The sequence below is a fragment of the Aquarana catesbeiana genome, linkage group LG01 (assembly GCF_042186555.1).
Source record: "Aquarana catesbeiana isolate 2022-GZ linkage group LG01, ASM4218655v1, whole genome shotgun sequence".
Classification (NCBI taxonomy): Eukaryota; Metazoa; Chordata; class Amphibia; order Anura; family Ranidae; genus Aquarana; species Aquarana catesbeiana.
Genome location: NC_133324.1, coordinates 500,848,520 through 500,992,698, shown reverse-complemented (window position 1 = coordinate 500,992,698; position 144,179 = coordinate 500,848,520). Strand labels below are relative to the sequence as shown.

The window sequence follows — 144,179 nt, the reverse complement described above, 5'->3', positions numbered from 1 at the left end:
GGTGAACACTGTGCAGAGCTCGCAAAAAACTAACTTGTAGATTATTTAGCTGCCTGCGGTAGTGATAGGATCAGGAAAACACCACCAACCTTCTACAGGTAGCTTTAGGTGAACACTGTGCAGAGCTCGCAAAAAACTAACTTGTAGCTTATTTAGCTGCTTGCGGTAGTGATAGGATCAATAAAACACCACCAACCTTCGACAGGTAGCTTTAGGTTAACACTGTGCAGAGCTCGCAAAAAACTAACTTGTAGCTTATTTAGCTGCCTGCGGTAGTGATAGGATCAGGAAAACACCACCAACCTTCTACAGGTAGCTTTAGGTGAACACTGTGCAGAGCTCGCAAAAAACTAACTTGTAGCTTATTTAGCTGCTTGCGGTAGTGATAGGATCAGGAAAACACCACCAACCTTCGACAGGTAGCTTTAGGTGAACACTGTGCAGAGCTCACAAAAAACTAACTTGTTGCTTATTTAGCTGCTTGCGGTAGTGATAGGATCAGGAAAACACCACCAACCTTCTAAAGGTAGCTTTAGGTGAACACTGTGCAGAGCTCGCAAAAAACTAACTTGTAGCTTATTTAGCTGCCTGCAGTAGTGACAGGATCAGGAAAACACCACCAACCTTCTACAGGTAGCTTTAGGTGAACACTGTGCAGAGCTCGCAAAAAACGAACTTGTAGCTTATTTAGCTGCCTGCGGTAGTGATAGGATCAGGAAAACACCACCGACCTTCGACGGGTAGCTTTAGGTGAACACTGTGCAGAGCTCGCAAAAAACTAACTTGTAGCTAATTTAACTGCCTGCGGTAGTGATAGGATCAGGAAAACACCAGCAACCTTCTACAGGTAGCTTTAGGTGAACACTGTGCAGAGCTCGCAAAAAACTAACTTGTAGCTTATTTAGCTGCATGCGGTAGTAATAGGATCAGGAAAACACCACCAACCTTCTACAGGTAGCTTTAGGTGAATACTGTGCAGAGCTCGCAAAAAACTAACTTGTAGCTAATTTAACTGCCTGCGGTAGTGATAGGATCAGGAAAACACCAGCAACCTTCTACAGGTAGCTTTAGGTGAACACTGTGCAGAGCTCGCAAAAAACTAACTTGTAGCTTATTTAGCTGCATGCGGTAGTAATAGGATCAGGAAAACACCACCAACCTTCTACAGGTAGCTTTAGGTGAATACTGTGCAGAGCTCGCAAAAAACTAACTTGTAGCTTATTTAGCTGCCTGCGGTAGTGAAAGGATCAGGAAAACACCACCAACCTTCTACAGGTAGCTTTAGGTGAACACTGTGCAGAGCTCGCAAAAAACTAACTTGTAGCTTATTTAGCTGCCTGCGGTAGTGATAGGATCAGGAAAACACCACCAGCCTTCTACAGGTAGCTTTAGGTGAACACTGTGCAAAGCTCGCAAAAAACTAACTTGTAGCTTATTTAGCTGCCTGCGGTAGTGATAGGATCAGGAAAACACCACCAACTTTCTACAGGTAGCTTTAGGTGAACACTGTGCAGAGCTCGCAAAAAACTAACTTGTAGCTTATTTAGCTGCCTGCGGTAGTGACAGGATCAGGAAAACACCACCAACCTTCTATAGGTAGCTTTAGGTGAACACTGTGCAGAGCTCGCAAAAAACGAACTTGTAGCTTATTTAGCTGCCTGCGGTAGTGATAGGATCAGGAAAACACCACCGACCTTCGACGGGTAGCTTTAGGTGAACACTGTGCAGAGCTCGCAAAAAACTAACTTGTAGCTTATTTAACTGCCTGCGGTAGTGATAGGATCAGGAAAACACCAGCAACCTTCTACAGGTAGCTTTAGGTGAACACTGTGCAGAGCTCGCAAAAAACTAACTTGTAGCTTATTTAGCTGCCTGCGGTAGTGATAGGATCAGGAAAACACCACCAACCTTCTACAGGTAGCTTTAGGTGAATACTGTGCAGAGCTCGCAAAAAACTAACTTGTAGCTTATTTAGCTGCGTGCGGTAGTGAAAGGATCAGGAAAACACCACCAACCTTCTACAGGTAGATTTAGGTGAACACTGTGCAGAGTTCGCAAAAAACTAACTTTTAGCTTATTTAGCTGCCTGCGGTAGTGATAGGATGAGGAAAACACCACCAACCTTCTACAGGTAGCTTTAGGTGAACACTGTGCAGAGCTCGCAAAAAAGTAACTTGTAGCTTATTTAGCTGCCTGCGGTAGTGATAGGATCAGGAAAACACCACCAACCTTTTACAGGTAGCTTTAGGTGAACACTGTGCAGAGCTCGCAAAAAACTAACTTGTAGCTTATTTAGCTGCCTGCGGTAGTGATAGGATCAGGAAAACACCACCAACCTTCTACAGGTAGGTTTAGGTGAACATTGTGCAGAGCTCGCAAAAAACTAACTTGTAGCTTATTTAGCTGCCTGCGGTAGTGATAAGATCAGGAAAACACCACCAACCTTCGACAGGTAGCTTTAGGTGAACACTGTGCAGAGCTCACAAAAAACTAACTTGTTGCTTATTTAGCTGCTTGCGGTAGTGATAGGATCAGGAAAACACCACCAACCTTCGATAGGTAGCTTTAGGTGAACACTGTGCAAAACTCGCAAAAAACTAACTTGTGGCTTATTTAGCTGCCTGCGGTAGTGATAGGATCAGGAAAACACCACCAGCCTTCTACAGGTAGCTTTAGGTGAACACTGTGCAGAGCTCGCAAAAAACTAACTTGTAGCTTATTTAGCTGCCTGCGGTAGTGATAGGATCAGGAAAACACCACCAACCTTCTACAGGTTGCTTTAGGTGAACACTGTGCAGAGCTTGCAAAAAACTAACTTGTAGCTTATTTAGCTGCCTGCGGTTGTGATAGGATCAGGAAAACACCACCAACCTTCGACAGGTAGCTTTAGGTGAACACTGTGCAGAGCTCACAAAAAAATAACTTGTTACTTATTTAGCTGCTTGCGGTAGTGATAGGATCAGGAAAACACCACCAACCTTCTACAGGTACCTTTAGGTGAACACTGTGCAGAGCTCGCAAAAAACTAACTTGTAGCTTATTTAGCTGCCTGCGGTAGTGATAGGATCAGGAAAACACCACCAACCTTCTACAGGTAGCTTTAGGTGAATAATGTGCAGAGCTCGCAAAAAACTAACTTGTAGCTTATTTAGCTGCTTGCGGTAGTGATAGGATCAGGAAAACACCACCAACCTTCTACAGGTAGCTTTAGGTGAACACTGTGCAGAGCTCGCAAAAAACGAACTTGTAGCTTATTTAGCTGCTTGCGGTAGTGATAGGATCAGGAAAACACCACCAACCTTCGACAGGTAGCTTTAGCTGAACACTGTGCAGAGCTCGCAAAAAACTAACTTGTAGCTTATTTAGCTGCCTGCGGTAGTGATAGGATCAGGAAAACACCACCAACCTTCTACAGGTAGCTTTAAGTGAACACTGTGCAGAGCTCGCAAAAAACTAACTTGTAGCTTATTTAGATGCCTGCGGTAGTGATAGGATCAGGAAAACACCACCAACCTTCGACAGGTAGCTTTAGGTGAACACTGTGCAGAGCTCGAAAAAACTAACTTGTAGCTTATTTAGCTGCCTGCGGTAGTGATAGGATCAGGAAAACACCACCAGCCTTCTACAGGTAGCTTTAGGTGAACACTGTGCAGAGCTCGCAAAAAACTAACTTGTAGCTTATTTAGCTGCCTGCGGTAGTGATAGTATCAGGAAAACACCACCAACCTTCTACAGGTAGCTTTAGGTGAACACTGTGCAGAGCTCGCAAAAAACTAACTTGTAGCTTATTTAGCTGCCTGCGGTAGTGATAGGATCAGGAAAACACCACCAACCTTTTACAGGTAGCTTTAGGTGAACACTGTGCAGAGCTCGCAAAAAACTAACTTGTAGCTTATTTAGCTGCCTGCGGTAGTGACAGGATCAGGAAAACACCACCAACCTTCTACAGGTAGCTTTAGGTGAACACTGTGAAGAGCTCGCAAAAAACTAACTTGTAGCTTTATTAGCTGCCTGCGGTAGTGATAGGATCAGGAAAACACCACCAACCTTCTACAGGTAGCTTTAGGTGAACACTGTGCAGAGCTCGCAAAAAACTAACTTGTAGATTATTTAGCTGCTTGTGGTAGTGATAGGATCAGGAAAACACCACCAACCTTCTACAGGTAGCTTTAGGTGAACACCGTGCAGAGCTCGCAAAAAACTAACTTGTAGCTTATTTAGCTGCTTGCGGTAGTGATAGGATCAGGAAAACACCACCAACCTTCGACAGGTAGCTTTAGGTGAACACTGTGCAGAGCTCACAAAAAACTAACTTGTAGCTTATTTAGCTGCCTGCGGTAGTGATAGGATCAGGAAAACACCACCAACCTTCTACAGGTAGCTTTAGGTGAACATTGTGCAGAGCTCGCAAAAAACTAACTTGTAGCTTATTTAGCTGCCTGCGGTAGTGATAAAATCAGGAAAACACCACCAACCTTCGACAGGTAGCTTTAGGTGAACACTGTGCAGAGCTCACAAAAAACTAACTTGTTGCTTATTTAGCTGCTTGCGGTAGTGATAGGATCAGGAAAACACCACCAACCTTCGATAGGTAGCTTTAGGTGAACACTGTGCAAAACTCGCAAAAAACTAACTTGTAGCTTATTTAGCTGCCTGCGGTAGTGACAGGATCAGGAAAACACCACCAACCTTCGACAGGTAGCTTTAGGTGAACACTGTGCAGAGCTCGCAAAAAACTAACTTGTTGCTTATTTAGCTGCTTGCGGTAGTGATAGGATCAGGAAAACACAACCAACCTTCGACAGGTAGCTTTAGGTGAACACTGTGCAGAGGTCGCAAAAAACTAACTTGTAGCTTATGTAGCTGCCTGCGGTAGTGATAGGATCAGGAAAACACCACCAAATTTCTACAGGTAGCTTTAGGTGAACACTGTGCAGAGCTCTCAAAAAACTAACTTGTAGCTTATTTAGCTGCCTGCTGTAGTGATAGGATCAGGAAAACACCACCAACCTTCTACAGGTAGTTTCAGGTGAATAATGTGCAGAGCTCGCAAAAAACTAACTTGTAGCTTATTTAGCTGCTTGCGGTAGTGATAGGATCAGGAAAACACCACCAACCTTCGACAGGTAGCTTTTGGTGAACACTGTGCAGAGCTCGCAAAAAACTAACTTGTAGCTTATTTAGCTGCCTGCGGTAGTGATAGGATCAGGAAAACACCACCAACCTTCTACAGGTAGCTTTAGGTGAACACTGTGCAGAGCTCGCAAAAAACTATCTTGTAGCTTATTTAGCTGCCTGCGGTAGTGATAGGATCAGGAAAACACCACCAACCTTCGACAGGTAGCTTTAGGTGAACACTGTGCAGAGCTCGCAAAAAACTAACTTGTAGCTTATTTAGCTGCTTGCGGTAGTGATAGGATCAGGAAAACACCACCAACCTTCGACAGGTAGCTTTAGGTGACCACTGTGCAGAGCTCGCAAAAAACTAACTCGTAGCTGATGTAGCTGCCTGTGGTAGTGATAGGATCAGGAAAACACCACCAACTTTCTACAGGTAGCTTTAGGTGAACACTGTGCAGAGCTCGCAAAAAACGAACTTGTAGCTTATTTAGCTGCCTGCGGTAGTGATAGGATCAGGAAAACACCACCAACTTTCGACAGGTAGCGTTAGGTGAACGCTGTGCAGAGCTTGCAAAAAACTAACTTGTAGCTTATTTAGCTGCCTGCGGTGTGATAGGATTAGGAAAACACCACCAACCTTCGACAGGTAGCTTTAGGTGAACACTGTGCAGAGCTCGCAAAAAACTAACTTGTAGCTTATTTAGCTGCCTGCGGTAGTGATGGGATCAGGAAAACACCACCAACCTTCTACAGGTAGCTTTAGCTGAACACTGTGCAGAGCTCGCACAACAATAACTTGTAGTTTTAGCTGAACACTGTGAGGAGGACACATTACACTAACTTGTAGCTTTAGCTGAACACTGTTCAGAGGACGCACTACACTAACTTGTAGCTTTAGCTGAACACTGTGCAGAGGTCGCACTACACTAACTTGTAGATTTAGCTGAACACTGTTCAGAGGACGCACTACACTAACTTGTAGCTTTAGCTGAACACTGTGCAGAGGTCGCACTAAACTAACTTGTAGTTTTAACTAAACACTGCTCAGAGGACGCACTACACTAACTTGTAGCTTTAGCTGAACACTGTGCAGAGGTCGCACTACACTAACTTGTAGTTTTAGCTGAACACTGTGAGGAGGACGCACTAACCTATCTTGTAGCTTTAGCTGAACACTGTGCAGAGGTCACACTAAACTAACTTGTAGCTTTAGCTGAACACTGTGAGGATGACGCACTACCCTAACTTGTAGCTTTAGCTGAACACTGTGAGGAGGACGCACTACACTAACTTGTAGCTTTAGCTGAACACTGTGCAGAGGTCGCACTACACTAACTTGTAGTTTTAGCTGAACACTGTTCAGAGGACGCACTACACTAACTTGTAGCTTTAGCTGAACACTGTTGAGAGGACGCACTACCCTAACTTGTAGCTTTAGCTGAACACTGTGCAGAGGTCACAATAACCTAACTTGTAACTTTAGCTGAACACTGTGCAGAGGTCACACTAAACTAACTTGTAGCTTTAGCTGAACACTGTGAGGAGGACGCACTACCCTAACTTGTAGCTTTAGCTGAACACTGTTCAGGGGACGCACTACACTAACTTGTAGCTTTAGCTGAACACTGTGAGGAGGACGCACTACACTAACTTTTAGCTTTAGCTGAACACTGTGCAGAGGTCGCACTACACTAACTTGTAGTTTTAGCTGAACACTGTACAGAGGACGCATTACACTACTTTGTAGTTTTAGCTGAACACTGTTCAAAGGACGCACTACCCTAACTTGTAGCTTTAGCTGAACACTGTGCAGAGGTCGCACTACACTAACTTGTAGATTTAGCTGAACACTGTTCAGAGGACGCACTACACTAACTTGTAGCTTTAGCTGAACACTGTGCAGAGGTCTCACTACACTAACTTGTAGTTTTAACTGAACACTGCTCAGAGGACGCACTACACTAACTTGTAGCTTTAGCTGAACACTGTGCAGAGGTCGCACTACACTAACTTGTAGTTTTAGCTGAACACTGTTCAAAGGACGCACTACCCTAACTTGTAGCTTTAGCTGAACACTGTGCAGAGGTCGCACTACACTAACTTGTAGTTTTAGCTGAACACTGTTCAGAGGACGCACTACACTAACTTGTAGCTTTAGCTGAACACTATGAGGAGGATGCACTACTCTAACTTGTAGCTTTAGCTCAACACTGTGCAGAGGTAGCACTACACTAACTTGTAGTTTTAGCTGAACACGGTGAGGAGGACACACTACACTAACTTGTAGCTTTAGCTGAACACTGCGCAGAGGTCGAACTACACTAACTTGTAGTTTTAGCTGAATACTGTTCAGAGGACGCACTACACTAACTTGTAGCTTTAGCTGAACACTGTGTAGAGGTCGCACTACACTAACTTGTAGTTTTAGCTGAACACCGTTCAGAGGAAGCACTACACCAACTTGTAGCTTTAGCTGAAGACTGTTCAGAGGATGCACTACACTAACTTGTAGTTTTAGCTGAACACTGTTCAGAGGACGCACTACACAAACTTGTAGCTTTAGCTGAAGACTGTTCAGAGGATGCACTACACTAACTTGTAGTTTTAGCTGAACACTGTTCAGAGCACGCACTACACTAACTTGTAGTTTTAGGTGAACACTGTTCAGAGGATGCACTACACAAACTTGTAGCTTTAGCTGAAGACTGTTCAGAGGATGCACTACACAAACTTGTAGCTTTAGCTGAAGACTGTTCAGAGGATGCACTACACAAACTTGTAGCTTTGGCTGAACACTGTGCAGAGGTCGTACTAAACTAACTTGTAGCTTTAGCTGAACACTGTGAGGAGGACGCACTACCCTAACTTGTAGCTTTAGCTGAACACTGTTCAGAGGATGCACTACACTAACTTGTAGTTTTAGCTGAACACTATGCAGAGGTTGCACTACACTGACTTGTAGTTTTAGCTGAACACTGTTCAGAGGACGCACTCCACTAACTTGTAGCTTTAGCTGAACACTGTGCAGAGGTCGCACTACACTAACTTGTAGTTTTAGCTGAACACTGTGAGGAGGATGCACTACACTAACTTTTAGCTTTAGCTGAACACTGTGCAGAGGACGCACTACACTTACTTGTAGCTTTAGCTGAACACTGTGCAGAGGTCGCACTACACTAACTTGTAGTTTTAGCTGAACACTGTGCAGAGGTCATACTAAACTAACTTGTAGCTTTAGCTGAACACTGTGAGGAGGACGCACTACCCTAACTTGTAGTTTTAGCTGAACACTGTTCAGAGGACGCACTACACTAACTTGTAGCTTTAGCTGAACATTGTGCAGAGGTCGCACTACACTAACTTGTAGTTTTAGCTGAACACTGTGAGGAGGATGCACTACACTAACTTGTAGTTTTAGCTTAACACTGTTCAGAGGATGCACTACACTAACTTGTAGCTTTAGCTGAACACTGTGAGGAGGACGCACTACCCTAACTTGTAGTTTTAGCTGAACACTGTTCAGAGGACGCACTACACTAACTTGTAGCTTTAGCTGAACATTGTGCAGAGGTCGCACTACACTAACTTGTAGTTTTAGCTGAACACTGTGAGGAGGATGCACTACACTAACTTGTAGCTTTAGCTGAACACTGTGAAGAGGTAGCACTACACTAACTTGTAGTTTTAGCTGAACACTGTTCAGAGGACGCACTACACTAACTTGTAGCTTTAGCTGAACACTGTGCAGAGGTCGCACTACACTAACTTGTAGTTTTAGCTGAACACTGTGAGGAGGACGCACTACCCTAACTTGTAGCTTTAGCTGAACACTGTGCACAGGTCACACTAAACTAACTTGTAGCTTTAGCTGAACACTGTGAGGAGGACGCACTACACTAACTTGTAGTTTTAGCTGAACACTGTTCAGAGGACGCACTACACTAACTTGTAATTTTAGCTGAACACTGTGAGGAGGACGCACTACACTAAATTGTAGCTTTAGCTGAACACTGTGCACAGGTCACACTAAACTAACTTGTAGCTTTAGCTGAACACTGTGAGGAGGACGCACTACACTAACTTTTAGCTTTAGCTGAACACTGTGCAGAGGACGCACTACACTTACTTGTAGCTTTAGCTGAACACTGTGCAGAGGTCGCACTACACTAACTTGTAGTTTTAGCTGAACACTGTGCAGAGGTCATACTAAACTAACTTGTAGCTTTAGCTGAACACTGTGAGGAGGACGCACTACCCTAACTTGTAGTTTTAGCTGAACACTGTTCAGAGGACGCACTACACTAACTTGTAGCTTTAGCTGAACATTGTGCAGAGGTCGCACTACACTAACTTGTAGTTTTAGCTGAACACTGTGAGGAGGATGCACTACACTAACTTGTAGTTTTAGCTTAACACTGTTCAGAGGATGTACTACACTAACTTGTAGCTTTAGCTGAACACTGTGAGGAGGACGCACTACCCTAACTTGTAGTTTTAGCTGAACACTGTTCAGAGGACGCACTACACTAACTTGTAGCTTTAGCTGAACATTGTGCAGAGGTCGCACTACACTAACTTGTAGTTTTAGCTGAACACTGTGAGGAGGATGCACTACACTAACTTGTAGCTTTAGCTGAACACTGTGAAGAGGTAGCACTACACTAACTTGTAGTTTTAGCTGAACACTGTTCAGAGGACGCACTACACTAACTTGTAGCTTTAGCTGAACACTGTGCAGAGGTCGCACTACACTAACTTGTAGTTTTAGCTGAACACTGTGAGGAGGACGCACTACCCTAACTTGTAGCTTTAGCTGAACACTGTGCACAGGTCACACTAAACTAACTTGTAGCTTTAGCTGAACACTGTGAGGAGGACGCACTACACTAACTTGTAGTTTTAGCTGAACACTGTTCAGAGGACGCACTACACTAACTTGTAATTTTAGCTGAACACTGTGAGGAGGACGCACTACACTAACTTGTAGTTTTAGCTGAACACTGTTCAGAGGACGCACTACACTAACTTATAATTTTAGCTGAACACTGTGAGGAGGACACACTACACTAACTTGTAGCTTTAGCTGAACACTGTGAGGAGGACGCACTACCCTAACTTGTAGTTTTAGCTGAACACTGTGAGAAGGACGCACTACACTAACTTGTAGCTTTAGCTGAACACTGTGCAGAGGTCGCACTACACTAACTTGTAGCTTTAGCTGAACACTGTGAGGAGGACGCACTACACTAACTTGCAGCTTTAGCTGAACACTGTACAGAGGTCGCACTACACTAACTTGTAGTTTTAGCTGAACACTGTTCAGAGGACGCACTACACTAACTTGTAGCTTTAGCTGAACACTATGAGGAGGACGCAATACCCTAACTTGTAGCTTTAGCTGAACACTGTGCAGAGGTCGCACTACACTAACTTGTAGTTTTAGCTGAACACTGTGAGGAGGACACACTACACTAACTTGTAGCTTTAGCTGAACACTGTGCAGAGGTCGCACTACACTAACTTGTAGTTTTAGCTGAACACCGTTCAGAGGACGCACTACACCAACTTGTAGCTTTAGCTGAACACTGTTCAGAGGACGCACTACCCTAACTTGTAGCTTTAGCAGAACACTGTGCAGAGGTCACACTAAACTAACTTGTAGCTTTAGCTGAACACTGTGAGGAGGAAGCACTAACCTAATTTGTAGCTTTAGCTGAACACTGTTCAGAGGTTGCATTACACTAACTTGTAGTTTTAGGTGAACACTGTTCAGGGGACGCACTACACAAACTTGTAGCTTTAGCTGAACACTGTTCAGAGGATGCACTACACTAACTTGTAGTTTTAGCTGAACACTGTTCAGAGCACGCACTACACAAACTTGTAGCTTTAGCTGAACACTGTTCAGAGGATGCACTACACTAACTTGTAGTTTTAGCTGAACACTATGCAGAGGTTGCACTACACTAACTTGTAGTTTTAGCTGAACACTGTTCAGAGGACGCACTCCACTAACTTGTAGCTTTAGCTGAACACTGTGCAGAGGTCGCACTACACTAACTTGTAGTTTTAGCTGAACACTGTGAAGAGGACGCACTACCCTAACTTGTAGCTTTAGCTGAACACTGTGAGGAGGAAGCACTAACCTAATTTGTAGCTTTAGCTGAACACTGTTCAGAGGTTGCACTACACTAACTTGTAGTTTTAGGTGAACACTGTTCAGAGGACGCACTACACAAACTTGTAGCTTTAGCTGAACACTGTTCAGAGGATGCACTACACTAACTTGTAGTTTTAGCTGAACACTGTTCAGAGCACGCACTACACAAACTTGTAGCTTTAGCTGAACACTGTTCAGAGGATGCACTACACTAACTTGTAGTTTTAGCTGAACACTATGCAGAGGTTGCACTACACTAACTTGTAGTTTTAGCTGAACACTGTTCAGAGGACGCACTCCACTAACTTGTAGCTTTAGCTGAACACTGTGCAGAGGTCGCACTACACTAACTTGTAGTTTTAGCTGAACACTGTGAGGAGGATGCACTACACTAACTTTTAGCTTTAGCTGAACACTGTGCAGAGGTAGCACTACACTAACTTGCAGTTTTAGCTGAACACTGTTCAGAGGACGCACTACACTTACTTGTAGCTTTAGCTGAACACTGTGCAGAGGTCGCACTACACTAACTTGTAGTTTTAGCTGAACACTGTGAGGAGGACGCACTACACCAACTTGTAACTTTAGCTGAACACTGTGAGGAGGACGCACTACCCTAACTTGTAGCTTTAGCTGAACACTGTGCAGAGGTCGCACTAAACTAACTTCTAGCTTTAGCTAAACATTGTGAGGAGGACGCACTACACTAACTTGTAGTTTTAGCTGACCACTGTTCAGAGGTCGCACTACACTAACTTGTAGTTTTAGCTGAACACTGTTCAGAGGACGCACTACACTAACTTGTAGCTTTAGCTGAACACTTTGCAGAGATCGCACTACACTAACTTGTAGTTTTAGCTGAACACTGTGCAGAGGTCACACTAAGCGAACTAGTAGCTTTAGCTGAACACTGTGAGGAGGATGCACTACCCTAACTTGTAGCTTTAGCTGAACACTGTTCAGAGGATGCACTACACTAACTTGTAGTTTTAGCTGAACACTGTTCTGAGCACGCACTACACAAACTTGTAGCTTTAGCTGAACACTGTGCAGAGGTCATACTAAACTAACTTGTAGTTTTAGCTGAACACTGTGAGGAGGACGCACTACCCTAACTTGTAGCTTTAGCTGAACACTGTTCAGAGGATGCACTACACTAACTTGTAGTTTTAGCTGAACACTGTGCAGAGGTCGCACTACACTAACTTGTAGTTTTAGCTGAACACTGTTCAGAGGACGCACTCCACTAACTTGTAGCTTTAGCTGAACACTGTGCAGAGGTCGCACTACACTAACTTGTAGTTTTAGCTGAACACTGTGAGGAGGACACATTACACTAACTTGTAGCTTTAGCTGAACACTGTGCAGAGATCGCACTACACTAACTTGTATTTTTAGCTGAACACTGTGAGGAGGACGCACTACACTAACTTGTAGCCTTAGCTGAACACTGTGCAGAGGTAGCACTACACTAACTTGTAGTTTTAGCTGAACACTGTTCAGAGGACGCACTCCACTAACTTGTAGCTTTAGCTGAACACTGTGCAGAGGTCGCACTACACTAACTTGTAGCTTTAGCTGAACACTGTGAGGAGGACGCACTACACTAACTTGCAGCTTTAGCTGAACACTGTACAGAGGTCGCACTACACTAACTTGTAGTTTTAGCTGAACACTGTTCAGAGGACGCACTACACTAACTTGTAGTTTTAGCTGAACACTGTGAGGAGGACACACTACACTAACTTGTAGCTTTAGCTGAACACTGTGCAGAGGTCGCACTACACTAACTTGTAGTTTTAGCTGAACACCGTTCAGAGGACGCACTACACCAACTTGTAGCTTTAGCTGAACACTGTTCAGAGGACGCACTACCCTAACTTGTAGCTTTAGCAGAACACTGTGCAGAGGTCACACTAAACTAACTTGTAGCTTTAGCTGAACACTGTGAGGAGGAAGCACTAACCTAATTTGTAGCTTTAGCTGAACACTGTTCAGAGGTTGCACTACACTAACTTGTAGTTTTAGGTGAACACTGTTCAGGGGACGCACTACACAAACTTGTAGCTTTAGCTGAACACTGTTCAGAGGATGCACTACACTAACTTGTAGTTTTAGCTGAACACTGTTCAGAGCACGCAATACACAAACTTGTAGCTTTAGCTGAACACTGTTCAGAGGATGCACTACACTAACTTGTAGTTTTAGCTGAACACTATGCAGAGGTTGCACTACACTAACTTGTAGTTTTAGCTGAACACTGTTCAGAGGACGCACTCCACTAACTTGTAGCTTTAGCTGAACACTGTGCAGAGGTCGCACTACACTAACTTGTAGTTTTAGCTGAACACTGTGAAGAGGACGCACTACCCTAACTTGTAGCTTTAGCTGAACACTGTGCAGAGGTCACACTAAACTAACTTGTAGCTTTAGCTGAACACTGTGAGGAGGAAGCACTAACCTAATTTGTAGCTTTAGCTGAACACTGTTCAGAGGTTGCACTACACTAACTTGTAGTTTTAGGTGAACACTGTTCAGAGGACGCACTACACAAACTTGTAGCTTTAGCTGAACACTGTTCAGAGGATGCACTACACTAACTTGTAGTTTTAGCTGAACACTGTTCAGAGCACGCACTACACAAACTTGTAGCTTTAGCTGAACACTGTTCAGAGGATGCACTACACTAACTTGTAGTTTTAGCTGAACACTATGCAGAGGTTGCACTACACTAACTTTTAGTTTTAGCTGAACACTGTTCAGAGGACGCACTCCACTAACTTGTAGCTTTAGCTGAACACTGTGCAGAGGTCGCACTACACTAACTTGTAGTTTTAGCTGAACACTGTGAGGAGGATGCACTACACTAACTTTTAGCTTTAGCTGAACACTGTGCAGAGGTAGCACTACACTAACTTGCAGTTTTAGCTGAACACTGTTCAGAGGACGCACTACACTTACTTGTAGCTTTAGCTGAACACTGTGCAGAGGTCGCACTACACTAACTTGTAGTTTTAGCTGAACACTGTGAGGAGGACGCACTACACCAACTTGTAACTTTAGCTGAACACTGTGAGGAGGACGCACTACCCTAACTTGTAGCTTTAGCTGAACACTGTGCAGAGGTCACACTAAACTAACTTGTAGCTTTAGCTGAACACTGTGAGGAGGACGCACTACCCTAAGTTGTAGCTTTAGCAGAACACTGTGCAGAGGTCGCACTAAACTAACTTGTAGCTTTAGCTAAACACTGTGAGGAGGACGCACTACACTAACTTGTAGTTTTAGCTGACCACTGTTCAGAGGTCGCACTACACTAACTTGTAGTTTTAGCTGAACACTGTTCAGAGGACGCACTACACTAACTTGTAGCTTTAGCTGAACACTTTGCAGAGATCGCACTACACTAACTTGTAGTTTTAGCTGAACACTGTGCAGAGGTCACACTAAGCGAACTAGTAGCTTTAGCTGAACACTGTGAGGAGGATGCACTACCCTAACTTGTAGCTTTAGCTGAACACTGTTCAGAGGATGCACTACACTAACTTGTAGTTTTAGCTGAACACTGTTCTGAGCACGCACTACACAAACTTGTAGCTTTAGCTGAACACTGTGCAGAGGTCATACTAAACTAACTTGTAGCTTTAGCTGAACACTGTGAGGAGGACGCACTACCCTAACTTGTAGCTTTAGCTGAACACTGTTCAGAGGATGCACTACACTAACTTGTAGTTTTAGCTGAACACTGTGCAGAGGTCGCACTACACTAACTTGTAGTTTTAGCTGAACACTGTTCAGAGGACGCACTCCACTAACTTGTAGCTTTAGCTGAACACTGTGCAGAGGTCGCACTACACTAACTTGTAGTTTTAGCTGAACACTGTGAGGAGGACACACTACACTAACTTGTAGCTTTAGCTGAACACTGTGCAGAGATCGCACTACACTAACTTGTATTTTTAGCTGAACACTGTGAGGAGGACGCACTACACTAACTTGTAGCCTTAGCTGAACACTGTGCAGAGGTAGCACTACACTAACTTGTAGTTTTAGCTGAACACTGTGAGGAGGACGCACTACACTAACTTGTAGTTTTAGCTGAACACTGTTAAGAGGATGCACTACACTAACTTGTAGTTTTAGCTGAACACTGTGAGGAGGATGCACTACCCTAACTTCTAGCTTTAGCTGAACACTGTGAGGAGGACGCACTACCCTAACTTGTAGTTTTAGCTGAACACTGTTCAGAGGACGCACTACACTAACTTGTAGCTTTAGCTGAACATTGTGCAGAGGTCGCACTACACTAACTTGTAGTTTTAGCTGAACACTGTGAGCAGGATGCACTACACTAACTTGTAGCTTTAGCTGAACACTGTGCAGAGGTAGCACTACACTAACTTGTAGTTTTAGCTGAACACTGTTCAGAGGACGCACTACACTAACTTGTAGCTTTAGCTGAACACTGTGCAGAGGTCGCACTACACTATCTTGTAGTTTTAGCTGAACACTGTGAGGAGGACGCACTACACCAACTTGTAGCTTTAGGTGAACACTGTGAGGAGGACGCACTACCCTAACTTGTAGCTTTAGCTGAACACTGTGCAGAGGTCACACTAAACTAACTTGTATCTTTAGCTTAACACTGTGAGGAGGAAGCACGACTCTAACTTGTAGCTTTAGCTGAACACTGTGCAGAGGTCACACTAAACTAACTTGTAGCTTTAGCTGAACACTGTGAGGAGGACGCACTACACTAACTTGTAGTTTTAGCTGCACACAGTTCAGAGGACGCTCTACACTAACTTGTAATTTTAGCTGAACACTGTGAGGAGGACACACTAAACTAACTTGTAGCTTTAGCTGAACACTGTGAGGAGGACGCACTACCCTAACTTGTAGTATTAGCTGAACACTGTGAGAAGGACGCACTACACTAACTTGTAGCTTTAGCTGAACACTGTGCAGAGGTCGCACTAACCTAATTTGTAGCTTTAGCTGAACACTGTGCAGAGGTTATACTAAACTAACTTGTCGCTTTAGCTGAACACTGTTCAGAGGACGCACTACCCTAACTTGTAGCTTTAGCTGAACACTGTTCAGAGGAAGCACTACACTAACTTGCAGCTTTAGCTGAACACTGTACAGAGGTCGCACTACACTAACTTGTAGTTTTAGCTGAACACTGTTCAGAGGACACACTACACTAACTTGTAGCTTTAGCTGAACACTATGAGGAGGACGCACTACCCTAACTTGTAGCTTTAGCTGAACACTGTGCAGAGGTCGCACTACACTAACTTGTAGTTTTAGCTGAACACTGTGAGGAAAATGCACTACACTAACTTGTAGTTTTAGCTGAACACTGTTCAGAGGACGCACTGCACTAACTTGTAGTTTTAGCTGAATACTGTTCAGAGGACGCACTACAATAACTTGTAGCTTTAGCTGAACACTGTGCAGAGGTCGCACTACACTAACTTGTAGCTTTAGCTGAACACTGTGCAGAGGTCACACTAAACTAACCTGTAGCTTTAGCTGAACACTGTGAGGAGGTCGCACTACACTAACTTGTAGTTTTAGCTGAACACTGTGAGGAGGAAGCACTACACTAACTTGTAGCTTTAGCTGAACACTGTTCAGAGGACGCACTACACTAACTTGTAGTTTTAGCTGAACACTGTGCAGAGGTCGCACTACACTAACTTGTAGTTTTAGCTGAACACTGTGAGGAGGACGCACTACACTAACTTGTAGCTTTAGCTGAACACTGTGCAGAGGTCGCACTACACTAACTTGTAGTTTTAGCTGAACACTGTGAGGAGGACGCACTACACTAACTTGTAGCTTTAGCTGAACACTGTGCAGAGGTAGCACTACACTAACTTGTAGTTTTAGCTGGACACTGTTCAGAGGACGCACTACACTTACTTGTAGCTTTAGCTGAACACTGTGCAGAGGTCGCACTACACTAACTTGTAGTTTTAGCTGAACACTGTGAGGAGGACGCACTACACTAACTTGTAACTTTAGCTGAACACTGTGAGGAGGACGCACTACCCTAACTTTTAGATTTAACTGAACACTGTGCAGAGGTCGCACTGCACTAACTTGTAGTTTTAGCTGAACACTGTGAGGAGGACGCACTACACTAACTTGTAGCTTTAGCTGAACACTGTGCAGAGGTAGCACTTCACTAACTTGTAGTTTTAGCTGGACACTGTTCAGAGGACGCACTACACTTACTTGTAGCTTTAGCTGAACACTGTGCAGAGGTCGCACTACACTAACTTGTAGTTTTAGCTGAACACTGTGAGGAGGACGCACTACACTAACTTGTAACTTTAGCTGAACACTGTGAGGAGGACGCACTACCCTAACTTTTAGATTTAACTGAACACTGTGCAGAGGTCACACTAAACTAACTTGTAGCTTTAGCTGGACACTGTGAGGAGGACGCACTACCCTAACTTGTAGCTTTAGCTGAACACTGTGCAGAGGTCACACTAAACTAACTTGTAGCCTTAGCTGAACACTGTGAGGAGGACGCACTACACTAACTTGTAGTTTTAGCTGAACACTGTTCAGAGGACGCACTACACTAACTTGTAGTTTTAGCTGAATACTGTGAGGAGGACGCACTACACTAACTTGTTGCTTTAGCTGAACACTGTGAGGAGGACACACTACACTAACTTGTAGTTTTAGCTGAACACTGTGAGCAGGACGCACTACACTAACTTGTAGTTTTACCTGAACACTGTGCAGAGGTCACACTACACTAACTTGTAGTTTTAGCTGAACACTGTTCAGAAGACGCACTACACTAACTTGTAGCTTTAGCTCAACACAGTGCAGAGATCGCACTACACTAACTTGTAGTTTTAGCTGAACACTGTTCAGAGGACGCACTACACTAACTTGTAGCTTTAGCTGAACACTGTGCAGAGGTAGCACTACACTAACTTGTAGTTTTAGCTGAACACTGTTCAGAGTACGCACTAGACTAACTTGTAACTTTAGCTGAACACTGTGCAGAGGTCACACTAAACTAACTTGTAGCTTTAGCTGAACACTGTGAGGAGGACGCACTACACTAACTTGTAGTTTTAGCTGAAAACTGTTCAGAGGATGCACTACATTAACTTGTAGTTTTAGCTGAACACTGTTCAGAGGACGCACTACACTAACTTGTAGCTTTAGCTGAACACTGTGCAGAGGTCACACTAAACTAACTTGTAGCTTTAGCTGAACACTGTGAGGAGGACGCAGTACCCTAACTTGTAGTTTCAGCTGAACACTGTGAGGAGGACGCACTACACTAACTTGTAGCTTTAGCTGAACATTGTGCAGAGGTCGCAGTACACTAACTTGTAGTTTTAGCTGAACACTGTGAGGAGGATGCACTACACTAACTTGTAGCTTTAGCTGAACACTGTGCAGAGGTAGCACTACACTAACTTGTAGTTTTAGCTGAACACTGTGAGGAGGACGCACTACACCAACTTGTAGCTTTAGTTGAACACTGTGAGGAGGATGCACTACCCTAACTTGTAGCTTTAGCTGAACACTGTGCAGAGGTCACACTAAACTAACTTGTAGCTTTAGCTTAACACTGTGAGGAGGACTCACTACCCTAACTTGTAGCTTTAGCTGAACACTGTGCAGAGGTCACACTAAACTAACTTGTAGCTTTAGCTGAACACTGTGAGGAGGACGCACTACACTAACTTGTAGTTTTAGCTGAACACTGTGAGGAGGACGCACTACACTAACTTGTAGTTTTAGCTGAACACTGTGAGGAGGACATACTACACTAACTTGTAGCTTTAGCTGAACACTGTGAGGAGGACGCACTACCCTAACTTGTAGTTTTAGCTGAACACTGTGAGGAGGACGCACTACACTAACTTGTAGCTTTAGCTGAACACTGTGCAGAGGTCGCACTACACTAACTTGTAGTTTTAGCTGAACACTGTGAGGAAGACGCACTACACTAACTTATAGCTTTAGCTGTACACTGTACAGAGGTCGCACTACACTAACCTGTAGTTTTAGCTGAACACTGTTCAGAGGACGCACTACACTAACTTGTAGCTTTAGCTGAACACTATGAGGAGGACCCATTACCCTAACTTGTAGCTTTAGCTGAACACTGTGCAGAGGTCGCACTACACTAACTTGTAGTTTTAGCTGAACACTGTTCAGAGGCTGCACTACACTAATTTGTAGCTTTAGCTGAACACTGTGCAGAGTTTGCACTACACTCACTTGTAGTTTTAGCTGAACACCGTTCAGAGGACGCACTACACCAACTTGTAGCTTTAGCTGAACACTGTGCAGAGGTCACACTAAACTAACTTGTAGCTTTAGCTGAACACTGTGAGGAGGACGCACTAACCTAACTTGTAGCTTTAGCTGAACACTGTGCAGAGGTCATACTAAACTAACTTGTAGATTTAGCTGAACACTGTTCAGAGGATGCACTACCCTAACTTGTAGCTTTAGCTGAACACTGTTCAGAGGACGCACTACACCAAGTTGTAGTTTTAGCTGAACACTGTGAGGAGGACGTACTACACTAACTTGTAGCTTTAGCTGAACACTGTGCAGAGGTAGCACTACACTAACTTGTAGTTTTAGCTGAACACTGTTCAGAGGACGCACTACACTTACTTGTACCTTTAGCTGAACACTGTGCAGAGGTCGCACTACACTAACTTGTAGTTTTAGCTGAAACTGTGAGGAGGATGCACTACACCAACTTGTAGCTTTAGCTGAACACTGTGAGGAGGACGCACTACCCTAACTTGTAGCTTTAGCTGAACACTGTGCAGAGGTCACACTAAACTAACTTGTAGCTTTAGCTGAACACTGTGAGGAGGAAGCACTACCCTAACTTGTAGCTTTAGCTGAACACTGTGCAGAGGTCACACTAAACTAACTTGTAGCTTTAGCTGAACACTGTGAGGAGGATGCACTACACTAACTTGTAGTTTTAGCTGAACACTGTCCAGAGGACGCGCTACACTAACTTGTAGTTTTAGCTGAATACTGTGAGGAGGACACACTACACTAACTTGTTGCTTTAGCTGAACACTGTAACGAGGACGCACTACACTAACTTGTAGTTTTAGCTGAACACTGTTCAGAAGATGCACTACACTAACTTGTAGTTTTAGCTGAACACTGTGAGGAGGACACACTACACTAACATGTAGCTTTAGCTGAACACTATGAGAAGGACGCACTACCCTAACTTGTAGTTTTAGCTGAACACTGTGAGGAGGACGCACTACACTAACTTGTAGCTTTAGCTGAACACTGTGCAGAGGTCGCACTACACTAACTTGTAGTTTTAGCTGAACACTGTTCAGAGGATGCACTACACTAACTTGTAGCTTTAGCTGAACACTGTGCAGAGGTCGCACTACACTAACTTGTAGTTTTAGCTGAACACTGTTCAGAGGATGCACTACACTAACTTGTAGCTTTAGCTGAACACTGTGCAGAGGTCGCACTACGCTAACTTGTAGTTTTAGCTGAACACTGTGAGGAGGAAACACTACACCAATTTGTAGATTTAGCTGAACACTGTGAGGACGCACTAAACTAATTTGTAGCTTTAGCTGAACACTGTGCAGAGGTAGCACTACACTAACTTGTAGTTTTAGCTGAACACTGTTCAGAGGACGCACTACACTAACTTGTAGTTTTAGCTGAACACTGTGCAGAGGTCGCACTACACTAACCTGTAGTTTTAGCTGAACACTGTTCAGAGGACGCACTACACTAACTTGTAGCTTTAGCTGAAGACTGTGCAGAGGTCGCACTACACTAACTTGTAGTTTTAGCTGAACACTGTGAGGAGGACGCACTACACTAACTTGTAGCTTTAGCTGAACACTGTGCAGAGGTAGCACTACACTAACTTGTAGTTTTAGCCGAACACTGTTCAGAGGACGCACTACACTAACTTGTAGCTTTAGCTGAACACTGTGCAGAGGTCGCACTACACTAACTTGTAGTTTTAGCTGAACACTGTGAGGAGGACGCACTACACCAACTTGTAGCTTTAGCTGAATACTGTGAGGGGGACGCACTACCCTAACTTGGAGATTTAGCTGAACACTGTGCAGAGGTCACACTAAACTAACTTGTAGATTTAGCTGAACACTGTGAAGAGGACGCGCGATCCTAACTTGTAGCTTTAGCTGAACACTGTGCAGAGGTCACACTAAACTAACTTGTAGCTTTTGCTGAACACTGTGAGGAGGACACACTACCCTAACTTGTAGCTTTAGCTGAACACTGTGCAGAGGTCACACTAAACTAACTTGTAGCTTTAGCTGAACACTGTGAGGAGGACGCACTACACTAACTTGTAGTTTTAGCTGAACACTGTTCAGAGGACGCACTACACTAACTTGTAGCTTTAGCTGAACACTGTGCAGAGGTCACACTAAACTAACTTGTAGCTTTAGCTTAACACTGTGAGGAGGACGCGCGACCCTAACTTGTAGCTTTAGCTGAACACTGTGCAAAGGTCACACTAAACTAACTTGTAGCTTTAGCTGAACACTGTGAGGAGGACGTACTACACTAACTTGTAGTTTTAGCTGAACACTGTTCAGAGGACGCACTACACTAACTTGTAGTTTTAGCTGAACACTTTGCGGAGGACACACTACACTAACATGTAGCTTTAGCTGAACACTGTGAGGAGGACGCACTACCCTAACTTGTAGTTTTAGCTGAACACTGTGAGGAGGACACACTACACTAACTTGTAGCTTTAGCTGAACACTGTGCAGAGGTCGCACTACACTAGCTTGTAGTTTTAGCTGAACACTGTTCAGAGGATGCACTACACTAACTTGTAGCTTTAGCTGAACACTGTGCAGAGGTCGCACTACACTAACTTGTAGTTTTAGCTGAACACTGTGAGGAGGAAACACTACACCAATTTGTAGATTTAGCTGAACACTGTGAGGAGTATGCACTAAACTAATTTGTAGCTTTAGCTGAACACTGTGCAGAGGTAGCACTACACTAACTTGTAGTTTTAGCTGAACACTGTTCAGAGGACACACTACACTAACTTGTAGCTTTAGCTGAACACTGTCTTTGGCCAATTACAGCTCTCTCTACTGACGGCGCTGTGATTGGCCAAGCATGCGGGTCATAGTGCATCCTTGGCCAATCATCAGCCAGCAATGCACTGCGATGCTGCAGTGAATTATGGGCCGTGACACGCCACATGAATTTGGCGCGAATGGCCCATAACGTTCGCAATTCGGCGAACGATCGAACAGCCAATGTTCGAGTTGAACATGGGTTCGACTCGAACGTGAAGCTCATCCTTACTGGTGACCCCACAATAAGGATAGAACTTTATCGTGGAAGGGAGTTTAACAAGACTCGTTAAAATTAGAAGAAAAGAGGTTAAACCTTAAACTACGTAGAGGTTTCTTTACTGTAAGAGCGGCAAGGATGTGGAATTACCTCCCACAGGCAGTGGTCTCAGCGTTAAGCATCGATAGTTTCAAGAAACTATTAGATAAGCACCTGAACGACCATAACATACAGGGATATACAAGGTAATACTGACATATAATCACACACATAGGTTGGACTTGATGGACTTGTGTCTTTTTTCAACCTCACCTACTATGTAACTATATGTAACTATGTAACTGTAATGTTCATGCTTTAAAACTCTCAAGGGTTCATCTTTAACTAGTTATTACCAAGATCACTTGCTCCAGCCGTAAGAAGCAGGAATCAGTACCTTTAATACTTGATTTCATTCTGGCCATGCCGGACACCCAATAGACTTGTGTATTTCCCCCTAACCTGCTGTTCTGAATCTGCTGGACTCTACATTAAGGTGGACATACCTGGTGAAATAAAATGCTGGGTTAGAATTATGCTGTTTGGTTTTTGAGTGCAGGTCGCTTCAACATCCAGCTGCCTCTATTTATGCCACAAGATAAAAAATCATTGAAACTGTGTGCCCACAGACAGTGTTTAATTGTACACACCTATTGGATCTAACTACATATACAAACACATAAGTGTGAAAATACTCCTGGTGTACTGTTCCAACTGCCACACTATACTTATTTGTAGTAGGTGCCTCAATGTCCTGACACTGTTCAAGCCCCCATTACCAAACTCCCTGTGAAGAGCTGGGTGCATTATTACTGAGAATCCTAAGTAGCTAGGTCCATTGATCCATAATTGTATGCAATGTACACAAGCCTCATAGGAGGCATGTACATAAGTATTCCCAGTCACCCTGCATCCCAGCTGAATAATTGAGAGGCTTGGTGAATGTTGTCTGTCTGTGTGTGCGGGGCCCTGTTTTGTTATTTATGAGTGACAACGTTGTCATATGTTTTTAAGTGTGGGTGTTCGGAGGGGCATAGCCAACTGGCTTAACACTTTTATTCAACTGTAATTATTTTTGTCACAATAAAGTATTTTTATATATTTGTATACTGTGGTTGGTACTCCATATTCAGCTTCTTGGAAGGGTGACCCGGACGGGTTGTACCAGTTGAGCTTTTGATAGTTACTGGTCAGTTGAGGAGGTACCCCGTCTAACGGACGAATTGGTAACACAATATTCCCAAGTTATGGGTTTGTGCCCTTGTGTGTTTTTTTTTCTCACATAATCTAGATGGTCCCACCCACAATCTAATTTTACTCCAACTTTAATGCTGACATCCCCACACACATACCTGAACATCAATGTTCCTTGGCTGAAGTGTTGTGTATTAACAAGCATAGGATGATGTCACAATTATCATGAAGTCTGCTCAATCCAGATGGTCAAGTGGTTAAAGGGATTTAGGCTCTGAAACATGTAAGCTCAGTGGATGTACTGTATCATCAACTCACAGTTTTGGTCCCCCTATAGTTCCAGCAGATTTAGTCAGTTTATGGTGGAGTTGGATTTTGAGGATTGACCTCGAAGTACAGTATATGGGTCAGTTTCAAGCAGAAATCCACTGAAAATAACTATATTTTTACCACTACAGTATATGAACTGTGATTTGGACGGAGATGTGACTATCCCGTCAGAAAGTCAACAAATACAAGTTGTTTTCAATAATTAGCAATGAATTACAATTTACAGTATGGGCAATGTGCAAATAAGTGTGTCTATGGAGGATAGCCCCATATAATGTCATGGTTTTGTTAGCCAGGTTTTAGTGGACCACTGGAGTTTGTCTTGATAGTTATGATACAGCTGCTGATTGTTTCTACAATGGGTTTTGACTATGCTGTTTATGATTAAATTGGATCCCTCCCAAGGAAGTCTTTAAATTCTTGATGCTTTAATGATTACAAGAATATTTTTTCCTGTTACGGCAGAACCATTGGAATGATGAGAGCCCTATTTACCGTCATGTTTTTAATGTGTTTATATGTGAGCACTAACGGTGCTGTCTGCTGTCTGTGGGACTTAAATGTTTACCAAATATTTAAGCAACTGCTCCTAAACTATTTATTGGCTTAATTTTTTGAGGTCTTGTGGTTTCTTGGTATTACTTTTGCTTGATTTGGCGCTAGCGGTGTGCTTATTTCTTATAGTCTGTATATAATTTATTGTTTTAGGATATGTTCATTGGTAGATGGAGCACCCACCTAATTTAGGTGAGTCTGCAACAATAAATATTATTATTATTATTATTATTAATAAACAGGATTTATATAGCACCAACAGTTTATGCAGTGCTTTACAACATGGGCAGACAGTACAGATACAATATAATATAATTTAGGTTTGAGGATATACAGTACACATACTGTACATCCACCTACAAATATGACTGTGGGGGGAATCAGGTTTGAACATAAAGTCTCCATGCAGAAATTCCACCTAATGGAACTTGACCCCTGGAGTGCTAACTATTTATAATAAAATAATAACATAAAAGAGTGCTAACTATTTATCAGCTAAAACATTTTCAGTTACGCAGTAAAATGCAGCACCTATATTTTCACTTTCCTGCTTCTACGAGCAACTGAAAAAGTACAATGTTCATGATATATTGCAAACTTTTAATGGTGTCTATAAATAGATGATCCCTGTGCTTACTGTTAGTAAGGTCATAATACCAATAGTGCCCATTTCCTATAAATATGCTGTAGGCTTCTCATAGAGAACAATCATTCACTTTGCTTTTTTGGCCCTATTTGTATGGCAGGTGGATTTGATGCATTGTACTCCCTATGCCCTTTTGTCAGTGTTAGGATCACTGATGATTTTGCTATCAAACAACTAGTCATCAAGCAGTGGCAATTATGCTATATGGCCAAAATAATGTGGACACCCCATGGCATGACTGTACCCCTGTGATGAGTTTGGTGCAGAGGAACTTGAGTGGCCTGTACAGAACCTAGACCTAATCACTTTGAACACCTTTGGTATGCGATGTTTTTTCTTCTAGAATTACCTGACATCTCAAATGCTCTTTTGCCTAAATAGGCAAAAAATTCCAAAGACCCATTCCAGAATGTGTATAGCATGATGTTTTGACTATGGGATTATTTCAATAAGGCGTCCAGATTTTTCATAAATGAGTGTGTGATCGTCCACTTTCCTCTTGAAGCCTATTTAGTTGTGAGCCAGACCGCCACCTTATGCATGGATGAGGCTAGGTGACAGGCAGACTGATCTGATGCGGTGTATCTTGGTTATATCACTCCAAAATATTGTGTGGAAACCTTTCTAGAAGAGTGGAGGCTGTTAGAGCCAAAAAACATATTATGCCCATGGTTTTGTAATGGAATATCCAACACGCTCATATACAGTGGGGTGAACAAGTATTTGATACACTGCCGATTTTACAAAGAATGTAGAGGTCTGTATTTTTTATCATAGATACTCTTCAACTGTGAGAGATGGAATCTAAAACAAAAATCCAGAAAATCACATTGTATGGTTTTTAAGTAATTCATTTGCATTTTATTGCATGACATAAGTATTTGATCACCTCCCAACCAGTAAGAATTCTGGTATATATTCGAGTATAAGCCGAGTTTTTCAGCACATTTTTTTGTGCTGAAAATGCCCCCCTTGGCTTATACTCGAGTCTCCCTGCCTCACTGTGCCCATCTGCAGCCTGATCTCCAGAACACCAGCGCTGTGACATGCAGTCTAGTCAGCAGCCATCCAGTGTAACAAAGCCCCGCCTTCTCCTCGTCCGTGATAGGCGGAACACTGACTCACTGCTGGGAAACTGAATCAGTGTTCTGTCACAGACGAGGACGAGGAGAAGGCGGGGCTTTGTTACACCTGACGGCCGCCGACTAGACTGCATGTCACAGCGCCGGTGTTCTGGAGATCAGCTAAATGAGGCTGTAGATGGACACAGTGAGGCAGGGAGATGGCACAGTGAGGCATGCAGATGGCACAGTGAGGCATGCAAATGGGCAGAGTGAGGCTGCAAATTGGCACAGTGAGGCTGAAAATGGGCACAGTGAGGCTGCAGATGGGCATTGTTGACCCTCTTTTCCACTTACAGTAGCTGCTGCATTTCTCACCCTAGGCTTATACTTGAGTCAATAAGTTTTCCCAGTTTTTTGTGGTAAAATTAGGTGCCTCAGCTTATATTTTGGACTGCTTATACTTGAGTATATACGGCAAGTATCTGATACATCATAAAAGCAGAACTTAATATTTGGTACATAAACTTTTGTTTGCAATTACAGAGATCATATGTTTCCTGTATTTCTGGACGAGTTTAGCACATACTGCAGCAGGGATTTTGTCCCACTCCTCCACACAGACCTTCTCCAGATCCTTCAGGTTTCGGGGCTGTCGTTGGGCAATACGGACTATTAGCTCCCTCCAAAGATTTTCTATTGGGTTCAGGTCTGGAGACTGGCTAGGCCACTCCAGGACCTTGAGATGCTTCTTACGGAGCCACTCCTTAGTTGCCCTGGCAGTGTGTTTCGGGTCGTTGTCATGCTGGAAGACCCAGCCACAATGCATCTTCAATGCTCTTACTGAGGGAAGGAGGTTGTTGGCCAAGATCTTGCGATACATGGCCCCATCCATCCTCCCCTCAATACGGTGCAGTCGTCCTGTCCCCTTTGCAGAAAAGCAGCCCCAAAGAAAGATGTTTCCACCTCCATGCTTCACGGTTGGGATGGTGTTTTTTGGGGTTGTACTCATCCTTCTTCTTCCTCCTAACATGGCGAGTGGAATTTAGACCAAAAAGCTCTATTTTTGTCTCATCAGACCACATGACCTTCTCCCATTCCTCCTCTGGATCATCCAGATGGTCATTGGCAAACTTCAGGTGGCCTGGACATGGGCTGGCTTGAGCAGGGGGACCTTGCGTGCGCTGCAGGATTTTAATCCATGACGGCGTAGTGTGTTACTAATGGTTTTCTTTGAGAGTGTGGTCCCAGTTCTCTTCAGGTCATTGACCAGGTCCTGCCGTGTAGTTCTGGGCTGATCCCTCACCTTCCTCATGATCATTGATGCACCACGAGGTGCGACCTTGCATGGAGCCCCAGACCGAGGGAGATTGACCATCATCTTGAACTTCTTCCATTTTCTAATAATTGCACCAACAGTTGTTGCCTTCTCACCAAGCTGCTTGCTTATTGTCCTGTAGCCCAATTCCAGCCTTGTGCAGGTCTACAATTTTATCCCTGATGTCCTTACACAGCTCTCTGGTCTTGGCCATTCTGGAGAGGTTTGATTGAGTGTGTGGACAGGTTACTTTTATACAGGTAACAAGTTCAAACAGGTGCAGGTAATACGGGTAATGAGTGGAGAACAGGAGGGTTTCTTAAAGAAAAAATAACAGGTCTGTGAGAGCCAGAATTCTTACTGGTTGGTAGGTGATCAAATACTTATGTCATGCAATAAAATGCAAATAACTTTTTTAAAAATCATACAATGTGATTTTATGGATTTTTGTTTTAGATTCCGCCTCTCACAGTTGAATAGTACCTATGATAAAAATTACAGACCTCTACAGGCTTTGTAAGTAGGAAAACCTGCAAAATCGGCATTGTATCAAATATTTGTTCTCACCACTGTAGATGTAGAGATCAGATGTCCACAAACTTTTGAATATAGTGTAAAAAATACACTGGTCATTTCATTACAAAAATGATGCTTTTTCTTACCTTGAACAATTTATAAGGAAGCATCAGGTCTATTTTGTTTTGACCTGTCAATACTGTGTATTGCTATGTTGTATCTGTTACTGTATCTGCAGTAATGTTACTGACTCTTGTGCAGGATTTGCTGATATTAATAATTAAAATTATTGAGACCAGACAGTTTTTTTTTTTAATATGGAGACCAACACTGCTTCAGGTAACTTGAAATGTTTTGCTTACATAGGTATTAATCCCCAAAACAAACATTTATTAAATTACAGCTTACCAATTCTTAGGCCACATGCATACTGGACATTATAAAAACAGCACTAGCTTTAGCTGTAGAATGCTGTTAAAAATGCGAGTTTTGGCGCGTTTTGCAATTTTTGCATTACCATTTTTAGTGTTTTTTAGCAAAATTATACTCCCACAAAGGCTTATTGCTCAAAAATGAAACACCAAAATAGCCGCCCTTGTCTTGGTTTTTCTGAGTTAGAGCTTTTTACAGCTGAAAAACTCCTCTTCTAACCCACTAGTTATGGGGTTTTTTCCAGACAGAAAGCGCCCCTCCCAAAAAACGCTAATAATAGCCTATGTGTGCATAGGGGGAATACATGCACACATGGGGAATTTTGGGGAATGGGGAATTTACTGGCTGCTGAAAAAAATGCCTAAAGCCAAAAACAGCAGCTGTAAAAACGTCCAGTATGCATGAGGCCTTAGATGTGGTGGCTGTATTAGTTTTCTTTTTTATAGGCTTTTTTTTTTTTTTTTTGCACCTGGTGACCCAGACAGTAAAGCAGCCCATACATTATACAATTTTCTTTCTTTCAACCACAGGTTGATGGAAAGAAACTTTCTCAATTCCCCCATTAACAGGGGAGTTGATGGTCAGTGTTGATGGTGGAATCCCTCCCCCTTCACTGTTGTATTCTGACAGTGGGAGATTTCCCAGCCTTCAGAATACAATTATAAATGCTTGCAGCTATAGCTGCCGGCAGTAATCGAACAAACAAAAAACGACCGGCTGGTTGTACTGAAGTGAATCCATAGATCGTCCTCAGTACAACCAGCCTGCCCATACATTAATAAAAATTCAGCCAGGTCCTGCTGAATCGAATTTGAACTGAACTGAATTTCGATCAGTCAATGGCTGACTTAGGTCTGTATTATTTTTCATTTATCCTTTAAAAGACCAAGCTGTCTAGATAAATTAGCAGCAAAATAGCTGAGGCAAATCATTTAACTCTGAGAGGAGTGATTACAATGATCAGCTTTGAATCAAAACCTTTATCTCAAAAGGAAAAAAAATGTTACTGTAACTATTTATAAAGTGTTAGCTGGAGTTCAGCTTTAATTTGTTAGTAAAGTCCATCTAAATCTGCTACATTAACTGCTTCCCGACCGACTTCTATATATATATACGGCGGCAGAATGGCTCTGCTACGCGAATCGCTGTATATATACTGCGGCTCCTTTAAGAGCCATAGCAAACGCGCACGAGCCCGCTGCACGGTGGGGAGACCCAATGCACGTGGCTGCCAAGCGATCCCTGCTTGCCACCTGCGATTGCGGGCACGAGAGCAAGAACGGGGATTTGTGTGTGTAACACACAAATCCCTGTCCTGTCAGGGGAGAAGAAACAGATCGTGTGTTCCTTCTAAGTAGGAACAACGATATGTCTCCTCCCCCAGTCAGTCCAATCCCCTCACAAATAGAACACACCTAGGGGACACACATTTAACCCCTTGAACGCCCCCTAGTGTTAACTCCTTCCCTGCCTGTCAAGGCTGGCTCAGCCCTTCCTTCTCTGAGCTGGCTGCTCAGCTGTCGGCTAATTGCCAGCTCTCATCTCTCTCCACAGTTACCCATCTGTTCCTGATCCTGCCCATCTGACCTGCCTACTTAAAGCTGTCCAGCTCACTTCATCTCTGCCTTCGCCTTGGTCACATCACAAGAAACCATCTCCTGCGTTCCTGTTTAAAGACTGGCTTTGCTGACATCCCTTCAGGCTCCTTTGTCTGCTTGCTGTTCCACTACTTGGATCCCTGACTTCTGGCCTGGCTGATTACCCGATCTGGTTACTGAACTCTGGCTATGCTTTGACTATGCTTACTCTATTTACCTTTTTATTTTTATTAATAAACAAGTGTGATTTAACTGTACTTCTGTCTCGGTCTGATTCATGGTTTCTGACACTGCCAATGCTATTTATACAGTAATCAGTGGCTATTTTTAGCTCTGATCGCTGTATAAAATGTCAATGGTCCCAAAAAAGTGTCAAAAGTGTCCGATCTGTCTGCCGCAATGTCGCAGTCCCGATAAAAATCACTTAGTGCCGCCATTACTAGTAAAAAATAAAATAAATAATAAAAATGCCATAAATCTATCCCCTATTTTGTAGACGCTATAACTTTTGCGCTAACCACTCAATATATGCTTATTGTGATTTCTTTTTTACCAAAAATATGTAGAAGAATACATATTGATCTAAACTGCTGCAGAATTTTTTTTAAAACAATTGGGATATTTATTATAGCAAAAAGTAAAAAATATTGTGTTATTTTCAAAATGGTCGCTCTTCTTTTGTTTATAGCGCAAAAAATAAAAACCACAGAGGTGATCAAATACCACCAAAAGAAAGCTCTATTTTTGGGGAAAAAAATGACGTAAATTTTGTTTGGGTACAACATCGCACGACCGCACAATTGTCAGTTAAAACGACACAGTGCTATATCGCAGAAAATGGCCTGGTCAGGAAGCGGGTACATTTTTCCGGGGCTGAAGTGGTTAACACTACCCTCTCCCCAGACTGACAGTGCTGCTGTCCAAAGGTGTCTGCTTTATTTTTTTAGACAGAATTTAGACACCCTAAGATGAGGAAGTGTGTGACTGGCCGGATCACTAGGTAAAAGGAAAGGTAAAAAGCTTAAAAAAGAAAACTAATGCAGCCCCCACATCTAAGGATGAAAAAAAGGTTCATGCACTATTTTGAAAATGCAGCGGCCGGGAAATCGCATGGTGCCTTAGCACCATGTATTTTCCCTGTGGTTCCCGCAAACGTGCTGCAGTTGCAGATGCGTGGGGGTGCCGTTAACAATGAATGGCAGTCCAGCGCGTTTTTAAACAACAGTGTGTTTTGACTGCTGGTGCGGGAATCACTGCAATTCCCTTGCATTAGTATAAACCAGGCCTTAAAGCGGTTGTAAACCGCAGATGTTGTTAAAAAAGAACAAAACCTTTATGGAAACAACAATCCGCGCCAATGGTGGCCCAATGGTTCGCAAGGGTGCAGGATATAGAGCAAATGGAAAACTTGACCTCGGATCTGCGAGATAAGGCGTAGAAACATAAGACCAGATGGTTTTATTGGATTCAATTCCACTTCTCCGATGAACTTCTCCAATACGCTTAACCAGGATTTTTGCCATTGAATCCTGCTGTCTGACAGGTCCTGACGACCCAGGCTCCTGGGGGATGACACATCTCCCGCCCCCCTGCATCCCACCCCTACTTTCCTTTTTTTATTTATTTATTTATTTATTTCTCTCTCCTACCCCCTCCCTCTCTCTCCATCCCCCTCTAGTATTCTCTTTCTCACCTTGGTATATCCCTGTCTTTTACCTGATCTCAGGTATTCCCCCCCCCCAAAAAAAATAAAAGTGGTGTGCGCAGAACATAGCAATACACACTATTATAGACTCCTCACAGCAACCTGGCGGATCTCTCTTTTTCTTCAGAAAAGTGAGATTGCCTCTAATGTAAACTGAATTGAGGGGCTACGGCATTCTTTTATGAACACTATTTTCTTCCTATAACATACATATATGCTTTAATCTTCCATAGCATATCATGGAGTATGGGTTGTGATAATGATGTTAACTACTGACTGCATGTTTTTTCGAAGTTACCTTCTAATTGTATCTGCTGCATACCCTTTAATAAAAACTAACATTAAAAAAAAAAAAAAAAAAGACACCGGCAAGGCAATGGCATAATGTGCTAGTATGCATCGCATACTAGCACATTATGAAATACTCACCTTGGAACAAAGCTGTACGCCACCGCTAAGAAGGCTGACATGTTCCCCTTGTCTTTCTTCTGTGTTTGCGTGCTCCGGCTATGTGATTGGCCGGAGCCACTATGACGTCACTCTCATGCATGCACGCAGGAGCCCTCGGTTCCGGCACGAAGCTCTGAAGTTCCGCCAAGATATGCCGGACCTTCACAGCGCATGCACCAGTGATGTTACTAGCTGCATGCAGGGTGAATATCTCCTAAATGGTGTAGGTTTAGGAGATATTAATTTTAGCTACAGGTAAGCCTAATTATAGGCAAGGTAGGTAAAAATGACCAAACGGGGCTTTAATTGTTTTGCTCTAAACAAGAGCAAATATATACACACCCAATTAATTAAAACAGGCAGACATTTTACACAAGCTTTATTATAAAATGGAAGGTTTTCAGCACTGCATAGAGAGCACTTAAAGGAAATGTGTAATCGTTTCCGTTATTTTTAGATATGCATATAGATAGATTAGCTTGATTTTCTTTTAACTCATTGCTCATCAGTGCCACCTGTCAGTGCCAATCAGGGCCCACCAGTGCCACCTGTCAGTGCCCACCAGTGCCATCTGTCAGTGCCAATCAGTGCTGCCTATCAGTGCTTCCAATCAGTGCCACCTATCAGTGCCCATCAGTGTTACCTATCAGTGTTGCTTATTAGTGCCCATCAGTGCTGCCAATCAGTGTTGCCTAGCAGTGCCATCTATCAGTGACAATCGGTGCCCATCAGTGCTGCCTATCAGTGCAGCCTATCAGTGCCCATCAGTACTGCCTATCAATGCCCATCAGTGCCGCCTATCAGTGCTGCCAATTAGTGCCAATCAGTGCCACCTATCAGTGCCACCATGCAGTGCTGCCAATCAGTGCTGCTAACCAGTACCGCCTATCAGTGCCCATGAGTGCTGCCAATCAGTGCTGCCTATCAGTGCCCATGAGTGCTGCCAATCAGTGTCACCTATCAGTGCCAATCAGTGCTGGCTATCAGAGCTGCCTATCAGTGCCTATGAGTGTTGCCTATCAGTGCTTACAATCAGTGCCCATCAGTGCACTGAGTGCAGGGATGGGCAGTTGAACTCAGCAGCTAGGCACATTGTCTTTGGGGGCTGGCCTGGTGGGGCACAACTGAAATCTGTCTGTTTAATAATGCCACATGCCGATCTTTAGTATAATACGTAATCACCACACTACTATTTACAATAAACTACTGGAGGTAAATAAAAAAAGTGTCAGTTAGGGTCGGTTCACACTAGGACGACTTGTCAGGCGACCTAGTCGCCTGACAAGTAGCGTCCCGTTCAGTACAATGGAACCGTTCTAATCGGAGCAATGCAAGACGCTCCGACTTAGAAAAAGGTTCCTGTACTACTTTGGGGGCGACTTGCATAGACTTCTATACAGAAGTTGTTTTGCAAGTCGCCGTGGCAGTCGTGTGCAGGTCGCCTCGGTGAGGCGACCTGCAAGTCGTGCCACCCCTAGTGTGAACTGAGCCTAAAAGGCCTGCCACTAAGCACTGTTATGTGTTCCCACACCACAAAAAAAATAAAAGTGCAACGCTAACTTACTAATCAATAACTTAACAATAATTGTGAAACCCTCTAATGTATGGAAATCTCAATAAACTTCAATATTACCACAATACCGGTGATATGTAACATCACATATAATACACATCAAACTGAAAAAATAAATAAAAAATGAATCTTAGCAGGGATGGTGGAAACCCCTCCTATAGAAATTTGACATACAGATTAACTACAAGTGCAATAATGCCAGTGATATGTGATTTCACATGTAATACACATCAAAATGAGAATAAGACATCTTTTTTTTAACTTAGCAGGGATGGTGGAAACCCCTCTACAGATAATTGCAATAAAAATTAACTTCAAGTGCAACAACTTTTTAGTTGGGAGGTTCACACCATTATAGCACTTTGGAATTTTTATTGTTTAGATTGTTACACTTAATTTTATATGTTTTAGTTACTATTATAATGTGAATTTTTGCGCTTGAAGTAAATTTTCCACCACCCTTGCTCAGTCCATGTCTTTATGGACCTTGCTTTATGCACTGATGCGCAGTCATGTTGGAATAGGAAGGGGCCATCCCCAAACTGTTCCCACAAAGTTGGGAGCATGAAATTGTCCAAAATGTCTTGGTATGCTGATGTTTTAAGCATTCCCTTCACTGGAACTAAGGGGCCAAGCCCAACCCCTGAAAAACAACCCCACACCATAATCCCCCCTCCACCAAATGACCTTGCTCCACAAAGCAAGGTCCACAAAGACATGGATGAGCGAGTTTGGGGTGGAGGAACTTGACTGGCCTTCACATTAAAGTGGAGGCTGCGAGCCAGGCCTTCTCATCCAACATCAGTGCCTGGCCTCACAAATGCTCTTCTGGAATAATGATCAAACATTCACATAGACACACTCCTAAACCTTGTGGACAGCCTTCCCAGAAGAGTTGAAGCTGTTATAGCTGCAAAGGGTGGGCCAACTTAATATTGAACCCTACGGACTAATGCTCTGTACACATGGTCGGATTTTCCGACTGAAAAAATGCGATCGGATTGTGTTGTCAGAAATTCCGATCGTGTGTGGGCTCCATCGGACTTTTTCCGTCGGAATTTCCGACACACAAAGTTTAAGAGCTTGCTATAAAATTTTCCGACAACAAAATCCAATCGGTTAAATTCCGATTGTATGTACACAAATCCGACGCACAAAGTGCCACGCATGCTCAGAATAAATTAAGAGACGAAAGCTATTGGCTACTGCCCCGTTTATAGTCCCGACGTACGTGTTTTACGTCACCACGTTCAGAACGATCGGATTTTCAACTTTGTGTGACCGTGTGTATGCAAGACAAGTTTGAGCCAACATCCGCTGGAAAAAATCCATGGATTTTGTTGTCGGAATGTCCGATCAATGTCCGACCGTGTGTACAGGGCATTAGACTGGGATGCCATTAAAGTTCATGTGCGAGTAAAGGCAGGTGTCCCAATACTTCTGGTGATACAGTGTATATGTGTGTGCGCACGCCTATGATAAGTACACATTTTTTGCTGATGTTCAGGATCTGCTTTCAACTTTGCAATGATCCAAAATGTTACTTTCTGTCACACAGTTTAACAGTTTTGTTGGAACAGTATACATATAATAACATTACATTTGCAGCAATTCAAAATAATTCCGCTTTACTGATCCTTATCACAATGAAAGTCTATAAGTTGGCAGAACATAAATTATACTTCCCCTGCTGAATGGGCTGGCTGTTGAAACTATTAAAGTGTATGCCAAGGCAAAAAATTACATATGCAGTACAATGCTATATATGAATAGGTCTTACCCAGGGCCGGTCCAAGACATTGTGCTGCCTGGGCCCAAGAATGAAATGCCACCCCCCCCCCCAAAAAAAAAAATCCCGCCCACCAAAAAGGCCCCCACATTCATTATTTTATATAATAACTAAAATTAAATTTATCAGAAAATCTGATTAAAATGACATAAATCTATTCTCTATTATGTAGACGCTATAACTTTTATGCAAACCAATCAATATACGCTTGTTGCGATTTTTTTTTTTTTTTTTACCAAAAATATGTAGCAGAATACATATTGGCCTAAACTGATGAAGACATTTTTTTATAGCCAATATCTATAGGTAGGGGTTTTCACCACCCCTGCTAAGTTTCATTTTATACAGTATGTCTTATTTTCTGATGATGTGTATTATATGTGAAGTTGCGTATCAGAGACCGGTATTGTGGTAATATTGAAGCCTATTGAGATTTCCTTACATTAGAGGATTCCACCATTATTGTTAAGTTATTGATCAGTAAGTTGGCGCTGCACTTTTTTTTTGTGGTTTGGGAACACATAACAGTGCTTAGCCGCAGGCCTGTTACTGACACTTTTTTTACTTTACCTCCAGTAGTTTATTGTAAATAGTAGTGTGGTGATTACCTATTATACTAAAGATCGGCATGTGGTATTAATAAACATCAACAGATTTCAGTTGTGCCCCACCAGGCCAGCCCCCCATGGACAATGTGCCTGGCTGCTGAGTTCATCGCCCCATCCCTGCACTCAATGCACTGATTGGCACTGATTGGCAGCACTGACAGGCAGCACGGATTGCCACTGATAGGTGGCACTGATTGGCACTAATAGAAAGCACTGATTGGCAGCACTGATGGGCCCGGATAGTCACTGATAGGCAGCACCGATTGGCACTGATAGGCAGCACTGGTCGGCACTGATAGGCAGCACTGATTGGCACTGATTGGCACTAATAGAAAGCACTGATTGGCAGCACTGATTGGCACTGATAGGCAGCACTGATTGGCAGCATTTAGTGGCACTGATTGGCAGCACTGATGGGAACTAAATGGCAGGACTGATAGGCAACACTGATAGCACTGCTGATAGGTGGCACTGATTGGAAACACTAATTGGCACTGATAGGTGGCATTGGTTGGCACTGATATTAGGCGGCACTGATAGGTGGCACTGATTGGAAACACTGGCACTGACAGGTGGCACTGATTGGCACTGGCAGGTGGCACTGATTGGCACTGACAGAGGAGAGGAAGTTTCACACTAAGGCTGATATTGAAACTGTGTGTGACACTGTCATGTAACTTCATGCAGAAAGAGACTAGCTGTCAAAATTCAGCGGTGATGTCGGGGGTGGGCGGGACCCAGCAGCTATCAAACACCAGCCAATGGGATAGGATCTGGGCGGGGCGCTACGTGTATGTGGCCCCACCCCGCCCCCTTTTTAAAGCAGCCTAATCATTGGCTGGTGTTTGATAGCTACTGGGTCCCACCCACTCCCGACATCACCGCTGAATTTTGACAGCTGGTCTCTCTCTGATGTCGGGGGTGGGTGGGACCCGGGGTAGGCCGGACCCAGCAGCTATTAAACACCAGCCAATGATTGGGTTGCCTAAGTAAGAGGTAGGGCCACATACACGTAGCGGCCCACCCAGATCCCATCCCATTGGCTGGTTTTTGAGCTACTGGGTCCCGCCCACCACCGACATCAATGCTCAATTTTGACAGCTGGTCTCTCTATGCATTCAGTTACATTACATGACAGTGTCACACACTCAGAAGATCTTACAAGCAGAATGATCTGCTCAGTGCGAAACTATCTTACAGGCAGCAGGGGCTGCACACTCATTGGATGCAGCCTTTTACAGCAGTCCCACAGGCCACCCTCTTAAAATGCCACCTGGGACCATGGGCCCACTGGGTCCCATGGTAGGGCCTGCCCTGGTTTTACCCCTTAAGAGTCCCTGCAAACACACAAAAATTCCTGCTGATCTGCCAGGAATGCTGTCACTGCCAAAATCCTCTTGTGGACTGACAATCAGGACTGCCAATAGGAGATCCGGGCTTGGACCATATGAGGTCAGCAATAGGGCCCAGGCCCAGCTGAGGCAGCAGCAACTTCAGTCCTAGCATGATCACTGCATTTTTATGGTTCGATTTTTCCAGAGAACTGCAGATGGAGGCACACTCTTCAGTATTTGCAGGAGGTTAGTAAAGATGTAGGTAAGTCACCTTTTAATCTCTATTCTTCAGGAAATGGGGCAGGGTGCGGGAGCAGGCCCCAGGCAAGGACCGCTGGGCTTTAGTTGTTCCCAGTCTCTCAGTTTACAGTAGTCCTCTACGGTGTATAAGGAGACACCAGGCATGGAAGGGGGAGGGGAGGTCAGGTTAAAGTGTATGGGGACACATGGTTTAGTTTTTCATTTTCCTTGTAATGTCTTTTTATCTGCTGAAACACTCTCCCCTTAAAGCAGAACTCCAGGCAGAGAGCCTTCTTAATTCTTATGTAAAACGCTACCTGTCCTGAAGTTTTTCCCCACCTTCACATCACTGCTCATTATTCTAATATCCATACTTTTGTTCAGGCATGATAGTACAGCTTTCACTGTGCGTTCAGATAAGGCAGCTCACATTAGTGTTGTTTATTCACCCCTCCTCTCACTCTCTCCAGCTGCAGAACTGCTTACATTTTTGGGAACCGTTCACAAAATAGGTGCTCTGAAAATGAACAAGGAAAAAGGGTACAAACAACACCAGCATGAGCTACTGAGGGCCCAAACCACAGCAGGAGCTGCATACAAAAGTATGAATTTGTTAGTAAAAAGCAGCAATCTGGCCATGGAATAGACATCAGCAGAGGTATCTTTTTTACACAGCAAAAATAAGAAAAGACCCTTTGTTTGGATTTCTGCTTTGAGAAAGGTTACACAACTCTAAATGGTAGTTTCGAAAAACTACACAAGGTAATGCAGGGGCTTTCAAGATAACTCAGTATAGTCCTTTACTTGACAATTCAAGGGATATTAAAACTTTGCTTGCTGTACTTTCATTCTGCAAAACTGTAGTTTTGAAAAGAGAAAATATCACAACACTGAATGTGAGCAGGAATTGGAGTAGCTGGCTGGAAGAGTATCTTTAGAAGTCTTGACTGAAGTGATAGATATTTTGGAGCTTTTCCGAAACCTGTGCCTCACTTTGTCTCGAAATTCTTCTGACACATAATAATATACAAAGGGATCCACACAGCTGTTAATGGCACTTACAGTTAAACAGACCATGTAGACAGCATATAGATTTCCATAACTTTTCAGACAGTGCTTAGAGTAATGAATCAAAAGAACCACATTGCTGGGTGTTAAGAAGATTATCACTATCACCAAAACCAAGACACTAAGTTTTATGGCATGGGCATATTTTTCTCCACTTGATATCAGTGCTTGAATAACAGAGATGTAGCAGATGATTATGATCACCAGGGGTAAAATGAAGCAGACAACAATTGTAGTCATAAAATAATAAAAAAGATAATCCTCTTGCTCTTGTCTGGGAAGAGCATCATGGCATACTGTAATGTCAGCATTTTGTAATAGATAGGACTGTTGTATTGTAGTCAAAGGAATTGTACATAAAACAGAGATTAGCCAGGAAATTGAGCATATGGCAATGGCAAAAGCCTGACTTCTAAATCTTCTAGAGAAGAAAGGGTGGACCACAGCCAAGTACCGGTCAATACTGATGCTCATGAGGAGAAGAACTGAACAGTACATGTTCCCATAAAAGAAACTAGTTACAGCCCTGCACATTAGCTCCCCAAAGATCCAGTTATTTCCCATGAAGTAATAAAGTATCTTGAAGGGCAGCACCAAGATGAGTAAGAGGTCTGCCACTGCCAGGTTCATTAGGAAGACTGTAGAGGTCATCTTTTTGACTTTGGTCATCAAAACCCACAAAGCAATGCCATTGGCTGGTAATCCTACCAGAAACACTAAAGTATAGATAAACGGTATAACAAGGACAGTGATGGGACTTTTCAGATAATCCATGGATGTTGCTGAAATTGACAAAAATGTATTGTTTAGTTCCCCGCGGAATGATCGTGGAAATAATACATTCTCACAAGTAGTGGTGGCATTAGGCTCTCCTTCATTTAAGTAATCTGTAAAGATATGAAAGGTAAAAAGATAGATTACAACATTTTACAAGTATTTGAAAAACAATTACTGTTTGTATAAATTCCTTCCACATTTCAGTTGCTAAGAACATTGTAATAAAACCCCATTCAAGATCCTACTGCCATTTTGTAATTAAAGTGCCAAGTTATTAAAGACCAACTGAACTTTCAATTTCCAGACACATCAAAACAAAAGGTGTTCAAATATAAGTTTGTTTCTTTAGGAAACAGCAACAGCCAGAGTAGAAAAGCCTGTCCCCTTAAAGCAATCCTGCAGGTCTCTTACTCACAGAGGTCTGGCATGTCCCCTGCTGAGTCAGACCTATAGCTCTGCAATCAGCAAAGCTCATGCACTTGTCTGCAACCATTTTTTAGCTATTTGTGCAATGATATAGATTCAGACTGATATTACATACTGTATAGCCTGTTTATTGATGTTGTTTTATCCATTTTCTATAATCTATATTACTAAAAAGCAGTAGTAAACTGCCAAAAAACAAAACAAATTGGGCCCCTTCCGGTTTATCCTATAATGTGGTAGTATGCACTGCATACTAGCACATTATGACAGACTTACCTGCAAACCTCCAGTCCAGTTACCTCCAGTGCAGCACAGTCATGGCTCCCTCTGGGCTTCCATCTTCCTTCTGGGTTCGCAGGCTCCAGCCATTTGAATGGCTGAGCCCGTGATGATGTCACTCCTGCGAATGCCCGTGGGAACCTTGGCCACAGCATGGCGCTGTGCATGCCACAGCATACTGTGTGGTATAAATGCAAAGTGTCACTGTCCATGCGCAGGTGACACCATCAGCTATTGCCGATGTGAATATCTCCTAAGATGTTGTTAAAAAAAAGGTATGACCTCTTAGCCTCATACTCTGGAACCAACAAAATTAATTATTTAATTACCTTCTAAATTCAAAATGTAAGTGAGCAGCCCGTAGTGTAACCATAAAGTCAAATGTGAAAATAGAAATTAATACATTTCATACAGCGCTCAATAAACCAAATCATGTAATATAAATTACTCATATACACATATGTATGTGACAAATGATATAGATATACTTTGTAAATACAACAATAAAATTATAATGGTAAAGTCCATTAACCATCACCAATTGTTCAATCCAGTGCACAGTGAAAATACAATTCTGTGAATGGGAAAGGTGCCGTCCTCCACCAATCATCCGATCACATGACCCCTGAAGACGTCAGACGTACTGACGAAACACATCAGGTTACATATGTGATACATCACTTCCGCCATCGTGGTTGGAGCGCAGGTGGAACGCAACTTGGCGTACCGGCTTAATTTTATGTGTTCTTAATGGAATGAGTACATTTTCCAAATAAACGGCTACAAGCTACACTACGAGGAGTTTTCCTTTCTTTTTCTGATCGACAAATCTTGTTTGGCCTCATTGTTGGGGAGAGACACCTGTATTCGTTGGTGTTAAGATACTGAATATCTGGAGTCCGGAATTATACAGCTGCTGGAAGACTTCCACAGAGTTCCCCTTTTTTATGAACTTTAGTAATATGTTCTCAACTTCTTTGGTATTAAGCAATGTTGCAATGTTGCAATGTTGTTCTGTTAAAGGAATTGTAATGTGCTGCCAAGTGATGTCTGGACTAGTTTATCTGTACATTGGCCCTTTTCTGGGAAAGATCATTATATTATATTATATATTATCTTAAAAAAGTCCCGTTTGGACATCGTGATATACATTCTCTACTTATTTGACACATGTCATGGGTGTCAGATCCATCCGGTGAGTAGGATGTTTGCCTAGATTGGTGGAGGATGGCACCTTTCCCATTCACAGAATTGTATTTTCACTGTGCACTGGATTGAAGAATCGTTTGCTGGTGGTTCATGGACTTTAACATTATAAATTTATTGTTGTATTTACAAAGTTCATCTATATCATTTGTCCCATGCATATGTTTATATGAGTAATTTATATCACATGATTTGGGTTATTGAAATTTATTAATTTCTATTTTCATCTCCTAAAAGGTGCATGTTTAACTGCTTCCCAACCAACCGCCACAGGGATTGGGATAGCAGGCACGCGCACCTGCTGCACAACGGGGGTGCAGATGCTCGTGGCCAGCGGTCGCGATGACCGCCGGCCACGAGCGATCCTGTGCAGGAGAGACAGAACAGGGACGAGTGTGTGTAAACACACACTTCCCTGTTCTGTTCTGACAGAAGTGATAGATCGTGTGTTCCTATTAGCTAGGAACCATGATCCATCACTTCCTGTAGTCAGTCCCCCTCCCCCTTCAGTTAGAATCACCTCCCAGGGAACACAGTTAACCCCTCGATCACCCCCTAATGTTAAACCCTTCACTGCCAGTGACATTTTTACAGTAATCAATGCAATTTTATAGTATTGATTGCTGTATTATTGCCAATGGTCCCAAAAATGTGTCAAAATTGTCCGATGTGTCTGCCATAATGTCGCAGTCATGATAAAAATCGCAGCTCGCTGCCATTACTAGTAAAAAATAAATAAATAAATAAAAATGCTATAAATCTATCCCCTATTTTGTAGACGCGATAACTTTTGCGCAAACCAATCAATATACGCTTATTGCAATTTTTTTTTACCAAAAATATGTAGAAGAATACATATTGGTCTAAACTGAGAAAAAAAATATTTTTTTAATATATTTTTGGGGGATATTTATTATAGCAAAAAGTTAAAAATAATGAGGTTTTTTTTTCAAAATTTTCGCTCTTTTTTTGTTTATAACGCAAAAAATAAAAACCGCAGAGGCGATCAAATACCCCAAAAGTAAGCTCTATTTGTGGGAAAAAAAAGGACGTCAATTTTGTTTAGGTACAACATCGAACGACCGCGCAATTGTCAGTTAAAGCGACGCAGTGCTGAATCGCAAAAAGTTCTCTGGTCAGGAAGGGGGTATTCTTCTGGGGCTGAAGTGGTTAAGAGATATTCATTGTACCTACAGGTAAGCCTGATTGTAAGCTTACCTGAAGGTACAAGTTCAAAAAAAGAGAGTTTACTAACACCTTAGAGAGGAAGTAAACTGCTGTTTGTTTTTTTGCTTTTGTTTGTTTTTTACCTGCAAAGTAAAGACATAATGTGACACTCACCTGCAAACGAAGCCCTCGTCGTCCCCGCTGCAGGCCGCATCCATCTTTGGCCGTCTTCCTTCCGGGTCCGCTGTCTCCGGTTCTGTGACTGGCCGGAGCCTCATGACGTCACTCCCGCGCATGAGCACCGGAGCTGCCAGTCCCGACACAGGGCTCTGAAGAAACGGCACCTGCGGCCATTCCTTCAGAGAGCATGCGCCAATTATGTAATTGGCACAGTATACAGTAAATATCTCCTGAACGGTGCAAGTTTAGGAGATATTTACAGTACCTATCGGTAAGCCTTACTATAGGCTTACCGATAGGTACAAACATTAGAGGGAGGTTTACTTCCTCTTTAACCTATAGTGATTGCTGTTGTGTATTAAAGGGAAACTAAAGTCCTGCAATAAAACATTGCTAGGCAATAGAGTTTTGGGGAGGAAGAGTTGTACCTAGTAATTTTGTATTTTCTATGTACACTGCACAGCATAGTGTGTGCAATGTACACAATCATGGCTCATTCCCAACATCTGTGCATGAACAGGTGTTACATCATCAGTGGCCTCCCAGTGGAGGAGCTACGCGGGACCCAGGAGAAGTTGTGGAAAAGATGGTGGCAGTGGAGGTATCTATAAGCCTGGACCTCTTATCCCTGAAGGTAAGTGTACCATAATGCTATGCATGTTTTCACACTATGGAAAGAGCCCACCCAGCAGACACTAGTTCCACTTTTACGTGAACCTGAACTCATGATCTGTTTTACAGTATGTGTGGCTTCATGCCTTGTTGTGTATCCTTTTATAAAGCATTTTTTTTGTAAATCCATTGTAGAGTTTCTTACTTGGAAATCCTGTCAATAACAGAATTAAAGAACAAGTTACCAGCACTCCAAAAAATGTATTTTCATACTTTATTGTAAATGTACCAAATCACATAGGTCAAACTGCCATGCCAATGTTTCAGGGCATCGCAGGGTCCCCTTCCTCAGGGCAACTTGGTAAAAAAAATCCATTAAGAGGGGGGCAGGAGGCGGAGCCTGGCGGAGCAGACATGCATTGTTAGAGCTCCACACCGCTGAGGAGAAAAGAGAAGGACAAAGCGGAGCCTGCAGGCTCAAAAGGTATCCATTTGAACCTTTTTGCCCCAGGGAACAAACTGTGAAAGTTTGGGCAGGAAATATGGTACTGGGAGGAAACCGTGGCAGAAATAAAAATCACCTCACAAAGAGCTCACAGGCACTCACTGCAGCTGAAGCAGCTCCAGTCACCTCACAAGATACAGCATCAGGGCGCTCTCACAGACAGAAAATGTCACAGCAAGACTCTCCATTTGAGTCAGATACAGAACAAATCCTCTCACAAACTTCTCCACAAGCCTCCTCAGTATCCCCAGTAATATTATTACAATTTGAAAAGATGCTTCATAAGGCTTTAAAACAAACCTCAGACCAAATAACAAAAAGCCTAACCAAAGAAATAAGAGAGCTGGGAAACCGCACCGCAGCCTTAGAAATAAAAATGGATGAAATTGAAATTACAACCCAAGAAAATATAACAGAATTGGAACAATTAAAAAAAGAGAATTTAATACTTCAAACTAAGCTCAAAGATTACGAAAATAGAGCCAGACGTTCAAACTTGCGCATAAGGGGAATACCTGAAACTGTGACAGACCTGCAATCTACTATTACTGCTCTATTACAAGAACTAAAGCCAGATATCCCTATTGAACATTTAGAACTGGACAGAGTACACAGAGCCCTCACAGCCAAAAAGAAAGAAGGACCCCCACGTGATATAATCACAAAATTTCATTATTACAGAGCGAAAGAACAAATACTAATTGCTGCAAGAGAAAAAAAGGAACTTAATTTTCAAGGACACAATTATCAAATTTTTGCTGACCTATCCCAACTTACTATTACTAAAAGACGATCCATGAAACCCCAACTAATGGAACTGCAACGCCACAACATTATGTATCAATGGGGCTTCCCCTTTTCAGTCAGATTTAACTACCAAGGTACAATTTACAGAAGCAGATCAGCAGATGAACTACAACAAACCCTTTTAAAATTAAATCTGACAGAACCCACAAGCAGCAACACTCCCACACGCAGAAGAATGGCATCATCTTCACCTTCAGGCAGCACCCAGAAAATTTCAGAACAAAATGGGAATCATCATTCTCACAAAAGAGGCCGTTATGCCACATCATCCATGGACCAAGAAGATTCAATGGACTGACATCCTAATTCCTGATATCTCTTCATTTATTATACTAAGAGATGGTTCTCTATAAAAAACCTATATTTATAACTGAATGTAACTGCATTCTGATAGTCACACACTGTGTGCGATCATGTTACATTCCAGTTATATTTCTTATTACTTCTGATTCATATAGCCTTAGAATATATAAGTGAAATAAGGAAATTCTTGTTCAGTTATATATTATCAGGTAATAACAATAAATTTATTACTTTTTAGGACAAATATGTTCAATAATCCAGAAGTAATGGAAGCTTTTTCTTTCTTTTCTTAAAACAAATATATTATTACCTAACTAGTTCCTAGAATTATGTTTTTGTTTATTCTAATCTGAAGCAATACAACCTCAATTTTACGAGTTAACATATCTAAACAGTTACATATGAATAAAATATGTAATTGTTTACTCTAAAAGGGTTAAAATCCCAAAATAATTCAAACTATCTTCATCAATACCAAAGTTATTAACAGTACCTTTCTAACTGAATTATTTAGCCTAGGGCAAGACTAACCATATACAACCACCCTGGAATAAATAATTTCAACAAAAACTATATTCTGCACTCCAATTAATGAAACATCATTTTGATGTCTTTTGACATAGCACTTCTCTCCTGTAAGCGGAAGATCCGTGTACCCCCATTAGCCCTCCTCATTCTCCCAACCATATTATGTGGGAGTGTGACGAAGGCACTTATTCCCCTGAGAGAGATATTTATTCTCTTTCATGGGTAAATTGTGATTACTTGCAAAAAATAATTTATACAATGTATCATCTAATCTCATATGTTTTTTGTTTACTCTTTACTCCAGAATTCACTGGTTTCTTTTCTATCTATTCATCTCTTCAGTCCACACAGGTTGATCTGCGCAGTCAGCTCTGCATAACAAAAAGTAAGTCAAAACTATTTGATCTATTGCCATGGCACCACTGAATATACTTTCCCTGAATGTTCAGGGAATAAATGCCCCTCAAAAAAGGACCAAAGCCTTCCGTACTTTCCATAACAAGAAGGCTCACATAGTATGCCTCCAAGAAACACACTTCACCAAAGATTCTACTCCAAAATATATTTCTCCTTTTTATCAACAAATTTACACGGCTTCTGCCTGTACCAAGCAAAGGGGAACTCTAATTGCATTTCATCGATCCACACCATTCACCTTATCATCAGAAATTAAAGACCCAGAAGGTAGATACCTGATACTCATGGGTTATATAATGGATACAGCAATCACGGTGATTTCCTACTACGCTCCTAACAAACAACCTACACCATTCCTCTCACATATATTACAAGTGATTAATACACACAAAATAGGAACAGTGATAATGTGCGGGGATTCGAACCAGGTCCTCTTCCCATTTCTAGATAAATCACCTTTTACACCATCCAAAATAACCTCTAGATTACCTTTTTCTCAACTTCTTTCCAAATACAATCTGGTAGATTCATGGAGAGAAAGTAACCCAATGAAAAAGAAATTCACTTATTTCTCACACCCTCATCAAACCTTCACCAGAATAGATCATATTTTTCTAACAATAGGAATGATACCAGAAATTATTGCATCAGATATAATTCCGATTCCGTGGTCTGACCATAATGCAGTATACACTACTATAGCCTCAGCCATACCAAAAGCACATGACCCAACGTGGTACTTACCGGACATAATGCTCAAACACCCACTACATCAGATGGCCATTGAACAAGCTTTAAAGGAATACATATCAATTAATAATACAACAGACATCTCCCCAATAACACTGTGGGAACCTCATAAGCCTGTCTTGCGTGGTACAATACAAAGACAAATGGCACTATTTAAACGGGAACGCAAAAATCTAGCAAAAAAACTAGAACTCAATTTTAATGCAGCCTACATATCATTTCAAGATAATCCATCTCAGAGTACAAAATCTCATCTGGAAAAATCTAGATTGGAATACGATCTATTTCTCACTGAGTCAGTTGATAAATCCCTCAAACGCTCCAAACACAATTTCTACATGAATACAAACAAACGAGGTACATATTTGGCTCGGGCATTAAATTCAACTAACAAATCTTTCAAACCAATATGTTTGAAATTATCAAAAAATGTTTACACTTGTAATCCAGTTAAAATAGTCCATAAATTTCACTCACATCTCGCAACTTTATACAAGACAAACAATGAATTTAATCCTACAGAGGCTGAATCCTTCTTCTCAAAAATAACCTTACCTAAGTTATCTCAGAATCAAAAAAGCAGTTTGGATGAGCCTATAACTATAGATGAAGTTGCTAACGCCATAAAAGACCTAAAACTTAACAAAAGACCAGGCCCAGACGGCTACTCGGCTTTATACTATAAAACATTATCAGAAATACTCTCTCCCATTCTCACTGAAACTTTTAACAAACTTCTAGATGGACATTCTTTTTGGCAAGAAACACTAATGGCAATTGTTTGTATGATCCCAAAACCCTTTTCTGATGATACTTCCTGTGTGAATTATCGGCCTATCTCTCTGTTAAACCTCGATATTAAATTATTAGCAAAAATAATAGCAAAACGCCTCAATAGCATTATAGGAAAATTAATACATAGAGATCAAGTAGGCTTCATGCCAAATAGACAGGCAGGCGATAATATACGCAGGGCAGTGTTATTGGCACATATTGCTAAAAAACGGAAAATCCCTTTATGTTTTCTATCTCTCGATATTAAGAGGGCATTTGACACAGTATCCTGGCAATATATGCAATATTCATTACAAAAATGGGGTTTTGGACCCCACTTTTTAACATGGATCAAAGCATTATATAATAAACCCAAAGCCTATATAAAATATGCTGGATACAAATCTGAAGCCTTTAATATCGAAAGAGGTACCCGACAGGGTTGCCCATTATCTCCCTTATTATTTGCCCTTATACTCGAACCCATGGCCCAATACATCAAAACAAACCAAACTATAACTGGCATTGAAGTAGGAGGTATTACACACAAATTATGTATATTTGCAGACGATATATTACTTTTTCTATCATCACCACAGGTCTCTGGTCCTAACTTAATACCAGCTCTTGATGGATTTGCAGCCCTATCCGGCCTTATGATTAATCCTAAGAAATGCCTAGTGCTTAATATTTCACTCACAAACATGGAATTGATCCCGACTAGGGCTGCACTCCCATTCACATGGGCAGAAAAATCAATCCCATATCTTGGAATTCATTTAACAGCATCTCATTCTGACTTATTCTCAAACAATTATCCTCCTGTATTAAGACAGATCACAAATCTAATAAAACAATGGTCGCAACTTCCTTTATCCTGGATAGGGAAGATTAATGCAATCAAAATGACTATTCTACCCAAATTGCTTTATCTATTCAGAGTCCTCCCTATTCCAATTCCTTCCTATTTTTTGAGAATAGTACAAAAAAGAGCAACTTCGTTTATATGGGGCTCTTCTAAACCACGTATACCTATACACACACTACATCTTCCCAAAAATAAAGGAGGCCTGGGATACCCTAATTTTACTAACTACTACAGAGCAGCACATTTGGCCAGTCTGTCCAAATACCATGCAAAACAGGAAATCCCATTATGGGTATTTATAGAGGCTTCAGAAAATGACCCTCTATTAATATCAAATTTATTATGGCTTGATCCTAAAGACCGCTTTAAAATTCATAATCCCATAACTAAACACTTCCTATCTCTCTGGGATAAACTAAAAACCAAATATCAGTTACAATCTCCACACAATCCTCTCCTTTCTTTTATCAGTAATCCGGCCTTTTATCCGGCATGGATCTACCCAAATTCTTTTAAAGCTTGGACAACATCAGGCATTCAGACACTAAATGACTTCATAGCTTAAATCATTCCTTTCATTCCCATCGCTTAGAGAAAAATATGATTTACCAAACTCTGAGATATTTAGATATCTCCAAATCAAAAATTTCTATACACCATTCCTAAAGGGGGATACACCATTATCCCAATTATCCATTTTTGAATCAATCTGTACAAAAGATCCATTTTCTAAAGGTACAATTTCATCACTTTATAATCAATTATATGGAGTAGCAAATCTTAATAGACCCTCTTACGTTCAGCGGTGGGAGGAGGACCTGGGACGAACTTTAGAAGACACGGACTGGTCTAACATATGGCTCACATCTAAGTCATCTTCACCCAACATCTTAGCACTGGAGACAAATTATAAAGTCCTAACTCGCTGGTACCTTGTACCCGCTAGAGTGGCAAAATTTTCACCTAATACCTCAGCTCTTTGTTTTCGAGGATGCCCAGAAATAGGCACATATTTACACATATGGTGGACGTGCCCAGTAATCCAAACCTTCTGGAAGGAAGTCTTCGTGATTGCATCTAAAATATTTAAAAAAATAATACAACCAGATCCATATTTAACTTTACTTAATCTAAAACCAGAATGGTTAACACTCTCTCAATTCAAACTTATGATCCAACTAATAACGGCTGCAAAACAAACAGTGGCCAAGGCATGGAAATCTCCTACATTGGTACTAGCAGAAACAATTCACAGAATGAATAATACAATGTCCCATGCTAAGATGGTAGCCATCGATCAAAATCAAATTCCAAAATTTGAAAAACTTTGGCATCCTTGGATAAAACAACAGTTCCTGTCAAACTTCAATGACTCTGTCCTGTTGCCATGGTAACAGATTAAATGACTTACAGAGACACCCATTCTAAGGCTTCAAAGAGAACTAAAAAGAATAATAAACTGACGAGTGGGACAACCTTGTGGACCATACCTCTACCTTTCAACCCTTTTTCTTCTTTCTCTTTCCTTTTCTCCACCTTACGATTAAAGCTCATTATCAGAATTTATTTGACCTATATACACTCTACTTGTAAACAATATGTATAGTAGGTATAAATCATTTAAATACCTACAAAAGTAACTAAGGAAATGATATATATCTTTAATTTAGGTTTACGTGAACCCAATGTTTAATATTTTAAATTTCATGATATTTACCTATATAAACCCTACTGTAAAGCAATGAGCTTACTTTATAGATCCTTGTAAACTTACTTTATGTATCTTTATAACATTGTATACTCAATAAACTTCTTTTGACAAGGAAAAAAAATCCATCAAAGTATTGCAAATATTCATAGTGGAAGGTAACCCATAGCAAGCAGTCACCCCCGAGGAAGGCGCATTCACAATATATTGTATAAAACTGAGTTTTTGGAGCACTTGCTCGTGACAACTTACTCTTTAAGCCTGTTCATAACAGCACTTCTTATTGCACACCGACAACAGTAGGCCAGTGCCTTGCAATTAGAAGGAGAGTTGTCTGCCGTGTGCATTCCTTTGAATGGATGTTAGCCTGCCTATCTTATCTAGGCAGCCTACTTGCCAACTTAAGGAGCAATCATGACAAGCTAAAAAACACTAGGAGCTTTGGAATAGATGCACAAAAAACAATATGCTTTGGAAAACTGTATACAGAGTATATGTACAATTTATTTGTCTTTATGCAGTACCCTAAAGAAATCTACCTTTTTGTCTTTAACTCCTCCTGCAAAATAGCAGTGCAACCCCTGTGCACAGCCACATTGCTGTACATCTGCGGTGTGAGATCATCTCACTGCTAGTCTCACAAGATTTGATGTGAAATTTGATGATCTCTAGAAGCTGGAGGGAGATGGGCGGAGCCTAGCGGAGCAGACATGCATTGTTAGAGCTCCGCACTGCTGAGGAGAGAAGAGAAGGACAAAGCGGAGCCTGCAGGCTCAAACGGTATCCATTTGAACCTTTTTGCCCCAGGGAACAAACTGTGAAAGTTTGGGCAGGAAATATGGTACTGGGAGGGAACCGTAGCAGAAATAAAAATCACCTCACAAAGAGCTCACAGGCACTCACTGCAACTAAAGCAGCTCCAGTCACCTCACAAGACACAGCATCAGGGCGCTCTCACAGACAGAAAATGTCACAGCAAGACTCTCCATTTGAGTCAGATACAGAACAAATCCTCTCACAAACTTCTCCACAAGCCTCCTCAGCATCCCCAGTAATATTATTACAATTTGAAAAGATGCTTCATAAGGCTTTAAAACAAACCTCAGACCAAATAACAAAAAGCCTAACCAAAGAAATAAGAGAGCTGGGAAACCGCACCGCAGCCTTAGAAATAAAAATGGATGAAATTGAAATTACAACCCAAGTAAATATAACAGAATTGGAACAATTAAAAGAAGAGAATTTAATACTTCAAACTAAGCTCGAAGATTACGAAAATAGAGCCAGACGTTCAAACTTGCGCATAAGGGGAATACCTGAAACTGTGACAGACCTGCAATCTACTATTACTGCTCTATTACAAGAACTAAAGCCAGATATCCCTATTGAACGTTTAGAACTGGACAGAGTACACGGAGCCCTCACAGCCAAAAAGAAAGATGGGGGGGCGTGGCTTAGCGATGGCCGAGTAAAGACGCTTGCTGAAGGAGCTCCCGGCCCGGTCCGCACTCCGCCGGCCTAGCAAACCACATCTATCGCAGGTGAACACGGCATGACCACCCCTAGACACTACAGAACGAGAGCGACAGCCAGAGGGACAGGCACCCCGATCGTACAACTCGGCATAAGACGTTACCTCAGAGACAGGCAGGAGATATCCCCAGGAGCCATTGTTTCCGCGCCTCGTGTCTCCCGCTCAGAGAGGACTCCCGTTGGGTTACAGACACTCTCCACAGCAGAGAATATGGAAGCAGACCCACACATGGGGACCCCGATCGCATTCCAGCCGGAAAGGGCGATTCCTACACATAGTCAGCCACAGATAGAAGATGATCTCCGAGCCATGCTGCAAGCCCTACCTACCAGGGCAGATATCGAAGCCCTGATACAGCGCGTGGAAGAAGCTCATAGCAGGGACATACAGGAGATCAGGTCAGAAATACACACGATTAACAACCGAGTGTCAACCGGAGAATCGCTGACCTCCACACTGGAGTCCCGGGTCGCATCTTTAGAGAAAACCCACGAATCTCACAACACAGAGATACAGGAGATGCAGCTTCATCTTGAAGAAATGGAGGACCGTAGCCGACAAAACAAACTGCGGCTACGGGGAATCCCAGAAGCAACGGGACCAGAGGACCTGGCAGAGACGGTAACAGCCATTTTCCACAGGCTCTTAGATAACCCACCACCCTCTCTGGAAATCGACAGAGTCCACAGAACTCTAGGTCCAAAACCCACAGATCCAGCAAGGCCTCGTGACGTCCTCTGCCGGCTACACAGGTACGCTCAAAAGGAAACTATCTTGCGCAATGCCTGGGACAGCGGAGACATAGAATTCGACGGCGTTCAAATTCAAATCCTCCCGGATATATCTAGAGCCACGCTCCAACGCCGAGCTATGCTGAAACCTCTGCTGGAGTCTGCTAGACAACACGGCTGCACTTATCGATGGGGATACCCCTTGGCGGTGATATTCCGCTCTAACAATTCTTCATTCACGCTGCGATCACCAACAGATCTCCCTGCCTGTTTCACCTTCCTAGAGTCTGACCCGTTCCCAGTGCCGAATTGGAGGCTGAAAATACCAAGGCCGACGGGCCGCCCAGGACCACCTACGCTCCGACCCAACCAGCCAGCCAGACCCCAGAGAAACCAGGGACGTGCTAGAGCCTCAAACAGCAGCAGTTCACGTGAGTCTTTAACTTTGTGACTTACCAGTTTAAAATATGTGGGTTGTGGGTTCGGACATTGCGGCACAGTTCTCCGTTTAATCCCTGGGGGGGACTCCCTGCTAGATGGCCCCCCGCGGCCCTTGGATACCGCCACATTCCTGTTCGTCACCAAGACTCAGATTCACATTCCTGGACTGGAGAGAAGAGATGAGTTTGGGGGTAGATCTTCCCCTTTGCTAGATCAAAACACATACTGCAGACCACCGCATCGGGAAGAGACTAAGGCCTCATATCCCCTTGTCAGGTCACCCCGAGTCGTAAGGGGTCCAAGGGAATGATGCTACCTTAAGGCCGCGCCATGAACACGGTCTGCCTACGCAAATCCACAAGGCCAATCAGTGGAGCATATGGGAGAAATCTCAGACCCTCACACACAAAGAGCATCTATGAAAAGTATACAGGAACCCCACCGTCAGAACGTGTGACATCCACCCAGCCCGCCGGAGTATTGCCCTCATCCTACCATGAACCACGAGTCAACGCAGAAACCCTCAATGACTACATACGCACTGAAGACCAGACCAACACATAATACACAACGGAGGGACATTTTCAGTGAAGCGAATTTCCCTTATCTTGCGACTAACCTAGCTCCACAAGGATGGCTAATATACCAACCTGAAGTCCGGTAAGGAAGTTTCTCCATCTAATATCACTGTGAACTCTGAATCATAACTCTCCGGCCGATCTACCTGACCTAGGGGAAAAGATTATTCACAATGACTGGGACTCTGACAGCGGGGGGGCTAGGATTTTACTGTCTGGTATGTTGGTGGCTTGTTGGGGTGGACCCGGGGGGCGGGGGGGGGGGGGATGCCCCATCGGGGAGATGTTCCAATTTCCGTTTTGACTGCATGTCCGACCCGTTTTTCAACCATACACATGTAGATATCTATGTTAAGATTTGTTAAAACTGCTATATAAGTATGCTGCTAATTGAGGTTTCCACATTTGTACACCTCCTGTCTATTACACAATCTGCCAACATATCACCTACCTGACCTTAAACATTAAACAGGGCGGGGGGAGGTGCGGGCGGTGTCCGGGTGTCTCCCAGGCCCTCCGCTGACTACACTCCCACTTAGGTTTGCGCTCAATACGCAGGTTCTCCTGTAGAGCGTATAAGCAAAATATTGCTGTTTTATTAGAAACCTGAAATAGTGTTCGAGGGACCTCTACCCTCACTTCTACTTATTTTCTGATTCCTTTTACTTTACTTTACCCCTCTTCTTAACCCGCTGATCTTATCTCACCCCCTCCTTCCCCCTCAATCCCCTACTCCCCAGGATCATGGACGCCCTCCATATCGTAACCTTAAACGCCAAAGGACTTAACGTCCCGGAAAAAAGGCGCATGCTACAAAACGACATGAAACGCATGAAGGCAGACATTGTTCTGTTGCAAGAGACCCACTTCCGGGGAAATGCTTTCCCTATCCTGAAAAACAGACTCTACCCGACGGTATATCACTCAACCTACTCAGAGGCCAAATCCAGAGGTGTCTCCATTCAAATATCAGCTAAAATCCCATGGTCCCTGACTGCTATACAGACAGACCCGGAGGGAAGATATCTCTTCATTAAGGGCAAAATAGGTGAAGCGAAGGTGACTATAGCCAATCTATATGCTCCCAATTGCCACCAAGACGTATTTCTCAGGAAGAATTTGAAAATACTTCAAAGATTTTCTGAGGGCCAACTTATAGTGGGCGGTGATCTAAATGTCCCCCTTCTTCCTACAGAGGACACCTCTACGGGAACATCCTCCATACACAAAGGAACACGCAAGGCTATTTACTCAGCCCTGCACTCGGCACAATTAATAGACGCCTGGTGCCTATTACACCCCGGAGAACGGGACTATACATTTTATTCCCGTCCTCACCAAACGTACTCACGTTTAGATTATTTTTTACTACCCCACAGACAACTACAAGCAGTCAGAAGCACCACTATAGGCTCTATTACATGGTCAGACCATGCCCCAGTGATGATGAGGTATGCCTTGACAGACTTCTACAAGGGACAAAGAAGCCCTTGGAGACTTAATGAGAGCCTATTACAGGACCCAGAGACACTTACAGCTGTCACCAGAGAGATAACACACTACTTCCAAACCAATGACACAACGGGCAGTGACAAGCGTCTTGTATGGGAAGCTCACAAAGCTGTGATACGGGGCATCCTTATACAACACGGCTCAAGACTTAAAAAACAGAGGACTGAACAGATGACCCTGCTGATAAATAAGCTACAGTCACTAGAAATCGCACACAAACAAAACCAGACTAGACAATTGGAAACTGCATTAGATACAGTACGCGCACAGATCACAGACTTGCTCCATCATAAAGCTAAGGCTGCGATGCAAATTAACAGGAAAAAAATCTACGAATCTGGCAATAAATGTGGCAGAATGCTAGCTCAATCTCTACAAACCCAAAGGGCAGCATCATACATACCTCATATCTCCTCACACACGGGCCATAAAAAGACCCTTCCCCAACAAATTACAAATGAATTTAAATCATTTTACGAAAAATTATATAACATCCCCACGACAGGTCCCACAATGGAATGTATAAGAGACTACCTGACTGAATCCCAGATGCCCACACTGTCCACGGAAACGCGCGACCTCTTAGAAGACCCTATTACACTACCTGAATTACAGGCGGCAACACCAAATTGGGGAAAGCTCCAGGACCAGATGGCATAACAGTCCAATATTACAAAACTCTTCTGCCATCCCTGGGAGCCCACATGGTGGAGCTGTTTAATAACCTAGCGGTGGAGGGCGGATTTCACAGCTCTTCCCTGCAGGCTCAGATCTCGGTCATCCCAAAAGAAGGGAAAGACCCGACCCAATGCGGAAGTTACCGACCAATCTCTCTACTCAACACGGATATCAAACTATTCACCAAAATAATAGCCTCAAGACTACAACTTCACCTCCCTAGCTTAATACATCTAGACCAAGTAGGTTTTGTGCCCACTAGAGAGGCGAGAGACAATACCATCAAAGTACTGAACCTTATTCATACATCCAACCACACAAACACGCCGAGTGTCTTTGTCAGCACAGACGCTGAAAAAGCTTTCGATCGCGTAAGCTGGGCCTTTATGTTTGAAACACTTAGACACGCGGGAGTTGGCAATAAAATGTTAAGATGGATAATGGCAGTATACACAACACCGACCGCTAGAGTCAGAGCGAATGGGACGCTCTCGGACCCGTTCCCAATCACCAATGGGACAAGACAGGGGTGCCCCCTATCCCCACTCCTCTTTGCTCTATCCCTGGAACCTTTCCTATGCCATGTAAGACGGAACCCCAACATCAAGGGAGTGGAGATAAACCACAACCAATATAAGGTGTCCGCGTATGCGGACGACCTTATGTTCTCACTTACAAATCCAATAATATCACTCCCGAATCTACTTAAAGAATTTGAACTATATGGTAATCTGTCTAACCTAAAGATAAACTTCGCCAAATCGGAAGCTATGGGCGTTGGAATACCACACGCACAGCTTCTACATCTCCAATCCAGCATCCACTTAAAATGGAACAACGTGGCACTAAAATACCTAGGTACACAAATTCCCCACAATCTATCTCGGCTCTACGATCTAAACTTTCCACCACTATTTAAAACAATCAGGGGACTTCTAAACAAATGGGATACAGGCTTGCACTCTTGGGTGGGACGATGTAACATACTAAAAATGTCTATTCTTCCCAAATTCCTCTATCTTATGCAAGCACTACCAGTAAACATACCTACGCCCTTCTTCAAGAAGGTGCAATCGACTTTTGCGGAATTTGTATGGGCCAAACAGAAACCGAGGCTTGCTCACAAAATACTGGTTCTCCCCAAACTGTCAGGTGGCCTAGCACTTCCTGACGTTCGCACCTACTACCAGGCAGTTCATGTGGGAAGACTGATCGATTGGTGTCGACACCAAGAGACCAAGCTCTGGACTAGCCTGGAACAAAACCAAAGCCAAATCCCTCTTAGAAGAGCTCCCTGGTGTCACCCGAATATCCCGGTAGAGATTAGGAGACACCCATTAATAGGAAACACTATACAAATCTGTGCTCAACTTTTTAAGAGGGCTACCTTATCCTCGTTAAACTCACCCCTCTACCCAATACTAGGAAACCTGATGTTTACACCAGGACTACAAGACACAACATTTGTGAACCTAGCTGGGTCGGGCCTTTACCAAGCTTCCCACTTTAGTGGGGGAGGACGTTGGAAAACAACCACAGAACTTACAGATCCAACAGGTACATATAAACTAGACTTCCTGAGAGCACTTCAACCGAGGCATTTCCTCAAAACTATTCATCCCCCCACGAGCGGACAGACACTCACCATACTGGAAGACATATGCTCAACACAGGGGACCCTACCACACACACTTTCTCTAGCCTACAGTATTCTCAATACGCCCCCATCAGATTATGTTCCACCAGGACTAATCAAATGGGAAAAGGAGCTGAACTGTAGCTTTAGCTTAGCCAAGAAGCAACAGATACTGAAACTCACACACAAATCCTCCATATGCGCCAAAACTCAGGAGATGAACTACAAAATTCTTTCATACTGGTACAGAACCCCAGTACAGTTGAGTAGATTTTTTTCCGGCGACATCTGACCTTTGCTGGCGCTGCCAAACCGAAAAAGGAACATTACTACATGTCTTTTGGTCATGTTCCGGACTGACGAACTTTTGGCTGGCGGTCAAACAGACGATACAGAAATTCACAGATTATACTATTACTGATGATCCATCCTTTTTCCTCCTGCATGCAGCAAACATTCCCATAAAAACATACAAAAAGTCAGTGCTGCGGCATTTGTTAGACGCAGCTAAGGCATGCATTCATCTAAAATGGAAATCCAAAGACCCACCATCCATAGCATTATGGATCAAAAAAGTAGAAGAAATTAAACACATGGAAGACCTCATCCACACGGCACAAAATAGACAGGAGAAATTCTCCAAAACGTGGCAGCTGTGGAACATGTTCATATACTCGGATGAGGGTCAAGCCTTGAGAGAGTCCACTCTGGCTTAAAATCGTTTGCTGCATGCTGGACACAAGGAACTCACTGATGTTGCCGCACCACCACAAATACTCCGTATGCTCCACGATCCTGGGGACCTCCCCCCCCCCTCCCCTTCCTCTCCTCTATAATCTTTTCACATTAATTTCCCCTTCTCTCTTTCTGTTCTTTTCTGACTATAAGACCCCTCCATATCTAATTGAGAAAAAGGAAAAGGGAAGGAGGGAACACATGGGACTGCCCTAATCTAGTCGCCATGATTACACGATTCCACACTACCGGTCAATAACGAAGTATGTTGTACCATGGAAACATGTTATGTTATAATGCGTGGTGAAAATACAAAGTATGTAATATTACGTTGGTCCATGTGGACCCCCCTTTTTGCTTACTATAAATAAAAAATTAAAAAACAAAAAACAAAAAGAAAGATGGACCCCCACGTGATATAATCACAAAATTTCATTATTACAGAACGAAAGAACAAATACTAATTGCTGCAAGAGAAAAAAAGAAACTTAATTTTCAAGGACACAATTATCAAATTTCTGCTGATCTATCCCAACTTACTATTACTAAAAGACGATCCATGAAACCCCAACTAATGGAACTGCAACGCCACAACATTATGTATCAATGGGGCTTCCCCTTTTCAGTCAGATTTAACTACCAAGGTACAATTTACAGAAGCAGATCAGCAGATGAACTACAACAAACCCTTTTAAAATTAAATCTGACAGAACCCACAAGCAGCAACACTCCCACACGCAGAAGAATGGCATCATCTTCACCTTCAGGCAGCACCCAGAAAATTTCAGAACAAAATGGGAATCATCATTCTCACAAAAGAGGCCGTTATGCCACATCATCCATGGACCAAGAAGATTCAATGGACTGACATCCTAATTCCTGATATCTCTTCATTTATTATACTAAGAGATGGTTCTCTATAAAAAACTGTATTTATAACTGAATGTAACTGCATTCTGATAGTCACACACTGTGTGGGATCATGTTACATTCCAGTTATATTTCTTATTACTTCTGATTTATATAGCCTTAGAATATATAAGTGAAATAAGGAAATTCTTGTTCAGTTATATATTATCAGGTAATAACAATAGATTTATTACTTTTTAGGACAAATATGTTCAATAATCCAGAAGTAATGGAAGCTTTTTCTTTCTTTTCTTAAAACAAATATATTATTACCTAACTAGCTCCTAGAATTATGTTTTTGTTTATTCTAATCTGAAGCAATACAACCTCAATTTTATGAGTTAACATATCTAAACAGTTACATATGAATAAAATATGTAATTGTTTACTCTAAAAGGGTTAAAATCCCAAAATAATTCAAACTATCTTCATCAATACCAAAGTTATTAACAGTACCTTTCTAACTGAATTATTTAGCCTAGGGCAAGACTAACCATATACAACCACCCTGGAATAAATAATTTCAACAAAAACTATATTCTGCACTCCAATTAATGAAACATCATTTTGATGTCTTTTGACATAGCACTTCTCTCCTGTAAGCGGAAGATCCGTGTACCCCCATTAGCCCTCCTCATTCTCCCAACCATATTATGTGGGAGTGTGACGAAGGCACTTATTCCCCTGAGAGAGATATTTATTCTCTTTCACGGGTAAATTGTGATTACTTGCAAAAAATAATTTATACAATGTATCATCTAATCTCATATGTTTTTTGTTTACTCTTTACTCCAGAATTCACTGGTTTCTTTTCTATCTATTCATCTCTTCAGTCCACACAGGTTGATCTGCGCAGTCAGCTCTGCATAACAAAAAGTAAGTCAAAACTATTTGATCTGTTGCCATGGCACCACTGAATATACTTTCCCTGAATGTTCAGGGAATAAATGCCCCTCAAAAAAGGACCAAAGCCTTCCGTACTTTCCATAACAAGAAGGCTCACATAGTATGCCTCCAAGAAACACACTTCACCAAAGATTCTACTCCAAAATATATTTCTCCTTTTTATCAACAAATTTACACGGCTTCTGCCTGTACCAAGCAAAGGGGAACTCTAATTGCATTTCATCGATCCACACCATTCACCTTATCATCAGAAATTAAAGACCCAGAAGGTAGATACCTGATACTCATGGGTTATATAATGGATACAGCAATCACGGTGATTTCCTACTACGCTCCTAACAAACAACCTACACCATTCCTCTCACATATATTACAAGTGATTAATACACACAAAATAGGAACAGTGATAATGTGTGGGGATTCGAACCAGGTCCTCTTCCCATTTCTAGATAAATCACCTTTTACACCATCCAAAATAACCTCTAGATTACCTTTTTCTCAACTTCTTTCCAAATACAATCTGGTAGATTCGTGGAGAGAAATTAACCCAATGAAAAAGAAATTCACTTATTTCTCGCACCCTCATCAAACCTTCACCAGAATAGATCATATTTTTCTAACAATAGGAATGATACCAGAAATTATTGCATCAGATATAATTCCGATTCCGTGGTCTGACCATAATGCAGTATACACTACTATAGCCTCAGCCATACCAAAAGCGCATGACCCAACGTGGTACTTACCGGACATAATGCTCAAACACCCACTACATCAGATGGCCATTGAACAAGCTTTAAAAGAATACATATCAATTAATAATACAACAGACATCTCCCCAATAACACTGTGGGAAGCTCATAAGCCTGTCTTGCGTGGAACAATACAAAGATAAATGGCACTATTTAAACGGGAACGCAAAAATCTAGCAAAAAAACTAGAACTCAATTTTAATGCAGCCTACATATCATTTCAAGATAATCCATCTCAGAGTACAAAATCTCATCTGGAAAAATCTAGATTGGAATACGATCTATTTCTCACTGAGTCAGTTGATAAATCCCTCAAACGCTCCAAACACAATTTCTACATGAATACAAACAAACCAGGTACATATTTGGCTCAGGCATTAAATTCAACTAACAAATCTTTCAAACCAATACGTTTGAAATTATCAAAAAATGTTTACACTTGTAATCCAGTTAAAATAGTCCATAAATTTCACTCACATCTCGCAACTTTATACAAGACAAACAATGAATTTAATCCTACAGAGGCTGAATCCTTCTTCTCAAAAATAACCTTACCTGAGTTATCTCAGAATCAAAAAAGCAGTTTGGATGAGCCTATAACTATAGATGAAGTTGCTAACGCCATAAAAGACCTAAAACTTAACAAAAGACCAGGCCCAGACGGCTACTCGGCTTTATACTATAAAATATTCTCAGAAATACTCTCTCCCATTCTCACTGAAACTTTTAACAAACTTCTAGATGGACATTCTTTTCGGCAAGAAACACTAATGGCAATTGTTTGTATGATCCCAAAACCCCTTTCTGATGATACTTCCTGTGTGAATTATCAGCCTATCTCTCTGTTAAACCTCGATATTAAATTATTAGCAAAAATAATAGCAAAACGCCTCAATAGCATTATAGGAAAATTAATACATAGAGATCAAGTAGGCTTCATGCCAAATAGACAGGCAGGCAATAATATACGCAGGGCAGTGTTATTGGCACATATTGCTAAAAAACGGAAAATCCCTTTATGTTTTCTATCTCTCGATATTAAGAGGGCATTATATGCAATATTCATTACAAAAATGGGGTTTTGGACCCCACTTTTTAACATGGATCAAAGCATTATATAATAAACCCAAAGCCTATATAAAATATGCTGGATACAAATCTGAAGCCTTTAATATCGAAAGAGGTACCCGACAGGGTTGCCCATTATCTCCCTTATTATTTGCCCTTATACTCGAACCCATGGCCCAATACATCAGAACAAACCAAACTATAACTGGCATTGAAGTAGGAGGTATTACACACAAATTATGTATATTTGCAGACGATATATTACTTTTTCTATCATCACCACAGGTCTCTGGTCCTAACTTAATACCAGCTCTTGATGGATTTGCAGCCCTATCCGGCCTTATGATTAATCCTAAGAAATGCCTAGTGCTTAATATTTCACTCACAAACATGGAATTGATCCCGGCTAGGGCTGTACTCCCATTCACATGGGCAGAAAAATCAATCCCATATCTTGGAATTCATTTAACAGCATCTCATTCTGACTTATTCTCAAACAATTATCCTCCTGTATTAAGACAGATCACAAATCTAATAAAACAATGGTCGCAACTTCCTTTATCCTGGATAGGGAAGATTAATGCAATCAAAATGACTATTCTACCCAATTGCTTTATCTATTCAGAGTCCTCCCTATTCCAATTCCTTCCTATTTTTTGAGAATAGTACAAAAAAAAGCAACTTCGTTTATATGGGGCTCTTCTAAACCACGTATACCTATACACACACTGCATCTTCCCAAAAATAAAGGCGGCCTGGGATACCCTAATTTTACTAACTACTACAGAGCCAGTCTGTCCAAATACCATGCAAAACAGGAAATCCCATTATGGGTATTTATAGACGCTTCAGAAAATGACCCTCTATTAATATCAAATTTATTATGGCTTGATCCTAAAGACCGCTTTAAAATTCATAATCGCATAACTAAACACTTCTCATCTCTCTGGGATAAACTAAAAACCAAATATCAGTTACAATCTTCACACAATGCTCTCCTTTCTTTTATCAGAAATCCGGCCTTTTATCCGGCATGGATCTACCCAAATTCTTTTAAAGCTTGGACAACATCAGGCATTCAGACACTAAATGACTTCATAGCATCTAAATCATTCCTTTCATTCCCATCGCTTAGAGAAAAATATGATCTACCAAACTCTGAGATATTTAGATATCTCCAAATCAAAAATTTCTATACACCATTCCTAAAGGGGGATACACCATTATCCCAATTATCCATTTTTGAATCAATCTGCACAAAAGATCCATTTGCTAAAGGTACAATTTCATCACTTTATAATCAATTATATGGAGTAGCAAATCTTAATAGACCCTCTTACGTTCAGAGGTGGGAGGAGGACCTGGGACGAACTTTAGAAGACACGGACTGGTTTAACATATGGCTCACATCTAAGTCATCTTCACCCAACATCTTAGCACTGGAGACAAATTATAAAGTCCTAACTCGCTGGTACCTTGTACCCGCTAGAGTGGCAAAATATTCACCTAATACCTCAGCTCTTTGTTTTCGAGGATGCCCAGAAATAGGCACATATTTACACATATGGTGGACGTGCCCAGTAATCCAAACCTTCTGGAAGGAAGTCTTCGTGATTGCATCTAAAATATTTAAAAAAATAATACAACCAGATCCATATTTAACTTTACTTAATCTAAAACCGGAATGGTTAACACTCTCTCAATTCAAACTTATGATCCAACTAATAACGGCTGCAAAACAAACAGTGGCCAAGGCATGGAAATCTCCTACATTGGTACTAGCAGAAACAATTCACAGAATGAATAATACAATGTCCCATGCTAAGATGGTAGCCATCGATCAAAATCAAATTCCAAAATTTGAAAAACTTTGGCATCCTTGGATAAAACAACAGTTCCTGTCAAACTTCAATGACTCTGTCCTGTTGCCATGGTAACAGATTAAATGACTTACAAAGACACCCATTCTAAGGCTTCAAAGAGAACTAAAAAGAATAATAAACTGACGAGCGGGACAACCTTATGGACCATACCTCTACCTTTCAACCCTTTTTCTTCTTTCTCTTTCCTTTTCTCCACCTTACGATTAAAGCTCATTATCAGAATTTATTTGACCTATATACACTCTACTTGTAAACAAAATGTATAGTAGGTATAAATCATTTAAATACCTACAAAAGTAACTAAGGAAATAATATATATATCTTTAATTTAGGTTTACGTGAACCCAATGATTAATATTTGAAATTTCATGATATTTACCTATATAAACCCTACTGTAAAACAATGAGCTTACTTTATAGATCCTTGTAAACTTACTTTATGTATCTTTATAACATTGTATACTCAATAAACTTCTTTTGACAAGGAAATTTGATGATCTCACTACTGTGCTACTTACTGTTCTCCTTCCTGGAGAGGAAGCTGTAGCTGGAGGAAAAGCTGTACCTGAGCACCTGTAATGCAAGGATTTCCCTGCTTCTGCTTTATTTGTATGTGCTCTCGCCACCTCTTTTGCTGCTTCATGATCATTACCCAATTAATCGTTAAATCATCTGCCATCAGAAGGGTAGCTATAATGTGAAACTAAATTCTGCCTCTACCAAAACAGCTGCCTCCACACAGAGACCCAAAGCATTGTAAGTTAGTGCTTTAGGGAGGCCACAGGCAATACTGTGAACTAGTTGTTTGTTCTCAGGTTTTTTTTGTTGGGGGGGGGGGGTTGGGGGGCTGCAGGGCACTGCTTCCACAGTTCAGGTCCTCTGTAATAGCCACAAGACTAGAAGACCTGGTAATCATTTATAATCATTGGTTTCTTGTTGAAATTAAAATCAATTTTAATTAAATTATATACATTTTTGTTGGTACGGAAGCATTTTTTAACACTGGTATTAAAATTACCGTTGCTATTTTCAATGTTTTGGTTGCTCATACTTAAAACATTTGCACAGCAATCAGTTAGTAATGAAAATTAGCAAGCTCCTCCATTCTATAAATTCTTTTCTCCCCTGTGTGTTTCTGACCTTGTCACAGCCAGCCAGGAGCACTATAAAGCATAATGGCTACCGTTTGTGCTACACAAGGCGCTATTACTACAGATCATACAGGGTTGCTGCTGATGTTTGTCCCTCACCCAGGAAAACAAGTAGCCCAGCAATGACAGCAGATCCCTGGGTCTGAGAACTAGAGTAAGGAGGCAAATCTGTACGGTATGGCAGAAGACATAAGAGATTCGGGCCCACTTTAATAATTTTGCTGTGTGGAACAATTGAGAAAACGAGAACTGTTGCTTTTAACCATAAATAAATATGGCATTGCCTTTTTTCCCTAAATATTTTAAATTAATATTAACAGCCTTATTATAAAAGTTTATCTTTCTAATTAATTGAATCACTGCCACCTTGACTTACTAATTTCATTAAAGCTGAACGCTGGGGAAATTTAAAAACTATGCTTGTTGTTGGGCTGCCCACACTACTTGATAAATGCTCATGTTTGCCTAGGGCAATGTTAAAAAGCAATTGTTCTTATCTTATCCCTTGCTCCCCTGGCTGCCTGGCTTTCCTGGTGCCTCCATGGCAGCATACACATAGTTGGTCGCTCTGCCCCCAACCAACCCACAGGATCACTTTAACTCTTATAACAGCGTTCAGCCCAGCGGGCTCTTCTCGGCTGTCAGCGTGGAGGAAAAAAAATGTATGCTGCCCCCTCTCCGTTCCTCACCCCTCCATCTCAGCAGCGCCTCCTGGAGCCAGTTTGCCAATTCCGGAGGCAGAGTCACGTAAAAGTGGAGTGACGTCATCAGCGCATGCACGGAGCTTGGTGAAGCGGCCGGCGGCCATCTTGGTACACCCATTTGGCGCCTGTATATATAAGGACGCCTGGGCTCAGTATGGAGGCAGCTGTCAAAAGGGAAACATCTCCCAGAAGGTCCTGGAAAGTTCCCTCGTTTAAAGGGATATCCCCTTGGTGTCATGGAGTCCGCCCAAGGTAAAAGAGGAGTGGAGCCTAAAAAAAAGACCTTCAACATACCAATAGGTAAGAGGCTGCAATGTGCAGGTACGTTTTTGAACCTAAAAGAGCATTTTGGGCATGTTGTATGGAATTCCTTTCTATATTTCACTACAGCCCGCACCGCTGGTCATCCCGCAGAGACTCTCCAGGAAGAAGGTCAAGAGGTCATGGTAGTTCTAGACGAACACTCCACAGTTCCCGGAGGTCATCTCATTGTAGCCAAGTCCTGGGCCTCTCCAGGCCCAATGGTGACCTCCAGAGACCTCCAGAGGCATGGTGGGTGTAATCCATCAAATCCAACCTATGTGTGTGATAATATGTCAGTATTACATTGTATATCCCTGTTTGTTGTGGTCGTTCAGGTGCTTATCTAATAGTTTTTTGAAACTATTGATGCTCCCCGCTGAGACCACCGCCTGTGGAAAGGAATTCCACATTCTCGCCGCTCTTACAGCAAAAAACGCTCTACGCAGTTTAAGGTTTAACCTCGTTTCTTCTAATTTTAATGAGTGGCCACATGTTTTATTAAACTCTCTTTCACGGAAAAGTTTTACCACTATTACAGGGTCACCAGTATGGTATTTGTAAATTGAAATCATATCCCCTCTCAAGTGTCTCTTCTCCAGAGAGAATACGTTCAGTGCTCGTAACCTTTCTTCATAACTAATGTCCTCCAGTCCCTTTATTAGTTTTGTTGCCCTTCTCTGGACTCTCTCCATTTCCAGCCCATCCTTCCCGAGGACTGGTGCCCAGAACTGGACAGCATACTCTAGGTAAGGCCGGACCAGATTCTTTTCGAGTGTGAGAATTATCGCTTTATCTCTTGAGTTAATCACATTTTTTTTACATGCCAATATTCTGTTTGCTTTGTTAGCAGCAGCTTGGAATTGCATGCCATTGCTGAGCCTATCATCTACTAGGACCCCCAGGTCCTTTTCCATCCTTGATTCCCCCAGAGGTAGATTGCATTCATATTTTTGCCACCCAAATGCATTATTTTACATTTTTCCACATTGAACCTCATTTGCCATGTATTTGCCCACCCCAATAATTTGTTCAGATCTACTTGCAAGGTTTCCACATCCTGCGGAGAAGTTATTGCCCTGCTTAACTTAGTATCATGTAATGTAAGATAGATTATTGGGTGCCAGACACTTCTTGAATGCAAAGAGATTTATTTTCTCTTGAACAGAACTGTGGGAGAGAGGATTAGGGGCACGGCACCCTTTAGTAGTTGCAATGTTATTTAACAGACTACGAGACTTCTATAGATAGACAGCCATGCAGGGAAAGGCACCCAGCCGGACACCACATCTGCATGTGTAGACACACTGTCTCCTATGGCAACCATCTTGAACAGTTTCTAACAAAGGTTGTAATGAACTCTTTCACTTCCTCCACAATCTCCTTTTAAATCTTCACTCAACTGAGCTCCCAGTCTATCGCCTAGACCCGCTGATCCACTGCCACTGGATCTCCTGAGATCTTCAAATCTTCTCACGGCGTATCCCCCTCAAGCGTCACCCCCGCGTCCCTAGATTGGCACTCACAGATACTCCTCAAGCGTCACCCCACTGCCCTGCTCGGTCCCTGGCTTGGCGCACAATATTGCTCTGCAAGCATCACCTCCACTGGCTGGGTCCCTGGCTTTACATTGAACCTACCTTTTTAAAGGTAATTTGTGGATTTTTAGTAACTAGACTTCCAAATGTGGGATCCTCAGTTAGAATTGGCCAGTATTTTGTGAGAATTTTTCAGATTTTTTCATGTTCATTTGATAATCGTAGGAAGATCCTGGTTGTATTAGTCTCCTCCTTACTGCTATTTTTGCCCCATTTTATCTTTTTATTGAAAATGAGATCATATCTTTCAATATTTTTAACACAGTTGAAAGCTGTTTTTAGGCTGGTTTTTGTATAACCTCTGGCTAGGAGTCTAGTAGTAAGAGCATCGGCCTCCAATTGGAAGTCAATGTCTGTAGTACAATTACGTTTGATATGTAAGTATTGACTAATTATGTGGACGATCTTCTCTGCGCAGATGACCAACACGCTGCAGAAGAAAATTCAAAAAGTCTACTATGCTACCTTGCGGAACAAGGCTGTAAAGCCTCCAAAGACAAAATGCAGTGGAGTTCCAAGACAGTCATCTTTTTGGGCCACTGCATTTCCAAGGGTGCAAGACATATCACATCGGACCGAGTAGCTGCAATCCAGGATATTCCCCAACCAAAAGCAGCTAAACAACTGCATGCCTTTATTGGACTCATATCTTACTGTAGGGCGTGGATCCCGGATGCATCAATCCTTATGCAACCACTCTATGATGCCTTCAAGTCTGTGCCATTTACCCTGTCAAGCGAGGCTCTGGACAATTTTTTTCTGCTGAAGCAAGCAATATCCACCGCTCCTGCTTTGGGCCTTCCAGATTATGAGAAACCCTTCAAACTGTTTGTGTCGGAAAAGAAAGGCCACGCCACAGGGGTCCTAGCCCAAGAACATGGAGGACGGCCAGATCCATTGGGTACTATTCTTGCCACTTGGACCCCGTGGCAAGAGGTGGCCCTTCCTGTTTAAGAGCTGTCTTTGCTGCCCAAGCTCTGCTGGACAATACTTCAGATCTCATTTTAGCACATCCCCTGCTTCTTCTGGCACCGCATGATATTGCTGCCATCCTGAATCAGGTGCAACCCAGACACCTGTCTACGGCCAGACATCTAAGGTTACACATCTCCCTCCTCCTTCCTGACAATGTGAACCTCCAAAGGTGTCTCACTCTAAACCCAGCCACCCTTCTGCCATTTTTTGAGGGGGGACAAGAAGAAGAAGGTGAAAAAGGAGACCCCTGTACTACTCCACATGACTGCCTTGAAATGATGCGCATGGAAACCACACGTTTCCCTACAGTGAGTAAAACTCCTCTGGAAAACCCTGACTACACACTTTTTGTGGACGGCTCCACTTTTTGTGGATATGCAGATGAAGGAGGCAAGTACCACATAGGTTATGCTGTGACCTCTGAATCTGAAATCCTACAAGCAGGAGCGTTACCACCAACTGTATCTGCTCAGGAAGCAGAGCTCCAAGCCCTCACTATAGCGTGTAAGATAGCGGAAGGTAAAAGAGCCAACATCTACACAGACTCAAGGTACGCCCTTGGAGTAGCTCATGACTTCGGTATCATCTGGAGGGCCAGAGGGTTTCTGACAGCGGCCGGAACACCGGTGAAACACGGCCCAGTCATCAAGAAATGAATGGATGCACTACTCCTGCCTGACCAAGTGGCTGTCTTGAAGGTTAAAGCACACAGCAAACTGAATTCTCAAGAAGCCAGAGGGAACCACTTGGCAGATATAACTGCTAAACAAGCAGCAAGAAACCAGCGAAAAACGGACGAATTGGCCAAAGAGGAGAGTGAATCCTCAGCGCAAATGCTTTTGGCAGTGCATGTGCCATCTGACCAGCAATACCTAGCCTCTATGGAAGGGGATGCTCACACAGAAGAAAAGTTGGACTTGATCGATAAAGGAGCGGACCACGATGGAGATCTGTATTTGATGAGAGGGAAAACTTGTTTACCAAGATATATGTATCCAGCAGTTGTCCAATGGGCGCATGGACCTGCGCATCTCTCTAAGAACTTAATGAATTCACTGATCAGCAAATATTACTGGGCCCCAGGGATAACCACCTTAACCAGAAATTACTGCGCCTCGTGTGCAGTATGTGCAAAATGCAATTCGGGGAGAACAGAAAAGACACCACAGAAGCATTTGGCGAAACCCCTCTATCCGTTCCAGGGGATACAGATTGATCAAATACAGATGCCAAGAAGTGGCCGATATGAATACGCCCTGCTGGCCAGAAGCCTATGCCGTTACAAATATGACAGCCAAGACCACAGCTAAGAAACTACTGAGTGAGAAAGTATGTAGATTTGGGGTCCCAGAGGTGATAGAGAGCGATCAGGGCCCAGCCTTCACAGCAACCCTTACAAAAGAGATTTGGGCAGCACTGGGGGTTCAGTTGGCTCTACACACCCCATACCACCCTCAAAGTAGTGGGAAGGTAGAAAGGATGAATGGGACACTAAAAAACAGGATGTTAAAGATGGCCCAAGAGACTAATATGAGTTGGCCAGACAGTTTGCCCATTGCCCTATTGAGTGTAAGACACCCCCCCCCCCCCGGGGGAAACATGCCCTATCCCCTTATGAAATTTTGTTTGGTTCAGCCCCCAGACTTGGTTGTTACTTTCCACAACAGTTACAGTTGCAATCTGATGTGTTAACTAGCTATGTCACACGCTTGTCTAGGGAATTAACCAATATCCATTCTTGAGTGTTTTTCTCCATTCCAGATCCAGAGGCAGACTCGGGAACCCACAGTCTTCAGCCAGGAGAATGGGTGTTAGTGAAGAAATTCACGAGGAAAAATTCCCTTGATCCAAGATATGATGGACCATTCCAGGTGCTGCTAACCACAGCTACATCAGTCAAGCTAGAAGGGAAAAGCACCTGGATACACACACCCCACTGCAAGAAAGCTCCATCTTCTGAAGACAAGACTCTGCCTGCACCACAATGATCGTGTTGTATATCCTTTTTCTAATAAGTTTGATAGAAGCTCAGCAGATAGTTATCACCAAAACAGGTACTCAACAGGCAGCCATCACTAAGACAGATGGCATCACCACATTTTGGTACAATTCATCCAACACACAAGTGGTTGTGTTTACCTTTGATTTCTGTAGTATAATACCCAGATATTGCAACAGGTATGAACCAGGTTGGGCAAAGCGGGCTTGCATGGCGATTCGCCCTGATCAGATATACATATGTATAAAAGATGATTATTGGGGACAAAACTGTGACTATTGGGGATCAGTGGGATGGAGTACCGGAGCAGGCTGGGGGTATCAACCACAGAGTGCCTTAAAAAGGAAAGATCACATGGGAAAGCCCCTCATTAAGCATATGTCCATATGGAAGTCAGGGTGTAGTGATGACGGAGACAGACTTGTCTTAAACATTGAGAATCCCACCCCTGGTGATGAGGGACTTTACTGGTTAGGCAGGTATCCATCGTATGGTGTTCCGATAGCAAAATTTTACCTAAAAGACATGTATAATGTATCAAAACCAATAGCAAATCCCCTTAAACCTTCCATCACTGCTATAAAAGACATGGTAGCAATTGCAAATCCAACCTTTGAAGAGACGATGGCAGCTGAAACCGGGTTCTCTGACACTAATCTGTGCCTCGAGTGGATGAGATTCAGTGCAAACCAACATAACAGAAGTACCTGTTATGTTTGTGGTAGTCCCAGGCCACACTTAGGGACAGTCCCTCTCCAGATCCCACAAGACAGTGAGGAATGTTTCCTTAGCCTGTTCACTAATACATCCACCAATCACACTGCGTGTGAAATGTGGAAAAAGGAGCATCCTATAGTTACCAAAATCCCAAAGCCTGGAGAGGGCATCACCATATATCCCGGGAACTACACCTGTTACTCTAATTACCAGGGTAAGGGAAGGTTCCTGGGTAATTTCACCGAAAGGTACTGCTCCACCTACAGTGAGGTCCCGGGGAAGTTAACACAGAACCAAATCCAGTCACTTGGTGATGTGTATTGGATTTGCAGGGACCTAAAAATCAGGACCAGATTGGAGGGAACCTGGACAGGTGAATGTGCCCTTGCAAAGGTCATTATGCCCCTTCATATCCTAACCGAAGATACCCCTGATACATACACTGACCCAGCACACAGAGGAGGAAGGGAGCAGTTCTTTCCGGAAGCTTTGACCCTCATGTGTACATAGATGCCATGGGGGTTCCAAGGGGGGTCCCTGATGAATTCAAAGCCAGGTACCAGGTTAAAGCTGGTTTTGCGTCTTTGATCCCCATAATATCTGTCAACAAGAATGTAGATTGGATCAACTACATATACTATAACCAACAAAGATTTGTGAATTACACTAAAGATGCCCTCCAGGGAATTGCTGACCAGTTAGCCCCTACTTCCTACATGACATTCTAGAACCCGATGGCCTTAGACATGGTGTTAGCTAAGAAAGGAGGTGTCTTTAAAATGATAGGAAAAACGGGAACCTGTTGCACCTACATTCCTGATAATATTGGCCCAAATGGTAAAGTTACTCTAGCTATAAAGAAATAAGAAGATCTGTCACTGCAGTTGAAGAAGAACTCAGGTATTACAGACCCATGGGATCAATATTTTAGTTGGATGAGTGGAAGGCAAAAGATGCTCGCCCAGATAGGGGTAACGGTATTAATAATCCTGGTTCTTTTAGCCCTGATTGTATGTTGTATTCTACCTTTCGTAAAGAAGTTAATGAGCAAGGCTGTAGACAACAGCACACCTACATTTCTCCACCAAGAAGAAGAGGACCCCCTTATGATGGAAGATGACAAACCCTTCACTCTTCTATAGTCACTCCCTGTCCAAAATCTCAGAATCCTGTAGGGTTATAGGGATAGATAGCGCCTGACTGCACTTCTCCAGCTGTATCGAGGAGGGTAGTGAACCAGTTGCTGCCTAACTCTATATACAGCCTAAAAGAGTTGCTGAGGAGAATGGGCCAGGTGAGTAGGACCTTTAGCATGAGGGACAGAAAAGAGTAAATAGCCATTTTAGGGTGGACTGTGAAGGAATGTAATGTAGATAATAATAATCTGAAAATGTCTATTTTCTTATGTGTATACATGTTTCTATGCAACTCTTCTTACTCATTATATAAGTATACAGATTAGCTGTGTTTCTTGATTCTGAAAATGGCAGATACCCCCTGCTTCCCACACATTAGAAGAATGCGTAAGTGAAAACAGAACCAGCAACAATCAAGCCTCGGCATTAACTCTCTCCATTTCTCTTGTATTTTAACAAATGAGATGTACCTATTAGACTAACATAGCAATGACGTATCTTTGTGTATAAAGCATTAGCACCACTCTGGAATAAAGCAGAAGTGTAAGAAGTAACCAAGCTGAACGTGTGTCAGAGAGTGTTTACTTCTAGAGTGCATGCACATTATACACTTTCTTATTAGAAACAGCAGCAGATAACCTTGAGCTCGATTGAAGTTCTTATCCGTATCAGACTCCCACTTGTTTTTATCGCTGATGAAGCTTTTGGTCTGGGTGATCACATGATGAGGCCATTCCCCCAGAGGACCCTTACCCCAGAGAAATGGGTTTTTAATTTCCGGCTGGCCAGAGTCAGAAGAGTCGTGGAGAATACCTTTGGGATAATGGCCAGCCGGTTCTGCCTATTTCTAACAGCAATAAATATGACGGAGTACAAACTTAACCACATCGTGTTATCATGCTGCATACTGCACAACTTTTTAAAGTGAAATGCTCCTAATTATGTAGTCTCAGTTGGGCCTGAGGCCAGACTTCATGAACCATCACTGACGGCCCTGGAAGCTGGCCATCCTGGCTTGCCCCCCCAAAGTGCCTGTGAGGTGCATCAAAAATATGTCGATTATTTTACGGGTAGGGGGCCATTTCTATGCCAGCAAATTTTTAAATATTTTCAGAATTAAAAAAAAAATGATATGATAAAAACTTGAATTTGATTTACTGCTTGTGTTTCTTTTATCTGTCTCCTAGGTTCTCCTAGTGCCAATTGTTTTTACCATTAATTAAATAACACCCATTATCACTGTAAACACCAACTTAATACAAAAAGTGGTATTGAGCATTGAAAGAAGAAGCCACACATTGTTGAGTATAAAACCTTTTACTCCATGCACATGGACATGTGCGTTGTAAAACCTTTTTTGGTAAAAAAAATAACATCTTGGTTTTATAAAGTTTTATCTTGAAAAATTTTTTTTTTACATAAACAGGCATGTTCAAAACATAACATACACAACTCAGGAACTAACAAAGTTCAACATTGAAAAACTGAAGGCAATATCAGACATTATAGTGTTAAAAATGTGTTGATATTGCCTTCATCAGATTGGGTGATGTCACCCCTGTAAAAGCCAAATTTAGAAGATGCACACAAATTGGGAGTCAAAATGGGGATTTCCCTCCTGATCCCATGCCTAATGTCAACATGTGCTATCTCACACCATGGGGGATCAATGGACGTGTTTTGGGGGTGCAACCCCTTCCTCTCACCTACTAGAGTTGCGAGGAAGGGGTTGCACCCACAAAACGCGTACATTGATATCCCCTGATGGCAAATAGAACATGTTGACACACTGTGTGCATCTTCCAAATTTGGCTTTTAAACTGTATTAAAATTTTAGTTAAATTTTTTTAAATGTTTTTTTTTTAAATAAAGGTGTAATTTTTTTGGATTTAGATTCTCCCTAATACATCGATCATGTTCTTCATTCTTTGTTCAATCTCCTTGGTTTTTTCCTTTATTAAGTCTAAATCCCGACTACACCACATTATGTCCTGGATTAGCCTTTGTGCACTGTCAGTGGTGAAATGAGTAGATTGTTCTTCCACAACATGCACATCACCTAAAAGAAAAATACACACCATGTATTATAAATATGCAGGCATACATCTATTAGTTGAAGCTGTGGTCTCAGACACTCACCTGTTGTGGTCACTAGTTCAACCATTTCTTCCACCTCTCCTTCCTCCACATCCTCTGGTTGTGTGCTGAGTTCCCCTTCTTTAGTAGGTGGGGGGTCCCTGGTGTCCTCAGACGTCCCGAGTCTTTTCTCCCCTATGAGAATGAAACAAAAGGTATACTTAGCACACCGATATTTGTGGCCAGAAATGTAAATATGAAACATTGCTTCGAAGTGGGGTACAATTGTCTGTTTGGGCAGAGTTCCAAGCTGAAGACATGATTTATTCCCTTAACAAAGCTGGAATACTTATCTTTTTTGGACAACTTTCACACATGTAGACACCCCTAGTAGACTGGAGCATCTGTGTGGGACACCGTAAAAAGTTTGTTCTTGTGTCCCACACTAGCGCTCCAGAGTCCAAATGTGTAAACAGCTGCTGAGTGTCCTCTCCTTACATTACACTGAATCAAGTTTGCAATTCCTTCTAGTTATAAACACATCTAGACAACAATGTTCTAAACTTCTTTAAATACAAATTAGCATGACCAAATGTAGTTAACCCTGTATCTGCCAAAAACATTGTATTTAGTTGGCGAACAAACAATGTTTACTGCGAACGATTACTGTGCCCACGAGCCTGAAAGTTGCCATTAAAACTTTACAAAAGTAAAGAAAAGCACATGGAGCAGCATGCAAGTAATAATAATAATAATAATAGGAACACACGACAACTACTTACTTTTTAGAAGCACTTTCTTGATCCTTCTGTACTGATCCTGCTCCCTCAATTTCAGGTCTGACCAGCATTTCCTCAATTGTTCCTTGGATCGTTGTACTCCAAAATTCCTGTGCAGACTTTTCACAACTTTAGACATGATTTTGGCCTTTCTCACATTTGGGTTTAGGTACGGTCCATACTTCCCATCATAGTGGGCCCTCTTCAAGATATCCACCATCTCCACCATCTTCACAAAGGCCATATTTGAGGCCTTAAATCTTCTCCTCCGGGATCGGGACATTTCTGGCTACGGGCTTTCCTCCTCCTCGTTACTGCTATTACGCACCTGCTGCTTCTCCGCCATGTTCATCTCCTACTGCGCCGAAAGAGAAGGAGCGGGGAATATTCGAGAAAGAACGTCAGGAGCGGGCGGAGTTTCACGCATGCACAGTGTATATAAAGCTAACACGCATGTCGTACCTATGTTCTGTGTGCGGAGGAAGGAGGACTTAACGAAGGTAACATAGGTAACATAACGAAGGTAACATTTTAACTTGGGACATCAGTGGCCTACAATGATTCTAGATTGAGGCCTGTATTGGGATAAGATTAGGAGAGTTTAGCCTGATATTAGTGTTTTTGTCTTGTGTTTTGTCTTGCAGCAAATATGAAAGACCCTGAACTCATGGGCCAGTTCATAGACAGATACAGGGATTTGAGAAATTTGTGGGAGGTTAAAAACCCCTTATATCGCAATAAACCAGCTAGGAAGGCATCGCTGGAGAAACTGTTGCAATTTGTGAAGACGCAGGTCCCCAACGCAGACAATGAGTTTGTGAAGAAGAAAATTGGTAGCTTGAGAAGCATGTATAGGAAGGAGCTTAATAAGGTCCAGGCTTCCATGAGATCAAGAGCAGCAGCAGAGGATGTGTATGTACCCAGTCTGTGGTACTACAACAGGATGTGGTTTCTGGAAGACCAGATGGAAGCCAGGGAATCACTTTCTAAACTTCCATCCAGCCTTCCCTCAACCCCAGCTGAGGCTTCCGAGGACCAACCTGGGCCTTCCATCCTGGAAGAAGTGGAGGAGCCCAGCTGGAGCCAGGTATAGTATTTTTTAACATATTTATTGTCTGAAAATTATTGTTGTTAACTAGATGTTATTATTGATAACAAATGAATTATTTAACAAAAAGTGTTTTACATATCAATAGACAGTAGGGGCCAAAATGATTGTGACAAGAATGAAAAATGCTGGGCTCAGAATGATAGTCTTTTCTATTTGTTAACATTCAATTTGCAACAGTCATGAGCTGAAAATTGTGTGTGATTGATGAACCAAAAACTAAAACTATGTCCCTTTTTCATACACAGAAAGACCTCTGGAATGTGGTACACAGGAGGAGGCGGGGGTAAGTGTCAGCCAGGAGGTGGCGGAGCCCTGTAGCCTCACCCAATCCCAGGTGCCTCCCCTCCGCCTTACAACAAAAAGGGCCAGGAAGGGGAATAACGTGGAGGAGGCAGCACTGGGCCGCATTAAGGAGGCTAATGCAGCCCTGAAAACACCCCCCGACGCTGAAGAGGCCTATGGCTGCTATGTAGCTGGCAAATTGCAGCAAATGGAGGAGGGCCAATGCTTCATGTGTGAGAATCTAATTTTTCACGCCCTTCGGAAGGGGTTGAGGGGCCAATTAGTGCGCCCATCCTCTTCCTCCTCCTGCCACAAGTCCACCTCCAGAGCCACAGTCTCCAAGGAAGGCTGCAGGGAAGGCTGCAGGGAAGCGTAAAGGGAAGGCTGCAGGGAAGACAAGAAAATGATGGCCTGGGTTCAGTCTGGTCTGACAGAAGACGCAGCCTGTTGTAGTATCACAGCCTGGGGACATAAGTGTCATCTGCTGCTGTTCCTGATCTCTGGGAGTCCTGGACCAGATTGTGCTCCCTATTATATGGACTTCTCAGGCTACCAATCTCAATTTACAGAAAGTTGATGTGTGCCCTGGGGGCCAAAGGCTTCGCAAATTCAAGCAGTTTCTCCAGCGTTGCCTTCCTCTTTATTTTGTTATTATGAGCCAGAATAAATGGAGATTTTTTTATATGAAAATATTTGTTTTTCTTCAAAAAGGACAGTTTGTTTGTGAGTAGGCAGGTACATTTCAAAAATACAATGTCAAATTAACAAGGGACACCAACACAAACCAACCTCCTTGAGCTTTATAAAAATACAAGATAATAATGTTGTTGTGGAAACTTCCAAAAACACACCAAAAAAAAAAATTATGAGGATCACTAGAAACTAATTTAAAAATAATCCAAAAAACAGGAGATCTTGATTAAAAAAAAAAAAAAAAGACTATAAAAAATAATTCTAAACATTATTATGGAGATCTGGCTTTAAAAACAAAAAAGATTATTCATGAGATCATGAGAAATAATAAAGAAATCAGTTTGTGTGAATATCAGTAGCAAAACAACTTCAATCTTCTAGCATTATAAAGAACAAAAGAATGCGCTGCATTAAAAGATCCAATAATTTGCAGTGTGACGAATGTGCTATCTCCATTACGAACGCTAGTTTTACCAGACCGAGCGCTTCCATCTCGTACTTGATTCTGAGCATAAAAACCGTAAATGCCAAAAAACGCTAATACAAAAATGCTGCAAACCATGGCAAAGCTCACGTGTTTAACACGGCACAACTCATCTTTTTAATGTAGCATTCTACAGCTAAAGCAACTGGTATTGTGCATGATGCCTTAATGTCATCTCAGAGCATCAGCAAAAAACACATATTTTTCACGTGCTGCAGCACCATGCGGTTCTGTGCAGAGCAATTAAAAAAAGGGTTAGAAATTTTTTTTCTGCGCTACTGCATGTAGCCCCTGCACATCACAACTCCACCTTTACTTCACAGCCCCCTTCACATGAAGATCCCCCTTTCACATCACAGTTCCCTCCCCTTCTCATCAAGATCCCCTCTTCACATCACAGTCCCCCCTTCACAGCAGTGTCTTCAACCTCTTCACATCAAGTCACCCCTTATTCTCAACCCTCACATTATTGTCCTCAGCCCTCATTCATATCCCCCCTTTACATTTCTGTCATCATCCCCCCTTCTCCTTCACACTACTCTCCTCAGCTCCCCTTCATATCCCCCCTCCTTCACATTTCTGTCATCACCCCACCCTTTTGTATCACCCCCCTTTTCACATTCCTGTCCTCACCCCCCCTTTTACATGCCTGTCCTCACTCCCCCTTTCACATTTCTGTCCTCAGCCCCCCTTTATTTCACCCCTTTTCATTCAGATTCCTGTCCTCGGCCCTCCTTTAAATCATCCCCGGCTTCCCCCACCTCCATTACAGCAGTGACATAGTCTGTCCTACCTTACAAAGAGTGGAGGGCGGGAGGCACAGCAGGTCTAGGGGTGACATTTTGAGACAGGATTGTTCCAGTTAGAGGGCTGGAGTTGTAAACCTTTCCTGGTAACCAGCTTGTGATTGGTTACTAGGACTGCCCTGCATCCTAGCAACCAATCACCTGCTGGTTAACTTAAAAAGTTAACTTGGCAGCTCCCACCCTCCATTCAGAACTGTTCTGCCATTGATGTCAGCTCTATGAGGATAACAGCAGTGACGGCAGCTGAGCTCCTAAATTTCGGGACCATGGCAGTCTGGATGCGACAGTGACTTGGTCCGGATCCGGACCGCAGTCTGCCATTTAGTGATGCCTACTCTAGAAGCTGTAAATCACTGTAGTAGGCACTGCTGCTCCAGTAATCTCCACTAGCTTCTGGGTCCTTTGCCAAGTGACTGCCCTCCTGCAATTTTGAACAAAGGAGGGCAGCCGCTCCCAATGAATGCAAAGAATTCTCTGATTGGGCATCGCTGTCCCATCGCATCGCTGGATCCAAGGTGAGTAAAGTTTCACTTTATGTAACGGAGTTTGTCTTAATAATCACCTCTTGATAATCACCAACAGAGGAGACATTGTTGCAGCAGAGGAGTACTAAGGTGTTTTTTTATCCTACATTTCTACACAGTGGCACATACTGTGGATGTCTTTTCCAAAGGGAGTAGTATATATACAGGCATGTATGTAATATTTTTTTCATATATTTCTATTATTTTATTTATTTTTATCATACCTCCAACCACTATTTGCTAGCAGTAGAACAGCGCCATATCTACTTTGTTTTCCCTTCATGTAACGGAGTTTGTCTTAATAATCACCTCTTGTAATCTCCAGTACAGAAATTACCAGACTGGGAGAGCAGCTAGTCAGGTTCTGCTGCATTCATGTGCTGATCGGTAACATGCTGACAGTAGGAGCAAAGTGGATTAAAAAATGTCTCCCCAATATAGCTCATCAGAAAAACAATAAACTTCAGATCCACAATCAGCACCTCTCTGCAGGGTACAATTTTATTTTATTATCATTTTATTGGATCACAAATAATTTACATAAAGTTTTAGTCACAATAAGCACTTTATCTGTTATATGGAATATTACTTCATACTGTTTTTTTGTGTAGCACTTTAGCGCGGCATTTTATATATTATTTTTATCCATGACTACTGACTACCCTTACAAAGGGTTAAGTCAGTGTGGTTCCTAGCAGCTCTTTATTTTTACTTTTGATTAACGGTGTAGGATATACTTCTGCAGTTAGACATCAAAGAAATTCTGGACAGCCGCACTCCAAAAATATTTGCCTTTATTCAATAAGTTGTCATCCAAAATACAGGTCACAGCAAAGTGGAACAAATCTTTCGCGTTTCGCGCTACAAGGAGTGCTTAGTCATAGACTAAGCTATGATTAAGCACTCCTTGTAGTGCAAAACGCTTAAGCTTTGTTCCACTTTTCTGTGACCTGTATTTTGGATGACACCTTATTGAATAAAGGTAAATATTTTTGGAGTGCGGCTGTCCAGAATTTCTTTGATGTCTAACTGCCATAGCATTGCCAGCACCTGGACTTCTGGACTGAAGGAGATGCCTTTTACCTTGATCTGGCCCACCTGGAGCGGTGATACTCTCCAGGGCCGATCCTAGGGTCACAGGCGCCTGGGTGCAGAAATATTTCTGGCGCCCCCCACATGGGCGTGGTCATTTTAGTAACTCCTCCCCTTTACAAATATTTCTATGGCAACGACTCAACCACAGAGATGCTCCACCACGAAGTCTTCATTACCCTGGGATCCTTACAGGTACAATAAACAAAATACAGGAAGAGAAGCAAGAGTACTTTATTGGGACCTGGAGGGGGGCCTCTCTGATGGAGACAGAGAGCGCTTCTGTTAGAGAGTCTGTTAGAAAGAGCCCCCAGAAATACTACAGACATGGTACAGGAGATGGTCAGAGACTGCAGACATGGTACAGGAGATGGTCAGAGACTGCAGACATGGTACAGGAGATGGTCAGAGACTGCAGACATGGTACAGGAGATGGTCAGAGACTGCAGACATGATACAGGAGATGGTCAGAGACTGCAGACATGGTACAGGAGATGGTCAGAGACTGCAGACATGGTACAGGAGCTGGTCAGAGACTACAGGCATAGTACAAGGGATGGTCAGAGACTGCAGACATAGTACAGGAGATGATCAGAGACTGCAGACATAGTACAGGAGATGGTCAGAGACTGCAGACATATTACAGGAGATGGTCAGAGACTGCAGATATAGTACAGGAGATGGTCAGAGACCGCAGACATAGTACACTAGATGGTCAGAGACTGCAGACATAGTACAGGAGATGGTCAGAAAACCGCAGACATAGTACACTAGATGATCAGAGACTGCATACATAGTACAGGAGATGGTCAGAGACCGCAGACATAGTACAGGAGATGGTCAGAGACCGCATACATAGTACAGGAGATGGTCAGAGACCGCAGACATAGTACAGGAGATGGTCAGAGACTGCAGACATAGTACAGGAGATGGTCAGAGACTGCAGACATAGTACAGGAGATGGTCAGAGACTGCAGACATAGCACAGGAGATGGTCAGAGACTGCAGACATAGTACAGGAGATGGTCAGAGACTGCAGACATAGTACAGGAGATGGTCGGAGTCTGCAGACATAGTACCGGAGATGGTCAGAGACTGCAGACATAGTACAGGAGATGATCAGAGACTGCAGACATAGTACAGGAGATGGTCAGAGACTGCAGACATAGTACAGGAGATGGTCAGAGACTGCAGACATAGTACAGGAGATGGTCAGAGACTGCAGACATAATACAGGAGATGGACAGAGACTGCAGATAGAATACAGGAGATGGACAGAGACTGCAGATAGAATACAGGAGATGATCAGAGACTGCAGACATAGTACACTAGATGATCAGAGACTGCAGACATAGTACAGAAGAAGGTCAGAGACTGCAGACATGATATAGGAGACAGTTAGAGACTGCAGACATAGTACAGGAGCTGGTCAGAGACTGCAGACATGGTACAGGAGATGGTCAGAGACTGCAGACATGGTACAGGAGATGGTCAGAGACTGCAGACATGGTACAGGAGATGGTCAGAGACTGCAGACATGGTACAGGAGATGGTCAGAGACTGCAGACATGGTACAGGAGATGGTCAGAGACTGCAGACATGGTACAGGAGATGATCCGAGACTGCAGACTAAGGATGAGCTCTGGCGTGTTCGCAAGCTGCACGTGCCGAGCCCGCCAGGAAGTCGGCAATGCGCTACGCTAATCACAAGCAGTGAGAAATTTCCCGATCTCTGCAGCCGCAAAGCACCCTTGTCCATTGAAATCAATGGGCAGTGCAAGCACCTCCGCAGTTGCGCCTTTGAACCCTTTAGTGGGGGTTAAATGTACCTCTAAAGCGATGGTAAAGCGCCACTAAAAGTAGCAGCGCATTACCGCCAACGCCCCCGCACTGTCAGTGTGAAAGGCCTCTTAGTACATCTCATTAAACAACACATCTGTAATTGAACTACTGAGGTGCAGGAAGGGACAGGGGCTGTGTATCCTATTGTAATCTATCATACCATAAAACATCTCCTAGCAGCCCAGAGCACATCTAAAAGGTGTGCAGGGGATGCCATTCCTACACACAGCACACTGACCCACCTCAGTTCTCTCTCCATGCAGCCCGAGATAGAGATGGGAGGGGGAGGCATTCCAACTGGAGTTGGTAGAGACAGTGCGGGATCCCAGTGTGAGGAATTTATTCCCGCACATCAGCAGCCACTGACTAGAACCCTCGTGTCAGGAAGAGGAGCGCCCCTCCCCCGAGCACTGCCAGGCTGGACAGGCTGCCCTATGCTCACACTGGAGTTCTGGACGGACACTCACAAGGAGAGAAGGAGGGAGGGGAGAAGTCTGGCTCTTCGGCACCCCCACCTCTGCAGGCGCCTGGGTGCAAAGCACCCTTCGCACCCTGGGTAGGATCGGCCCTGATACTCTCTCTCTAGTAGGATATACTTCCACAGAAATGCATGATTGAAAAATCATTCACTCAGTAGAAGCAAAGTGAACAAAGAGATAACCTTATTAGGGTTATTGACCAATAAGCAAACCAAGCTATCTTCAAACTGTTGAGCTTCTGCAGCGGTAAAGGTCAAAGGTCTGATTGTGTTATCTGGCAAAGGTGCCCTGATCACAAGACTGACCGCACAGTATTGCAAATCATTTGGCAGGTAACACACTTTACATATAAACAGAATATACAGTATCTCACAAAAGTGTGTACACCCTTCACATTTTTGTAAATATTTTATTGTTACACACGGGGGGAGTGGCTTGAACATGGCGGAGTAGAGACACACGCTCACAGAGCTCCGACCACCCCTGTGGCTATTTCTTGAAGTATGCGGCTATACTTGCTATACTAGCCGGCCAACGTGCTATTAAGGCAGCATCTTTACCTGGTAGTTCCCGGAATGAAGAGGAAGGATAAGCGACTACAGGGGATACCACTACAACCTGAGATTCAGCAGTATTTCCCGTGCACACGGGCGGCCAAATCCAGGGGTCAAACAGTGGAGACACTAGGTGTAGCAGAGCCTGGAGAACTGGTGAATACTGCCTCACTTACTTCTGTAGCAATGCCCGGAAGGCTGGTGAATACTGCCCCACCTTCCTCCGTAGCTATCCCGGGGTCTGCCTCTGGAACTCAGAGCGGCATGGGCGGTAAACAACAGAGATCTCCAGGATTGCGGAAAGCTCCGCCTATCGAGTCCGTGGAGATGGATCTCAGAGCACTCATGCAGGCACTGCCGACGAGAGCGGACCTGGAGGCGATGGTGGCACATCTGGAGGAGGTGCATCACAGAGACCTGAAGGTGGTACAGACGGAGGTTGAACAGCTGACAGCCAGGCTTACAACCGAGGAATCATCCCCCTCATCTGGAAGAGGAACAGAGCTTACATGCTTCCCATGCTTCCTCACTGTAACTCTATTTGGAAGAGCTCGAAGACTGGAGCCGACACAATAATTTGCGATTCAGGGGTATCTCAGAGGGGATAGGATGAGAAGCTTTACAACCCGCGGTTCTGGCAATATGCCAGCAACTAGATATTCCTATCCCCCTCCATGACCTAGAGTTTGAGAGAATCCATAGATCCCTCGAACCCCGCTCGGTGAATCCGAATAGACCTAGGGACATGATATGCCGCTTCCAGCATTATGCCCATAAAGAACTAATAAGCCGCAAGGCGTGGGAGGTTGGGGAAATTGTTTATGAGGGGACATGAGTGAAAATATTGCCTGATTTATCCCGGGCTACCCTACAGAGAAGGGCGATGTTACGTCCACTTTTAGACAGAATTAGGAAGCTGGGGAGAACTTACCGGTGGAGGTACCCCATTTCACTTATTGTAAGGAAAGGCTCATCGTCATTCATCCTGCAGCATCCCGCTGATCTCCCAGAACTGTTTAGCTTCCTGGAGAGACCTTTGCGATTCCAAATTGGCTTCAGCCTATACTGAGACCAATGAGACGATCAGTGACCCCATGCGCAGCAGAAGAATCATTACCCCATGCAACAGGGAGAAGCGGGGGACCGGTGGTATGTCCCAATCTGGAGGAGGACAGGAGGTTTAATCCCAGTTGATGACATGATTAATCGGCCGAGGCTTCTTCCTTTCCTTTCTTCCCTAGTTTTTTGTTTTTTAGAAAGGAGAGAAAAATATTTTTACATCCCCCCCCCCTTTTTTTTTTTTTTCACCCTTTTTTTTTTTTTCTCCCTCCTTTCAGGGAGACGTCAGTAATACCTGGTCCGCCTTTTTCTTTTTTTTTTTTTCCATCTTTTGTTATTGATATTTGGTTTACCGCAACCCCGTGGAGAATGTGGACATTATAGGCACTGTATAGGTATAGACATGGTATAAGCACTATTGTTTTTATATATTTATTCTTCTTACTGTGTGGATATTACGTGTATAATTAGAAGTGGTATATTTATCTAATTATTTATCAATTTATTTATTTTTTTATTTTCACTGTGTGAGCATGATGTGTATAACTAGAGGTGGTATAAAACACATTTTGAGGGTATTGGAATATAATTTGTTATTTTTATTTATTTATTTATTTTTTGGGATTGATATGAATTTTTTATTTTTATTATATATATATATATATATATTTTTTTGTTATCACTGCATGGGTACAATGTGTATAATTATAGGTGTTTTAAAACATTCTTTAAGGATAGGGGTGATAGGGGTGTTCCATATTAAGTGTTATGAATCAGAGGGGCGCTTTGCAAAAGCACTATATATAGAGAAGGGGGAGGGATGTTTGTTAGGGGGGGTGCCCCTTCCTTCCCCCCTTTTTTTTTTTTTTCCATGGATCCAATGAGGATGCTGATGATTTCATTGGTCCATAGAGAACCTCATCTATACCTTCTTTCTTTTACTATGATAAAAGCCATATAACAGAGTCGGGTTCCTGGAGCCCTCCTTCAATAGTTAGACTAGCGGGCATCCCCTGTATGGGGGAACACCCGTCTGGTCAGATATATCAAGGACCACAGCGTACTCAGACCCGAAAGGCACCAATCACACAATGAATTCATAGGGGAATTTATTGAGGAGTTATAGAGGAACACATATTGGGAAATGTATATGGGGGGGGGGGGAGACGGGAGGGGAGTGAAGTGGAGGGGGGGGGAGAGGGGAGATGGGGTTTTTTTTGCTTTTTCTCCCTTGCTCACCCTCTCACCCTCCCCTCTTTTTTTTTTTTCTCCTACATTAGGGGGAAGATTGTTATATGATGTAATATGTGATTATGTTTAGGGAAGTAGGAGTAGAGGAAGATATGAATTTCTTCCTTTTTTTTTTTTTTTGGCTGGGCGGTATGGCGGTAATATATTATGCGACTACAGCCGGGGGAGTAGAGTTGGGAGCGGAGCTTCTTAGCCGAGTCAAGCCAACTCCCCACATAGGCCAGCACCCACGTGAGCTGAAGCTCAGAGGTGGGTGCTCTCTCTAGAGGTTTAGTAAGGGGGTAGGGTTTTTTTTCGTGGGGGTTTGTCCTTCCATTCCCAGGGGAGATGGACGGGGTGCGAGTGACTGCTCTAAACGTTAAAGGACTAAATGTCCCGGAGAAACAGAGGATGCTCCTTAATGACTTGAAGCGATCCTGCACGGATGTGGCATTTGTACAGGAAACACATTTTAAGGCAGGTGGAGTCCCTTTCCTTCAGAATAGATTTTTTCCCTGTGTATATCATGCTTGTAATCAAGAGGCAAAATCCAAAAGGCGTCTCTATTTTGATTTCCAGTCGAGTATCCTGGTCCCTTATAGAGAAATGTTTGGATCTAAATGGTTGTTATCTTTTTCTTAAAGGATACCTCGATGGCATTAAGGTGACACTGGCCACTGTATATGCACCAAATTTACATCAAGACTCTTTTTTGAACAAAGTTCTACCAAAGCTAGCAGAATTTGCAGAAGGTAAACTGATCCCGGGGGGGGGGGGGGGATTTTAACATCCCCCTGGACCCTAGAATAGACACTTCCGTAGGGACTTCATCGGTCCCAGGCAGTGTCAGAAAGCGTATCCTGAGGAAACTATAAAAATTGCAACTGGTAGATGCTTGGCGAATCCTTCACGCAGGGGAAAGAGATTATACTTTTTTTTTCTAACCCACATCACTCTCGAATAGATTTATTTTTTGGTTCCACATTATTTACTTTCCTCAGTATGGGATGTTTCCATTGGAATATAACATGGTCAGATCATGCCCGGTGACTCTCTGCCTCTCCCTATCCGGCTCGGCTGGATCCCCGGAGTGGCGCTGGCGTCTTAATGAGAGTTTGCTACAAAATCCTGAAATTTGGGATGATGTGGCAAAAGAACTTACAGCATACTTTCAGACGAACGACACGCCGGGGAGCGACCCAGGCATGGTATGGGAGGCACATAAGGCAGTAATACGGGGGGGATTTTGATCAAACATGGATCCCGATTGAACAAAGCACGAGAAGTACAGATAACAAAATTACTGGGGGATATACAGGTCATTGAATTACAACATAAGAGAACACAGGAGCCCTCTGCGGGGAATGATCTGGCTCATTTGAGGCGACAAATAACAGATCTCCTTAGTTTTAAAGCTAAAGCAGCAATACGACGGTAGGAAGATGACATATGAACTGGGAGATAAATGCAGTAAATTGCTGGCTGGGAAGCTTAAGGAAAGGAGTTCGACAACATATATACCTTACATAAAAGGAAGGGATGGTCAACTAATTGCGCTGCCAAAAGATATTGCCAAGATGTTTGGAGAATTTTATTCTTCTTTATATAATTTGACACCACCATCCACTTCTCCTTCTGTTCTAGAAGAATACCTTTCCTCATCATGTCTCGCTCGACTCCCCTCTCTGATACGTAGTAGTTTAGAAGCCCCTATTACTATGGAGGAGTTGACTACGGTGATTAAAACGGTTAAATCTGGGAAGGCACCAGGCCCAGATGGATTTACCTTACAGTACTATAAAAATTATTTTTCTGTGTTGGGTGCGCACATGATAAAGATGTTTAATGCGCTGGGCCAGACAACCACACTGCCCCCGGATGCACTTCTGGTGTATATTTCCGTTATTCCAAAGGAGGGGAAAGATCTGTCAGAATGTGGAAGTTACCGTCCAATTTCGCTATTATATGTAGATTTAAAGCTTTTTACTAAATTACTAGCCTCCCATATTCAACCTCAGCTTACTCAGTTAATCCATTTAGATCAAGTAGGGTTTATCCCCTCTCGTAAAAGCAAGAGATAACACCATCAAGGTGCTTAACTTGATCCACCATGCTAATAAGACAAATACCCCGTGCGTCTTTCTGAGCACCGATACAGAAAAAGCGTTCAATAGAGTAAACTGGAATTTTATGTTTTCGGTCCTGAGGCACATGGGACTAGGAGACCGTATGCTGCAATGGATTGCTAAGGTCTATATTGCTCCACAGGCGTCGGTTAAAATAAATGGAGTATTCTCAAAACCTTTCAGGATCTCAAATGGAACACGGCAGGGATGCCCTCTGTCGCCCCTGTTGTCTGCGCTCTCGCTGGAGCCATTGTTGAACAAAATTCGGCAAAATCCAGATATCTTGGGGCTACAGATAGGAGATCACAATTACAAAGTCTCAACCTATGCAGACGATTTGTTGTTCTCTATGTTCTCTAATCCACACATTTCATTGCCTAACCTTATGAAGGAGTTTGAAGGCTATGGAGCTCTTTCAAATTTAAAAATAAATTTCACCAAATCGGAAGCTATGGGAGTGGCACTTCCTCAATCAGAGCGTGGTATTATACAACCCAAATTTAAATTCAAACGGGTGACATCAGCGTTAAGGTACTTGGGTACATATATACACCATCAAACCTGAGCAATACTTTTGCGGTAAACTTTCCACCATTATATAACGCAGTACTATCTTTATTGGATAAATGGAATCAGGGGCTACACTCATGGTTTGGCCAATGTAATATTATTAAAATGAGTATCATGCCAAAATTCTTGTACCTTTTTCAGGCATTACCTATCGTTAAACCGGCAGTTTTTTTTCGTCAAATCCGCACTCTTTTTACTAAATTTATATGGGCGAATAAACGTCCCAGGATTAGTAGATGTCTTTTGACGTTACCCAAATGCTTTGGCGATGTAGCTGCCCCAGATGCATTTAAATATTATCAAGCGGCCCATCTGGGCAGAATGATCGACTGGTGCATACGGAATTCAAAATTTGGATAGACATAGAACAACAATCTAGTCCGATACCTTTGGATAGAGCACCTTGGTGCTATGCAGCCCTACCCATTCCTCTTAAAACACATCCTATTATAGGCCCTACACTGCAAATGGGATCTGGGATCTGTCGGAACCCTAAATTTTCCACGATGCAATCACCCTTGTTCCCAATATTGGGAAACCCTAGTTTCCCCCCAGGTATGGAATTAGAGGCGTTTAAGAATTTAATAGAGAGGGGCTGTTTTCAGGCATCGCACTTTCTGGATCATGAGAATTGGCCTACAGTGGCCACATTGACGCACCCGGGGGGGGCGGTATGAAATAAATCTCTGGCAGGCGTTGTAGCTGCCACTTCCTTAGGTCTCTGGGACCACCGATAAATTATCAGCGTCAACTAACTTTATTTAAATCATTCTGCAATGGAGACGAACCCCTCTCTCGGACGATTTCAAAGATATATGCTCTGCTTAGCATGCCCTCAGAAGATTTTGTGATGCCAGGCTTTGGTAAATGGGAGAGAGATCTGGATAGGACCTTTAGCCCAGCCCAACGACAGAATATTATCTATCTTTCGCTGAACTCATCAATATGCACACAGATGATTCAGGAATCTAATTATAAATTACTGACACAATGGTATTACACCCCGGCAAGGCTAAGTACATTTTCTCCAGAGGCCTCAGACTGTTGTTGGAGATGTAGAGAGGATCGGGGGACACTATTTCACATATTTTGGTCCTGTCCTAAGATTAGACAATACTGGCTGGAGGTACAGAGGATATCTCAAAAGTTTAAAGCCTTTCCAATACCAGATGACCCCGCATTTTTTCTGCTTCATTGTTCACAAATCCCCCGGCAGGTATATAAAATGTATAAAAATGTCACATGGTCAATGCAGCTAAAGCCTGTATTACTCTTAGCTAGAGGGATCCCAAACCTCCTTCCATCGCTCAGTGGCTAAATAGGGTAAGAAACACCGGGATTATGGAGGATCTTGTATTGTCAGCACAAGACAGAAAAAAGCAATACACTAGAACATGGGCAGACTGGGATCAATTCGTATACTCAGAAGAGGGGAGGAGACTGATGGGGAGTGCTTCTGGGGAATGATGGGTCTCACGCTGGTGTGTTTTGTCCGCCCCTCTCCTCAGGGAGCAGAGGATGATCCCCCTTTTTTTTCCCTTTCGTTTTTGACTTGTTTTCTGTTTTTGTGGGTTTATTGATTTATTTACTTTTGATGGTTTTTGTTTAGTAAACTATAAAAAGAAAGGGAGGATTTCTTTCTCCTTATGAGTGGATACATACATATAAGCATAAGTGGATGAAGATGTATATATACATGCTTATATAACTATGGAATATTAAGTTAGTACAAAATGTGTGGCAGTTAAAAGCAAATGTGTATGTAATTGATGGAAATTGATATGATACTGGACTACCTGCCTCCCTTTGAATAAATAAAGAATATTAAAAAAATATATATATATATATATATATATATATATTTTATTGTATCTTTTCATGTGACAACACTGAAAAAATTATAATTTGCTACAATGTAAAGTAGTGGGTGTACAGCTTGTATAACAGTGTAAATTTGCTGTCTTCTCACAATAACTCAACACACAGCCATTAATGTCTAAACCGCTGGCAACAAAAGTGAGTACACCCCTAAGTGAAAATGTCCAAATTGGTCCAAAAGCGTCAATATTTTGTGTGGCCACCATTGATTTCCAGCACTGCCTTAACCCTCTCAGGCACGGAGTTCACCAGAGCTTCACAGGTTGTCACTGGAGTCCTCTTTCACTCCTCCATGATGACATCTCGGAGCTTGTGGATGTTAGAGACCTTGCGCTTCTCCACCTTCCATTTGAGGATGCTCCACAGATGCTCAATAGAGTTTAGGTCTGGAGACATGCTTGGCCAGTCCATCACATTTGCCCTCAGCTTCTTTAGCAAGGCAGTGGAGGTGTGTTTGGGGTTGTTATCAAGTTGGAATACTGTCCTGTCTCTGAAGAGAGGGGATCATGCTGAGCTTCAGTATGTCACAGTACATGCTGGCATTCATGGTTCCCTCAATGAACTGTAGCTCCCCGGTGTTCTGACTAGAACTGTCCTCCTATCGGATAGTGTCCGCCCCGTACTGCGCAGGCGCAGCGCTTGCGCAGTACGGAGCAGAAGGAGATTCCGAAAGTGTCCGAAGTTGAACAGCTGACCATCAGCTGTACACGGCGCTTGGGCACTTCTTAGCGATGGCTTTGTAAGAGGGCCCCTCGCGGGCTCGCTTCGCTCGCCACGCTTCGGGCACGGCCTCGCTGCGCTCTGCAATTATTTATTCTAACTCTATGTCCACTTGGATAGTAGGGAATGAACTTGGACATAGGGTGAGAATAAAAGCGCAGGCGCCGTGTACAGCTGATGATCAGCTGTTAAACTTCGGAGACTTTCGGCGTCTCGTATGTCCTCCGTACTGCACCTGCGCAGTACAGGGCGGACACTATATGATAGGGGACTTTATTCAACAAGACACCGGCAGCACTCATGCAGCCCCAGACCATGACACTCCCACCACCATGCTTGACTGTAGGCAAGACACACTTGTCTTTGTACTCCTCATCTGGTTGTTGCCACACATGCTTGACACCATCTAAACCAAATAAGTTTATCCTGGTCTCATCAGACCACAGACATGGTTCCAGTAATCCATGTCCTTAATCTGCTAATCTGCAGACTGTTGGATGGAATCTAAACAGTGGGGACCTTGAGTGGAGAGTGAACAACTTGCTTTTTGACTGCTGGTGATTGCTGGGTTGCATTTTTAGGTTCTTTTGGGGGCTTTTCTTTGTAGCTTTTTAAGACCTTTTTCTGACACTTTTTAACCACTTCAATACCAGGCACTTACGCCCCTGCCTGCCCAGGACAATTTTCAGCTTTCAGCGCTGTCACACTTTGAATGACAATTACGCAGTCATGCAACACTGTACCCAAACAAAATTTTTATCATTTTCTTCCCACAAATAGAGCTTTCTTTTGGTGGTATTTTATCATCAGCGGTTTTTATTTTTTGCTAAATAAACTAAAAATGACCAAAATTTTTGAAAAAAAAAAAAAGTTTTTTTTAGTTTCTTTCATAAAATTTTGTTTTCCCCTTCACTGATGGGCACTGATGGGCACTGATGAGGCGGCACTGATGAGTTGGTCTGATATGTAGAATTGATGGGCACTGCTAGGCGGCACTGATATGCAGCACTGATGGGCACTGATAGACAGCATTGATGGGCACTGAGAGGTGGCACTGATGGGCACTGATAGGCGGCACTGATGGGCACTGACAGGTGGCTGTGATGGGCACTGACAGGCGGCACTGATTGGCACTGATAGCCGGTACTGATTGGCACTGACAGGTGGCACTGATGATTAGGTACTGATAAGTACTGACAGGTGTTACTGCTGGGCAGTGATTGACACTGTGGTGGGCACTGGCACACTTTAATGTTGGGGCACTGCTGGGCACTGATTGACAGGTGATTGGTACATTTGAGGGAGCTGTGCTGATAATCAACGTGCTGATTATCAGCACAGACCCCCCCGACAGGGAGAGCCGCTGATAACATGCGCACACCGGCATGTTATCCTGCTGGACGTCATATGACGCCCAGTCAGGATAACAGAACCACTTCCCAGATGTCAATCTGCTATAGGCCGGGCGGTAAGTGGTTAAACAGCTTTTTTTTTTTAATAAACCAAACCCTGCGAGCCACAGTACGGATAAATGCCTACAAACTGATATATAATCAAAACCTGAGTTGAGACCAGCTGCAAACACTCAGTCACGTTTCATAAGCGTGCAAGTGAAAAAAATAAAAAAATGTGTGTCTGCGCTAGAAAAAAGGTCACATCAATCAAAATTGCAGCAAATAAATATATAAGAAACATGGATGTTGACCAATATTATACTTAAGTGAAAGTACCAATAGGTGCTTAAATAAAGTGCACAGTGCTACATAAAACATACAATGGGAGTGATCAATCAGAAAACATATAACATGATACTGAATCAAATAAAGTATAAAGGAATATATCCACAGGTGAATAAGATAGAGTCCAAATCAGTGTAAATCCAAGGATATAAAAGTGCCCAAAAAACATAGTCCATAAATTAGTGAAGTTCACACATCTTTCCTTCCAAAAATGTGTCACCAAGAAACATGCTGTGGTGTCTTCCAGCCACCCCCACAGGTAATATGCTCACCTTCCTATGTGTGACACAGTGATTAAACTATGCCAAACAAAGCTTTGGAGACACTCCTGTGCTCTATTGGAACCAGCTGTGCAGACCTTCAATGCTCTCAGTGAAGATAATATATGCAAAAGAAAAAAACTCCATAGCGCAATATTGCAAGATATAATAAAAGGATGTTTATTTAAAAAGGTTCTCTCCCCTTGTGGGGGTACTCACATACTGTGGGTGCGTAAGTGCACCATCCTAAACGAACAAAAAACGGCTAATCTCGCAGTGTGGTATGCGATGCGATGTGTGTCTCAAAACTCTCCTTCTTCCTCTCTGCTGACAGCTCCTGGAGGGGCCTGGACGGAGCTGTCAGCAGAGAGGAAGAAGGAGAGTTTTGAGACACACATCGCATCGCATACCACACTGCGAGATTAGCCGTTTTTTGTTCGTTTAGGATGGTGCACTTACGCACCCACAGTATGTGAGTACCCCCACAAGGGGAGAGAACCTTTTTAAATAAACATCCTTTTATTATATCTTGCAATATTGCGCTATGGAGTTTTTTTCTTTTGCATATATTATCTTCACTGAGAGCATTGAAGGTCTGCACAGCTGGTTCCAATAGAGCACAGGAGTGTCTCCAAAGCTTTGTTTGGCATAGTTTAATCACTGTGTCACACATAGGAAGGTGAGCATATTACCTGTGGGGGTGGCTGGAAGACACCACAGCATGTTTCTTGGTGACACATTTTTGGAAGGAAAGATGTGTGAACTTCACTAATTTATGGACTATGTTTTTTGGGCACTTTTATATCCTTGGATTTACACTGATTTGGACTCTATCTTATTCACCTGTGGATATATTCCTTTATACTTTATTTGATTCAGTATCATGTTATATGTTTTCTGATTGATCACTCACATTGTATGTTTTATGTAGCACTGTGCACTTTATTTAAGCACCTATTGGTACTTTCACTTAAGTATAATATTGGTCAACATCCATGTTTCTTATAGATTTATTTGCTGCAATTTTGATTGATGTGACCTTTTTTCTAGCGCAGACACACATTTTTTTATTTTTTTAGCTTTTTTTTTTTTCTTTGCTTCCTTCACCCTACTAATTAAGGGGAGTGGTTAATTGATCACGGGTGCTTGAGGCCTATATAACTTTGTGCAGAACTCATTGTGAGCCTGCTCATCTTTGAGTCTGCTGGAACTCTGTCCAAGTGGAACTGGTCAAAGTGGTGAGTTAAAAACCAGAGTTAGTGGAAGTGGTCTAAGTGGTGAGTTAAAAACCAGAGTTAGTGGAAGTGGTCTAAGTGGTGAGTTAAAAACCTGAGTTCAAAACAGGAGGTTATAACAGGGGTCATAGTACCTGTGTAGTGTGGGTACCTGAGTGTTGTCTGAGTAGTGTGTGGATCGTTAGTGTATTGTGTACTGTGTATTGTGAGTGCAAGTAGGTCTGCGAGTACGTGTGTATTATCTTGTTGAGTACCTGTGTATTGTCTTGTTGAGTATTAGTGTCAGGAAGCTAGTTGTTAGGTAATTTGGACAGGGTATAATCCCCAATCCTCATTAAATTTAATAGGTACGATGCCCGGCGGGTGTGAAGAGGCGACTCGTTGTACATCTTGCGGCATTTATGCGTTCCTTGATCATCCGATTGAGGGAAAATACTACTGTGCAAAATGTAAGAGCATTGTTTCCCTGGAAGCCCAGGTTCTGAATCTGGGGAAGCAACTATCAGCACTGAGAAGTCCCTCCATACTAAAGGAGAGCCAGGAACATACACGGCAGGTGCCGGCTGGGGCCAGCACAGAGGCAGGTGGAGACAAAGAGGTGCAGGCACTAGCAAAGAGTAGATGGGCGACAGTCAGGAAGGGTAGAGGGGGAAGTGCCAGGGAGGCCCATCCAGGGCTGGAGCATCCCAATAAGTACGCTCTATTGAGTGACATTGGTGAAACCAGTCAGGGACCAGCACTGCTGGAGCTGAGGGACTCTCCTAGCTGCCAGGGGAAGAACTCCTTCAGTGAGAGTGGGGGGGGGGGGAGCGAAGGGAAAGGAAAGACAGATTCTGGTGGTAGGGGACTCAAATCTTAGAAGGACAGAGAGGCCAATCTGCAACAAAGCCCTGAAGCGTTGAACAATATGTTGTCTACCGGGTCGCTCGGGTTTGGCACCTCACGGATCTGGTGGACAGATTACTGGGAGGGGCTGGGGAAGACCCAGCTGCCATGGTGCACGTTGGCACCAATGACAAAGTCAGAGGCAGATGGAGTATCCTAAAGAACGATTTTAGGGACTTAGGAGCTAAATTGAGGAAAAGGACCTCCAAGGTAGTATTCTCAGGAATACTACCGGTACATCAAGCCATACCAGAAAGGCAGAGGGAGATTAGGGAAGTAAACAAGTGTCTGAAGAGCTGGTGTAGTAAGGAGGGGTTTGGGTTCCTGGAGGACTGGGCCGACTTCTCAGTCGACAACTGGTACTATAGAAGGGACAGACTGCACCTAAATGAGGAGGGTGTAGATCAGCTGGGAATGAAGATGGCCAAAAAGTTAGAGGGGTTTTTAAACTAGGCGATCGGTGGGAGGGTCCAGAGGTAGAGCTGGTCAGCGCGGAACATATTCCAGAGGGTATTATTGGAGGCATTAGTAGTAGGTTGACCAAAGCACATAAACCCAAGGTAAGTATAGTAGCAAGTCCTAGTTGCAATCTCGGAACACCCAATAAGAGGATAATATGCGACCGGTCTAAACTATGTGGCATGTTCACCAATGCCAGGAGCCTGGCAGACAAGATGGGAGAACTAGAGATACTGTTGTACAAGGAGGATTTGGGTTTTGTGGGAATCTCAGAGACTTGGTTCAACAGCTCTCATGATTGGCTAGCAAACATTAAAGGGTATACCCTTTATCACAAGGATAGAGAGGGTAAAAAAAGGGGGAGGGGTATGCCTATATATATAGAGAATAATGTACAAGTGAATGTGAGAGATGACATCACTAAGGGAGCTAAGGAGGAGGTGGAATCCTTATGGCTAGAGCTCCAAAGGGATGAAGCTAAGGGGAAAATAAAATTGGGAGTATTCTATAATTCTATAGGCCCCCTAACCCGAGGGAGGAAGGGGAGACAGATCTCCTATCACAATTTGGATTAGCAGCAAGGATGGGAAGTGTTATCATAAGGGGGGATTTTACCTATCCAGACATAGACTGGGCGGAGGGAACCGCACATTCATCTAAGGCTCGCCAGTTCCTAAATGTCTTGCAGGACAGTTTTATGGGTCAGATGGTAGACGCACCAACTAGAAATAAAGCGTTACTGGATCTACTGATTACCAACAATAAAGGCCTGATCACATGTGTGGAAATATGGGGCAATTTAGGTAACAGCGATCACAGGTCAATTGGCTTCTGTATAAATCACACAAATAGGAAACATAAGGGGAATACAAAGACAATGAATTTCAAAAGAGCCAACTTCCCTAAACTACAAGCCTTGCTAGAAGGCATAAATTGGGATAGAATCTTAGTGTCAGTACTAGGATCCCTTTAGGACCCAGCACAACTCACCTGACACAGCCTTTGCCTGTGAAACAACAATGATTGGCCAGATCACCTTTAAAACACTTGTATCAGCATTCAATCATTGCTCGTGTTAGAGTTTACCTTGTGTTTGATCCAGTTGATATCTGCTCTGTGTATTTCGTGTATGACCCGGCTCGTTTGACTCTGTTTGCTTGCTTCTGATTCGGTACCGTTTGGACTCTGATCTTCCTGTGTATGACCCAGCTTGCCTAGACTACGCTTTGCCTGATTCTACTGTAGTACCTTCATCTGCAGCGGTGAACTACAAGCACCAGACATCTATCCTCACCTGCAACGGTGAACTACAAGCACCAGACACCATCTATCCTCATCTGCAGTGGTGAACTACAAGGTCCAGCAAACATCTACAGCGGTGAACTACAAGTCCCAGCTGACCTGCTCTGCTCAGACCTGCTCATGGTATGTGCTCTTGTTCTTTGAACTCTTTGCATAATCAGAACACCTGAACTGTTACCTGTTATATGCTCCTAGCCTGACATAAACACAAGCCATACATAATAAAGGAAACCTATCATGGATCCTGAGCAGGCTCAGTTGTTTGCACAGGAACTTTGTCGCTTATCCCATCAAGTTCAGGAAATGGCCACAGAGCTCACCAAGGTGCAATCTCCTTCTATTACCACCGCTACAAAAACTCCATCTGAACCAAAAATTCCTTTGCCTGACCAGTTTTCTGGTGACCGTAAAGGGTTTTGCAACTTTAAAAACAGCTGCAAATTATATTTCAAGTTAAGGCTATCCTCGTCTGGCCCTGAAACTCAGAGGGTTCAAATCATTATCTCTCTACTACAGGCTGACCCCCAGGCTTGGGCCTTTAACCTGGAACCAAACCATCCAGCCTTGCTAACAGTAGATGCCTTCTTTGAAGCCCTAGGGTTGCTTTATGATGATCCAGATCGTGCTGCTACTGCAGAATCAACCCTGCGTAACTTAAAGCAAGGAACTACTACAGCTGAAATGTATTGCTCAGAGTTTCGCAGGTGGGCCCCGGAATCTGGCTGGAATGATGCAGCACTCCGCAGCCAGTTTAGAATGGGCCTTTCAGATGCAATTAAGGATGCTCTGGTCAACTTCTCCTACCCAGCCTCACTGGAGGAGGCTATGAGTCTAGCCATTAGAATTGACCGCCGCCAGTGAGAGAGGAGACGAGAACAAACTACAGCTGTGGCAAACTATATACCTCCCTTGCCACCTGACTATTCCACCTCCAGTGCCAAATCTGAGGAAGAACCTATGCAGTTAGGCTCCACCCGGTTATCTGCCCAGGAACACACGTGCCGGCGTAACATGGGACTCTGCTTGTATTGTGGCCTCAAGGGTCATATGCTCCGTTCGTGCCCTACACGTCCGGGAAACTCCAGGACCTAGGTAATTGTGGGGAGGTTACCTTAGGTCTGCTCTCATCTCCCCAGGAGGACAATCGTATTCTTTTACCCGCTGTCATTCACTTTGGGACAGGGGCTCATGAACTGCTGGCCTTGGTAGATTCTGGAGCCGCTGAAAATTTTATTGATAAGACTCTGATTACCTCTTTGTCCCTGGAAACTCATGCTGTAGATTGCCCAGTCCGCCTGATTTCCGTGGATAATCGGCCTCTCTCACAAGATCTAGTGCTCCAAGCCACCAACCCTTTCCAGTTACATTTGGGGCTTTGCATTGGGAGAAGATTTCATGTCTTGTCATTGACTCTCCATCCACTCCTTTGATCCTAGGCCTTCCTTGGCTTCAGAAGCACAATCCTGTAATTGACTGGCGAACAGGAAATATTCTGGCTTGGTCCAATCAGTGTAAAAAGAACTGCATCCAGCACCCTGTTCGACTTGCTACCTGTCAAGTGGGAATGGAACAGATTCCACTTTGTTATAAGGACTTTTGGGATGTGTTTTCTAAAGGGATTGCTGACACTTTACCACCTCATCGCAGTTATGATTGTCCCATTGACCTCTTGCCTGACACTACACCTCCTCGAGGGAGAGTCTTTCCACTGTCTGAGCCAGAAAATCTTGCCTTGCAAGAATACATCCAGGAAAACCTAGCTAAGGGTTTCATCTGTCCCTCCACTTCTTCCGCAGGAGCAGGAAGCTTCTTTGTCCCAAAGAAGGATGGGGGACTGAGACTTTGTGTTGATTACAGAGGTCTAAATAAAATAACTGTTTCCAATTGGTATCCTCTTCCTCTCATCACAGAATTGTTCTCTCAAATCCAGGGAGCCAAAATATTCTCCAAACTGGACTTAAGGGGAGCCTATAATCTGGTACGCATACGTGCAGGCGGCGAGTGGAAGACAGCCTTTAACACCAAGGATGGTCATTACAAATGTCTTGTCATGCCTTTCGGTCTCAGAAATGCACCAGCTGTCTTTCAGAACTTTATGAATGACATTTTCCGTGACATGTTGGGTCGTTTCATGCTTGTATATTTAGACAACAGTTTGATATATTCTCCCAATCTTGAAACACATCAGAAACATGTCTGCTCGGTATTGGCCCGATTAAAGACTCACTCCCTTTTTGTAAAGCCTGAAAAATGTTCTTTCCATGTTAAACAAGTACCTTTCCTAGGCTACCTAATTTCTGACACAGGCCTCACCATGGATCCAGCCAAGATTCAAGCCATTTTAGACTGGGCACCACCTTCAGACCTGAAGGCAGTTCAGCGCTTCCTGGGTTTTGCAAATTTCTACCGAAAATTCATTAAGAACTTTTTCTCACCAGGAAGACTCCGACTACCTTTAAATGGACTACTGAAGCCCAGGCAGCCTTCACTCAGTTAAAGAAAGCCTTTACCTCTGCACCAATCCTACGCCATCCTGTTCCTGAGCTACCTTTTATTGTGGAGGTAGATGCATCCTTAATAGGGGTGGGGGCGCAACCTCTGGTGGCCATCGATTAGGCAGGATGTGTTAGCCTTCGTCCAGGCCTGTGAAGTTTGTGCCAGAGCAAGAGCAGTACCTCTAAGATGCCCGGTCTCCTACGTCCTCTACCAATAGCTACCTGTCCCTGGACCCATTTATCTATGGACTTTATCACTGACTTGCCTCATCCCAGGGATGTTCCACGATCTGGGTGGTGGTAGACAGGTTTAGTAAAATGGCCCACTTTGTTCCGCTTCCGAAACTTCCATCTGCTAAAGAACTGGCATCTTTATTCATTAAACATGTTTTCAGGCTCCATGGGGCACCAATTAACATTGTCTCAGACCGTGGCTCTCAGTTTATAGCCCAGTTTTGGAAGGCCCTTTGCTCTCAGCTGGGGATTAAGTTATCATATTCTTCAGCATATCATCCCGAGACAAACGGCCAAACAGAAAGGACTAATCAGACTCTAGAGAAGATGGTACGTTGTCTGATGGCCAATGATGAGGTGGAGTGGGTCAACGTCCTGCCATGGGCAGAGTTTGCCTTTAATAATTGTTCCAGCACATCTACAGGGACCTCTCCTTTCTTCTGTGTTTACGGGTTGCATCCTCGTTTGTGCTCCTTTGATCTTCCACCCTCTGATGTGCCAGATGCCAACACCACAATTGAAAATTTCTCCAAAATCTGGTCCGATGTTAATCATGCTATTTCTCGCTCTGTGCAGGCTTTTAAGAAAATGGCTGACAAGAGGCGCTCAAAGGCACCAGGATATAAAGTTGGTGACAAAGTGTGGCTATCATCTAGGAATCTGTCCCTGCATGTTCCATCTAAAAAACTTGGCCCAAAATTCATCGGGCCCTATGAAATTTCGGAGATTGTTAAACCTGTATCCTATAGATTAAAACTCCCCCCATCCATGCGCATTCCAAATGTCTTTCAGGTTTCATTGTTGAAACCTGTTCATTCCAGCCTCCAAGTAAATGAACCAGAACCTGTGGATGTGTTGGACAGTCAGGAATATGAAGTGGCATTTATTCTTGATTCCAGACGAGTGCGCAATTCCTTACAATATCTCATTCATTGGAAAGGTTTCGGCCCAGAGGATCGATCTTGGGTCCCAGCTCGTGATCTTCATGCTGACCAACTTAAGAAGAAGTTCCATCTTCGTTATCCAAGTAAGCCTGGGGGTGCAGGAGCAACCCCTCGAGAAAGGGGGGGGTACTGTCAGTACTAGGATCCCTTTAGGACCCAGCACAACTCACTTGACACAGCCTTTGCCTGGGAAACAACAATGATTGGCCAGATCACCTTTAAAACACTTGTATCAGCATTCAATCATTGCTCGTGTTAGAGTTTACCTTGTGTTTGATCCAGTTGATATCTGCTCAGTGTATTTCGTGTATGACCCAGCTCGTTTGACTCTGTTTGCTTGCTTCTGATTCGGTACCGTTTGGACTCTGATCTTCCTGTGTATGACCCAGCTTGCCTAGACTACGCTTTGCCTGATTCTACTGTAGTATCTTCATCTGCAGCGGTGAACTACAAGCACCAGACATCTATCCTCACCTGCAGCGGTGAACTACAAGCACCAGACACCATCTATCCTCATCTGCAGCGGTGAACTACAAGGTCCAGCAAACATCTACAGCGGTGAACTACAAGTCCCAGCTGACCTGCTCTGCTCAGACCTGCTCATGGTATGTGCTCTTGTTCTTTGAACTCTTTGCATAATCAGAACACCTGAACTGTTACCTGTTATATGCTCCTAGCCTGACACTTAGAAACAAAAAACACGGAGGAGAGATGGGTTTTCTTTAAGAGCATATTCAATAAGGGCATTAGCCAATGCATCTCATTGGGTAATAAATCTTATAGAGCGAACAAAAGTCATGGATGGCTTAACTACAATGTAAAAATGCATATAAAAGCAAAGGAGAAGGCCTTCAAAAAATACAAGGTTGAGGGATCATCATCAGCATTCACACTTTATAAAGAATTCAACAAGAAATGTAAGGGTGCAATAAGGACGGCTAAGATAGAACATGAAAGACACAGCGGAGGAGAGCAAAAAAAGTCCCAAGAAATTCTTTAAGTATGTAAACAGTAAAAAAGGAGGACAGACCATATTGGCCCCATAAAGAATGAGGAAGGACATCTGGTTACAAAGGATGGGGAGATGGCGAAGGTATTGAATTTACTCTTCTCCTCAGTCTTCACAAGGGAATCTGGGGCTTCAGTAACCAAAACTGCAGTGTTTATCCTCATGACACATCACAGGAAGCACCTCCATGGTTAACAGAGGACAGAATTAAAACTAGACTTGGGAAACTTAACATCAATAAATCACTGGGACCAGATGGCCTGCACCAAAGGATACTTAGGGAACTCAGTCAAGTAATTGCCAGACCATTGTTCCTAATTTTTACTGATAGTCTACTGACTGGAATGGTTCCAGCTGATTTGAGAAAAGCACCAATATTTAAAAAGGGCCCAACATACATCCCTGGGAAATACAGACCAGTTAGCCTAACATCAATAGTATGTAAACTCTTGGAGGGGATGATAAGGGACTATATACAAGATTTTAGTAATGAGAACAGTATCTTTAGCAGTAATCAGCATGGATTCATGAAGAATCGTTCTTGCCAAACCAATCTAGTAACCTTCTATGAGGAGGTGAGTTGCCATCTAGATAAAGGAAGGCTTGTAAATGTGGTGTATCTGGATTTTGCAAAAGCATTTGACACAGTTCCCCATAAACGTTTACTGTACAAAATAAGGTCCGTTGGCATGGACCATAGGGTGAGTACATGGATTGAAAACTGGCTACAAGGATGAGTTCAGAGGGTGGTGATAAATGGGGAGTACTTGAAATGGTCAGGGGTGGGTAGTGGGGTCCCCCAGGGTTCTGTGCTGGGACCAATCCTATTTAATTTGTTCATAAACAACCTGGAGGATGGGGTTAACAGTTCAATCTCTTTATTTGCAGACGATACTAAGCTAAGCAGGGCAATAACTTCTCTGCAGGATGTGGAAACCTTGCAAAAAGATCTGAACAAATTAATAAGGTGGGCAACTACATGGCAAATGAGGTTCAATGTAGAAAAATGTAAAATAATGCATTTGGGTGGCAAAAATATGAATGCAATCTATACACTGGGGGGAGAACCTCTGGGGGAATCTAGGATGAAAAAGAACCTGGAGGTCCTAGTAGATGATAGGCTCAGCAATGGCATGCAATGCCAAGCTGCTGCTAACAAAGAAAACAGAATATTGGCATGCGTTAAAAAGGGTATCAACTCCAGAGATAAAATGATAATTCTCCCGCTCTACAAGACTCTGGTCCGGCCGCACCTAGAGTATGCTGTCCAGTTCTGGGCACCAGTCCTCAGGAAGGATGTACTGGAAATGGAGCGAGTACAAAGAAGGGCAACAAAGCTAATAAAGGGTCTGGAGGATATTAGTTATGAGGAAAGGTTGTGAGCACTTATTCTCTCTGGAGAAGAGACGCTTGAGAGGGGATATGATTTCAATATACAAATACCATACTGGTGACCCCACAATAGAGATAAAACTTTTTCGCAGAAGGGAGTTTAACAAGACTCGTGGCCACTCATTAAAATTAGAAGAAAAGAGGTTTAACCTTAAACTACGTAGAGGATTCTTTACTGTAATAGGGCGTACACACGGTCGGACATTGTTCGGACATTCCGACAACAAAATCCTAGGATTTTTTCCGACGGATGTTGGCTCAAACTTGTTTTGTCTACACACGGTCGCACAAAGTTGTCGGAAAATCCGATCGTTCTAAACGCGGTGACGTAAAACACGTACGTCGGGACTATAAACGGGGCAGTGGCCAATAGCTTTCATCTCTTTATTTATTCTGAGCATGCGTGGCACTTTGTCCGTCGGATTTGTGTACACACGATCGGAATTTCCGACAACGGATTTTGTTGTCGGAAAATTTTATCTCCTGCTCTCCAACTTTGTGTGTCGGAAAATCCAATGGAAAATGTCCGATGGAGCCCACACACAGTCGGAATTTCCGACAACACACTCTGATCGGACATTTTCCATCGGAAAATCCGACCGTGTGTACGGGGCATAAGAGAGGCAAGGATGTGGAATTCCCTTCCACAGGCGGTGATCTCAGCGGGGGGGCATTGATAGTTTCAAGAAACTATTAGATAAGCACCTGAATGACCGCAACATACAGGGATATACAATGTAATACTGACATATAATCACACACACATGGGTTGGACTTGTGTCTTTTTTCAACCTCACCTACTATGTAACTATGATTGTCTTCAGCAAAGTGTTTGCGGCTTTCTTGTGTTTCATCTTTAGAAGAGGCTTCCTTTTGGGATGACAGCCACGCAGAGCAATTTGATGCAGTGTGCGGCGTATTAGACATGTGCAATTCGTTTCGTAACGAATTGAACTTCGGCCAAATTTTGCATCTTTCGGACATTTGGATGCATAACGAATTTCAACTAATACGAAAGATATTATAGCGGATATAATGAATGAATTCGACATGATTCGGTAGTTTGTTAAAGATCTAATGAAACAAAAGGTCAACTCAAAGTAAATCTTACACTCCAATCAGCTGATTAATTTTGTGCTGGAGGTTGGATTACTGGCAAAGTGCATTCCTGAGAACTGAGTGAGAAGGGTGTTGTATTGTATTTGAGCAGAGGAGAAGAGATATTTTCATTGTGTGTGTTAATAGATTCAATAAACAAACGACTTTCCAAACTACGAATCATTATCACGCATATATACACATACATAAATATCGAATTTCAACTAATACGAAAGAAATTATAGCGGATATAATGAATTAATTCGACATGATTCGAGATTCAGTATAATGAATATCGACACTCTACAGAAATAACGAATTATCCGAAAACGAATTAACGTAACATAACGAATATTACAGAACGAAATTATGTATTTTACGAATGACAACAAAACAAAACTAAACAAAATTTTCCGTTGTGCACAAGTCTACTGCGTATGGTCTGAGCACTGACAGGCTGACCCCCCCACCCCTTCAAGCTCTACAGCAATGCTGGCAGCACTTATACGTCTATTTCCCAAAAACACCCTCTGGATATGATGCTGAGCACGTGCACTAAACTTCTTTGGTGGACTATGGCGAAGCCTGTTCTGAGTGGAACGTGTCCTGTTAAACCGCTGTATGGTCTTGGCCACCGTGCTGCAGCTCAGTTTCAGTGTCTTGGCAATCCTTATAGCCTAGGCCATCTTTATGTAGAGCAATAATTCTTTTTTTCAGATCCTCAGAGAGTTCTTTGCCATGAGGTGCCATGTTGAACTTCCAGTGACCAGTATGAGAGAGTGAGAGCGATAACACCAAATCTAACACACCTGCTCCCCATTCACACCTGAGACCTTGTAACACTAACGAGTCACATGACACTGGGGAGGGAAATTGGGCCCAATCTGGACATTTTCACTTAGAGATGTACTCACTTTTGTTGCCAGCGGTTTAGACATTAATGGCTGTGTGTTGAGTTATTTTGAGGGGACAGCAATTTTACACTGTTATACAAGCTGTACACTCACTACTTTACATTATAGCAAAGTGTCATTTCTTCAGTGTTGTCACATGAAAAGATATAATAAAATATTACGTTCAGTGTCCTCTCAGTGTCCTCTATCTCAGTGTTGGTATCGGGGCACTCTCTATCAGCGCTGGTGTCAGTGTGCTCTCAGTGCTTGTGTCGGGGCACTCTCTCTCAGTGCTGGTGTCAGCGCTCTGTGTCGGTCAGTGCTGGTGTCAGCGCTCTGTCTCGGTCAGTGCTGGTGTCAGCGCTCTGTCTCGGTCAGTCAGTGCTGGTGTCAGCGCTCTGTCTCGGTCAGTGCTGGTGTCAGCGCTCTGTCTCGGTCAGTGCTGGTGTCAGCGCTCTGTCTCGGTCAGTGCTGGTGTCAGCGCTCTGTCTCGGTCAGTGCTGTACTCATGGAGCTCCTTGAACTTGGATTCATAGAAGAAAAGGGGCTGTGCGCTGTCGGGCAGCAGTTTATATATATATACACATATATACACACATACATATATATGAAGGCCAGTATGGTGGCCTGAATTTATGGGAGGAATCCGGGGGCATTTAAAGCAGACCACTCACCTGTGGTCTTTGTCGGTTCCAGTGCGCGATTCGTTACGTCACCAGGCCGACTCTTCCCAGCTCACTTCGTTTTCGTGAGTCTGCGCGTTTGATTACCAGTGTGTTGCGGCTTCTCCGTTTGTGGTCTTCATCTGCGGTTCTCGCTCTCTGTTGCAGGTAGGATTCAAACCTTTTTCATATCATACGCCATGTTGCGATTCGTCATGTTTCCTATCCCGCATCCCTTTTGTACTTAGCTGCCTTAGGCGTAGTACATTCGTAGGTTCCCTCTGCCTTGTTAGTCATCGCATCCACAAACATATGATTCATTCGTAGATCCAAGCCTCCGAGCCGCTGTTAGTCGTTGTCCGATATCACTTGACACAGGCTTCGTTGCTCATAGGATTCACTGTCTATGGGGTTGCCGCCTCATCCATTTGGAGATGAGCATGTATTGATTGCACGGGTTCTGTGGCTGATTGAGGTGGTAATTAGACCCACCTGGTGCCTTGTCTGCACTTTGATTAGCCTGGGGGGCTGGGTGGTTGGCATGTGCTCAGTTTTAGAGTAAGGGGTGGCACCCTCCACAGTCTCATTCATGTTGGATGAATTTCAAACACTTTACAACCGATTCGTATCGGATTCATTTCATGCATTCTTACAACCGATTCATATCAGATTAATTTCATACACTTACAACCGATTGCTGTCAGATTAATTTCATGCATTTTACAACCGATTCCTATCGGATTAATCTCATACATTTTACAACTGATTCGTATCGGATTAAGCCTATACATTTTACAACTGATTCATATCAGAGTAATTTCTCTTTACAACTGATTCGTATCGCATTTATTTAATACATTTCCAACCAATTCGTATCGGAGTAATTTCACTTTCCAACCGATTCATATCAGATACATTTCATGCACCTTCCAACCGATTCGTATCAGATTAATTTCATGCACCTTCCAACCGATTTGTATTGGATCCATTTCATGCACCTTCCAACTGATTCGTATCGGATTCATTTCATACACCTTACAACTGATTTGTATTGGAATAATTTCATGCACTCTACAACCGATTTGTATCAGATTAATTTCACGCACTCTACAACTGATTCATATCGGATTCATTTCGTACACTTTACAACCGATGCGTATAGGATTCATTTCATACACTTTACAACCGATTCGTATCAGAGTCATTTCACTTACAACCGATTCGTATCGGATTCATTTCATGCATTTTACAACCGTTTTGTTTTGGAATTATTTCACTTTACAATCGATTCGTATCGAATTAATTTCATACACTTTCAGGCACGGTTACAATCTTTTATGGTTATAGTTCATTCCTACATATTCAATTTTCTGCTATCCATTTTTTGCCTACCAATAAGGCCACCTTTCTTGCAATCGTTGCAAGCATTTCTCCAGTGGCACACAATCCGGCCACACATAATTTCTCCAGTGGCACACAATCCGGCCACACATCATTTCTCCAGTGGCACACAATCCGGCCACACATCATTTCTCCAGTGGCACACAATCCCGGCCACACATCATTTCTGCAGTGGCACACAATCCGGCAACACATAATTTCTCCAGTGGCACACAATCCGGTCACACATAATTTCTAGTGGCAAACAATCTGGCCACATATCATTTCTCCAGTGGCACACTCAGGGCAGCCATCTGACATTTTGGGGCCCCTTACACAGCTTTAGCCTGCCCCCCCCCCCCCCCCCGGACCTGACCATCAACATTCCCCAGGGCCCCCCCAGTGGCCGTCCCACCAAGTCTCATCCCATGTCTTCCTCCTCTTTTCCATGTCCTCCTCTTCCATCCCATCTCCCCCATCCCATGTCCTCCTCCAATCCCATCTCCCCATCCCATGTCCTCCTCCTCCATCCTATCTCCTCCATCCCATGTCCTCTTCCGCCTCCTTCCCATTGCCTCCATCCAATGTCCTCCTCTATCCCATCTACTCCTCCTCCAGGTCCATGTCCTCCTCCAGTCCCATTCCCCCATCCCATGTCCTCCTCCTCTAGTCTCATTTTCTCCATCCCATGTCTTCCTCCTCCATCCCATGTCCTCCTCCTCCAGGAGGATAATTCTGCACAGAGACAATTAGCAGTGTATGAACACAGTGTCATATACCAGGATCACACTACAGATGTTGAGAAACCTGTCATTTTAAAGTATAACTAAATCCACATATTAATCTAAGTTTTGGAGTAGTGAGTAGTGAAGGATTAAAACCTCCTCCCCCTTCTGGTAAGAACTCTTTTGGTCACTAGGGCAAGGAGCTCCCTGTGCCAGTGACCCCATCTGAAAATCCAAAACTTTGAGTGGTCCCCAGAGCAGGAAAAGAGTAACCTTCCAATGGCGACTCCAGTTCTGGTGACAACTGTCTCTGAGGGCATTTCCCTTTCACTACCTGTTGTGTCTATGGGACCTCACAATTGGACACAGATAGTAAAAAATAAATAAATGGGGTTTTAACTCTTCCACAATTTAGCCAAAATGGAAAAAAAGTGCCTCCTTTATATATACCTTCTATACATAACTAGAACATCTAACAGGGTCATATCATTGCAGATGTCCCCTCACTTTGTGTCTTAGTGTCACCAGGACAGGAAGTGGGGAAATCTCACTGTGGGGTCATAGCTTGCAATTGTTGCCTTATAATGTCCATATTATATATTGTATTTAATATATACGGTATAAGAAAACAATTACTGGCTATATCCCCACAGTGAGATTCCCTCACTTCCTGTCCTGGTGTCACCAAGGCAGGAAGTGAGGGGAAATCTCCTGCAATGACATAACCCTGTTAGATTTAATTTATATATAAAGCCAGCCCTTTTTTTCCATTTTGACTAAATTATGGAAAACCCTATTCATTTTTTCCCCCATCCGTGTCCCACAGATTGCAGGAAAAAATTTGCTTGATTCCCCTATCAACACACATAGTGTTGATGGGTGAATCCCTCCTGCGGAGCCATTGTATTATCCCAATGGGGGGGGGAGCCGCCCCCGACAGAAGAACACAGTGATTATTGCTAGCGGCTATAACAGCTGCCAGCGATAACTGTATGTAAAATCCGAGAGGCTGGTTGTACCCAAGTAGATCGACTGATCAACTTGGGAACATTCAACCTGCCCATATATGGTTCGAATCTCGGCCAGTCCCTGCTGAACCAGCCGAGATTTAAAAAACATCTATGGCTGGCCTTAGTTGCACTCTAGCTGCAATCTTCTCACGGGCCTGATCCAGTTTTTCTCAGCAGGGGATCTGGCCGGAGGGGGGGACATAGGCTGAACTGTACATTCTAGCAGCTTCAGGGAAACCCTCTTTTTTATCCTCTCTTACCTCGATCTCTGAATTCTGTCTCACCAACACAGAAAGCATGAGGCTCTGCAGTGATTGACAGTGCACCCTGTGTACCCATTGGCTAAGGAGGCAATGGGTGACAGAGCGGCCTGCCTCCTGCTGCCTCCTCAGCCAATGGGTAGCTGGAATTGTCTTAAGCCCCTCCCCCATAACATCTCCTGAGTCCCAGCCCTGCCAGCTAGCTTACTATGCTATGCGGACGGGGGGGAATACCAAAGACAGGATTAGCAGCCTCCGGCATCTCTGCTGCCTAATGTCTCCTCCGGCTCCTCTCTCTTGCATACTTGCTGCTTGCTAGGCTGGGCCCCTCGAGACGCTCGGGCCCCCTACATGTGTATTGCCTGTACCCCCCTGATGGTGGCCCTGGGCACACTATCCGGCCACTCATCGTCTCCAGTGGCATACAATCGAGTCACTCACCATTTTCTGTCTGTCATTTCTCCTTTAGATTTAGTCGAGTTCCATTCTGCACCAGGTTGGACGTTATTTTCGTCACGGTTAAAAAAAAAAAAAAACACACAGGTATTGCATCTTTAACAGGGCCATTTGCATAGCAGGGGTGGGACAGCTCGTTTTAAAGGGTAAAAAAAAAAAAGTGGACTTTTATGTCACCCTTACCACAGGTTACCGGTCGACTGAGTTTTCGACCTCAACTTGGACTTTGCTACTAGGGCGCCAGGCAAGTGTGTAGTACACGGGTTCCTCTTTCACATTATCCTGCAGCACTCTTTCACTAAACGTTTACTTCACATACACAATTGGGCGGCTCATTTGGCGTTAGTTACTGCTACGTGTTTCTTTTGCATGTCACTCTGTGACCCTTCACCTACGCAGACAAGGTCTGCCAATGACAGTGTAACCATTGGCAGACCAAGCACACGTCGTGAACTACAGATCACAACATTCCTATATAGGCCATACCAGACTTCAGTTTCTTGCCCCAGTACGCCCTGGGGGTCTGGTTCACAGGTTTGTGCTCAGCATAGACACCCGAGCTATTGGTTACCTGGCCAGTCACCTCCTGGTTTCCAAATTTCCACTCAACAGTGTTCAACGCTTCAGATTGCAACCCAGCTTCCCTACTGCGCCTTTCATTCCTTTTCCTGTCCTTCTCATTTTCCTTCTTATCTAAATATTCTGATCTATGCTACTGATAACCGAACTTAAAGTGGAAGGCCCGGCGCACTCCATCACCTTTCTCCCTTGTTAGGGATGCTCAATTTTCCCATGAGGATTATCCCTCAGGGGCGGGCTTTCATTTCACGTCTCTTGGCTTTCCTCTCTCAGGTGCAAGACCCTGATCAAATTCTCAGGCTGGACTCAGCAGCGATAGCGGATTTAAAAATGTTGGATGAGTTCCTTACAATTTGGAACGGCATATCTAGGTTCATCCCATCAGCTTTAGCTCTGTCACCTCAGGTAATTACGGATGCCGCAGCCTCCACAGGTATCGCTGCAATTTTTGACCATCACTGGTACGCAGGCCCTTGGCCTCCAGAGATTCTTTGAATCCCCGGTTTTACTCAGTATCATCACTGTTCGAACTATATCCCATCGTGATATATAGGTATCTCGAGAACTAATCCGCCCTTTAATCAAAAACCGTGAAAAATATGAATAAATATATATATATACTGAGCTGCCCCTTTAAAATAAATACATAAACAAGATATTGTTTATGTATTTTATGTAAACCAGCACAGCAAGTTTATTTAAACCACTGCAATCTTTAAAAAATCCACTCACATTATAAAAGATTCAAATCAGTAGAAATAAAGTGCAGTACACAGCAATTCCAAACTCATGGGATCCTATGATTAAGTCAATTCATGACGAAACATGTCGGGGGGCGTGGCTGTGATGTGTGACATGTGACGCTGGAAGCCGCACCATAGGAGAGGTGATTCGATCGAGCTGAGAGCCATTGAGGATGGGGCGAGATTGGAAGATTAGCATTAGCACACCTCGGGTCCGCCGTGACCGCCCAGTGTCAGCTGTATTATCCACTGAGTTTGGAATTGCTGTGTACTTGTTAGAATATCAGAATTTATGAATGGTTGAGTTCTTGTGATAATTGAATTATATATATAAATATATATATAAATATATATATATCTTCTATGTATGGAAAAGGTGAAGTTATATAGGTTTTTATACTCATGAAAGTTTATGCTGGTTTAGGCTTAGTATGCATTTCTTGGGAGAGATTCATCTCACATATGGATACAATTTAGTGTAGACCATTTCACCTCCCCCATCGTAAGAAGATTAGATTACAGTCTTTCCAAAGACACAAAGTTTCAGTATGTTAAGAATATAAGCTGTTTCTTTACATTGCTATATTTTTTGATTAGGATATTAATAAGAACACTGCATTTTACATATATGTATACTGATATGTAGGATTTTATATGTTTAAAGGAAATGTATATATTGTAAGTTAAATGATTCTTAAAAGATAGCTTTTTCATATAGTTCATAGCCCCGCCCTTAGGAATGTTGGAAGGAGTAATTCAAATTTCCCGGTCTTTTCTATGGGACTATAACGAACCGTTTTTAAGCCAGCCTCTTTGGGAAAGGTGGGAGTTAATTGAAGGAGTACAGACAGGCTGTGGGGAGAGGGACAGATTCTTTGCAGCTCCCCATCAAGTCACACACACAGACACACATCTCAAGACATACACACAGACATATCTGATTTAAACTTCATTTTAAGAATAATCTATTTTTGTATTCTACATTTTGACATTGTTTTTGTAACATTTTGCTAATTGATCATTAAATCAATTTTGGAGGTTTTACACGAGAACTTAACAGATTTTTCTTGGAACTTTTCTCATCAATATGAATTATTGAAATATAGTTATTAATACAGAAATAACTCGAATATTACAGTACTGCACTTTATTTCTGCTGGTTTGAATCTTTTATAATGTGAGTGGATTTTTTAAAGATTGTAGTGGTCTAAACAAACTTGCTGTGCTGGTTTACACTATTGGAGTACTTTATTATTTTTCATGTGGAGCGATCCTCTCACACACTGCTGGATATCGAATTGATCTTATTACCCTGTGGTGTGGTAAACAAGCGTTTTTTGCCTTGCATGAAAGTGCTGGCAATTGGAATCGGTGAGTGTGATCCTATAGGGAGTGGGTTCACGTATCACGTTGGTGAGGTGGAAGACAAGCAGAAGTCACTCATTCGTCAAGATTTCTATTTTTCGTCACTCAACTTTGGACTGATATTTTGCTCACTATTTATGGACTATTAATTTTGCTCACTATATATGGACTATTAATTTTACACCAACGGAGTCACTCACATTTAACACATGGTGGTGTGATTAAGTGGTAACACACTGCATTTATTTTGCATTTAGATTTTGGTGAAATTGTTTCTGAACAACACTATTCTTATCACCGTTTTTTTTTTGTCTATATCAGGTTAACACTTGGTGTACACAGCACATTATTATTTATATTTCATATAGTGTTGTCAGACATTGATTTGCACTGTTATATATTAGAGCGCCTCTTATTTTTTCTTATATATCTATATTAGGGATCGGTTGAGTGTGTGGATATGTGAGATTAAATATCAGGTTTATATATCCCATCGTGGCAGCGGCTCAGGTCTGGGGCCATACCTGGACAGGACAAATGGTGGTCTTCACCACAGACAACCTGGCTACGGCTGAGATTATAAACAAGGGTAGGTCCAAGTCGCTCCCCATCATGTCCTTCCTACACAGGCTGGTGCAGTTGTCCCTGCAGCACCAATTCAATGTTCACTGTATGTATATTCCGGACAAGTGCAACATCGCAGCAAACGCACTGTTCTGTTTCAACTACATTTCATTTTTCCAGCAGAAACCTGCAGCCAACCCAACGACTACTCCTATCCCACCTTGGTCACAGCTGATGATGAAGTAAAACCACACCTTCTAAATGCGACCCAGCTCATTAATCAGTCGTTGTCCCACAACACACTGAAGGCCTATCACACTGCTTGGAACGCCTACTGCAGGTTTCTAGCCTCATGCCCCAGAGCAGCGACAGGTGACATTAAGCACATCCTAGCCTTCATGTTGCATTGCCACATGCAGCTGGTGCTATCTCATAACACCATCAGGCTATACTTAGCTGGTATCCAGCATTTCTTGTCCTTACAGGACCATGGAAGCCATCCTTATTCGCAGCCCATACAGTCAAATCCATCCTATGCGGCATCCAGGAACAGCAGCCGTAGCCAACTGCAAACGCTTAACCATCACAAGTGCCATCTTTAGGGACATGTGGACCATCCTTTCATGTTCCCGGTTTGGGCTTCTACCCAGCCTGGTCATCCAAGCAGCCATCTACCTGGCCTTCTACGGCTTTCTGCGGCCTAGCTGTTAGAGATTTTGAGTTTATTACTATTTTAAGTGATACAAGTTTCTGAAATATATATGAAACACGTGAATGTAATAATGTAATAGTAATGTTAGTTTCTGAAGGTTACTGACAGAGGACAGAGAAGAGTAATTTGCTGTGTATGTATTTCTATTTTGAGTTACTATGCCAGTACGATGGGTGGAGTTATGTAACTTAACTATAGACTAACTCTATATAAGCATATGTTCAAGAATGGGCGTCACTCTCGTGAAATGCTGACTTTATGAAACAGTATAAGAATCCAAGAGGGTTGAATGGCTAGTCAGAAAGAGATTAGAAAAGGAAGGAACCCTACACTCTCGAAGAATGTAACATCTATCTCTACTTCCTTTTAAAGCCAACACCTTACCATATGTTACCAGATGTCACTATGTAAGTCTTGTCTTGCTTATCTTTCTGAAGAATAAACAACTTTTCTTGAAGTATTGTACGAGCTAAGTGTAGCGGTCATAATATATGTATAATATGATGTTGCATATATGTGATCATTTGGCGCCACCTAGCGGCCAAAATATAAAAGGACTGCATCTTTATTTTCTATTACTGCTCAGAAGTTGACATGGAAGTACTTTGTTTGTTTACCTCTGGACATTAACTTGACCTACCCAGAATGCTGATCAACTCCCATGAATCTTAAGGGAACAGACTGCATTGTGGGAAGCCTATAAAAGGGCTGGGAGCGGCCATCTTAGGGCTCTTGGACATGCATGGCCAGCCTGGGAGGATCTGAGTGAAGTCTCCAGCACAGCGCAGCCTACCTCCACGGAGCAGCGATCTGAGCAGCGGCACTGTGATGCACCAGAAAGCTGGACTGATGGCGGGGCAAGACTGAAAAGGAGTCTGAAGAGCCTGTCGGAGTCATCTGGGAGTTCCGGAGCGTTTTATAGTGTGGAGCCGAGCAGCGCAGCAGTGCCGGACGGCCGGACGGAGACAGAACCCTGAACATCTGAACGGAGTCCTCTGACAACACTGTCCTGGTTGGGTGAGAGGGCTGTTGCCCACAAGTTCCTTGATGCACTTTTATACACACGTGTACACAAGACAGAGTTGCTGGGACCCTTAGTTCCACAAGCAGATTCAAGAGGAATTAGTACTGAGTCTCTGGCATTAAAGTTAGTTAAAGTGCCACAACACCAGAGCCTGGTTTTCATCTTCTCAGTATACTTTGATGAGGAGTCATTGACCCCTGGATTACAAAATTATCTTGTTTGCTAGCAGAAGAAAAGATAAAGAAAGACTGTTCAGTAACACAAGGCCTTGTGTCTCCTTACCATATTGGGGTAGTGTGATATTAATAGAGGGAGCTCCCAAATTGTTGTACTATACTTAATCAAGTTATCATTTGGTTTAGTATAGCCAATAAGCGCGCAGGAAATAGGACAGTGCTCAGAGTGAGATAGATTCACTCTGACAGTTATCCTATTTGCATTGCTTTATCATTCATACGTTACTTCAGACATTTTATACCTGTATTATATCCTTGTAATATAAAGTTAAGTTGACTGTTAGACTATGTTGGCCTGATGGTACAACTTTTGTAGTACACCCCTTTAAAGTAATTACAGTAAACAAAGATTTACTTAAGTATAACTGTGTGGGTGTTATTTTCTTTGTATCCTCAAGCAAGTGGAGATCAAGGTAAAGACAAACAGGTATACTATATTGTGCATTGTGAATTTGTTTTAAGGTTTTGTGGTGATCTCACACTGTTACACGTGATGGAACCCGAAGTGTCAGAGGTAAGGGTAGCTCCAAGGGTCTGGGATTTCCAGTGGGAAAACGAACAAATTAGCAGCTCCTACGGGGTTAGTGTGATTCATAAGGATTCTTCAATTTCTACTAAGAAACAAATTCCTAACACTAGGGAGTTTTAACCTTTAGCGGCACCAGCAGCCAGATACTGTGCAGACACCACCTGGCTCGCTTTTGAGATCATCCTGTTCTTCATCTTGTAGTCTCCAGAACCCAACAAGCCGGCCCCGAGATTGACGTCAAGTTCTTTCAAACTAACTATGTCTGTTACCCAGTAGCGATAATCGACCGATTACTATCTCACCTACCCAGACAGTGGAACTCTAGCCTGTTGCAACCTTTTCTGACCAGCCCCCTGAGTGTCAGCCAATTTATCAGGCACATCAGAATCCTAGTGGTTAACCTAGGCCTTGACCCCGGCCGTACTCCGGACACTCCTTCCGAATCGGGGCAGCCTCAGCCGCATCTCAGAATGGAGTACCAGACCTTGTCATTAAGAAATTGGGCAGGTGGAAATCCGCCTGCTTCGCTTGTTACATCCCAAACGCTCAAGAAGAAATGGCAAAGGCCTTTACCAAACTTGCTCAATAATTGTCACAAGACCAATAAAAGTGTTACTCCCCTATCCGAGTTTTTGCCCCCTTTCTTGGCATACCGACCAACAGACCAAGGCACACCTCAGGTCTATGTCATGTTGTAAGTCTTGTCGCTTGTTTATGTGGTTCATATCTGTTTCGGTCGAAGGGCTTCGACCATAAATGAGAAGGCCAGTATGGTGGCCTGAATTTATGAGAGGAGTTCAGGGGGTATTTAAAGCAGGCCACTCACCTGTGGTCTTTGTCGGATCAAGTGCGCGATATCCTCCCTCCCATTCCCCTTTTTCAGGGCACTCGTCAGCACATTTCTCTCCACAATTATCCATTACTTATCTTGGTTTTGCCCCCTTTCTTGGCATACTGACCAGCAGACTAAGGCACACCTCAGGTTTATGTTATGTTGTAAGTCTTGTCGCGTGTTTATCTGTCTCGGTCAAAGGGCTTCGACCATAAACACGCACGATTGTCAAAAGTATTGGGACAACTGCCTTTATACACACATGAACTTTAATGTCATCCCAGTCTTAGTCCGTAGGGTTCAATATTGAGTTGGCCCACCCTTTGCAGCTATAACAGCTTCAACTGTTCTGGGAAGGCTGTCCACAAGGTTTAGGAGTGTGTCTATGGGAATGTTTGACCATTCTTCCTGAAACGCATTTGTGAGGTTAGGCACTGATTTTGGACGAGAAGGCCTGGCTCGCAGTCTCCACTCTAATTAATCCCAAAGGTGTTCTATTTGGTTGAGGTCAGGACTCTGTACAGGCCAGTCAGGTTCCTCCTTTATAGACCTTGCTTTGTGCACTGGTGCGCAGTCGTGTTGGAACAGGAAAGGCCCATCCCTAAACTGTTCCCACAAACTTGGGAGCATTAAATTGTCCAAAATGTCTTGGTATGCTGACGCCTTAAGAGTTCCCTAACTAAGGGGCCAAAGCCAAACCCTGAAAAACAACCCCACACCATAATCCCCCTTTCACCACATGATTTAGACCAGTGCACAAAGCAAGGTCCATAAGGACATGGATGAGTGAGTTTGGAGTGGAGGAACTTGACTGGCCTGCACAGAGTCCTGACCTCAACCTGATAGAACACCTTTGGGATGAATTAGAGTGGAGACTGCGAGCCAGGCCTTCTCATCCAACATCAGTGCCTGACCTCACAAATGCACTTCTGGAAGAATGGTCAAACAATACCATAGACACACTCCTAAACCTTGTGGACAGGCTTCTTAGAAGAGTTGAAGCTGTTATAGCTGCAAAGGGTGGGCCAACTCAATATTGAACCCTACGGACTAAGACTGGGATGCCAATAAAGTTCATGTGCGTGCAAAGGCAGGCGCCCCAATACGTTTGGCAATATAGTGTATATATTTAGTTTGTTGGCTTAGGGGCGCATTAAATTAAGTATAACATAAATATAGTTATTTTGGCTAATAAATACATTGCACATTACTCATACAATGACACTAAAATATACACCAGCAAATGATCACTTAAAATAATGTTATTAGTATATAAAGTCTCTCGTAAATAAAGGTATGTGCAATACTGTAAATACCATGTCAGAGAAACCTATATAAATTATGGTAGTTCCCAGGAAGACAGATAGAAACATGTAAATATTTCAAAGACATGGTTTGCGTGTATACATGTAGGCTTTCTTTTTTCTTAGCCATGTAAATAGGAATATTGGGCATTGACCCATAACCAACACTGCTATAGTTTACAGTTTATAGCATCTTAATCTATGTGCTGCCATTTGCACAAACAAAAAACAGACTATATATAGTTGCAGCCTATTACTTAATTTTCAGTCCATATTCTATAAATAGATAGCATGACATATATCTATATTCAGCCGAAATAACCATTAAAGAATATCAGCTTTTTAACATCCATACAATGTTTCCAAGGATTCCACAGATCATTGGGGAACACTTGTTAGCACATCCCCCTCCTTAAGATATAGAATATCCTCTATATAGATACCTATATGGGAATAATCAGATAATGAAAACTCTGTTGTATGTTATATATGTAGCTATACATTGTACATACCATCGTAGTCCTGTGTGGCTAAAGACCTGGACAATAAAACATGCAGCAGTATAGGGATAGAGAATGACCACAAGCAGCCTGTTGAGCCCATGATGTTCATGAACTGTTAAGGACCAAAAAGCAAAGGAAGTTGTGCTGCCGATTACCCACTTCCTATCTCAGCAAACATACTGAAAGGACCCTAAGAGGAAACTTGGCATTAGATACAGAGGGAGGGAGCAAAGTCAATGTGAAACAAATGTAGAGAACTTCCTATTAGGGAGGTGGGTAAAGGGAGCTACATAGGAGCTATAGTAATTGTACTGTTGTCATATGTCTGCTTCCTGCTTTGTACTGAGAACATAGTGTGATGGATGTCTCTGTTTTTAGCCCTGCATGTGTGAGCTGGTCTTTTTTTTTTTTCATGTTTTGATTAAATTCTTAGGAGAAGAATAAACTATGGAAATGGTTTATGCTTGCTAAGATATGTTTAAACAAGTACCGTTTAAAAAGCATGCATTCCAAAATATATGCTTCGCATATTATTCTGTAGTATGAACTGGTGGTAGAATGCCATCCATAAACAGGAAGGAGCAAAACAACAGGACGTAAGCATTTGTTTAGGAAAATGGGCTTGCGGTTTTATACTAGGAGGTTGAAAAATTCTTCAAACGCTGTTATTTATTCTATGTACTGCCATGAATTTATGGTGTTTTAAGTTTGTAGATGTAGATGTGAATATGGCCAGTTCCATGGAAAAGTAAAGAAACTGCAACTGACATACCTACAGGTCCCTGATACATAAAGCTGTTTACTCGGGCGACCGACTGCGGATTCCCGGATGGACTCACCTTTCTTTCTTTACTCTTTCCTTCTTTTCTACCATATCTTTATTTCATACTTACCTCTGTTATCGTGTTTCTATGTTTTTCTCCTTTCTCTTCTCTTTGATTAACCCGGACACTCCTGAGTATATCGCTGGGAATAGGGTCCCCTATAGGGGACAGTTGTAATAAACGAGTGCTGAAAAAATCTTGTTTATTACGTAACTATGCCACCTGGACTAACTTACTGTGGTTTTACCTTAGCAATGATGTATAACAGGGACCATGTTGTCTTGTATACACACCTCTTTACTTAAGTGTAAAATTAAAACAAATATATTGTGCTGTCTCTTTAAATGGTGAGGTAGCAGCCAGCACAGCAAAAGATCAGTTTGCAGAGTGAAAAAATGGGTAAGTTAAAAGTGCAGCACTAATGTGCTGTCTTTATAATGAACCAAGACAGCGTATTTAGACAAGGTGCACAATGTAAATGAACACCTTGAATAAAAACAAATGAATGAACATTAAGTGTATACAAAAGTGAAAGTACACTATATCAAAAAATAAATAAAACAGTGCTTGTATAGATTGTTGAAGAAAACATGAGAAGACCTAACATACAATGTAGGTATTAGATAAATATAACTCCAATATATAAAAAACAATCATGTGAAAAGTAAAAATCAAAAAGTCCAAAAAGTGAAATAATTCAAAATCTATGAATGAATGAACATAGTGACATGGTGACTTGAAATATAAAATTTGTGTAGACAAGATTTGTCAAGAGACAATTCACCACCAATAAGTATAAGGCTTACCAGAGGGATTGAACTCAAACAGGCATACGCCTAATGAGTCAATTGAGCCTGTGGTGTAATACACCAAGGGGGAACCAGAAACAACATACATGATCTCCGGTTGGGGATATGTACTCCTGTGGTCCTTCACAGCAATGCTTCAAATGAATAACCCTCAGAGAAGTTGATGCCGGGGGCCGGATAACTAATCTCTCTCACATTTGTGAAGATAAAAAGTGCTTGAAATAAAATATGGATTGTGACGCAGTGGCATCAGCAGAGCCCGCTGATGCATTTCGTGATGTCTTATTAGACTAAACGCGTTGGAACGGGCTCTGCTGATGCCACTGTGTCACAATCCATATTTTATATCGAAGCAAAAATAAAAACAAAAATAAAAGGTCTGCAGTCACCAGTGATACACCTTCATCCCTAAATACATATACAAAAAAAGAGAGTCGCCCTGGGACTTTAAATGTAAATGAACACCTTGAATAAAAACAAATGAATGAACATTAAGTGTATACAAAAGTGAATGTACACTATATCAAAAAATAAATAAAACAGTGCTCATATAGATTGTTGAAGAAAACATGAGAAGACCTAACATACAATGTAGGTATTTGATAAACATAACTCCAATATATAAAAACAATCATGTGAAAAGTAAAAATCAAATAAAGCAAAAGTCCAAAAAGTGAAATAATTCAGTCTATGAATGAATGAACATAGTGGCATGGTGACTTGAAATATAAAATTTGTGTAGACAAGACATGTCAGTAGACGATCCACCACCAATAAGTATAATGCCCTGTACACACGGTCGGACATTGATCGGACATTCCGACAACAAAATCCATGGATTTTTTCCGACGGATGTTGGCTCGAACTTGTCTTGCATACACACGGTCACACAAAGTTGTCGGAAAATCCGATCGTCCTGAACGTGGTGACGCAAAACACGTACATCGGGACTATAAACGGGGCAGTAGCCAATAGCTTTCGTTTCTTAATTTATTCTGAGCATGCGTGGCACTTTGTGTGTCGGATTTGTGTACACACAATCGGAATTTCTGACAACAGATTTTGTTGTCGGAAAATTTTACAGCAAGCTCTCAAACTTTGTGTGTCGGAAATTCCTATGGAAAATGTGTGATGGAGCCTACACACGGTCGGAATTTCCGACAACAAGGTCGTATCACACATTTTCCATCGGAAAATCCTATCCTGTGTACAGGGCATAAGGCTTACCAGAGGGCCCCCCATCACAGTTGCTCAGTTGCTGTACTCAAGTATTATGTGATTCAGCGACACTCAGCCACAGGCGTTGACCCAGTTCGTCCAGGTTTTATTGAATTTTACCGGACAATTTCTGCTTTCATATACAGTGGTAACACCTTATTTATTGTGCTTTGCCAGGAGGATCTTGTAGGAAGCGCCATACCCCTCCACCTCAGAAGAATTTCTCTCCTGGCGTAGAATAAGGTGAAGATCATACACAGTTTGGTATATCTATCACCCTCTATATAACCCAGATAACTAAGCAAAAAGAGGAGGGGGTCCAATGATACCTCAACTCCACAGATACTTGGGGAAATATAATTTTATATTTCCCCAAGTATCCCCGACCCCAAAACCAAAACCAAAAACAAGAAGGACACTACCCCCTCCCTAACCCACCCCTCCCTAATCCTCTCTCCCAGTGGGGGGACAGGAACCTCCATATTATTGTGAGCTTCATAGACAGGTCGAGCACATTCCCCTGCCGTATCCCCAACAAACTTTTCCCTTCTTCTGAATATACAAAGAAATTCCATAATGACCAAGTTTTGATGTATTGCTCTTTTCTATCCTGGGCCGAGAGCACCAAGTCTTCTATAGCCCCTACATTTCTGACCCTATTTAGCCACATTGCAATTGATGGTGGCCGAGGGTCTTTCCAACATCGAGCAATGCACGCCTTGGCCTCATTAACAAGATGACATAAGACCGATTTTTTTTATGTCTGTAATGGGATTTGTGAGAGGTGCAACAGAAAGAAGGCAGGATCGTCCGGTATTAGGCAAGTAGTAAATTTTTGGACAATCCTTTGTACCTCTAGCCAGTATTGTCTGATCTTAGGACATGTCCAGAATATATGAAGCAAGGTCCACCGGCCTTTGCTGCATCGCCAGCAGTGCTCAGAAGCTTCAGGGAAGAACCTACAAAGCCTCGACGGGGTGTAATACCACCTCGTCAGTAGCTTGTAGTTTGATTCCTGCGTTTGAGTACAAATTGATGAATTCAACGAAAGATATATTATCCTCTGACGTTGAGCTGGCGTAAAGATCCTATTAAGGTCTCTTGCCCACTTTCCAATTCTGGGCATCTCAAAGTTATCTGGAGGGGCAATTAGCATCATGTATATCTTAGATATCGTTCGGGGTAGAGGCTCCTTCTCTTCACAATATAATTCGAACCTTGTCAGATCTCGTCTATAATTTGTTGCTGGTCCTAGCGATTCAAAAAAGTGACGGAGTTGTAATGCCTGCCAAAAATGTATTTCAAATCGGCCCCCCAGTTGCGTCATTGAGGCAACTGTAGGCCAAGAATCCGAATACAAAAAATGTGACCTGGGTGTAGCCTCTCTCTTGAAGTCCCTAGAATGCCCCTAACTCCATCCCTGGCCCAAAACCCGGGTTGCCCAGTATTGGAAACAGTGGGGATTGTTTTGACGAATATTTAGGGTTCTGACAAATTTTAAAACCTATTCGCAAGGTTGAGCCTATAAGAGGGTGTTTTTTAAGGAAGACCGGTAGTGTTGCATAGCACCAAATCGCTCTGCGTAGGGGTACTGAGCTCTTGTTCCAATTCTGTCCATAGTTTAAATTCTGTGTGTCTGCACCAGTCAATAATCCTACCAACGTGGGCTGCTTGATGGTATTTGGGTACGTCTGGGACTGCTAAGCCGCCATAGCATTTAGGTATAATCATACAGCTTCTGCTAATCCTAGGTCGCTTATTTGCCCAAATAAATTTGGTAAAAAGCAAATCTACTTGATGGAAGAAAGCAGTTGGAATATCTATAAGTATGGCCTGAAATGAATACAAAAATTTTGGTAAAATACTCATTTTAATAATGTTACAATGGCTAAACCATGGATGGAATCCACGTTGCCATTTATCCAATAGGGAACGAACTGCCTTATATAACAGGGGAAATTTAAGCTAAAGGTCTTCTCTATATTTGATGGAATGTATGCACCCAAGTATTTTAGCGCTGACCCTACCCATTTAAAGTTAAAGTTAGATTGTATGGTTTCTTGTACTCTTAGGGGAAGGGCCACGCCCATCGCCTCTGATTTTGCATAGTTAATTTTTAAATTCGTTAATGCTTCATATCCTTCAATTTCCTTCATCAAATTCGGCAGAGAAACATGTGGACTAGACAGAGAAAACAGGAGATCGTCTGCATAGGCTGAAATTTTATAATTACAGTCCCCTATTTGAAGTCCCTGAATGTCTGCTTTTTTCCTAATTTTATTCAGCAATGGTTCCAGAGAAAGGGCAAACGACATAGGGGAAAGTGGGCATCCCTGGTGCGTTCCATTTGAGATTTTGATCGGCTCCGAATATACTCCGTTTACTTTAACCAGAGCCTGAGGTGAGGCATACACCCCGGCAATCCATCGTAACATATGTTCTCCTACCCCCATATGCCTCAATACCTCAAACATAAAACGCCAACTGACCCTATCAAATGCTTTTTCTGCATCAGTGCTCAAGAAGATGGAGGGAGTTTTTGTTTTGTTGGCACAGTGGACCAGGTTGAGTACCTTAATGGTATTATCCCTCGCCTCACGAGTGGGGATAACCCAACCTGGTCCAGGTGTACCAATTGGTTCAGCAACGCCTGAAGACAAGAGGCAAGCAGTTTAGTAAAAAGCTTTAGGTCTACATTCAACAATGAAATTGGACGGTAGCTCCCGCACTCCGCCGGATCTTTCCCTTCTTTTGGGATGACCGAAATATGTGCCATAAGTGCATCCGGGGGGAGAGCGGCAGCCTGACCGATCTCATTGAATGCCTTTGTCATATGTGTACCCAAAAGTGGAAAAACGTTCTTATAGTATTGAATTGTAAATCCATCTGGACCTGGCGACTTTCCAGATTTAACTGTTTTTATCACTGAGCTTAATTCCTCCATTGATATGGGGGCATCCAAGGTATTACGGTCCGGAGAGGACAACCTGAGGAGGTGTGCTGAGGAAAGGTATTCCTTCATAGAGGCCCGGGGCATGGGTGATGGTGTCAGATTATAGAGAAAAGTATAATACTCTCTAAACCTCTGGGCTATATCCTTAGGTAGGGAAATCAACTGTCCATTCTCACCCTTTATATGGGGTACATATGCTGTCCTTCCTTTCTCCTTAAGCTTACCTGCCAGCACTCTACTACATTTATCCCCTAATTCGTACATTCCTTTCCTTCCTAATTGTATTGCTGCTTTCGCTTTGTACCGAAGGAGATTAGTCATTTGTCTCCTCAGATGTGCCAGCTCCTTCCCTATAAGCGATGTCTGTACTTTCTTATGTTGTGACTCAAGGACCTGAATTTCTTCTGCCAGTTTTACTATCTGCGCCTCTCGTGCTTTCTTTACTGGAGAACCATGTTTGATCAGGACACCTCTCATTACTACCTTATGTGCCTCCCATATCATGCCCAGGGTGTCGTTCATCCGAAAGTATGCTTCCAATTCTTTTGCTACATCTTCCCGAATTTCGGGGATCTGCAGCAGACTTTCATTCAGACGCCAACGCCACTCCGGGGAGGGAGCCAAGCCCGACAGGGAGATCTGGAGCGTCACTGGTGCATGATCCGACCATGTTATATTCCCTATAGATACTTCACTTACCGACGCAAGTAAGTAATGTGGCACCAGGAAGAGATCTATGCGGGAGTACAGTTGATGTGGGTTGGAAAAAAACGTATAATCTCTCTCTCCTGCATGTAACAACTGCCATACATCTACCAGCTGCATCTCCTGCAACTTCTGCACAATACCCCTCCTGGTGCCCCCTGGGATAGAGGAAAGCCCAGGTGATGTGTCTACTCTGGGGTCCAACGGTATATTGAAATCCCCCCCCAAGGATCATTTTCCCTTCTGCAAATTCTGCTAATTTAGTCAAAATTTTATTAAAAAAAATATCTTGGTGCACATTTGGTGCATATACAGTGGCCAATGTGACCTTCGCACCACCGATGTGTCCCTTTAAAAATAAAAAGCGTCCATTTACATCCACCCGTTTGTCCGTGAGAGTCCAGGGTATCCGGTTGGAAATTAAAATGGACACTCCTTTAGATTTTGATGTTTGATTATGTGCATGGTATGCACATGGGAAAAATCTGTTCTGAAGAAACGGGGGTCCGCCTGTCTTAAAATGTGTTTTCTGCACGAATGCTACATCCGTGCGGGACCGCTTAAGCTCGTTAAGGAGCATCTTCCGTTTTTCCAGGACATTGAGTCCTTTTGCATTTATAGAGGTTATCCTTGTTCCCTCCATCTTGGGAGAGAGAAGAAAAAAAAAATCCCCTCCCCCCAACCCCCAATAATCCAATACCCCCCCTTTTTATCGACCTCTCAGGGAGACACCCACCTCTGAACCTCTAAACTTACGGTTCATGTGGGTACAGGCCTAATTAGGGATTTGGTTTGAACCCGCCGAAGTGCTCCACTCCTAATCCATTCCTCCCAGCCAACCCGGATCCACCTTAATCCCCGTCTCCACTTACCCAACTCAATCTATCTCTTTGGAAGGCATCCCATATAGAGTTCTCCGCAGCCGTCCCCAAGTTGTCCATCCAGAACTGTTTCAGTGTGTCATGAAATTTGGGATTCTACCTCCTTGTCTGACACCCAGAACCTAGAATGTCTCCAGGGTCTGTCGGACGGGGCTGTCGTCAGCTCAAGGGATAGTAGCAACGGAGCATGGTCTGAGATTCCCCTGGGAAGGATAGTAATGTCCCTAACTCTGGGCAGGACAGGCGCCACCACATATGCAAGATCAATACGTGAAAAGGATTTGTGGGTGGACGAATGGCAGGTGAAGGCCCTAGAGTGAGGGTGTCTCCACCTCCACACATCCGTGAGGCCGTATGTATCAGCCCACGCTGCCAACCCTTGACAGGTCGTGCCCGCCGTGACGCATCTATCAATGCCAGAGTCCGGGACAAGGTTAAAATCTCCCATCAGTATTACATTTTCCGAGGGGAACTGCGCCAGCTTGTCCGAGATCAGATTCAGCAGCTTGAGGGATGCAAGAGGTGTCAGATACAAACCCACCAAGACCCATGGCAGGTTATGAATCAATGCATGGACCAGTACAAATTTGCCATCAGGATCGAGAACCAGATCCAGGAGTTTGAATAGGAGGGTTTTTAAAACAAGGACGCTGACTCCTCTGGCAAAGTTAGAATAGGTGGAGTGGTAGTGATGACCCACCCACAGTTTTTTTAAGGCTGAGGGTTTTGCTTCCTACCAAGTGCATCCCCTGTAACACACAGATGTGGGGGTTGCGCCTTTTAATAAATTGGAAGACTAAGGAGCGTTTAACCAGAGAATTCAGTCCCTGTGTGTTCCAGGAGAGGACGTCATGCGTAGCCATATAAATGTCTCAGTAAGGTGTAGGCAGGATTAACAAATTTTAGTCATGGCTCACTCCATGTGGCCAGAACTGGCCAGAACTGGGCCGAGGAAAGGACCAGGTCTCATCAGTGCAAGTATTTTGATCAAAAACATTACTGTCAAGCAGCATAAACCCATGAACTGAGAGCCGTAAACATAGTTAGTCAGGTTGAAAAAAGACACAAGTCCATCCAGTTCAACCATAAAGAAAAAAAAAATCGTACAATCCAATATACCCAATACTATACCCACAGTTGATCCAGAGGAAGGCAAAAAACCCCAGCAAAGCATGCTCCAATTTGCTACAGCAGGGGAAAAAATTCCTTCCTGATCCCAGAGAGGCAATCGGATTTTCCCTGGATCAACTTTACCTATAAATGTCAGTACCCAGTTATATTATGTACATTTAGGAAAGTATCCAGGCATTTCTTAAAGCAATCTACTGAGCTGGCCAGAACCACCTCTGGAGGGAGTCTATTCCACATTTTCACAGCTCTTACTGTGAAGAAACCTTTCCGTATTTGGAGATGAAATCTCTTTTCCTCCAGTCGTAAAGAGTGCCCCCTTGTCCTCTGTGTTGACCGTAAAGTGAATAACTCAACACCAAGTTCACTATATGGACCCCTTATATATTTGAACATGTTGATCATATCCCCCCTTATTCTCCTCTTATCAAGAGTGAACAAATTCAGTTCCTCTAATCTTTCCTCATAGCTGAGCTCCCCCATGCCTCTTATCAGTTTGGTTGCCCTTCTCTGCACTTTCTCCAGTTCCCCGATATCCTTTTTGAGAACTGGTGCCCAAAACTGAACTGCATATTCCAGATGAGGTCTTACTAATTATTTGAACAGGGGCAAAATGATATCTCTCTCTCTGGAGTCCATACCTCTCTTAATACAAGAAAGGACTTTGCTCGCTTTGGAAACCGCAGCTTGGCATTGCATGCTATTATTGAGCTTATGATCTACCAAAACCCCTAGATCCTTCTCCACTATGGATTCCCCCAGTTGTACTCCCCCTAGTATGTATGATGCATGCATATTCTTAGCCCCCAAGTGCATAACTTTACATTTCTCAACATTAAACCTCATCTGCCACATAGTCGCCCAATTAGTGCATTGAGGTCGGCTTGTAAATTGGAGACATCCTGTAAGGACGTTATTCCACTGCATAGCTTGGTGTCATCTGCAAAGACAGAAATGTTACTTTTGATCCCAGACCCAATATCATTTATAAAGATATTAAAGAGTAAGGGTCCCAGCACTGAACCTTGGGGTACACCACTGATAACCTTAGACCATTCAGAGTAAGAATCATTAACCACTACTCTCTGAATTCTGTCTTTTAGACAGTTTTCTATCCATTTACAAACTGATATTTCAAACTGATAAACGTGGCTCAACTTACCCGAACTTGCCCACCCCACCCCCAACCTCGGAGGAGGGCTTGATCCCCAAAACAAATAGCAGCCCTAAGGCCGAACATGATGGCAGTGAGCAAGAGGCAACTAGCCTTTGTGAATCAGAATAGTCAAGTGTACTTGAGAAATCCGGTATAGGAGAGTCAATGTGGATCACCCGGAACTCCGGGGGTACAGTTCTTAGGGGAAGAGTCATCAAACCTCCCATAACAGGACAAGATCAGTGTGAGGGAGGGGTCCCTAAAGGACCCCGGCAGGCGGCTTGTAGAAGTGTCAAAGGATCCCATCTGCAGTATAAACATCTCCCCACCCCGTCGCTATCCATACAAGAGGATAGGAGGAAAAAAGGTGGGGAGGGGCATTCTGGGGTGAATGAACAGTTGTATCAGGTTAAGGGGTATAACCCTGTGATGGGTGTCTATTGCCGCTGCCATATGGGGGAGTGGGGGAAAACCCAGGGGCCGGCTCCTGGGGGGGGGGTGCAGATCATGGAGTTTCGATTCCACATACCCCGAGGCAGTGGGAGAATATCACATGGTGCGGCATCACCAGTAGTCAGTGTAGTTGCCCATATAGCGGGAGGTAACATATCCTCCCTCCGGAGCCTAACTGTGACTCTTCCTGGCAAAAGTGGGGACCCCTAGTGACGTACTCACAAGTCCAAGCAGGGAGAAGAGGTGTGAATAGAGACTCATCTTTGCAGTATTTCTGCCCATGCGGCCGCCTCTCTGGCTGAAGTGAAGAATTGCACCGCTCTCTATCTTGCACTCTCAGCTTGGCGGGAAAGAGCATGCTGTACTTGACCCCCTTTTCTCTCAGCATGGGCCGGACCGGGTCAAATGACTTGCGTTGCCTCTGTGTTTCCACAGAGTAATCTGGAAAGATTAGTAGCTTTGTATTTTCGTATTTCAGCTCACATCGTGTCTCTATCTCTGTAATGGAGGAGTTTGAAAATAAAGGTGTGCGGCGGTGCTCCCTGTGGACCTCTGGTCGCTGGCATGCGGTGGGCTCGTTCGATGGAGAAGTGTGAGGACAATCGGGCTTGTGGGAGCAGAGATGGTAGCAGTCATTCCATAAAGGTGACCGGGTCCGAGCCCTCAGCGCTTTCTGGGAGGCCGAGGACCCGCAAGTTGTTCCGGCGATTCCGGTTTTCAGCGTCCTCGGCTCTAGCTTCAAGGACCCTCACCTTGGATTTCAGGAGTTGCCGTTCCGCATGGTGTTCCCTTTGCGTGTCCTCTGTGCTGGAGACCCTTCTCTCCACCTCCGATACCCGCTCTCTGAATTTGTCCATGTCCCGGCGGATAAGGGCCGTCTCCGCCTGGACATGATCGATCTTCACCGTTAGGGCGGATTGGCAGGTAGAGATCGCCTGCATCAGGGCATTAAAGGCTGGGGAACCAGCCTGGATCACGCCGTCAGGCGGAGACACTGTCTGTGTCTCCATGTGGTAGGCCAAGGAGGGGGGAGGCCCGGGCTTCAGCGGCGTGTGTACAGTGTCGGCGGTTCGTCTCTTCTGTGACCCCTTTTTGTTCCGTCTCATTCCCCGACAGTCAGGGGGATAGTCTGAGGGGTATTAAGACAGATCCCTGCCGATTCCACACTAGGATTAGCAGAGGATTAGAATCCGGGGGTTGGATATTTGCTAGTGGTGGAAGGGGGGGTTGGATATGTGCTGGGGGAGAGGGTTAGTGCAGGATATGTGCTGCGAGGGCACTCTGGAAGGGAGAGGGCTAGTGCTGGAAGGGGGGAGGGTTGGATATGTGCTGGGGGAGAGGGCTAGTGCTGGAAGGAGGGGGGTTGGATATGTGCTGGGGGAAGAGGGCTAGTGCTGGAATTGGGGGTTGGATATGTGCTCGGGTGAGAGGGCTAGTGCTGGAAAGCGGGGTTGGATATGTGCAGGGGGGGCACTCTGGGAGGGAGAGGGCAAGTGCTGGAAGAGGGGGAGGGTTGGATATGTGCTGTGGGGGAAAGGGCTAGTGCTGGAAAGGGGGGTTCTGGATATGTGTTGGGGGGAGAGGGCTAGTGCTGGAAAGGGGGGGTTGGATATGTGCTGGGGGCACTCTGGGAGGGAGAGGACTAGTGATAGAAATGGGGGGATTGGATATGTGCTGGGGGGCACTCTGGGAGGGAGAGGGCTAGTGCTAGAAGGGTGGGTTGGATATGTGCTGGGGGGCACTCTGGGAGGGAGAGGGTTAGTGCTGAAAGGGGGGAGTTTGATATGTGCTGGGGGGGAGAGGGCTAGCGCTGGAAAGGGGGGTTGGATATCTGCTGGGGGGGCGAGGGCTAGTGCTGGCAGGGGCTGGCAGGTTTCAAATTCATTCCAGACTTCTGGTATATGTCCTTTCTCATACCAGAGCGCCCCCGCCAGCACATATCCTCCTTACCCCCCAATCACTCCACCAAGTGTACATCCTTTTAGTTTCCTCTTTCCCAGTCACTCTCTCACCACCTCCCTGTCCATCTACAAAGTATAGAAAGCTCTGTACAGTCCTGAAGTCAGCATATGTTCCTGCTCCCCCCTCTTCTTGTGTGTATATACAGAGCTGAATGAGAAGAAGGAGGAGGGGGAGGAGGCAGCTTCGTTCTGCTGTGTGTGTGTGTGAGTGAGACAGGCTGCAGGGATGGCGGGGAAGGGAGACATGCAACAGATTATCGTGCAGACTTGTCATTCCCAGTGCTGTCTGGTCTGAATGATGTGTCCGGGTCTGGAGCAGATGAAAACCCAAACACATCATTCAAAAACCAGACTGCCTGGGAGAAACCCGTACAGATGGCAACCCTGTCTTGGGGGGCTGTCTTGCTGGCTGGGAGCACCAGCCGCCACTGCCCTGGAGCATTTCAAAATACCTACTGACCCCTCCAGTAGAACCATTGGATAGTTGCTTCCTTTAATAAAGATGCATTTAATTTTTCCAGCAGCGGTGTCACCCTTCCTGCTGAAAGTAAGCAGAAATTTAACATTTTTAAATATTCCCCACAGGAAGTGAAATCTACAATAAGAGGCGCATGTTGTAGGGATAATTATCAACAGGGGAGTTTCCTGTCACTTCCTGTTGTGTCTGTGACTAGAATGTTAGAGGAAAGATTGATCTTTAAACCATGAAGGAGTTGATTACGTGTTCATTAGAAGGCCCTGTGTAAAATTATACACCAAATGAACCCTTCAGTGCCAAGAACATTATAACATATTTTTCACTCAATAAAATGAGCCATAGTGCAGCCATTTTATTTGCAATTCTTTTCAGGAGCACAGAACAGCTGTCTTCATTCAAGTGCCATTTGAGGTCAAAATACTAATGTGTCCCATGCTTAAGTAACACAGAAAAAAATAAAGACTCACTAAAGGTCATTTTGCTTAGTATGATGTAGGTTTCCTGTTTTTTCCCATTTAGATATCCATTATCATGTCTGTACACACATCCTACTAAGATAAGAGCATGAATCAGCTTGTTTTTATTTCTCACTCTCTTTCCACTCCAACAAATCTCAAGCTGCACAATTACTTCATTCCTAGTGGCCTTTCACTTACTATATGTAATTGTTTATTTAGCTTATGATAAGAAGCAGTGCGCAAACTGTTGCCGCTATACAAATCTTTAATATTAATAATAATAACAATGTGTCAGGTCCCATTTACACCTTAACGTTTTGTAGCTTGAAGCTCCAAAACACTAAATCAATTATTCTCTATGGAGATGGTTCACATCTCCACTCCAAGTCGCCTGTAGTCAAACGCCTGAAGATCACGTTTTTATATCCACAGAAACTAATAGAAACGCGTGATTCGCACGTTTGTGAGCGCATTTGTGCGTTTTGTCGCATGTTTTTGCTCGATTTTCTGCTCAAATTAAAAAAAAAAGTAAAAAATAAAATAGTAACAATTTATGAATAAATGTAAAATAAATACTCAACTAACTAAAAATCATCATAAATAAATAAAATAAATAATATGTAATAACACATAAATAATTAACCCCTAACCTTAAAAAATATGAAATACAAAACTATTATTAATAATAATAATAATAATAATAATGCATTTGTTTATTTTGTGTTAGCGCCGGTTCACATTAGAAGCGGCACGACTTGCAGGTCGCCTCACCGAGGCGACCTGCACACGACTGCCGCGGCGACTTGCAAGACGACTTCTGTATAGAAGTCTATGCAAGTCGCCCCCAAAGTAGTACAGGAACCTTTCTTCTAAGTCGGAGCGACTTGCGTCGCTCCGATTAGAACGGTTCCATTGTACAGAACGGGAGGCGACTTGTCAGGCGGCTAGGTCGCCTGACAAGTCGCCCCCGTGTGAACCGGCTCTTAGGGTGTTTAGTTATTTATTATTATTATTTTATTTTTTAAGGGTTAGGAGTTAATTATTTATTTAACCACTTCAGCCCCGGACCATTATGCTGCCTAAGGACCAGAGGACTTTTTCCAATTTGGCACTGCGTCGCTTTAACTACTAATTGCGCGGTCCTGCAATGCTGTACCCAAACGAAATTTGCGCCCTTTTCTTCCCACAAATAGAGCTTTCTTTTGATGGTATTTGATCACCTCTACCGTTTTTATTTTTTGCGCTATAAACGGAAAAAGACCGAAAATTTTGAAAAAAATGATATTTTCTACTGTTTGTTATAAAAAAAAATCCAATAAACTCAATTTTAGTCATACATTTAGGCCAAAATGTATTAGGCCACATGTCTTTGGTAAAAAAAAAGTCAATAAGCGTATATTTATTGGTTTGCGCAAAAGTTATAGCGTCTACAAACTAGGGTACATTTTCTGGAATTTACACAGCTTTTAGTTTATGACTGCCTATGTCATTTCTTGAGGTGCTAAAATGGCAGGGCAGTACAACCCCCCCCAAATGACCCCATTTTGGAAAGTAGACACCCCAAGGAAATTGCTGAGAGGCATGTTGAACCCATTGAATATTTATTTTTTTTGTCCCAAGTGATTGAATAATGACAAAAAAAAAAAATATTTACAAAAAGTTGTCACTGAATTATATATTGCTCACACAGGCCATGGGCCTATGTGGAATTGCACCCCAAAATACATTCAGCTGCTTCTCCTGAGTACAGGGATACCACATGTGTGGGACTTTTTGGGAGCCTAGCCGCGTACGGGGCCCCCGAAAACCAATCACCGCCTTCAGGATTTCTAAGGGCGTAAATTTTTGATTTAACTCCTCACTACCTATCACAGTTTTGAAGGCCATAAAATGCCCAGATGGCACAAAACCCCCCCAAATGACCCCATTTTGGAAAGTAGACACCCCAAGCTATTTTCTGAGAGGCATGTTGAGTCCATGGAATATTTTATATTTTGACACAAGTTGCGGGAAAGTGACAATTGTTTTTTTTTTTTTTTTTGCACAAAGTTGTCACTAAATGATATATTGCTCAAACATGCCATGGGAATATGTGAAATTACACCCCAAAATACATTCTGTTGCTTCTCCTGAGTACGGGGATACCACATGTGTGAGACTTTTTGGGAGCCTACTCATACTCACCATGCCTCTCAGCAGATAGCTTGGGGTGTCTACTTTCCAAAATGGGGTCATTTGGGGGGGTTTTGTGCCACCTGGGCATTCCATGGCCTCTGAAACTGTGATAGGCAGTGAAGAGTGAAATCAAAAAATTTACACCCTTAGAAATCCTGAAGGAGGTGATTGGTTTTCGGGGCCCCGTACGCGGCTAGGCTCCCAAAAAGTCTCACACATGTGGTATCCCCATACTCAGGAGAAGCAACAGAATGTATTTTGGGGTGTAATTTCACATATTCCCATGGCATGTTTGAGCAATATATCATTTAGTGACAACTTTGTGCAAAAAAAAAAAAAAAAAAATTTGTCTCTTTCCCGCAACTTGTGTCACAATATAAAATATTCCATGGACTCGACATGACTCTCAGCAAATAGCTTGGGGTGTCTACTTTCCAAAATGGGGTCATTTGGGGGGGTTTTGAACTGTCCTGTTTTGAACTGTCCATTTTATGCACAACATTTAGAAGCTTATGTCACACATCACCCACTCTTCTAACCACTTGAAGACAAAGCCCTTTCTGACACTTTTTGTTTACATGAAAAAATTATTTTTTTTTGCAAGAAAATTACTTTGAACCCCCTAAAGCAAATGCCCTACAGATTAAAATGGTGGGTGTTTCATTTTTTTTTTTCACACAGTATTTGCGCAGCGATTTTTCAAACACATTTTTTGGGGAAAAAACACACTTTTTTAAATTTTAATGCACTAAAACACACTATATTGCCCAAATGTTTGATGTAATAAAAAAGATGATCTTAGGCCGAGTACATGGATACCAAACATGACATGCTTTAAAATTGCGCACAAACGTGCAGTGGCGACAAACTAGATACATTTTTAAAAGCCTTTAAAAGCCTTTACAGGTTACCACTTTAGATTTACAGAGGAGGTCTACTGCTAAAATTACTGCCCTCGATCTGACGTTCGCGGTGACACCTCACATGCATGGTGCAATTGCGGTTTACATTTGACGCCAGACCGATGCTTGCGTTCGCCTTTGTGCGAGAGCAGGGGCGCTTTTTTTTTTTTTATTATTTTTTTGCTTTTTTATCTTATTTTTAAACTGTTCCTTTCATTTTTTTTTTAATCATTTTTATTGTTATCTCAGGGAATGTAAATATCCCCTATGATAGCAATAGGTAGTGACCGGTACTCTTTTTTGAAAAAATTGGGGTCTATTAGAACCTAGATCTCTCCTCTGCCCTCAAAGCATCTGACCACACCAAGATCGGTGTGATAAAATGCTTTCCCAATTTCCCAATGGCGCTGTTTACATCCGGCGAAATCTAAGTCATGAAATGCTCGTAGCTTCCGGTTTCTTAGGCCATAGAGATGTTTGGAGCCACTCTGGTCTCTGATCAGCTCTATGTCAGCTGGCTGAATCACCAGCTGCATTCTCAGGTTCCCTGTTGAGACAGGAGAGCCAGAGAAAAACACGGAAGATGGTGGGGGGGGGCATTCCCTCCCACTGCTTGTAAAAGCAGTCTAGAGGCTAATTAGCCGCTAGGATTGCTTTTACATGAAAGCCGACCGCTGGCTGAAAAGAATGATACCAAGATGATACCTAAACCTGCAGGCATCATTCTGGTATAACCACTCAAAGTCGTGAATGGCGTACCTGAAGACAAAAAAATGGTTAACAATAAAACACAGTAAAACGGTAAAGTATAAAAAATTGCATACCTGAAAAGCAAACATGATAAAACATAACAATAAAACATTGCAGAATAGAATACAGTAAAAAAGAGCAGAACAATAGAGAGAGAATAGAGAGAGAGAGAACAATAAAACGACAACTATTTTTTTTTATTTTATATATATATATATTTTTATTTTTTTTTTGTTTACACTTTTTTTTGTAACTAACTTTTATAACTGTAACCGGTTCCAGGTTTGGGTCTCTCAAAATGCGATGGCATCTTGGGAGACCCTGTGAAAGTGTGCCTAGTCTGTGCAATGCTGTACCCTACGCTAATACTCAACTAGTGTATGGTAGCGTTCAAAACATTCACCAATGCAAAGACCAGGATTGTCAGGACAGGAGGGACAATAATAGCGGGTGTCACGCCTATATCCGCGCTTGCTGCAGACGATGGGTAGGGGTACTCGGGAGGACATAAAGAAAATGCCTCTCATGCAGCCGACTGCATTTGGTTGGGGATGTGAATGGGGGAATTACGGGTGCTGCAGAAGTGGTGGGTTCCCAATTAGGATTGGCGAATGCAGCAGGAAGGGCATGATGGGCACGACGGGCCTGTTTGTCTTCTTCTTGGTGGCAGCGGGACACTACTTGTGCTTGCCACCTCACCAGCTTGAACTGCACTTATGGGACTCGCCACGTCACCAAGTGTTACTGCAGTGCTGGTTTGACTATGACCGGGGTGTACTAGGCCGCTGGTGCTTGCCAGTTCACCAAAACGCTACCAAAAAAACTGTTAGCGATCGCAGGGATCAGGCCTGACTCTGCGAACGCTGCAGTTATGCATTTAGTGTTTTGTAAGTGACAGTGATCGATCGATACTGCACTTGGGTGGGCTGGGCTGGGCCGGGCGGAGGGGCAAAACGCAGGTGCTAGCAGGTATCTGGGCTGATCCCGCTAACACTGCGTTTTTGGGAACCCTAAACTGCTGGGGACGCTAGTATAGATCTGATCGGATCAGATATTGATCCATTCAGATACTATACCTTTAAGGGAGGCGTATGCTGCGTGAGTGGGTGTTAGCGGTACTGGCGCTAACCTGACACTGCCTGGGGCTGGTGCTTGCCAGTTCACCAAAACGCTACCAAAAAAACTGTTAGCGATCGCAGGGATCAGGCCTGACTCTGCGAACGCTCCAGTTATGTGTTTAGTGTGTTGTAAGTGACAGTGATCCATCAATACTGCACTTGGGTGGGCTGGGCTGGGCCGGGCGGAGGGGCAAAACGCAGGTGCTAGCAAGTATCTGGGCTGATCCCGCTAACACTGCATTTTTGGGAACCCTAAACTGCTGGGGACGCTAGTATAGATCTGATCAGATCAGATATTGATCTGATCAGATACTATACCACTAAGGGAGGTGTACGATGCGTGCGTGGGTGTTAGCGGTACTGGCGCTAACCTGATGCTGCCTGGGGCTGGTGCTTGCCAGTTCACCAAAATGCTACCAAAAAACTGTTAGTGATCGCAGGGATCAGGCCTGACTCTGCGAACGCTGCAGTTATGCGTTTAGTGTTTTGTAAGTGACAGTGATCGATCAATACTGCACTTGGGTGGGCTGGGCCGGGCGGAGGGGCAAAACGCAGGTGCTAGCAGGTATCTGGGCTGATCCCGCTAACGCTGCGTTTTTGGGAACCCTAAACTGCTGGGGACGCTAGTATAGATCTGATCGGATCAGATATTGATCCGTTCAGATACTATACCACTTGCGTGGGTGTTAGCGGTAATGGCGCTAATCTGACGCTGCCTGGGTGACGCATATCACCGCCGGGCGATCAGGGGGCTAAACCTTTATTCGGTAATAAACGGCGGGTGCCCTGACACTATAAAAAATAAACGAACTAACCAGCGTTACCCGTAACGGTTATACGGTGATCAGTGGTGAAAGGGTTAACTAGGGGGCAATCAAGGGGTTAAAACATTTATTAGATAGTATATGGGGGTCCCTGTCGCTATAAAATGCTGACGGCAAACCTAAATATTTACGTCCCTAACTAGCGTCACCAGTGACACTAATACAGCAATCAGAAAAATGATCGCTTAGTGACACTGGCGACAGGGGGTGATCAAGGGGTTAAAACTTCATTAGGGGGGGTTAGGGGGGTACCCTAGACCTAAAAGGGGCTAACCCTAACTGACCTAACACAGTAACTGTCACAAACTGACACCATGCAGTAATCAAAAAAAAAAAACTGCTTGGTGTCAGTGTGACGGGGGGGGGGGGGGGGTGGGGGTGTAATGTGTGCCTGGCATGTTCTACTGTGTGTGTGTGTGTGTGTGTTTGGTGCACTCACAGTGAAGTCTTCTCTCCTCGGTGCCGGAACGGAAACTGCCGAGCCGAGGAGAGATGACATCACATCCCCTGCCTCTGTGTACTACACTCTGTGTATGCCCGTATAATTAACCATTAATGAGCTTCAAGATCCATCCTTCCATCTACATGTCACTCACAACAAAACGATGCATATACACAGCGTAATTCCGTAAAGTAAAACTTATTTAAATCCCCGGGCAGGGTGCCTTTGGCCAATCATGGCTCAGGGAGACTAAGTCCATGCCCCACAGTGCTAGTGGGCCACATATCAGTGCTAGTGGGCCACATGACATGGCCTACCCCCTCCTCCACCCACTGTGGGAGCGCGAGCTGAACTTCAGGTCCAGGAGCAGAGCGCGAGGTGGAGGGAGCCAGACACAGCGGAGGGGCGGCAGACGGCAACGGGGACCCACACTCCTCATACCGATAGACAAGCCCGCTCCCCTAGGCTTTCCGGTAAGGGGAGGGGGAGCTGCCTGCGGTCACGGTTTTCTGAATGTGTAGAGACCGGCGGACACCTGGTGTCAGAGATGTGTACACACTCCATGTCACGTACCTGGTAGGTTGTGAGCCTGAAGTGCAGGAAAAGACCTCCCTTACAGCTCCCACTCCCGTTCCCCTGGAATGGAGACAGAGGCCCAGGAGTGAAGAGTGGTATGGGTGCCTGGCAGGATCAACAGTTGCTGAAAGTCCAGTAGTGGTGGCACCCTCTGGAGTCAGTAGTCTGAGGAGTAGACTGAGGACAGAGACTGGAATGCAGGACTGGAACCAGGAACAACAGCAGGTAATAGCAGACTGGAAGCTGGACTGGAACAACAGCAGAAGATAGCCTGGAACACTGGACTGGAACCAGGAACAACAGCAGGTAATAGCAGACTGGAAGCTGGACTGGAACAGCAGCAGAAGATAGCCTGGAACACTGGACTGGAACCAGGAACAACAGCAGGTAATAGACTGGAACGCTGGACTGGAACACAGCAGAAGATAGCCTGGAACGCTGGGCTGGAACACAGCAGAAGGTAGCCTGGAACGCTGGACTGGAACCAGGAACAACAGCAGGTAATAGCAGACTGGAAGCTGGACTGGAACCAGGAACAACAGCAGGTAATAGCAGACTGGAAGCTGATGAACACAGCGGAGGGTCAACAAGCCGGTGGTCAGTAACGTTCGGACAGCAGAGGTACCAGGGGTAATGCAGAGGGATGGTCAGGCAAGCCAAGAGGGTCTGGTGCAGGCAGATAGCAGGATCGTCAAACAGGAAGCCGGGTCAGATAACAGGAAACACAGATCAGGTAACACTCACAGAACGCTGTAGAGCAGACAGCGGGGATGGAGTGTGACAGGCAGGTTTAAATAGCCTGCCTGACACCAGCGGGAGTGCGCGCACGCGTGCCTGTGCGTGACCGCACCCGTGAACGCGCGCGCATGCGCAATGGGACCCGTGGCCGGGTTCCCGTGCGCCTGGGACGCCGGTTACTGGCAGGATCTTCCTGACATTGCCCCCCCCCCAAGGGGCAGCCTCCGGATGCCCCTTTGAAAAAATTTCTCTGGATGAGCTGTTTTAAAGGCTTGTAACAGGTCTTCAGCATGAATATTATCCTCTGGTTCCCAAGAATTCTCCTCTGGGCCAAACCCCTTCCACTTTATTAAGAATTGATTTTGGTTACCTCTTTTCCTGTGGTCCATGATAGCCTCCACCTCGAATTCCTCTTCCCCATCTACCAGGATTGGATCAGGAGGATCCGTACTTCGACCTGGAAATGGGTTAGTAATAGGTGGTTTAAGCAAGGACACGTGAAAAACTGGATGTACCTTTAGTGAATCCGGGAGTTCAAGTTCATATGCAACTTCATTAATTCTCCGTTTAACAGGGAATGGTCCAAGAAATTTGGGACCCAATTTCTTGGAAGGGCAGGCCAACCTGAGGTTTATGGTGGACAACCATACCTGATCCCCAGGTGCAAGTAAGAGCTCACCTCGCCTCTTTTTATCGAAGGTTGCTTTGTTGTACTCCTGGGTTCTGGTCATGGTGTCCTGTAAAACTTGGTTGTTAGAGGTAAAGAAATCCAATTTCTCCTGGACTGCGGGTACTGTGCATTCTGGAAGAGAGTTTGGTAAAAATGAGGGGTGGAAACCATAATTCGCAAAAAACGGAGTTTGCTTGATAGCAGAATGAATAGAATTGTTATAAGCGAATTCGGCCAATGGTAAAACAGCAATCCAATTATCTTGGGCAAAGGAAGAAAAACAGCGCAAATATTGTTCAAGGGTCTGGTTTGTTCTTTCTGTTTGCCCATTAGTCTGGGGGTGATAAGCCGATGAAAATGAGAGTTCAATGTCCAAGGTTTTACACAAAGCCCTCCAGAATCGAGAGGTAAATTGTACCCCTCGATCTGAAACGATGTTAACTGGTACCCCATGGAGCCTGACGACCTCTTTAATGAATGCTTGTGCTGTTTCTGTAGCTGAAGGGGTACTCTTCATTGGGACAAAGTGCGCCATCTTCGACAACCGGTCCACTATGACAAAGATTGAAGTGAAGCCCCCGGCCGGGGGTAGTTCTACAATAAAATCTATTGAGAGCATTTTCCAGGGTCTATCTGGGACAGGCAAGGGTTTTAGTAGACCCCATGCCTTTGTTTTGTGCCCTTTGTTCCTAAGGCAGGTGGTACAGGACTCTACAAACTCTTTACAATCTTTGCGCAGCTGAGGCCACCAGAAGGTGCGCTGAACCAAATCAGTGATCTTAGCCACACCGAAATGCCCAGCCAGCGCATGATCGTGGCAGAGCTCTAGTACTGGAACTCGTAGTGTTTCAGGTATAAAGATCCTACTCTCATGCCACAATAACCCATCCTTAACCTGTAGCTCTGTCTTAATGGAAGATTCTGTTTCTGCAGAGGCCTGTTTAATCTGGGAAAGCAGGTTTCCCTGAAGTAGAAGAAAGTTCCCTGGAGACAAAATGGTGTCTGGAGGGGAAATCTCTTGAGGTTTGTGAAACATCCTAGACAGGGCGTCAGGTTTGGTATTCTTGGAGCCAGGACGGTAAGTGACATGGAAGGAGAACCTGGAGAAAAAGAGAGCCCACCTGGCCTGACGTGGTTTCAACCTCTTTGCAGACCTCAAATACTCCAGGTTCTTATGATCTGTAAAGATTAAAACTGGATGAGCGGCACCCTCCAACAGATAGCGCCACTCCTCCAATGCTGACTTGATTGCCAACAACTCTCTGTCACCTACATCATAATTTCTCTCTGCCGTGGATAATTTACGAGAAAAGAAAGCCACAGGATGCAGCAGGGCTTTGGTTCCCTGTCTTTGGGATAATACTGCTCCTACAGCAATTTCAGATGCATCCACTTCTAGAATAAATGGCAGAGAGGAATCTGGATGCTTCAGTACAGAGGCGGAGGTAAAAAGGCCCTTGAGAGTCTCAAAAGCCTTTTGAGCCTCGGCCGACCAATGGAAGCGTGTACCCTGTTTGGTAAGCTGTGTGATGGGTGCAATGATGGCTGAGAACCCCTTAATAAATTTGCGGTAAAAATTAGCGAATCCAACGAATCGCTGGATTCCTTTCTTATCAGTCGGGACTGGCCAATCTAGAACAGCCGTGACCTTCTGGGGGTCCATTTTGATGCCCTTACTGGAGATGACTAACCCTAAAAATGGAATACTTTCCTGTTCAAATTCACATTTTTCAGCCTTTGCATATAGACCGTGTTGTCGAAGTCGGCCCAATACACTTCTGACGTGCCTGCGATGGGATTCAAGGGAACAAGAGAAAATCAATATGTCGTCTAAATAGACGATGACAAACAGGTCTAGAAAGTCACGTAACACATCATTAATAAAGTATTGAAATGTGGCAGGGGCATTACACAGGCCGAAAGGCATCACGAGGTACTCAAAATGTCCATAACGGGTACGAAAAGCGGTCTTCCATTCGTCTCCATCCCTGATACGAACTAAATTGTAGGCCCCACGGAGATCAAGTTTGGTGAATATGGTAGCCGTCCCCAGTCTCTGAAACAACTCTGGTACTAAGGGGAGAGGGTACCGATTCTTCACAGTAATTTTGTTTAGTTCGCGGTAATACACACACGGCCTGAGGGTTTTATCTTTTTTCTGCACGAAGAAGATGCCTGCACCTGCGGGGGACGTGGATGGACGGATGAAGCCTCTTTTGAGGTTTTCGTCAATGCATTCCTTCAATGCCCCTTGCTCCACCTCAGTCAGGGGAAATATTCTTCCAAAAGGAATTTCAGCACCAGGAAGTAACTCAATGGGACAGTCATAGGCCCGGTGAGGGGGTAACACCTCTGCCCTCTGTTTACTAAATACGTCCAGGAAATCATGATAGGCGGAAGGAATGGATTGAAGTAGACTAGGATCTGTATCTAGGCATAACAGAGTAGAGTTCTCCTGGATGTTCTGGGTTCTGCAAAACTGTTGGCAGTACGGAGAGGGAAAGGTCACCTCACCCGTGATCCAATTTATGTCCGGATTATGGGCCTGTAACCATGGCATGCCAAGTATTATGGGGAACAGGGGTGAAGCGATAATGTCCAGGCGCAGCTGTTCCTGATGGACGTTGGAAACGAAAACGGGTATTGGCATAGTCTCTTGGGTGACAGGTCCAGACTTGATAGCGGTCCCATCAGCTAGATGGATAGAAAGTCCATGGGCTTTAGGTGACAAGGGTATTTGGTGTTGGATGGCAAAACGAGAATCCATGAAACAGCTGCAAGCTCCTGAGTCAATAATGGCGGTGATTTGTAGATCCTTCCCTGGAAGCTGTAGCAGAAGAGGAAGAGCAAGGTGAGTGGTATTTTTAACCAGAGATGTCACATAGTCAGTAGATAGGGATAAACACTTACGAAGTTTGAGGGGACAGTTCCTGACATAGTGCCTGGGTTCCCCACAATACAGGCACAAGTTATTTACTCGACGACGTTGTCGTTCCTCTGGGGTGAGTGAAGGCCGCAGGACTCCTAATTGCATTGGCTCAGGTAAGTTAAGCTTGGAGATAGGTGGTGTTGATGATGGGTGATGGGGAACCTTAGGGGTAACCCAAGTTGGACGAGAAGACCCCATAGCTTTTTCAGACCTGCGCTCTCGTAGGCGTCGATCGATCTGGATAGCTAGATCGATTAAAGCATTTAAAGTCTGTGGTGTACCCACCCTGGCCAGTTCATCCTTCAGAGGATCAGAAAGTCCCAACCGAAATTGATAACGGAGAGCCGCATCGTTCCAATTAGTATCCGCACTCCACTTCCTGAATTCAGCCACATAATCCTCTGCTGCTCTGCGACCTTGTTGAAGGGTGTGTAGAGCCGCCTCTGCAGTTACAGATAGCTGGGGGGCATCATATAACTGGCCTAGTGCGTCAAAGAAAGTGGAGAGGTTGGTCAGAGATATGTCCTTTTGCTCTAAGAGGCGATGGGCCCAGGTTTGGGGGTCACCAGAGAGTAGAGAAATTACGTAGCCCACCTTTGTAGCCTCCAGGGAAAAGGTACGTGGCTGAAGAGCAAAAAATAGTTCGCAGGAGTTGCGGAAGGCTCTGAACTTATGGCGATTTCCAAAGAAACGTTCAGGTGTGGGAACCTTAGGTTCCGGAGGGAGCATCACCACCGTTGAGGAAGGCCCAACTGAGGGAGCAGGAGCAGAGGAAGCTCCCTGGGTCCCAATGGGGTTAGACAGGGTTAACACTCGTTCCTCCAGTCTGGTGTATCCTTGCTGCAGGTTTTTGACTGCTTCAGTCAACCCTGCCAGGTGTGCAAAGAGTTCCTCCATGGGAGACGTTCCCTGCTCAGGCTCAGATATGGCTGTCTGCTACTGTCACGTACCTGGTAGGTTGTGAGCCTGAAGTGCAGGAAAAGACCTCCCTTACAACTCCCACTCCCGTTCCCCTGGAATGGAGACAGAGGGCCAGGAGTGAAGAGTGGTATGGATGCCTGGCAGGATCAACAGTTGCTGAAAGTCCAGTAGTGGTGGCACCCTCTGGAGTCAGTAGTCTGAGGAGTAGACTGAGGACAGAGACTGGAATGCAGAACTGGAACCAGGAACAACAGCAGGTAATAGCAGACTGGAAGCTGGACTGGAACAACAGCAGAAAATAGCCTGGAACACTGGACTGGAACCACGAACAACAGCAGGTAATAGCAGACTGGAAGCTGGACTGGAACAACAGCAGAAGATAGCCTGGAACGCTGGGCTGGAACACAGCAGAAGGTAGCCTGGAACGCTGGACTGGAACCAGGAACAACAGCAGGTAATAGACTGGAACGCTGGACTGGTACACAGCAGAAGATAGCCTGGAACGCTGGGCTGGAACACAGCAGAAGGTAGCCTGGAACGCTGGACTGGAACCAGGAACAACAGCAGGTAATAGCAGACTGGAAGCTGGACTGGAACCAGGAACAACAGCAGGTAATAGCAGACTGGAAGCTGATGAACACAGTGGAGGGCCAACAAGCCGGTGGTCAGTAACGTTCGGACAGCAGAGGTACCAGGGGTAATGCAGAGGGATGGTCAGGCAAGCCAAGAGGGTCTGGTGCAGGCAGATAGCAGGATCGTCAAACAGGAAGCCGGGTCAGATAACAGGAAACACAGATCAGATCAGGTAACACTCACAGAATGCTGTAGAGCAGACAGCGGGGATGGAGTGTGACAGGCAGGTTTAAATAGCCCGCCTGACACCAGCGGGAGTGCGCGCGCGCGTGCCCGTGCGTGACCGCACCCGTGAACGCGCGCGCATGCGCAATGGGACCCGTGGCCGGGTTCCCGTGCGCCTGGGACGCCGATTACTGGCAGGATCTTCGTGACACTCCATAACATCATTATGTCATTAAAAGGTGTCCCCCTTCGGGAGATTTCCCTTCACTTCCTGTTCCAGAGTCAAAATCGGAAGTGAGAAGAAGCCCCTTTAGCTCCTACTAATCACCAGAACTTGTGTCCCCTCTGTGGGGGTACTTCCCTCTCTGATAGCTTATGCTGGGACAAATGAGGCTCATTCACATGAGAGCTGTGTCCCTTAACCCTTATGCTGCCAGAGCTGTTTTTGCACTTTTTTTGCCCTTTTTTTTTGCATGAAACATTTGTTGCTTAAGAGTTAAAATCAGTACTTTTTTTGCTAGGAAATTACTTAGAACATATATATATATATATATATATATATATATATATATATATATATATATATATATATATACACACACATTATAATTAATCGAAATTAGTCGATGAATCGATTAAAAAAAATTGATTAATCAAACACGAAAATTTTAATCAGTAACAGCCCTACATAATACTGAAGAAATTACACTTTGCTACAATGCTACACTTTGCTACAATGTAGAGTAGTAAGTGTACAGCTTGTATAACAGTGTAAATTTGCTGTCCCCTCAAAATAACTCAACACAGCCATTAATATCTAAACCGATGGCAACAAA

The 144,179-nt window shown here is 43.4% G+C and overlaps 1 protein-coding gene across 3 annotated transcripts; it reads right to left on the bottom strand.

The window, feature by feature from the left end:
* Positions 1-32,842: 32,842 nt before the first annotated feature.
* Positions 32,843-117,975, bottom strand: F2RL3 (F2R like thrombin or trypsin receptor 3). 3 transcript variants are annotated; one of them, XM_073592909.1, is made up of 3 exons: positions 117,486-117,975; positions 74,482-74,613; positions 73,727-74,401 (listed from the first exon to the last, which is right to left on the bottom strand). In XM_073592909.1, the coding sequence occupies exons 1-3, from the start codon at positions 117,583-117,585 to the stop codon at positions 74,232-74,234; spliced, it is 402 nt and encodes a 133-aa protein (XP_073449010.1). In that variant the 5' UTR covers positions 117,586-117,975; the 3' UTR covers positions 73,727-74,231. The 3 variants fall into 3 exon arrangements, with proteins under 3 accessions (XP_073448993.1, XP_073449010.1, XP_073449002.1); XM_073592901.1 differs by lacking the exon at positions 117,486-117,975 and adding an exon at positions 75,201-76,197; XM_073592892.1 differs by lacking the exons at positions 73,727-74,401; positions 74,482-74,613 and adding an exon at positions 32,843-39,979 and having other exon boundaries at positions 117,486-117,917.
* Positions 117,976-144,179: the final 26,204 nt, after the last annotated feature.

What these genes read in the sequence shown, in the direction of transcription:
- F2RL3 (XM_073592892.1), bottom strand. Translation starts at nt 117,585, where the DNA reads ATGAACATCATGGGCTCAACAGGCTGCTTGTGGTCATTCTCTATCCCT. An exon ending in AGCCACACAGGACTACGATG is followed by an intron (nt 39,980 to 117,485) that starts GTATGTACAATG and finishes ATATCTTTACAG; the next exon opens with ATTACTTAAATGAAGGAGAG.